Source organism: Triturus cristatus, chromosome 3_1, assembly GCF_964204655.1.
Source record: "Triturus cristatus chromosome 3_1, aTriCri1.1, whole genome shotgun sequence".
Classification (NCBI taxonomy): domain Eukaryota; kingdom Metazoa; phylum Chordata; class Amphibia; order Caudata; family Salamandridae; genus Triturus; species Triturus cristatus.
The window spans coordinates 1,065,004,802-1,065,148,980 of NC_140583.1; the positions used below are offsets into that span (position 1 = coordinate 1,065,004,802).

Here is a 144,179-nt window from a genome sequence, read left to right on the forward strand (position 1 = left end):
CAAATCAGTCTTGAACCTGCTTTTCATGGGAACAGTCCAGCCTGAACTGCCAGGTCAGGTTCTCCCTGGACCAGAAACCAGCATCCTGGGCAGTGCCTAATTTGTAAACAGATAGGTGCCAGGGCTCTTGTGCGGAGGCCACTGAAGCTTGCACCACTCATTGCCGTTGGCTGTGCTGCCAATGACAGTACAAACACAGCTAATAACCATCACATTCCTACAAGTATGACACTTCAGAGTATTCCAGGCCCCTAAAGCTATAAACGATGGGTTAGGCGGCAGGTAATAGTATTTTTTTATGTACATTGAATTAATAATTGACTGTTGTTGTGGTCATCTCAAACAGTCCCACCTTGTGGCAGAATGTCACAAGCGCCAGTGTTAACAATTAAGTGCCAGTGCCGAGCACCAGAAACCACTGGCTCAAATTAAGCAGTGATCCTGGGACCAGTTTCGGGGTAACACCCCTCATCAGCCAGGCTAGCTTGACTCCAGTGGCAAAGTGAGCAAGGGCCCCACGTCCGGGTATACCTTGCCAACTTAGGGCGAACAAAGCAGAAACAATAAAAATGATGATGGATTTAACCCAGATCTAATAGTGACTGGGGTGGTGTCTGAAAAGTTTCAAAGCTCCGTCTATCATCTTATTGTGCTTTATTCACCCTAAGTTTGCAGGGTATGCCCAGAAAGTTTCAGCGCTCCGTCCATCATTTTATTGTGTTTGTTTCATTTTGTAGAGGGGCCAGGGTGTCTAAATCTCTTTTGACTTGTGTTCGTTTGGATGAAGTCATGAGAGCAGCAGACTGGTCTCCAGAATCCAGCTTCAAAAGATTCTGTTTCAAACCAGTGCCATCTATGGCATTATAGGTAGTATCAAAGCTTTCAACTGGCATAATCCTTGTGGTCAGTTATGTCATAGAATGCATAATTTCCTAGCTTTCATATCTGAAAGTTGTTATTCTGTTAAGGACAGTGAGGATTATTCTGCCCATTACAATTACATAAAATTTAGATTGTATTATTTACTTGAGATTTTTTGTTACGTAGTTGAGTTTGTTTTTATAATGATAAGTATTACTTTAATGTGATGCTAAGTCATCGGATCCCATGCTTTGATTTGTAGGATGTTTGTGTATTATGTTATGATTAGTATTATGGGTAATATTTTTTTCAACAGGGTCTGAGGTTAAAAATTCAAGAATGAGATTGTGTTTGGTTCGCTACACTGCGTACCAAAAGGAAGAGGCGGATATGGCGGATTGAGGCAACGTTATGGACTAAATGCACATTGAATTTTTTTGGACGTCATGTGTTTTGTAATTTTTACTCACGATTTTTCTTGGGAGTTGTTATTTTCTTTTGTACTTTGTACTGGATGCTGAATAATAGCAATGGAAAGAGTAGCCAAAATACTCACCTTCGTGTCCTTGATAAATGTAAAAATTTCAGGCGCGAAAGATAGGAAATGTTACATTTTTTATACTATTAAATTCCTCAAAAGAGGCGATTTTCTGAAACTATTTTAACTGAATGGATATAACTGCCTTGGTCGAATCATGATGAAATGTCATAAATAAAAGATTGAAATGTCACACATGCACACTGAAAACATGGAAATGTCAGGCATAGACAGTCAGAAAACTTAACAGCCATGTGAAGGCAAAGCCAATTGGGGATGTTATATGGTGTGTAGGATAAAATAGCAAATAGAGGGAACAAGGGTGGAGGTATGGGATTCGAAGAGCATAGCTGCCATATTCTGCAGGTCTATCCGTGATGTGCTACTACAGTCCAGGATTTTTTTTTCATTTGAATCTTGGGATTTGAGGTCCCGTTTAGGAAATTAAACAAAGACTACAGGTCCCAGAATTCAAAGAAAACCCTGATCTGGCACGGCACAACACACAAGGACCTGGGTACCTGGCAGTTAAAGAAGAGGCGGTAGAAAATGAATGGGTTGTGGGGTTAATAACGTAAGTACGAAGATAGCTTTGTAAAATGTAAAATTTTCAAATCTGAATTACAAAGCGCACTCCTCGCCCACGTGTTCTTATTACAACTGTAATTTTCCTTCGTATTACCTAGGATATTTCACATTCCTTCTGTGTTTAAAAGAATGAAGAGGATACTAAGGCTCGTTGAGTCCTCCAACAAGGCGTCAAAGCTGCCACATTACGACGATCGAGTCAGCGCTCTAGCTTTCAGTAAACACTCTGAGCACTCGTTCGCCATACTTCCGGGGTAGCTGAGACTACACTTCCGCGAGCTGTCAACTTGCTGCTGTTTTTTTTTTTAACTAGGGGCTGGCTTTTCTCTAGACTAACCAATTACATATGTTGTGGGCCGGAACAGCCACCCAACCCCTGCTAGACACTCTTCGTTCCCTATCTGTCTTTATAAATGTCTATTCCGATTGGTTCATGCAGATTAAGGTTTTGGAAGGTTTTTTTTTTAGGTTGTGGCTGCCGCTGGAAGCGGGAGCTAGCGTTTTCCCGTGTTGTTTTACTTTGGCACCCAGTGGGTAATCGCACAAGACAGTGCCAACTCTCCGCACAAGGCGTCTGCAGGCAGCAAAGCACACGAACTCAGGTGAAGTAGGAAGTCAACAGGTTGCTGGGCCTTTGTGGTGCAGTTTGTGTTTTGATTCCTGAGTTCTTTGTGCATCCACCTTTTTGATTGGTACATGTTGCGAGTAGCCCACCTCTTCGCAAGTTAGTGAATACAGACAAGTCACTTCTGGGGTGCAGGTTACGCAGCTGAAAGCCTTTACCCACAGGGTAAGAGAATTAACTTACAAGTAATACCTCGGGTGCATGCCTAACCTCCGATGCATGTGTGAGGAAGGAGCTTGTACCTAACATGTCCCTGCGGCCTCAAGAATGTGTTCATACAGTTGTTTATTTCTGTATAACTTCCTGTTGGTGTGCTTGCTCAGCCTTTGGGGCACCCATATTTTTCAAAAGCCTATGCCTGCACTAACCCAGGTTATGGGTCAGTCTCCTGTATCTGTGAGGCGAGTTCTCCCTAGCAAGCCTTTCTTCATCCATCTTTTGAGCGCCTACTCACTTTTTGGGCCACATTTGTAGACCCCACGCCCCTCCACAAGTGTCCGTACAGTCAAGTTTCAATTGAAAACTTAGTTTCGGGTGTACCCCATGTTGTGTGCTCTCTGACTCATCACTGCATCCCAGAGGGAGGTGGGACTCTATAGGAGTTTGTGGCTGGGGTAGCTAAGTTTTAAAGTCCACATTCACCTTGTCGAGTGTGACCTTGGCTTTCGTTCACTGAAGTGTGTTCTACCTTTGTATTCTTTCATGGCAGTGACCATGACGTTTGGGAAGGAGAAGGCGGTCCAGATGCAGTGTGAGTGGGGCCAGTGTAAGTACATTACCAGTAACATGGATGACTTCTGTAGACACGCGTGGGAGCATCTACAGCAGCACTTTGCGAACGAGGAAGACATGGAGGCCCACGGTAAGTTATTTAGGAGCTAGACTTCACCATAAGATTGAAGGGACGGGGATGGCCAGGCTCCTCTAACGTGGCCCTTAAGTGAAATCTCCAGTTAAATATGTGACTCATTTTAGGATCCTACTAAAAAATATTTTTAGAGTTGTAGAATTTGAGCTATGTTTTGTACTGATTGCTGCTGTCTCTGTGGTTATTTAGATCCGCTCCCTGGTAAGCTGTTAATTAGACTTCTCTCGAGTTATTCAGTCAATGGAATACTACCAAAAGACACTTGTATATAGCACGGTCCGTTTCTTTCTGGCATTGTGTTAGCAAGCTTTGAGAGGAACTAAGTCTTAATGTATACAGTTTGTGAGGTTGGCTTGGCTAAGCTGAAAGTAGATAAGTAGTCCTTACTCAATAGCCACATTTTACAGACTTTTCTGAGGTCGGAGCCACCCAACCAGAAATGAGTTTCAGCACACTGATGTCTAACAAACGTTCTGTTCCTTCTCCACAGATTTAGACAATAGCAAGTGCCTAACGCAGAAACATTTGATTTTGGACTTAGCAAATACAGATTGGCAAGAGACAGTTTGTCATCTACATGCACACACAATTGCATGACACATTTGTGGCCAGCATCCCTGCAATCACCTCAACCCTTTTTGCTCTGTTGCACAAGCGGTATCGAATACAGAAGAGGAAATGCATGTTCACATGTTGCTGTGATTTTGGGCTTTCATTATCTCTTTGAGTGGGTCTTTAACTTTTAAAAACTGCTTTGGTTGAGAAACTTGAAAGACGGGAGGTTAACTCTAGGAAGATTGGGCTACGTTTCAAGGGCAAGCAAAAACAGAAGCTGGATTCGTACACTGTTGTCCTCTCAGCAGGGTACTCAATTGCACTGGTGTTTCTCCATGTTTTGTGTGTTGTTAAAGTTATTTGTAGAGCGCGCATGCACCAGTTGGTTTCTTGGCGCTATATATAAAGGAATAGCCTGAGTCCTGGTGAGTTATTCATATCCCTGGGTGAACAGCCATGTGTTTTTTTTAAAAAAAAATTTTTTTATTATATTTTTTAAAGAGTTTATTTATAAATTTTTCACAGCAACCTGAGCAGTCGTATACAGAATCCTTCGAGACAACATACATCAGCTTATTTTCATTATACGCATTAGAGTCCCAGGCCCTTAGTACAGTAAGATACATTTTACACTTTTCGTAACTTCAACATCATGTAAAAAACAGGTGTTGACACAGGCACCAACAGTTACATACTATTGTCTTCATCAATCAGACTCACTGGTCTGTTCACTGCCCAATCCCTCTGGACTCAACAATTCTCTGCATGCCTCTCTCCAACTTGCTATGTCCTCTTCCAACTTCCCATCCTTAACAGCAGGCCTTAACATGCAGTTCCTCCGCCAATGACCACTCTCCCACATCTTTCATCCAATTCACAAAAGAGGGGGCCCGTTCACCCATACAGCAGATGGCAACCCTCCGTTTAGCCAGTACCAGCGCTAGCTGCATTAACTTGTTGGCCATTTTCCTCTTCTTTCGTTGCGGTACCAAACCTAGAATGCACTGCGCAGGCGTAGCTTCGAGCGCGGTTTTCACCCTCTTACGGAGGCGCACTACAACTTTAAGCCAATATTGATGAACTTCCGGACATTCCCACGCCAGATGCATGAATCCCGCAGGAACTCCATGAAATCTAGGACCGTCATGCAAACGGGATTGATCGATACGGTGAAGCCTTTCTGGGGTGATATACACCCGTTGCAAGAAATTATAGTGCAGCAAATTCAACTGGCATTGCAAGACACCTTGCGCGTAAGCATACATACTCTCACCCAATCCTTCTCCAGCAACGGCGTCTGCAAATTTACGTTCCATGCATCCCACGCCCTAAGAGCCGAAGACCCTGAGTCTGCCCTCATGACCTTGTACAACAGAGACACCAATCTGCGCCCACCTCCGCATGTTAGCAGTACGTCCAAGGTCTCCATGGTCTTGGGCATAGCTGGATACACGGGTCATGCCTCCTTAGCCACTTCCATCAGGCCAGCATATTGAAGATACTGCCCCTTTCCCAGGCCAAAACCCTCACACGCCTGCTCAAACGTAAGGTAGGTGTCTTTATTATATATATCTGCCAACACCATGCAGCCACCCTCTCTCCATGCCTGGAAGGACATGTTTTCCACCATCCTGCGCACATGACTAACTGCCAAGAACAGCCATGTCTTAAGGAGTTTCCTGAATCTTGGGTGGTCTGTGCAGGATCTGATGTAAAGGGGCGTTCCAGAAACGGGGAGCCAGCACCGCAAATCTGCTGCCGACTAGCCACCTCGATTTATAGGACGGTATGACCAGGTTTATTTGGGTTGAGCGCAGATTGCGGGTGGGTATGTGTGTCTGAATAACTTAGGAGACAAATTTCGGGCAAGTGCCATGCAAGGATTTGAAAATGAGGCACCCGATTTTGAAGGCCCAGGGTTGTGATTTGGGGAGTCAATGTAGTTTCCTCATAAGAGGGGAAGCATGTTGCCATTTAGGCTGATGAAAAATCAGTTGTGCGGCCTGGGTCTGCACAAGTTGCAGTCTTTTGACTAGGTATAGCGGCAGACCAAATTGCAGTGACTTAGCCTAGTCTATGTGGCAAATGACCAGAGCTAGAGCTCCCTGCACCAGTGCTTTCCTAGTAAGAAGACTGCTGATTTTTCTTATCTTCTGCAACTGAAAGAAACTGCTAGAGATTACCGTCCCCGATCTGGGACTTCATGGATAGGTCGCAGTTGATTGTGACCCCGAGGCTTTTAGCTGTGGAGGATGGGATAGGGGGGGGAGCCCAGCTCAACTGGGCATAAGTGTGAGCTCCACGGATTTCGAGCACCTCCTATCAAGATCGTCTCGGTTTTGTCCGGGTTTAACTTAGTGATTGCTGTTCATCCAGTTGTGGAGGTGCAGCATGGTGGCTTGGAATTCAGACCTAGAATTGGCTGTGTTGTCGATGGAGAATATTAGTTGTGGGTCATCTGCATAATTGTATGTGCTCACATTTCTTTCTCTTAAGGGCAAGATTAGAGGGAGTAGATACAAGTTGAACAGGTGCGGTTATAGTGAGGATCCCTGAGGTACTCCATGACCCCATTCCATTTATTAGGCTGTGCTTATTAAAGTTTTGATGTGCTGAACTGCAACATCAGCAGGACTTTGTTAGCCGTAATCTGTGATGCATGTTCAGTACAGAAACATTGTTCTTACTGGACATTACAATTACACTAAAGGTTTTCATCTCCCGACTCCACAATCTGCATCCTCTTCGCTAATAAAGAGAAGTGGCAATTGCCTACCAACGCGGCCTGCTAGCCCCCTGTCCAACCATGTAAACAGAGCCTCTTTCAATACTTAATGTGTTGATACTGTTGTCACAAAAAACTTTGTATTACAATCATCCTTCCATTAATATGGTGATAAACCATCTCTGGGACTTAGCAACACAAACAAACCTGTGAAGCAGAATCTGCCAATATAATTGTAGATGTAAATATTTGCTTGAATTGGAGAGAAGTTGGAAAGAGAAGCCCTGATATTGTGGCATGTACATTATTATGTTATTTGGTTCTTCATGTTCACACTATCTTGCGTGGTAGAATGTTCTTTGTGCTCTGGTGTACTGTCTTCATCCATTTTCTGTGGGGGTTAGTTACACTAGAGCTGCTCGCATGTGTGGCGCTCCTGACTGTGGACTTCAGCTTGTAAAATTAGCTTCAAACTAGATGTTCTCTTGGATCTCCTTTCATGTCCCATATCGGCGATAAAGAAAAGTGTGGTCTTCAGTATCCTTTTTCCTGGCTGGGAGCCCACAAGATTGAAGGAGACGTCTCCACGGAGTTCTATGCTTGAGTTCACAACGCTCAACATCGTCGGATTTAGCTATTTCTTCAGTATTGAAACTGTCATTTTGAGCGCTGATTCTGAGGGGTGCAGCGGATTTAAAGTGGATGCGAACAACAAATTTGGAGTAGGTGCATGCAACATACCGTTTAGTCTTGTGCGCAGCAGCACATGAGCTTTCGCTTGTGGCCCTAACCACGATTTAGCATATGAGGTCAGCGCAATGTGAGCACTGTTTTGCTTTGCCCAATAACTATCAGGGAGCAAAGTGACAGAACGTTTCAAGCTGCCATATTTTTCTTTGTGTTTGTGTGAGCCTCCATTTGTAACTGAGCTATACACTAACAGTGATTTTTACATTAGATATCCTTTTGTATACAAGTTATATTAAACATATACATTAGAAAGTAGCAGCTTACTCAACATGAGTTCCACACAAGTCATGCTGCCGCCACCATTTTTACTTATTTGTGGAAAACCTTCAATTGAGTGGAAATCGTGGCGTCACATTTTTTAAAATTACTTGATAGTGATTGATACCATGAAATATGATCTTTAAAGAAAAGCTGCCCTTTTGTTCAACAATCTTGGCAGTGCTGGTCAAGAAGTTATTGACCGTTTGTTGTATGGGATGAGAATATTGAGGCAAAAATAGAATGGCAAAACAGTTTTCAGTTGAACCCAGTATTTTAGTAGAACCTCTCGGGTCCTTTAAGGGGAAGCAAGGAAGTGATGAAACTGTGGAAGAGTTCATTGTGGCTGACAAAATGTGAATTTACTTCTAGATGCGACATCTACATAAGAGATCAGTTTGTGTTTAACTGCTAGTCAAAATTAAGGAAAGCTTGTTATACTGTAGAAATCCATCTCTTCAAGATGTGGTGGATTTAGCAAAGAGCATAGAAAGATCTTTAGTTTCGTCGCAAGCCCTTGCATCAAAAGATGCATCACCTGTCTGTATAGTTCCTGAAAGTACTATGGTATCATCTGTTAATACAAAAAACGAATTTCTGACTTTTAATGCTTAAAAACCTGCTTCAGATCGGATTCAAAAACTCATCTTCGCAACAACCCTAACTGTCCAGCACTGTAAACTTTGTAGTAATTGTAAGAAATGCGGTAGTTTTGAAAACTTCTGTAGATTGACGTCATCCTCAATTAAAATTTAATAGTATAGCTACTGATACGGAGTGCTTGGAACAATGAATTATGTTATCCACACAATTAAAATTGATTCTGTTTCTGATTTAAAAAAATTGTCAAATGGACCATTTTGTGACATGTTAAGAATGCGGTGTTGTCATGGCAGATTGAGTATTTCCAGTAACTATTGTTTCAGAAAACATTTTACAAGAATTGGAATCCCATTGACACTAAGTGCAAGTCTACAGACCTTAATCACAAAGTGTTTGGTGAATTAGAAATTGACACGGTTGGTTATTTTGAAAGTGATTTGGAATGTTTATGCAGGACCATTTTATAATGTAGATAATAGGGTAAGAGATATTATAGGTTGGCATGTTCAAGCTAGGCTTGGTTTATTGTTGAGGCCTGGAAATGACTTTTCAATGTTTTTTTGGGGGGGTAATGTTCCAATTTCGGCTATACAAATTGACAAGGCGAGAAATGTTTTGGACACTATTATAAATAGTTTTCCTGACGTGCTTGTAAACAAAGTAGGTTCTGTTGTGGATCTTGAACATTCCATCAGGTTGAAACCAAATGCTATTTCTGTCGCACACAAAGTAAGACCGATATCGAATGTTAAGGATGATTTTCTAAAAAGGGTTTAACAGTCTATGTTGGAAGGTATTATTGTGCCTTCTGAATCCTCAGAACTGGTTTCCCTTATTGTATTGACCAAAAAGAAACCTGGAAATCTTCGGTTACATGTGGACTTTTGTTCTTTGAACTAGAACATCATAGTGGAGTGTCATCCTTTGCCTCATATTCATGACATTCTTAGTAGTCTCGGGGAAGCAAAACATTTTTCATCAGTAGATCTTCATTCTGCATGTTATCAAATTCTTTTGAGCAAAAAGTCTGAGGAACAAACTCATTTTGTCATGTCATTTGTTTCTTACAAATGTTTACATTTGCCTTTTGGGTTAGCTTTGGCTGGAAGCGTTTTTCAGCATATGATGGATTGTTTGTTTGGTGATGTTGTATTGTAATTGAATTTATATAGTGCTTACTACCCCTGACGAGGCGTCAATACGCTTTTTCGGCAAGTAGCATGCTACTCTGGAAACCAAGAAGGATTACTGTTGAATTAGTATATTGAAATATTAAAGTTATTTGAGTGTTGGATAGGTTAGTCAGTTATTTGGATTCAGTAGGATAGCGGAGGGATAGAAGAGGGGAAAAAGGTTTGCATTTATATAGCACTTGTTACCCCTGGTGGGGTGTTGAAGCGCTTTTTTGGCATGCGCGCTACTCTGGAACCCATAAAGGATTACTGTTGAATTAGTATAGTGAAATATGAAAGCAATTTGAGTGGTGGATATTAATCAGTTATTTGGATTGAGAAGGCTAGTGGAGGGATAGAAGAAGGGGGAAAAAAGGTTTGCGTTTAGATGGCGCTTGTTACCCCTAATGTACAAGCTTTTCCAGATGATATTTTGATTTTTACTGAGGATGCTGATGAACATCGGGCGTTACTGAAGGAAGTATTTAGGTTTATTTAATAAAAATAACAAAAGGCATGACTCTCAAACCAAATAAGTGCAAGTTTTTTATGGGACAGTTAGAGTATGTAAGATACACTGTGAGTGGTGATGGGATTAAACCCACATTTAGCTTGATGAAGGCAATTAAAAATGCACCTTTTTCGAAAGACAAAGAGGTTCTTAAGTATTTTCTAGGATTATGTGAGTACTAGATGCGTTTTTGTGCAAAGATATGCTGTTATTGTTCATCCTTTGCGTGCTTTACAAATGGGACCAACGTTTGACTGGACACATGAGTTGGATGAAGTGTCTGAAAAAGTTAAGAAAATGTGGATTACATCCTTTTGTTAGACATGAGAAGTGTTGTCAGTGTGGATACTAGTATTACTGGGTTGGGTGCAGTTTTGTGTCAGCATATTGATAACAAAGAATGTGCCTTGGTGTTTGCATCTGGGACATTGCAAGAAGCGCAGCAGAATTACAGCACCATCGAATGGGAAGCATTGGCTTGTGCATTGTCAGTTGAGAAATTCAAGAATTTTATGTAGGGTACTGCCTTTGATATTAACACAGATCACAAGCCATTGGTTCATTTGTTGGATGGAAGTGACATGGGGTAAGCCACTGCAAGGCTAGTTTGATTGTCCTCTAAGATACAAGAATATAATTTGAATATTCAATATATTCCAGGAGGGAGAAACATTAGAGCAGATTGCCTGCCTCAGATTTCTGTTCCTGCTGATATAACAGGAGATTCGTTAGATGACAGAGAATGTATGATGGCACTAGTAGATGCATTGGACACCACCAAAAATGTAATTTAAGAAAATGAGTAGGTCTTAGCAAGCAGTAATGATAACGTTACAAGAAGCAAATGGATTCTGTCAAAGGTTGGTCTAAAGACCAATGTCTTGATTGCAAGCTGCATTATTATGCTCAAGTAGCATCTGAACTCTCCATTGTAAACAATTTATTGAAGAGTCATGATTTATTTGTGCTTCCTGAGCTTGAGAAAACACAAAGGCCATCTGGAACATACCAGCCATTTGCAAGAAACTCAAATAGTTTTTTTGGTGGCCAGCTTTAGAGAGCCAAGTTGCACATGTGGTTAACAAGTGTAAAGAATGCTTACTTTCTGATAAGCATTGAAGGGTCGGTGCAAAATAGTTTAATCCAGTTCCTTTTTTACAGACTTATTTTGGGAGAAGTTAGATATGGTCTTCTCTGGTTGGTAGAGTTTACTTCACAGTAAAATAAGGTATTTGATTGTTCTTATAGGCTATCAATCGAAGTGGTTTAATTACTCATTCGTAGATTCTACTACTACTGATAACACTGTAAACCTTATTGGAAAACATATTTAAATTAGAAGGTCCGCCTAAGTACATTGTTACTGATAATGGCACTCATTTTCGACTCCTCAAGGATGTGTGAATTTTTATAACTCCATGATGTGAAACATTTGAAATTGCATTATATAGTCCATCTTCAAATCGATTGGTTGAAAGAGGGAGCCGTGTTTTTTTAAAGAAGGTGTCCAGGCTACTTTATAATCAGGTTTGGATGTTGGAGACTATATTAATAGAAACTTTGGGCGTTCCCTTATAGTTTTACATAGCACAACTGATATTTCTCCATTTAAACATTTTGAGATGAAGAGAACCGAAAATATAAATGTGTACCTTTTGTTGTTGTTATCTTAATGTCATAACATGCACTGAGTAATGGAGAAACGGAAGCTTTACGAGACGGTTTGTAAAAAACAACGCAAACCTAAGGAAAAATGTGATTCACAGAAAGGTTAAGAATTTCTTTTATTCATACTGGCAATTGGGTTTTAATTAAAAATCTGCTCAAAGTGACTAAGAGTGAATAGAAATTTTCGCCACCGGTTATGGTTCTAAAAGTTAGCAAAGCTTCAGCTTTATTGAAAGCCAAGGGTTCATGGAGTTTTAGAAACGTAGTCAAAATTTCTTTTGACCAAGCAAAGATTTTGGGTTCTGGAAAAGATTTTGAATCTGTTTCTCTGAATACTCATATGTTTGATGCTGATCAGGTGCCATCCTTCTGTAACAATCTGGTACGGGATGGTATCTCGGTGAATTGGAGCAAGATCATGTTACAGATGACTTTACCATGCATTCAACTAATTCTTCAGGGATTTCTGATTCTGACATCTTCTTATAATTAATTTCTGTTGGATTCTCAAGAGATGGATTTTTTTTTAAAGTGTTTAAAGAAATAGAGAAATCTAGAGTGGTGGATCCTCCAAACAAACCATTATTCCCCCCTACTAGATTTAACGATTTTGTTACATTTGAATTGTTTTGTGATGGGAAAGGGATATGGTGCCTGAATGTTTTGTTATTTGGTTCTTTATGCTGACACGACTTTGCATGGTAGAAGGCTCTGTGTTCTGTGGGAGTCAGTTACTCCAGAGCAGTTAGTATGTGAGGCGCTCCGGATTGTGGGCTCCTACCAATAAACGTACTGTCAAACCAGATGGTCTCTTTCATCTCCTTTCATGTCACAGATCTCCACAGCATAGATACAATTTCTCACACCTTTATGTGGAAGTTACCTCATTTAATATTTTGTAAAGGACAAAAGTGTTAACACTTACCTAACAGATCATTTCACTCGCCCTTTCAATATTTGCTGAATGGCTACCACACACAATTAACGTAAATTGTGTTATGGTCACAAAAACAGAGAGCTGTTTTTAGGCAGCCTGTTTGCTGCACTCCTTGCACTGAATTATGTTCTTGGTAACAACTTTTGAGCAACTCTTGTTCCAGAATCTGGTTTCTCCTGTTCTGTAGTCCTCCACACCATCACCACTATTGCACTCCTTGCATTCAAACTAAATTGACACCATGCCAGTCACATGACATGAAAATCAAAACCATACAGAGCAGGCTTTTTGAGCCCAAGGGGTGAAATTGTTATGTTTTTTTTTTGTGAAGGCATCTTCATGAATTATTTTGTACTATATTGGAAAGACATGTGTAGCTGAATGCTCGAAGAGCCAAATAAGTGCTTCATCCAATGGCTAGCTTTTCTACAAGATGTTCTGCACAAATTAAGGGTAAAGGCAAATAAGTAGGGTCATTTTGGCAGCAGTTAATCTAAAGGATTTCCTACACTTATTCCTAACACTCATGAGGCCAACATAATCTTCTCTTGTGCGAGGTCACCTTCAGATGTCCACTAATTAAAACACATGCCCACTATGTGTGTTTCTACTATGTGAAACTCAAGTAGATGTCGATTGATGATTCATCCAGGCTATCCTTTTTCTATACCTGTAATTAATAACGTCTCTTGCATACTGCTTTAGAGCTCCAGTTGGGAATAGGGGAGTAGAGCAAGATAACATGGCATTGGAGCCGAGAGGAAGTACAATTGCGCTTTCATAGCTTTGGAAGTTTAATTTGAGTCTTATTCTTCGAGCCTTTCTTTACATGCAAGCAGGGTGGTGTGGTAATGTCAAGTTACTTGTTTCAGTCTGTTTAGCCTTGAATGCCAGCCTGGTTCGATACAAGCAGTCCATGTTCTGTTTTAATCATAGACTGCAGTGTAGGTTTGTCTCCATATTCTATTAATGTTGGCTTGTGTCTGCCGATCTGCCTGCATCCTTGTGTGTGAGCTCTACTATGAAGGCTTCATGCTTTCTAGATGCTGCCCTTCTGACATTTTGGTGACCATTTACTTTCTTCAGAGACCACTTTCAAGATGCTGTTTTGAAACGCCACTGGTTTCCTGCCTATTAAGAGACTTAAGATCCGTACCAAACTCGACCTTCTCTTGCTATTGGTCTACTGGGATTTTTTGCCTCTCAGTTCAATAGAGATTTAATATCTAACTCCTGACGGACACCTCAGTTTGCTGAACACAGTGGTGATTAAGGAGCAGGTTTCCTTCATGTCTTCCAGCAGTGATCACATCTGAACTACATGCAAACTGCGACTGGCTTAGCAGTCTTCTCCCTGATCGCGGGAAGGGGTTGAGCGTTTTTGAATGTGTACTACCATAAGTTGAAGGGCAGAGTTAAAGAAGGTGCTTCTAATGTAGGAGTGATTGAGCTAGTAGATTCCCATTGTTCGACTGAAAAACAAATCGGCATGTTTAAGGTCTGTGACAACCTTAAATCAATAATCAGAATGTAGTAGGTTGCCATCTCGTCAGACACCCAGGATCTTCTCACCAGGTCAAACTGGCCATTTACCTTAGATCTTAAGCCTGCTTGCCATCAGCTATTGGAGGAATCCTGCCACTTTTTCATTCTAAAGGTTTTTTTTTTACACCAGTATGCCATTTGATTTGGCCTCTGTGTTAAGTCCTTCATCACACAGGAAGCTGATGTGATATATAGAATTTTTTTATTGCAGCTTATCAAGAGACACCATGAACAGTTCCTTGACAGGCCCGGCTTATTGTTCAACTGCCAGAGCTTGGAATTCCAATACCGGAGTTCCTCCAAGCGTTTTTTCTCAACATTGTTAGTATTCCAGCATGAAGATTAATGAAGGACCAAAGCACATACAGCATATTATGACTAACTGCTCTGCAACCTCTGTGTTTCATAAATGTGTATCTATATTGTTTTGTGATATTGAGGGTATGGAGGCGTTTCAGAGTGACATCCTGGTGTATGCTGATCAGGTGGAGAAACCTAACCAGATCTTGGATAAAGTACAAAATATACCCTGAGAAAGGTATAACTTTACAGTTAGACAACTGTACATTTTATGGCAAGGGAAGTAGAAAACTTTGGCCATTGGTTTTCTGAAGACAACATTTCCTGAAGAAAGACTTGATGATAGCTATTAAGGAAGTATGCAAAGTGACCAGTAAGGAACAACTGAAGTCTTTTTTTGGGTCTAAGTTTTATTCATGGTGTTTTGAAAACTTTGTCAGACTAGTTGCTCTGTTGAAGTTACTTTCTAAACAAAAATGTTTTTTAAAATCCTGTTTTGTTAGTGTCAGAAACATGACGAATCTTTTCAGAAAAGGAAAGACGCCATTGTGAGGTCAGCTACATTGAGTCCTTTTTCAGATGCAGCATAGGGCATTATCACTGTTGATTCCAGTGCCTTAGGTTTGGGTGCTTTGTTTACTCGGGTTAAAGGAAATAACTATGGCATTTACCTCAAGGGCTTTGACTTACTGGGATATTCAACAATTGAGCAGGAGGCGCTTGCTCCTTTGGGGGAGTTGGGAGGGTTGAACATTTTAAAACTGATCACACATCTTTAGTCTTCCTTTATAAATGGTACCAGTAGGGTAGTATCACCTCACAAAAGGATCTTGGGAACTTTAAGTTTAATTTTGAAGTCCTATACATTTCTGGTTACTAGGTGTATGTGCAGATTGCCTCTCTAGGTTGTTGTTGCAAGGGAATAATGACATTTTAAAGTGAGATGGAAGAGTGTTGTACCATCGGTAGAGGATCGAGTGAAAAAAATGTAGGTGAAGTCCTCAATTGTAGAGACTTGGATGGAGGTTTCTTAGATTTATGCTTGATTAAAGATGATTATGGAAGTAATCTACTTTTATTTGTGCACACATTATTTTCCTGGCACATCAGTAGTAGGATTGGTGAGTCTGATATAAAAAAAAGTGCCAAATATTACTGGCAGCCTTCTATTGATGACCAAAGTAGTTTTGTGAAAAGATAAACGCAATGTGCAAACTCACACAAGTCTGTTAAGAAGTCTGTTTCAGAATCAGTGTGTTATGATTTGCCTTCTGCCCCTTTGAGGGATTTGTTGGGGCCACGTGAATGTGGATCTGTGGCAAGATATCTGCCTTCATTAATATTGATTACTTTTCGAAATGGATGAGTAAACCTAATTCTGAAGTGGTCATGGATTATTTAACAAAAAGAAAATTTGATTAACGTTTTGTAGAGAAGGGGTTTCAGTTTCTGTGATGTCTAACAATGGTGTACAATTTACCTCGCACATGTTGTATCAGCGTTTCAGAGTGATAGGTATTGAACGAAGCACATTGTGTTGTGTTCTCCCAACATAAATGGGTTGGTTGAGAAATTAAATGGAATTGTTGTGGAAGGAGTTCAGCATGCTATTAAATATGGCTTGAATGTAAGAAATCTTGTTGCCAATCTTATCTGGATTTATCCATGTACTCCACATTGCACCACGGGAGTGCCTCCTCTTAGTTACTCAAACTTAGGAAAGCTTGCAAAAATGTAAATCCTGAATGGCTCGCTGGTCCTTTAAAGTTAATGGCTTTGGAATATTTGTGCAAGCTCAGGGTGTTGTTAAGGCAGATGCCATACATTAAGCGTGGGAGATTGAGTAAAGGTGAGTAAACAGTAGTTTGTGAAGAATGGAGAATTTAAGTACTCTAAGACATATAGAATTGTACGACTGGGAATAAACTCTGCTTTGTTGAATTATGCTACTTGGTGGAGTATGTCTCGTTTGGCTAAAGTGGCAGATGATTGTGAAAGTGTTGATGAACTGGATTTTACAAGTAGTGGTGCATAGTGCATGGTTGAAATGCAAGAATAATGAAAGTAAGCATGTAAAAACAGCAATTGGTGACACTTCAATCTCAATTTATTTTTTGCCCCGATGTCTGATTTACAGAGTAGCGTACTGTTATGTCATTCAGACCCTTCTAGCCGAAGATATATCTATGTGATCAAGGCCCTCCGGGGCTGAAATGTGTCATGGCTGCTATGTGAAAGGAATAAAGAAACTTACCAGCACCAATTCTGTGGTCCGTACTCCATTTCTGTGAAGAAGTCGTCAAGTGGTGGGTGGAGTTTTCCTGAGATGGAGAGAGAGAGAGAGAGAGATAGATATATTCCTAAAATCACGTAATACCCAGAGCCAACTACTGACGTGTAGCTTATAATATTTCATTGTGTACGGACCATGCAGCAATTCAGTTGCTAAAATGGGTATGAAGGAAGCCTATGTATTTTTGAAATGTGTACAAAATTGCGAGTTTCTGAATAGTGGTTATTTGTACACTGCTGGAAGTAGGGTTACCCATACTATTGTGATTCAGAGGGCATTTTTTAAAACCTGTTCTTTCTTGTGCACACTATTACATTTGAAAGCCCTAAATGGAGTGATAGCAAACTGGTAGTTACTAATGTTATGCTGTTCTGTGTTCCCACGTCTCCCAATCAAAAATGGTACTCCACTTGTATGGTTGGGTCTATCGCCCACATCAGGAAATTCCAAAAAGACAATATGGGGATTTCAGTTTTTTTGGCATGATAATTTACTTTTTTTTAGGTCTTGCCTAAGACGACGCATGTGCTGTTGCTTGGAAATCATCTTTTGGTTTTTTTCTAAACAAAAAAGTGTAGAGCTCCCACATTATTTACCATTGTTTGGTTTTTGTTACTTTCATTTTCTTGCTTTGTACTGTGATAGTCTTACGATTTCCGTTTATTTGTGTTTCCATGATCCTTGGAGCATGGCCTAAGCACTGATAGATTTTCTCGGATGGTGGTACCTTTTTTTTTTTTTTTTTTTTTTTAGTTGATTTAGACCACTCCTCCACCCCCCCCCCCCCCCCCCGTCCATGTTGGCTTGCCCTTCCTCCTGATGTCCAAGTTAGCTTTGCTCACTACTTCTGTCTGTTGCTCTCTCCTCCTCCCCCCCCCCCCCTCCCAACCACCATCTGGACTGCCTTGCTCCTACCAGGCTGTTTAAAAAAAAAAAAAAAAAAAAAAAATCTCCATTTTGAACGTACAGTTTGTTGTCCGGTACAGGCCTTCTCATGCTTGTAAATGTGTGTCTGAAACCTGGACCCACAAGCCATGGGCTAAGTGGACTGAGGCTATCTCTTTTATGCTGGACCTTTGAACATTTGACAAACTCTTTTACAAAGGGATGACATTTATTCACAAAAAAGATTACATCTGTGTCGAAAGTAAGGAACTTGTTTTGATAACTGCTAGGAGTTAAAAGGAAAATGCATAGGACTATGACAAATTGGGAAGACTTTCATTTTATGTTAACATATTTTTTGCCTGTAATCCACAGCATGCCAGGTTGTGGCTATGTTGTGTTGTCACTTTATCTGTTTGTATCACGTTCCCACAATGTACACGGTCTTGCGGGCAGTGTACAGCACGTTATTAAGGATAAGCATTGGCAAAGTCAATAGGCCTTTCCTGCGTGATCTGTTGGCTTTGTCAGTGTCTTTAGCCATACTGCACAGCATCTCAGCTTCTGTGCAGCATGGCTGAAAGTTTAAAATAGCACCTTCTCTTATGCTGGTGGCAGATATCTACACCCTTTGTGTTGTACTGCTTCCCACCGGCAATTTAAAAAAAAAAAAAAGACTGATTCAACCAGCGCTGACCAAGTCATGGGGATTTTAATTTTTTTATTTCATCTATGCTGTATAGCAGCTACACTACTGTGCCACGTGGCTAAAAACATCGGCAAGGCCTATAGCTCGCTTAGGCGGACCTGTTGATTTTGTTAATGCATATGGATAATCAAGGCTCGAAAAATCCTGAAACTTTTACTAGACCTGCTGGTCTAGTAACTTTAATAATCTGCTCGACCTAACTGTAATGTTCTTGACCCATGAACTGGTCTCAAATTGTGTGATCCTAGGCAAATATTTTGTCTTATGGAGCCACCTTTTTCTTTATTATCACATATGAGAGCACCTTCTAATATGAAAGTTCACTATTTCTGCTGTACAAAAAAAACTTTATTTATTAGACTAAATGTTTGCTCCTTGTATAGCAAGAATCTAGCCCATATATAGGGTACATATGATTCCTGGCTTGCCTCTTAGTTCACTAATAGCATTGTCATCTGGGCAGGAGAAGTCATAATTGCCAGTTCATGTTTAAAAACTCACTTTTCGTAAATATATCACCAAAGCATGATGTGGTAGTGCATGGTCATTTACAAATAGCATATTTTCCATTGAAATGGCCGCAAAACTTTCCCACTAACATGTAGTTTTACTGATAACAGCGCATAAACAATTTTTGGAAATATGGTTTCAGCAAAAATATTTAAAATTTGCACATCACCAACACAAGTGTTCTTGTTAGATTTGATCCTATAAAGATATTTTTTTCCCCTCAATTACAAAAATGCGTCTTCATAACTAGTGAAATATATTTGAAGTGTTTGAACAGTTCTTAGCTATTTCAGTGTTATGTTAGAAAAAAGCCTTGCATCTTACAGCCTTTCATTTAATATACTTTGCACAGTTCAATTGTCACACAGTTCACTTTACAAAATCCTCTATCTAAAGTCACAGAAAGAAAAAAATGTAATCCGGTAAACTGACTTTTGACCTCTGTCTCTGAAAGCCAGCAAAGGTGACAAGATAAGCTTTAATGGCAGTTTTTTTTGCATTTTCACTTTGTGAGCAATAAAGACGTCTTTAAATCTTGTCGCATTTGCTCTACATTCCTAGAGAGAATTCTTTTTGTCTTCCCTAAAGTTAGAGGATTTCCAACTCGCCATAAAGGGCGAGTAGTCTCTAAAAATAGCTCGCCCTGAATAAATCTTGCTTGACAATGCAAGCGGGTTTTTCGAGCCCAGATAATATGGGTGGCTGCAGAACTTAGTCCTGGGTTCAGCTGCTACCAAGGGAAATTAACCCAAGCTTTTCTGCAAATTAGACATCCAGCCAAGTCCAGGGTGGTGTGACTTGCGTGAATATCACAATGTTTTCTTCTGTAGGAAAATTCGGGAATCTGGTAGGATCCACAAACTTCCTTTTATCTACTATTCTTGTGGCACACTGTGCGCCCGTAGGAAAACCTGTAAGCAACTTCTTGGGTATCTATCCTGCAGCTGACGTTGCTGCATTTGTAACACAACTGCATCAGTTGCAGGACGCCACATCCCCCTCGGCCAGAATAGAAGACTCCTCTGCTCTGGCTGAGTGGGGTGTGAAACGGGTGGAGCACCAGGGCAGCAGTGAAAAGCTGCTGCTTTGTGCTTGGTGCCCTGTTTGACCTTCCCTTCACCAGCTCCGGTTGAGAGGGGTGTTGATCGGGAGGACACGTCTGTAGCACTCGTCTGGTTAACAGATGGTAGGGGGGGTGAAGCTTTGACTAGAACTGTGCACTTATGCAGTACTTGAGGACTATCCATGTAAATAAAGGTACTCTCCTCTACCTGACTTGCTCCTCTCTCATCCTTCAAGAACCTCTCTCAAGACTTAATACGCTTTTTAAAATTATTGAATGTATTTAATTTCTGCAAACATTTGTGATGCTCAGGCCATATAGCCAATACAGTGATTATTTCAATGTCTTGCAGTGCACTACACAAGTACAGTGGCTCACTTGTTGCTGTTTTTGGACGATTAGAAAATCTAATGCCTGCTCCTTGAATCTATTTCTTGCAGATGAATTCTCCTGTTTGTGGCAGGACTGTGGCTTCTGTTGCATGGAGAACCCGGCTGATCTGATCCGCCATGTTTACTTTCACTGTTACCACACCAAGCTCAAACAATGGGGTCAGGAGGCCTTGGAGAGTCAGCCCAACCTGGGCCACTGCATATTGGACTTCCAAAGCAGGAATATCGTTCCAGATATCCCGGAAAACTTTGTCTGCCTGTGGCAGAACTGCCAGGTGAGAAGAAGCCGCTTAAACTTTAAGCATAGCAGGCCAGGTTAGAGAATAGCAGCAGCGAGCACCCAGTAATCTAGACCAGGTGCTCCTTATGGAAAACAAGTGTCGTCCAAGGTATGTCGTTTTCAGTATGTATGAAATCTGCGTTCAAAATGTCCGGAAAAAGCATTCAGAAAGAAAGACTGTTTTATATGTAAGTTGTCTGCAAACGCGGGGACATTTTTATTCATTTACGTATCTTATAGGAGCCAGTCCTAAACTCTACATTGAAAAGATCACTTGTCATTGACAGACAGAAAGGCAGCAAATCACCACAATTCTGGGTCTCCTTGAAATTCCAGCGGTACAAAAGGGGGTGGTGATGGACGGAGCATCAGAACCAATCAAACACTCACACCCAGTCAACAGATCTGGGTTTGATCCATCACCGTTCTTTAGCCCACTCTGCCACCCCAGTTCAGACATGGCCATATGCAAATCAGTCCGACCCTGTGCCTCATGGGAACAGTCCAGCCCGAACTGCCAAGCCATGCCTTCCCTGGACCGGAAACAAGCTTCCTCGGACCGGTTTCTGGCATTTCAGCCGTCTTCAGCCAGGCTTGCTTGAATCCAGTGGCAAAGTGAGCAAGGGACTCACGTCTGAGCATACCCTGCCAACTTATGGCGAACAAAGCGGTACAAAAGGGGGTGGTGATGGACGGAGCATCAGAACCAATCAAACACTCACACCCAGTCAACAGATCTGGGTTTGATCCATCACCGTTCTTTAGCCCACTCTGCCACCCCAGTTCAGACATGGCCATATGCAAATCAGTCTGACCCTGTGCCTCATGGGAACAGTCCAGCCCGAACTGCCCAGCCATGCCTTCCCTGGACCAGAAACAAGCTTCCTAGGACCGGTTTCTGGCATTTCAGCCGTCTTCAGCCAGGCTTGCTTGAATCCAGTGGCAAAGTGAGCAAGGGACTCACGTCTGAGCATACCCTGCCAACTCCTCTCCTTGAAATTCCAGGACTTAGCAGTAAGGACTCATAGAGTACCGAATAATCAAAATGTATATCGGCTTTTTTTATCGCTGACCATGGCCGTAATAATGCATGTTACGTTTTTTATGTTCCACTAAGCAGGATGGGTCAGCTGGCCTGAGGAGGCCCTCCACTGTAAGTTGTGACCTCGGGACAGTTTGTTTTGCATAAAATATATGATTAAATGTTTTTTCTGGACTAATTAAGTCCCAGATTGACATACTCTTTAAGAGCTTATCGGTAAACCAAGAAAGACTCAAAATCGCAACACTGTGTGAAGGTCTTTTCCATTCTTCTTCACATTACCAACTCTAATGATTGAAAACCGGATATGGTATGAATGAGGTAAGCCCTATGGGCTTTCATCCTGGAGACTCTGTCCGGCAATAGGTTCACTCTAACAAGTAAAAATGTCTATTCTTAGACTAGGATGTTCAAATAATCCCTTTCCTGTTACTACATGCTCTGGAGTATTTGCCATCAAACATGCTGTACTTATCCTTCAGTCTCTCCTGTTTAACTTTGTCTCTTGGGTCTCAGAGACCAAAGCCGTAGTATAGGTAATCGGTGAACACAAAGCACGTTGACTCCTTTCTCAGGGCTGTGATTTCAACTTCACTGTATGACCTTTACTCTACTTTATTTCTGACCTCATGTCCTTTTCAGTTGTTCTTCCCTGATTTTACTTGCGTGGCCAGCCCCAGTTTTGCTTTGATAGCTGCTTCGCTTGGTGTTGCTGCTTCTGAATTTCCCTTTTTGGTCACTTTTGGATTTGCGTTGTCATTCTGCAGCACTCCGTATTTGTATAGCCCTTGACTTTCTAATTCGACTTTTGACTTCTAGTTTCCTTGTCCGTTTATGAGAGCCATGATTGGAGAGGTTTCCATTTTTATTATCACTATAAACCAAGATAGTGGTTCAGCCAACATTTTTAATGGAAATCTAAATTGATAATCTGCGTGGCTCCTATACCAAAGTGTTCCCTTTCACCATCAACACATGTATGCTGAGACCTAGGCCTCTATCTGCGAAGACTAGCTTCTTTTTTTTTTGTATTCGAAGGCTGGTCCTGCACTTAAAACGAATATCCATATAAAGCATTCTGTTAGTATTTAGAGGAATGACCGCTTCAAGATATGCAATTTCAGGTATTTTCCGTATTACGTACAGACCACTAGATCCATGCTTAGTTTTCAGGATAGCAAGGGACTCCATAAAAATGACTCCCTTTAAGCTATATTGTATGGAACTTTTATCTTGTGCAGATCTGCTCAATACTTGGCCTCGCAGCCACCATTGGACATCCTCCGCATATGACCCTCTTGCAAGTGTTCCATTTCTCTGTAGATCAAGGCAAGGGACAGGAACGAAGTTCAGGAGTCCTTTTGCTTTTGAGTCATTCGGTCTTGTAGACTGCCCATAATGAATGAATGAATGAATAATCAACCTGTAGAGCGCGAACATTGCCCAAAGGTGTCAGGCGTCCAATGTTGAATTTCATTGTTTAGCTCCGAGTAAGTCCCAACTCCGGTGATATGCTAAATGGTAATCTGTGGCTTGTGCATGTTTCACATGCCTAAATCGAGCCACAGAAAGTGTTGTGGCTTAGTAAACCTTCCAAGACATTTCAGTTTCTTCTAGTAAGTGACTTCTAGCAAATGTGGAAATCTGATCGTGATTTTGGAAGCCTGAGAGCAACAACTTCAAAGATAATAGCCACACACATTAGTGGGCAGTGCTTGTTTTTATTTCCTTAAGGCTACTCTTGAGATTTCAAAGAGTGAAGAGCCTGAGCGCGAAAGGAGTCTTAGTGCTTTCAAATGCATGTAACGCTTTAAGTTGCATTTGCATATACAGCTGGACACGAATATGGATGAACGCAGGAATTTGGAAAACCCTGAATAATTTGTACTGGAAGCACTGTCTTCACACACCCATTAAACCTTTTAAATCGGTGCTGCTGACTTGAGGAGATCGAGGTTTGGCTTCATTAAAAGGTAAAAAGCTTTTCCATTTTTTCTGAAGGATTCTAATCTAAAGTTGTCTGGCCCATGAAGGCTTGCCGTTTGGAGAAAGTCGAGTTAAATAATTCATTTGAATCATTCTTAGGATGTTTCATCTTCCCAGGAAACGACATTTAAGATGATGGAAACAAATTATTCCAACCATATAAATGACAGGGCTTCTATATGCTGGCCTGCCATGTCCAGGGGGCTTCTATGACGATTCAGATGTGTCATGTACCTCATGGCGACATCATCGAAAGGCAGCTGGCGCACTTATACTCATTTGCCATCATCCTTGTCGTGCCTCTTTAAACGCCTTTGACAACACATATTTTGGCAATTACTGGACTTATGTGACTGCTCCTGAGGGAAGCTACAAGGAAATCTGAAAGAAAGCATCACCGTGACATTTCTATTTTATTGTTTAGAATGACTGGAGCAGAAGAGGCGCGTAGATCCACCCAAGATGGTGAGGAAGAAGAGCTCTGCTGTGTGTGTATATATGTGTGTGTGTGTATATATATGTGTGTATATATATATATATATATATATATATATATATATATATATATATATATAATTTACCTACTGGCGGTCGCCAGTAGGTAGTTATAGTTAGGACCCTGTTTCCATAGGAAATCCGCAACATTCTATTTTGAATAACTTTGGCGCCGGTTGACGAATCCTCGCGAAATTTTCAAAACTAATGGGGCGCTACGCTCCGCTCCTACCCTGAAAGTCTCGGGGTGATTCGTCAAGCGGGGGCTGAGAAAAAAGGGGGGTCCCAAAACGCGTTTTCCCCATGCATTTTTCCATAGGACCTTTAGACACAGCTACAGCCCGAACGGCTGAACAGAATTACTTGTAATTTGGCAAAGAGGTATCCATAAGGTCAAGGAAGTGCCTTTTGTAGGTCTGGTGTAAATCTGTTCAGTAGTTCCTGAGAAAATAGCATTTAAATCAATATATATATCTGTGGCAGCTTACCGTGCGCTTACGATAAGCTTACCGTACGCGTACGGTGCCGTGCGCGTTTCTGATTGGTTGTTAGATCAAAGTAAACATTCGAATCGGTTGAAACCAGGAAGTATCGGCCGCCATTTTCTGTCTCTCGCACTGAAAAAAAAAAGGTTGATAACATGAAAAGGGGGCAATGAGAGTTGCAGACCCCCTAGCGTTCGTCAGGGGGTTCACAAAGGACCAAAAAGTATGAAATGAATTTAATAATTTTTTTTAAAAATCGCGGGGTGCGCGTACGGTAAAAAAAAAATAAAGAAAAGAAATAACAATCACATTTAATATATAAATCTAAGGATCCACAAGAGAGAAAAAAACAATTGATATTTTGTAAAAAATGGCGAGGCGTGCACGGTACAAAATGCGCCACGTGGGCGCTCGGTGAGCGAAGCGCACTGAGTGCCCACAGCGCGCGCACGGTGCGCGAAGCGCACCGTGCGCGCAAAAATTAAAAATAAATACATAACTTAGCATTTAAAAAACCATACAAATTCACTGAAAAAACCATAGGTTTCACACACGTTATAGTTGGGAATTAGCATTTAAAAAACCTTACAAATTCACTGAAAAAACCATAGGTTTCACACATGTTATAGTTAGATGTACATTTCACTCGTAAAAAACCAATGAAATTCCACGTTATACTTAGATCAGGTAACTATAACTTGTGCGACCGCAATCCACAATGTGTCATTTCAGATGTCATCATTGATGTGAAGAGTGATGTCACTGACCATGTCATGAGTGATGTAATATGTGACGTCATCAGCAGTTTATTGTGGGCGCGCAAGTTATAGTTACCTGATCTAACTATAACGTGGAATTTCATTGGTTTTTTACGAGTGAAATGTACATCTAACTATAACATGTGTGAAACCTATGGTTTTTCAGTGAATTTTTTATTTATATATATATATATATATATATATATATATATATATATATATATATATATATATATATATATATATACACACACACACACACACACACACACACACACACACACACACACACACACACACACACACACACACACACACACACACACACAATTTGGACATTTTTGTGGATTCTTTTTCATCATTGTTTTTCTCTTTGTCAATGGGTTTCTATCTTTCTCTTTGTCCTCCTTTCTTGATTTTCTTCCTTTTTCGCTATTGCTATCGATCAAAGTCTATGATGAAAGACAAATTGCCGTCCACAGAGTAGTCGGTGCTCACGACGTTCAACCACCAGCAGCACAAATTAACCACTACTAAGTCTATTTACTTACGCATGCGTTTGTTCATGTCTCTCATAAAAAAACAAGTTGGTGTACAGATTAGCGAGGGTCTAGACTCTAGCCAAATGATCCAGTCTCCAAGTGTGGTGTGTGGGATCAAAATGTAAACTTGTTTTTATTTTCATCAAACTGAAACTGTGTTTCCTGGCTTTATTCTTCGACTTTCCAAGTCTGTCTTAAAACCAAAACTCATGGAAAAAAAAATTCTCTAAGATTTAAAATTTTAGTTGTAACATTTTGGTCCTATAGGTAACTGCACACTTTCATTATCTACCAGCTGTACTTGTGTGGCACCAGGAAGAAAGAGAGCCTTTTAGAATAGAAGCAAATTCTGGGAGTAATGCTGTAATTGAAGGGGTAGCATAGTGGTCAACTCAACACTCAAGTTTCTCAGACGCGTAAGACATACCTGTTTTACTCTGTTTGGGGCTCCGGGATTTGATCTAAACTATGGCATTGAGAGCAGGGAAGCACGAGGTGTCATTATGAAGGACTTAAATTTTGCAAGAACAAATTACAAGAACATTGAGGTGCTCATTATTGACAAGGGTGGGGTTTCTACCTTGCAGCGGTTAACTTCATTCCGTGTTTTGCATAGGTGCCCAGATGTGGGCCATTGACACTCAACATGTGGGTTCTCATTGTAAACTAACACACAAACTACTCCAAAAGGAATTAGTCAGGGCTCCACTATAGCAGTCAGAATAGGCGAGTGAAACACCTGCAAACTATAACAGTCCCAAATAAATAATTTAACATACGGCCTGAAATTGGTACCTAAATATACATATATATAGCTACACTTTGTTACACAAACATCAAATCAGTCAATTTACAATAAATTTGGTAACACACATAGCCGTCCACAAACTGACCGTGATATCTGTTGTGTACAGTGGACAAAACAATAGTGATTACAAAATAAGTGTTAATTCTCGTAGTAGCACATAAACAATGGCGTCTGAGGAGATAGTAAATGATATTTCTTAATGCAGATTGTGAAACCTGTAACCTTCTGAGCTGTGTCGTGAAATAACCCTATGCGCCACTCACACTTCTGTAGTTCTCTCCTAGTTGGTCTATGCCAATTTAACCCACTTTGGCCTCTCTCAAATAAACCTGGCATAGGTCAAAATTATTTAAAAGAGGGTTTTCCCACAAATCTAGAATTTGAGATCTTAAATCCACACCAGTCTGGAACTGAATAACGTACACTGGCTTCAAGAAAAAAAAAAACTCAGTTAAAGGTTCTTTACTCACCTGAGGCCCTTCATGGGGGGAAGTATGGATTCGATTCAGGGTCTGATTTTGTTCCTATGACACTGAACTAATTGCTGTGCCCGAATATCACAAGCTGTCAGCAAAGCCACAGACTTCCTCTTTTGGCACAGAAGTGCAGCACCTTACTAATGTCACCCTTCAAATACTTTTTTATTTTTTGTTAAACTGTAAATCCGCTCAATTATCCTTTCTATCCAGACATCATTATACCCACTAACTTTGCCAGCTCGTTCTCTCCCAGTGCTTAATTTGTAAAATATTAAGTGCCAGGGCTTCTCTGACCAGGAGGCCACTGCAGCTTGCACCACCCATCGCCCCTGTCATCGCTGCCAAAACAACTACTAACCATCTCTCTCACATGTAAATGCGACAGTTCAGATTATTCCAGTTCCCCAAAGCTAAAGGAATGGCTGGGGAGGCAGGCTTTAACAATTTTAATGTATATTGTATTCCTAAACTACAGTTGTTCTGCTCATCTTTAAATTAAATGAGCAGCACTGGTTGACTGAGCTAAGTATGGTGTTGACAATTAGGTGCCAGTGCCGCGCAGACCGGAAACTAATTAAGTGCCGGTGCTTAGCACCGGAAAGCTCGGCTCAAATTAAGCACTGTTCTCGCCATAGTTTTTAGATCGAGCTTTCGATACCTCTTATATATAGGTCTTGTGGGCTTATAGCCCACCCACAGCTTTTCATATGTTTTTTTCAGTGTCCTTTAAAATCCTTGCTTGCTAGTGGTCAATCCTTCTCTTTGTCCCTCCTTTTTGTCTTCGTTTCCTCCCACGGGAGAAGGGGCCAAGTACTACATCTTTATGCTTCGGTTGTTTATCTGTTTGGGGAGAATTTTATTATTTCTTTACTGCTCTTGTTATACTGTGAGTGCGTGTTCAGCTTCAGGTCCATAGCTGCTTGCATTTTATTACCACATTCGTCCCTCACACCTCCTACCAAGCCGGAAAAGACCAACTATTGTGCTCCGATAGGAGCTGCTCTGCTGCTTTGTGAGTTGAATGCACTCTCATTAAAGAAAGGTGGCATGCTGTGGAATATTGATGTTAATTTACAAGAGATTGCAGAGGAGAATGTAAACGTCCAGTTTTGAGGTTAACCTCTTTCTTTGTACATGCTTAAGTGATTTGCCAAGAATCACAAGATGTTGAGCTGAAGCCAAGACTTGAACCTAGTTACCCAGCTTCATAGTCAGCAGCTCTGGCAGTTATGCCACCTCTTCCCCCTTTCTGTTACTTATTGCTATATCTGGGTGTTAAACTGGTACTAACGAGGAGAAGCCTTTGCCCAGACAATAAGCTGTGTAATAATAACAAGCATTTGCATTGCAATAGGTCTCGCATTTCCGCAAGTTTGAGCTATTGGCATTGTAAATGACGATGCCTTTTATTTATGTTTTGGTTTTTAAAACCTAAATAAAAGACATTGTCATTTACAATTCCAATAGCTTCAACTCGCGTAAAAGAGACCTATTGCATTGCAAATACTTGTTTCATATCAGATACTTTGCGCTGCCCTGCATGGGAATTCCTACCTGGAGAATGACAATGCTGTCCAGAACTGCCCATTCCTTCCTGACTTCAGTGACCTTGCATGGCCTCCACGTTTACCCGTACTTTATTAGTACCATAGAATCAGTACTTCAAGGTTATTTTTTGCCCAAATATTCTTCTGGGGGACAGTTCCATGGATTTACAACACCGTCAGTAAATCAAGGCCATTACACTACAAGTCTTTGCTCATAGGCAGGACCACTAGAATAACGCCATATTGTGGCTGCCGCGTTCTCAGACCATTTACATATTTTCCACACTTGCTGCATGATTCAGATCTTCTGCATCAGTTTCAAACATTGATTCTAGCTCAGATGAATCAAAAGAGGCTTTAGAAAGCATCAGCCGTGATCCCCCGGGGGGACAGACGCTTTGCGAAGATTAACTGTCACCATTTCGTTGCTGACTGCTGTATTCGGGTGTTAGAGTGCTGCTAATGAGGAGAAGCATTTGTCCAGACAGTACTACTGTGTTGTAAAATGACAAAATAGTAAAATATTGCGACAATGTGCCATATTACTCTGCATCATTGCACCTCTTCTGTGTCTGATTACGTTTGTACCTCTCCAGTTCCTGCAGCACCTGTTCTGACCTTGGTCTCAGGCTCTACAACAGCTCTGCTGACCTGGTTCTCTGGCTCTACAGCAGCTCTGCTGACCTGGTTCTCTGGCTCTACAGCAGCTCTGCTGACCTGGTTCTCTGGCTCTACAGCAGCTCTGCTGACCTGGTTCTTTGGCTCTACAGCAGCTCTTCTGACCTGGTTCTCTGGCTGTACAGCAGCTCTCCTGACCTGGTTCTCTGGCTCTAGAGCCGCTCTGCTGACCTGGTTCTCTGGCTCTAGAGCCGCTCTGCTGACCTGGTTCTCTGGCTCTAGAGCTGCTCTGCTGACCTGGTTCTCTGGCTCTAGAACGGCTCTGCTGACCTGGTTCTCTGGCTCTACACCCGCGCGCTAAAACCCTGAATACAAATACCAGACAAGCTGTCGCCATTGTGAAAAAAATATAGTGCTTACCGACTAATGAAGGAGACTGTGTAATGCCTCAAGTAAAAGATCCAGTCCTGATGGGCAGTCCCAAAAGGAGACAGGGCGGTAACAAGGCGGGACTAAGAAGCCTCATTATCATTCGGAAGCAAGCATTTACCATGGACGATGACGCCAGCCAATGAAAAATATGGGCGGAGCTTCCACATCGTTCCCTACTACAGTATGCCTCGCAGAGCGAGCAGCGCATGCTCTGCAACACTAGGCTCAACCTAAAAATTGAGGTTTCCTTTCCCCCCAGGGTCAGATGGGCCAGGTCGTTGTGGGCGTCTGGCTTCTGCTGGCTTTGCTCTGCGCAGGCTTTGTGCAGGCTTTGCGCAGGCTTTGTGCGGTCTGCCAACTTGAAGGCAGCCAGTGGTTAAAGTGGCCTGGTCGGTTGTTTCATGCAGTTGTAATAAAAAAAATCTTTTTTTTTTTTTTTTGCTGTTGAGGTCGAAAAAATGTGAATGGCGATTTGGTAGACCTGTGGGCGAAGCTCGCTGACAATGCTTTTGGAAAAAACAGTAGTATGGTGTGACAGGCCAGATCTAAACGTTTTAAATTGTGCCGGGCCTGTGTGATCCACTTGTGTACCTCAAACTGAGAAGTTGGACTAGTCTAATGAGTAAGAAAAATAAAATGAACAAACTTTAAAAGTTTCTAACAGGACCACTGTAAAAAAAGGAAAGATTGGACAGAACACAAAAATCTATCCTTATGTTTGTTTCGATCCTTAACGTTTCAAAGAATAAGTTTGTACAGAAGTTTTGCACATTAACAAACTATAGTGTAAGTGAGCAGTGACATTAAAATAGAGCACAGCATGTGAAATAGTTTATAGCAAAGACAAAGCGTATTGGAATAGCAGTCTAAATTAATTGCTGTGGCAGAGGAAAATTCACTGCATAGTGTCCCCCACTTATGGCTAGAAATTCTCTTCAACGTCCAAGAACATTATAAACCGTTGAAGTTTCAACCCCTTTGCAGTAATTTTGCATGGGTAGTCCTCAGGAACAGATATTGCAGTACCTAAAAGTTATTCAGCGACAAAGTGCATCCAGCTTTGCTTCGCAATGCTGTAGATTGCTAAGGAAAACAATGTATCTTCTGTATGTTTGCATTCATGAGGTCGTGCTCTGCTCCGTCTGACTAGCGCTGAAGAGCAGCCTTAATCGTATCTTGGACCAACCCATAGAAACGTAATCTTGTTATTGGCTGTTAACTCATAATGCACGCTGTGTATTGACATTGCTTGTTTATTTTTTGTCTGGTCTTTGTCCACTTTTTGTCTCGCCTGAGTACTTTTTTTTCTTTTTTCTTTTTTTACCCCCCCCCCCCCCCCCCCCCCCCCCACAAATCACACATATTATATACATAAATAGAGGGGTTGTTGGTCAGCGAGCTCCATCCATTGCTCTGTCAAATTATCACTCACATTTTGCTTCCACCCACCACAGCATGCAGCATGGAGCAGTGGGGTCCGCACTTTTGGCCTATTTGGTACCTTCTCTTTGATTGGCTGCACACAGCCTGTGCACGTTCATTTCTGCTGAAAGTTTTTCTCTTCAGTTGCTCAGCTAGTTTAAAAGTGCTTTTTTATTTTTTATGATAACTCTAAATACCAGCTATCTATTTTTATCTGCGCTCCTTTCCTTTTTAAAGCTTGTTATAAAGTGTTATAAAATGTTTAATTGACATGGTAACTGCCTGTTATTTGATTGATAACGTGCTCATTTATTCTTGACTCCTCAATTAAATGGGCGACGCGTGTGAAAGGCTTGCTGTTTAAAAACCTTTAGTAACCGCTGCATCAGGTGAAGTTTTATAAATATAAATTGTCCACATAATTACACCATGCCACATAATTGTACTAAAGTCCATGCCACACAATTCCACAACTAACCATTCCAATCCAACCCACATAATTCCACTCCACTCTGCATGCATCCACTCCACAACACATGGGTAAATGACATTGTCTATCTACAGCACCAATAAGCTCCAACTCTTGTGAAAGCAAGACCTCCTGGCATTGCCAATACTTGTTTTTTTTTCTAATCCTCCCTTCCCTTTTCTGTCAGAAACGCAGAGTCCAGTCTCCAGTGGCAGATGCATTATCCTTATTTTAAATTCTGAATTGCAGTTAAAACCATGTGGCTCAACTGCGATTTGGCACAATTCTGGTTTGTCTTTCATTCAACAATGTCCCTTTTTTAAAGTTCCGCAAGTTCCTTTTCGACCAGATTGACATATACAGATCTTGCCGGTCCTTAAAAAGACTAAGGAAATCAGTGTGGGTTAACCTGTATGATATGTTACAAAAAGAAATGGTAAGAGCTTTATATAAATTAGAATTGAAGTAAGACTATACCAAGATTGGTTTTGATAAACTTGGTACAAGCACTTCCCCTGAAGTGCACAGATTCTCGTAGCTTGCGTTGTTGTAGATTTAAACAAGCATTGGCATAGCCAATAGGTCTCGCCTTTGGGACCTTTATAAGTGTTTAGCCATGCAACAGTTGCATAACTAAATACTTATATGGTCCCAAAAGCGAGACCTATTGGCTATGCAAAGCGGCCGTGCAGCCGCGAAAGTAAAAGTGATCGCGATCATGATCAAACATCAAAGCGGCCGCTAAAGTGAAAGCAATCGCGGTAAAGCACGGCGCGCGCGCCCGCGCACATGCACTGCAGCTCTAGGCTGGCCTGGTAGCACTTTTTGGAGCTCTCTCAATAAGTCTCGCCAGACCAGCGCATGCGCTGGGTCAGGCGAGACCTAAAAAAATGAGTCCTTTTGAAGAGAAAACGCAGCTAGTGCATATGCACACTTTACTCTAGAGTAACGTTTGAAAAACGCTGCTGGATGTCTACGTATGTTGGGAAAATAGTGTTAGTGCATGTAGGTCAGCAGTTCGATTATCACCTGTCGGGACTAAATAATCACAAATGGATGCTAGGAACACAGCGCAGAGCTTCCACACACATCACTAATTCCCTGAACAAAAAACCTTATTGCTCACTAAAGCTCAACAAAACAAAATGCCTTGCTGCTCTACAAACCGAAGAAAACATCACATAATTTGTAGCTGTTGTGTCGGTGTTATTATTCTGTTATCAGTTTAGGTTATCGTCAACTAATGACTTGTAAAATAATTTCCCAAAGGAATTTCAGTCCGTTATTTCAAGGGGTATGTATAAATCAAACAAAGACAATATTTTTTTACAGATTCCTCAGAAACTGGTCTTGTTGCTATATATATATATATCTCAAGTAAGACATTAAAAGTGTGTGTATATATGTGTGTGTATATATATATAATACATATATATATATATATAATACATATATATATAATATTGCATGCACGCCTTTTTTTTTTTCTTACCCCAGTTATGAGAGCGCCAGCCAACATGTTTTTCATCCACTTGGACACAATGTTCCTGTTGATTTTCTAAAGCTTGGTTTTAGCATTCTGAATCAGAAAGTAACTAGTTACTTACAATACTTAGGATTCTGCAATCTCTGTATATAAACCCACCTCTAATTTCTTTATAATAGGTGACTTGTGACACACCCAGTCGGTATAACATACCCCGCTGTACATTATCAACAAACAATAAACATCTGTTATTCAGCGCCAAGATACCCTTGGGTGAACATGCGCTTTACAAATACACTTATGTTAATTATCAGGCTATTGCAAGACACTGAAGAGTTCCATGAACTTCTACATCATGGGTACTCGCAAGCATTTTCCCGGGCGCCGAAAAGTGTAGTCTGTGGTGTGAGCGAGTGCTGCACTGATGCCAGGAGGGTGGCATTCGAGGTGAGGGAGTGAGATGGGTGTAGGGTAAACAACGCATGTACATCTAGTGGATGAATTGCACACTGTGAAAGTAGAAAACCTGGGATGAATCCCGGCTTCGCTGCTTGGCCAAACTGTGTGATCCTAGGCAATTCATTTAGTTGTTTCCCTCCTTTATTTATTTTTTTATTTTTCCCCCCCCCTTCTTTATCACATATAGGTGAACTTGGAAATGCATGACCTCAGGCTGTGCACAGTACAAAATCTTCTATTGTGTGTCAGTCAATAAACTATAATGTTGTTCATATATAATAGCAGGCCAGCCCACTTAAAAAAAATACTCCAAAATGCACTGATATGATGTACTAAGGTGAAACTATTCTTCATGTTAATGAAATACACTTTATGAATTTTCAAGACATTTTTTTACACGTTTTCTGCAAGATGTCTCAAAAAATGAAGGTGTTCCTAAAGTTAAACAGTGCAGAAAACCCGAGTTACTTGCTTTCTTTATCTTCAATTACCCATTAAATAAATGTTTGCCTGTTTTCTTTAAGATCTTTTTAGGTCGCGCCTGAGCAAGCGCTGGCAATGATCTTTTGTAGTTGAGTACAGGAGAGAAGCCCCGCCCACTCCCTCGCCCATATTTTTAATTGGCTTGTGTGTGCCCTTCGTAAGGGGTGTCTTCTGATTGGCAAAGAGGCTTGTTAGTCCCTCCTTAGTACCCCCATGTTGTCATTCGTAACCTCTCATGACTACTGGCCCCTTTACTTCGGTTCTTACACGGTAGGTGTTGTAAGCACTATTTTCTTTGCCCTTCTTCGGACAGGACAGCGTGCATTGTTTAGATTCAGCCTGTGCACGCTTTCTTTTTCGAATCTGCCGGGACAATCTCTCTACCGCTTTTTTAAAAAGGGTGTCAAGAACCCAGTAAGGATATTAATGCTGTGAACACACACTCCTTGCATTAACATTTTTAAAATGCGCCTCGGTCTGCTCTTTTTCCTCGTCCTCTGGCCCCAGGTAGCTCCGCGTCCAACGTGTCGCCATTACTTCATGTTGAAATAACCAGTGGGATCGATCCAGCCGGGAGAGACTATATTGGCAAAGCTGGGGTGAGAGGCTAGCGGCGAAAAAACAGAAACCTCATCAGGAAACGCAGCGGGCCGAGCGGGTCCTTTATTTTCAATCCGCACACAAAATTAATAATTATGATCCAGAGTTGCCGGTGCTCTGCGGGGGTCTGTAGCATTCGTGGGGTTGAGGCAATGTGTTTCCAGCTGCAAAGAGGGAATGATAGAGGGGAGGACATGTCAGATGTGCCATGTTTATGTGAGACACACACTCAGACCAGACAAGGGGGTTATGGAGCAAACAGGCGGGTGACACGCCAAGTGCTCGTCCACCCCCCCAGAGACCAGCATGACAGCAGAGCACCCGCCCGGCCACCGGCCTAAACTGCGCAGTTCCAGCACAACTGAGGCCTCCGCCTCCACGCTCCCTCCCCCCCCACACCCACCTGAGAAAAGTTACCCTGGAAAACAGCCATGCTAGCAGCCATTCCACCAACACCTTCCCCGCATGCCAACTTCCTCTAATTCAACGCGAGAAGGACACTTTATACACGTAAAAAAATGCATTCCAAGTATAGCATTATAAGAGGATACATATTTTAGCCCACGTTTGTACCCACCCATCCCCCCCACCGAAAAAAAAATTCACGACTACTACAAAATACGATGGTTCCCTTTCTGCAACAATATAGTCCTCATCGGTGCTCTCAAAATTGAAAGTATAGAAGATATTTGCGGATTTTCCATCCTTCTAACCATACCATCATGGTGCTAAAGATGGGAATACACAGGGCGGGTGCTCACTTGCCCATTGTACATACTTGCTACTGACAAGTGCAGCTACTATCCCATTAATAGTAGTTCACATCTGCTGAGACGTGCTGGTATTTGCATTTTCTAATTCAAGAAGTGTTTGTGTTCATTATCTGACAGCACCTACTAATTTACAGCAATGCTACAGAGATTTATATGTCTCACCTTTTTCCCTGTACGTCAACATGAGCATACGATACAGTTTAACTCTCACCATTAGGGAACGTTTACACTACCACGTACACAAACTAGGATAAACCCATCGTTTTTAGGTCTCGCCTGACCCAGCGCATGCGCTGGTCTGGCGAGACTTATTGAGAGGGCTCCAAAAAGTGCTGTCAGGCCAGCCTAGAGCTACAGTGCATGTGCGCGGGCGCGCGTGCCACTTTTACCGCAATGACTTTCACTTTAGCCGCTTTGATGATTGATGGCGATCACTTTCGCGGCCGCTTGGCATAGCCAATAGGTCTCGCTTTTGGGACCTTATAAGTGTTTAGTTATGCAACTGTTGCATGGCTAAACGCTTATAAGGTCTCAAAGGCGAGACCTATTAGCTATGCCAATGCTTGTTTATACTTGAAAGGCATGCAAATGATATCATATTTTAACCTCTTTAACATCCAGTGTAAGAAGAGGGAACAGTGCAACCAAAGGCTTTGGACATACCCCACTTTTCTACTGACAAATGTGTACCGCCGTTTTTGGCGTAGAAAATGTTAAAGAAGAAAACATATATTAATCAACTAAACTATCTCCCTACATCACGAAACAGGTACATTTCGACAGATTTGCCAAGGCATGTCCAGCTTTGCCAAGCCAGATTTCTTCCCTTTCCATTCATTAAACTAAATCTTAATTATCACGAACTGTAGATCAGACGAAGCTGAAGTCTACTTCCAGAGCCACCAACAGTACTAGAGAGATTAAGAGGGACCATAAAAGATTCATCTTTCAACCTAGGAAATTAGTGCAGACAGAGGTTTAACAATATCATCATTTTAGGGGCCTCAAGCGGCTGGAGTTGGTGCTAGCCCATTCCCCGGGTCATTGTCGACCAGTTGTTAGGGCGACAGGCACTCTGCGAGTTGGGGATGTGGGTAGTTTCAGGCCTACATGGCAGAGTAGCAGGGAGGGGGGGTGGGAACGGGGGAGGTGTGAGGGTTTACGGTATGTTATATAGTTTGGGTTATGTTGGGAGGGGAGAGGGCAAGAGGTTCGCACACTGGGTATGTAAACTACAATCTAATGCTGTCCACTGGCGCTGCGTCTACCGCAGGGCATGCAGAACTGCTCGCTGTCACACTGAGTACGCACTGGGCTAAAAACCTAAAGCTATTGAGCTGGAACCTCAATGGGTTGGGGGACAAAATCAAAAGGAGTGTTGTCCTCCAGCATATAAAACGCTACCTCCCGGACGCAGTCCTGCTCCAGGAGACACACCTTATTGGCAATAACTGTAAAGCACTAAACAGGTGGGGCTACAAAATGATGGCACATGCCGGTTTCACATCGGGGTCTTTGGGGGGGTGGGGGGGGGGGGGGGGACAGGAGGGGTAGGGATCTTGAGCAGGCGCACCCTCCCGCTAACCGTCCAACACACCTGGGCCGACCCACTGGGACGCTTCGCGGCGATTTCGGGTCAATGGGAGGGACACACACTCCCGCTGTTAACAGTTTGCATCCCACCTGGACTCCAAACGCAATCTTACAAAGACCTGGGTTCACTCCTGCTATCCCTGCCGGAGGGGCAACTCCTAATTCGGGGGGGGGGGGGTTTCAACTCTGTGGTATCGGGCCAGACGGACCGATCTCCGCCGCGCGACATGAGCGCCGGACAAACATGGCTCCCCGATTTTTTGGAGGCATTTGGCCTCACAGACCTTTGGAGACTACGCCACCCGACCCTTCAGGAGTATACATTCCTGTCGGGAGCACACCATACTTTCTCAAGGATAGACTATATCCTTATGCCTCTTCATCACAGCGTGACCACGCAAGAAATCAAACACCTGGCGCGGGGTATCTCAGACCACTCCCCAGTGTGGGTCCATTTCACGGTAGGAGATCAGAAGGTGGGCTGTGTGGCGCCAATCAATCCTTGGCATCTTCGTAATCGGGGGACCACGGCATCTATCATACGTGCGATCGACCACTACTTCTTAGAAAACGAGGACACAGTGGACTCCCCACTACTCTGTGGGAAGCGTTTAAAACAGTGATCAGGGGACAGGCCCTCTCGACCATAGCGGGGATGCGTAAAGAAAAACAAATGGTCGCTATCGAACATGATCTCCTCCGCCTTGAGGAGATCGCGAAAGACGGCAAAGACCAGGCTGACATGCATCGCATACAAATTAAAGTGGCAGAATACAGAGCAATGGCAACCGACGCTGCAAAAACTCTTGCAAGAGATAGGGACGGACGACTGTACGATCAAGGGGACAAAGCGGGCAAAGTGATAGCCTGGCTGGATAAAAAAGAGAGGGCGCAGAGACTAGTGCCGGAGCTCCATAGTAGGGCTGGCACTGTTCTAACAGAACCTTAAGACATAGTCCGCGAGTTCGCTGCGCACTTCGAACGGGTATATGAAAGGGGCACAGAACTTTCAGAAGATGACTCCTCCAAACTACTGGCAGACATCCAACTCCCTACCCTCTCAGATCCTGTCCGAGAGGCGTTGGAGAGCGCACTCACAAATGATGAAGTGGCTAAGGCAATAAGAGACCTCCGACCTGGCAAGGCATTCGGCCCTAACGGTCTACCAATTGAGTTGTACAAGCTAAAACCGGACAGAGTAGCACCATACTTAAATCGTATGTTTGAAGACAGTGGAAAGGTGGGAATACTGCCAAGAGACCAACGTATCGCCACGTTGGTGGCCATCCCAAAAGAAGGAAAGCCAAGGGTCAGCTGTGCGTCATACAGACCGATCTCCCTTTTGAACGCGGAACCCAAAATACTTGCAAAGCTCTTGGCAAACAGACTCCGGCCGGTTATAAATAAACTGGTACACCCGGACCAAGCAGGTTTCATGCCACACCGCAATACTGCTCTCAACTTGCGACGCCTACATGGAGTGTTGGGGCGTTGCTCCACTATTCAAGAAGACGCAGTGGTAGTGTCACTGGACGCAACAATGCTTTCGATACACTTGAATGGGCATACCTAATGGCGGTACTAAAAAAGATGGGCTTTGGCCCCAAATTTATTGGTTGGATGCAGCTCCTCTATACGGAACCATTAGCCCAGGTGGTCGTAAATAAAAAACTATCGGAAGTATTCACACTCGGTAGGGGGACGAGACACGGCTGTCCACTCTCTCCACTGCTCTTTGCACTATCCCTTCAGCCGCTTGTGGCCTGAGTGCGGCAGGGCTCCTCTGTCCGGGGACTTAAATGGGCAGAAGGATGGGAGGATCGGGTCTCCCTATACGCAGATGATATCCTACTCTATCTTGCCTCCCCTCAAAAGTCATTAAGAGTGGTGCTGGACATATTCACCAGTTTCGGAAAGAACTCTGAATACAAAATAAATTGGAGTAAATCGCTATTGTACGTCCTACATGGGTGTCCTCCTTCCATACCGAAAGACTGCCCTATCCAATTAGCCGCAGAAGGGTTTAAATACCTAGGTATATATATTACAAAGAATGCCAAGTCCTGCTATGAGCGAAATTTGCTCCCGCCGCTGCAGAGGTTCAGGCGTGACACCAACACATGGAAGGCGCTCTCCTTATCCCTACTGGGACGGGCAGCGCTCTTTAAAATGATGGCACTGCTGCGCTTTCTCTATGCCCGTATTTTAAAGAAATCGAAGCTACACAAAGGGACCTACTATGGAACGGGACACCGCGCATTGCGCTCCATAAGCTAACCCTCAGTTGGTACGATGGGGGCATTGCCCTCCCCGACAACAGAGTACTACTGGGCAGCACACCTGTCCGCTATAAACCAGTGTATGTACAGCAATGGGGACGAGCCTGCATATAATATGGATAGGTGGACCCTCCCGGGCGGAGACTTTACGAGGGCACTGTACTCCAAACCAACCAAATTCCCTCTCACAGGGCCTACAAGACACTCCGTACAACTTTGGCATGCAGTCAACCGGAATCTGGGGTGGGCCAACAGACTCACACTGGCTACCCCACTCTGGGACGCTGAGGCCCTAGGAGTGCTGGGGCGCTCTAAAGGGTTTGACAAGTGGGACCTAATGGGTATCTTCCTTATAGGAGACCTCTGGGGACCGCAGGGAATGGTGTCTTTCACTTCTCTACAACAGACCCACGAACTGGCGCAATCCGAGTACTTTAGGTACGCTCAGGTCAGACACTCCCTTCAGACCAACATTCCAGCCGGGTCGATGCTTCCGGTGTCCTCCCCTCTTGAGGACAGACTACTTGATGGACACCTACCTGAGAAGAGCATCTCCCTCACATACAAAAAGTTAATACACCACACTCCAAATCCTTTACTGGCGCTGAGGGAAAAATGGGGAGGGAGGGACGGTCTAGAAATAGACGATGAGGAATGGCAAGAGGCACTCTCCTCCCCTGAAGAGGTCGCCATCTCAGCAAAACTAAAACTGGTCCAATTAAAGATTCTACATAGGGTGTACTTCACTGGGAGACGACTAGTCCTCATGGGTAGAAGCGCCGATGAGAGGTGTAGGAGGAGGTGTGGCTTAGAAGGGACCTTTCTGCACATACTATGGGAATGCCCACTCATCCAACACTACTGGAAAAAAAGTGCACGAATGTATGAGTGCAGTGTGGGGGGTGGGCCTTCGATTGGAGGTCAAGAGATGTCTCCTGAACATCTGGGAGCCTACAGACTTAAACACGAAGGGTAAGGTATGGGTGACTCTTGGACAAATGGTAGCTAAGAGAAACATAGCAAGACTTTGCGGAGCAGAGGCCCCGCCAACACTCGAGGCCTGGAAAAAAGACCTGGATTGGTGTATGGCAAGGGAGAAAACGGTGTATGTGGCCCGTGGCTGTCCCCAAAAATGGATAGGGTTATGGACTAAGTGGAATGAATATCGTGGAAATGTGTGTGAACCCCCATGTGTCCCCACCCTTGACGAACCATTGACGCCCTGAACTTAACAAAATGCGACTGTCACAGAGATGTACGAAAAATCACTGTATAATACTACTGCATGTTGGGGACGCTGTGCTACACGGCTTGGAGATACTTTTTTTTTTTTTTTTTTTGTTTTTTTTTTAAACCGTTTATTGCAGTTCGTAAAAGTTACAGGTATGGGCCTACAACCATCCGGCCGGCCGCTAGAATGACAAAAACATATTGCACACGTACAGTAAAAGTCTCTAGGCAGTGCAGAGCAGTGAAACAGGAGTAATCAATGGTGCAGGCCACACAGCTCCAAGCCCACAGTACGGTTCCCTTTTCTTGAAACAAAACAACACCAAAAAACCACACCCGCAGGGCAACCCGCGATCCAAAATAACAGCACGTGCTCCATAAGTGGGGGATCCAAACCAGCAGCAGAACTCTGGAGAGGGGAATGGGAATAGATCAGGGACTGGGGGACCGCGCGCCCGCGGCTGAGGGAGGGGGGCCATCTAGGGAGACGGAGCAGGCGAGGCAGCCGGTAGCAGTGGTGGCTCACAAATACCCCCGCGGTAGGCGTTCCAGGGGCCCCAGAGTTTCACCCACGCCCCAGGCTTACCTCTCGCCACATACACCACCTTTTCACGAAACATACACCAATCCATATGCTCTTTCCAGGCCGACACCGCAGGGGGCCTCTGGGATCCCCACAATTGAGCAATGTCGCGCTTGGCTATCATGTATCCCAGAGTCACCCACCGCGTCTGCGGGACCGAATAGTCATTCTGTTCCCATACATTCAGCAAGCATCTCCTCGCTTCAGGCAGCAGCGCAACACGCGTCACCACACGCAGGACCTCATGCACACCACGCCAGAATCGCTCCACCTTCGGGCACTCCCACAGTATATGCATGAAAGTCGCCAACGCACCACAGCCACGCTTACACATTCCGTCACCAGCAAAACCCATACGCAGAAGCCTTGGCCCCGTCACGTAAACCCGGTGAAGGATCTTGAGCTGGACGAAACGAAGGCGAGCCGGGATGGCCACCTCTTTCGGAGAGGCCACCGCGGAAATCCAATCCTCATCGTCCAGCTCCAGCCCGTCGGCAACCCAAGCCTCGCGGAGACTAGTAAGCAGGCACGATCTATCGTTGATCAGTTTTTTGTATATGAGGGAGATCGTGCTGTCCGGGACATGGCCATCTAGGACTCTGTCCTCCAGGGGGGAAGACTCCGGAATGGATGCGACATCCGGGAAGACGGAGCCCAGCGCATGGCGGACCTGTAGGTACCGAAAGTACTCACTGCCCTGCAGCTGGAACTCCGCCTGCAGCGTCTCAAAAGTTTTGAATCCCCCCCTCGTCCAGAGATCTCCCACCGTGCTGATTCCGATCGTGTCCCACTTCTCGAAGCCCTTCGACGTCCACAGGGAGCCCAACCTCTCAGACGCATACAGCGGTGACGCCCGGGTCAAACGGTCCTTCCACCCCATAGCTGCATTAGCCGCGTGCCAGACACGCACCATGACACGCGTCGGTCCCGTCAAACGGGAGTCGGGCGCGCCAGCGTAGAGCGCTCGATTGTAATCGCCACCGGGCAGGAGCATCTTATCCATCTCAAATGCCGGGTTCAAGGCGGGCCCGTAAAGGCCATGATTAATTGCAGCTAGTTGGGAGGCCCAGTAATACCGTTTAATGTCAGGGAGGGCGACCCCCCCATCGTACCACGGGAGCGTCAATTTAGCCAGAGCAATGCGCGGCCTCCCGTCCCAGAACAGGCGCCGCTGGAGGCCCTCCACCTCACGGAAATAGCGTGCCGGGACCAAGTCCATAGTATTCTGGAGGGCGTAGAGGAAGCGTGGCAGGGACATCATTTTAAACAAGGCCGCTCGGCCGAGCGGCGAGAGCGGCAGACGCCGCCAGCGCACCACGTCCTCCCTCAAACGCCGGAGGGGGGGTAACAAATTCCGCTCATAGCGGGCCTCCGGGTCAAGAGTGATATAGATACCCAGGTACCGAAAACCTTGGGAGGCAATCTGGATCGGACAGTCCCGTGGTAGGGCCGGAGCCTCCCCGGAAAGCACATATACACAGGATTTCGCCCAGTTGATGACCAGGCCTGAGTTGCAACCGAATGAACGCAAAACATCAACCAGGACGATCAGTGATTTACGCGGGGAGGCGAGATACAGAAGGATATCGTCAGCATAGAGGGACACACGGTCCTCATGCTCGGGGGTCCAGCGGAGACCACGGATAGAAGGGTGCCACCGCAGCCACTCCGCCAGGGGCTCCAGGGCCAGGGCAAACAGGAGAGGCGACAGGGGGCAGCCCTGTCGCGTACCCCTCCCCAGCGCGAATGGGGCCGAGACTCGCCCATTCACTACCACCTGCGCCAACGGGCCCGAATATAGCAATTTGACCCAGCTAATGAAACCCGGGCCAAACCCGAATTTTGCCAGCATCGCCCAGATGTATGGCCATTCAAGCGTATCAAACGCCATGGTGGCGTCCAAGGACGCCAAGATGGCCGGCTCCCGCACAAATGGGACACGCGCGAGCACCCCGTGCAAGCGCCGCAGATTGAGCGCCGTGTTGCGGTGCGGTATAAAGCCAGATTGGTCTTGGTGGACCAAATCGCCCACCACGCCAACCAACCTGTTGGCCAACACCTTGGCGAGGATTTTGGGCTCCGCGTTCAAAAGCGAAATCGGCCTATAGGATGTGACCCGTTCACGGGGCCTCCCCTCCTTGTGGATCACCACAATTGTGGCTAGACGCTGGTCCGGCGGGAGGGAACCCCGCGAGTGGGCCGCCAGGAACATCGCGCGCAGGTGGGGCGCCAACACATCCGGGCGTAGCTTGTAGAGCTCGATGGGAATACCATTGGGGCCCATGGCCTTGCCGGATGCAACCGAGCGAATAGCCAAGGCAATTTCGTCCGAGGTGGGAGGGGCGTCCAGCGAATCCCTGTCCTCCACCGTTAGGGAGGGCAGTGCGATGTCCCGAAGCAGGGCATGGGAGTCTGCCTCCGAGCAGGGGGAAACCGGGGAGTAGACTTCGCGGAAATAATCCGCGAAGCAGGAGACAATGGCTTCCGGCTCAGTGACACACGCACCATCAACACTCTCAATCAAAGGCACCACACGGCTCGCTCTCTCCCTCTTATCCAACCACGCAATCAATTTGCCAGCCTTATCACCCACATCATACAATCGCCCCTGCTGCTCTCTACTGAGGCCCCTGGCCGCCTCCGTGACGAGGGCCCGATAGGCCGCCTGCTTTAGGTGTAGAACATGCAACTTGTCGTCTGTTACCCCGCTTCCCAGGTCACCCTCCAGTTCTGCAATCTCGGCCTCTACCCGGGTCACCTCCTCCCGCTCGCGCCGCCGGGCATGGGAGATAAAGGAGAGGGCCTCCCCTCTAAGGACTACCTTGAAAGCCTCCCACAGGGAGATGGCCGAAGAGACCGACCCCACATTCTCATCGAAATATCGCTGTAGGGATTTGATCAAATCAGCACGAATGGTGGGGTCGCGCAAATACCATGCATTGATTGGGGCCACCCTGCCATCCCCCCTCGGGAAGACATCGAGATGCAACAACAATGGGGAGTGGTCTGAGATACCCCGCGCCAGATGGCGCACCTCCCCCACCCTCCCTGCGTGGGCCGCCGGGACAAGGATGTAATCAAGCCGCGAGAGGCTACCATGGGCACCCGAGTGGAAGGTGTACTGTCGCAATGCAGGATGCTTTAATCGCCAGCAATCCACCAGGCCCAGCGTGTCCAGAAGGCCGGGCAGCCACGCCTGTGCCCGGGGGAGGTCCCTAGGGGGATGGCGATCCATAGACCCAGAGGCTACCGCATTAAAATCCCCTCCAACCACCAGCAGGCCACTCGGAAGGTCCAGAAGGAGGCGCCCCAGGTGGCTTGGAGATACTTGACCGAATGTGTAACATGACCTTTTCTGTTTTCTCTTGAATGTTTAATAAAAAGAATTATTTTAAAAAAAAACTATCATCATTTTACTTTAAATAGCAAGCAATTACAATACAACAGTGGTGGAACACACAGTATCCTTCCAATTTACGCCTGGGACTATAAAACAGGTTTTATAAATTACAACAGTAACTAAGCTGTTGGTGGAGCACTAGATTCAAATATAAAACAGAAATTGTAGGGGCCTCTGAATACAGATTTGGCTTCTTGTTCCTTTTCAACATTCCCAATGGAAACTCGCCCATTGAGGAATTACATTTTCATACTGTTTATGATAATAGGGCTATATGACACTCATGCTTGACTTATGTGCATCATTGTTAAAGTTGAAGTGGTGTATTCTTTTTATTGCGGGGACAATCGTGGAAGTGTTCATGCAATTACATGTTAGGAGTGAGGACCCGTTAGTGGATGTGGCTGCAGTAGCCCATAAGTAGTGCAGTTTTCCACAGCCTATTAGTAGTGCAGTGTTCCAACCCTGCCTTCTACACAGCCTCCTTTGTAATTCCACTGTACTTGAATATCGGCAACCATGACACTAGTTAGGCATAGGAACACGCAAGAAGGCAAAATCCCCAGAGTTTAAAGAGCTCAGTATGAACCCATGTGTACAACCTATGCAGAGTAAAACAGAAAGGAAACTAGATCCATCTGGAAACATGAGTTGAAAAGATTGAAGCAGTGTTCAATGGTAGCAGCAATTCCCAGCGTGTGCTAAATAAGCTATGCAGCTGGTTCAACTTGACTTATCCAATGTAGCTGTGGTAAGATGCTGTGTAGGATTACAGCAACAATGCCCAGCCTTAGAATGAGCTGCACAACAAGGTGGCAGCACTGGCCTATTCATTAAAAAAATCCCTCAATGTCTTGCCAGCCAAACAGACCACTCCCACGCCAGCTACTTTGGAACATGTGCAATCACAAGTCTCATAAAATTCTCTATTTTGGTTCTCTACTGCCCTACCTCGGAGTATGAGAAAATCTTTTATTAAAGACTTTACTACACGCTCACAACTACTTTCCTCATGGTCCTTACCAACGACTCACCAACACTAAGTTTAGCCCCACCTTCCAACGTAGAAATCTTCAACACGGTATTCTAACTTCAAATTCACTATCCCATTCTTGCCTAACCACTGATATTTCAAAGGTTTACATGCGGTCTCAAAAACACTCCACAATACTCATAAAAATCACTGCATCAAAACTGGCTGAATTAAAAGTTCCAACTCTCTTTTTTAGGTCAAGCCTGGGCAGCGCATGCGTCGCTCTGTGGGGCATGCTGTATTTAGGTAGGGACTTGAAGCTCTGCCCACATTTTCCACTGGCTTGTGTCATTGTCCACTGTAAACTGTGGCTGTTCATTGGTCAAAAGGCTTAGTAGTCTTTCCTTAATACCGCCTTGTCTCCCTTTGTAACCTCCCATGGCGACACCCCCCGTTACGTGTGTTACTCAGTAGGCTTTAATTACAGCCTCCGACACTATTTTCTCAAATAGCTTTGTCCTGCCTGCACGGGCACTGAACGCATTTGCGATGCAATGATCTATTGTTTGCATTGGCATTGTAAATGACCATGCCTCTCATTTATCTGTTTTAAAAACAACACATAAGTGAAAGGCATTGTCATTTACAAATGCCAATAGCTCAAAATCTCGTAAATGCAAGGCCTGTTGCATTGCAAATGCTTGTTTATGTTCGTGCTTATTCGGGTAAACAGCAGCCAGGTGCTACTGTTGACCAGGGCGCTGCATGTAAAGGTCAGGAGGACCACATGCTTCCCCCGGGCTGTACCTTGAATATAACTGACCTAGAGAAACAAGGCCAAAGACCGAGTTCCTTTAGAAGGTTTTGGAGCTCCAAGATGACTTGCAGTACGCTTATGTACAGCAGGGGTTCTTTATCACTTACAATACACATTTTCGCCTTTACCACAAACCAGTTAAGATCTTGGCACATGGCTCTTTCGTAAAGAAAATACGTCAGAACTCAAAATCACTTATAACAGTGAAATTCTGACCTAAGAATACCTGCTGGTAGAGCCAGCAGCAGAGGGGATAGGCAGGTCAGGTCATGGAGCATAATTAGAGTAGCCGTTTGAAGAATGAAAACTAAGTTTTTTTCTTTCTTCTGCTTTGTATTTCTAATTGTACAGTGAGAAGTAGAAATGATATATAGATGGATATATATGGAAACATGTATTTTTTGCACTTCTTACGTAATTATAGAAAAGTTAGAATATATCCATGTTTTTACACATACTGAGCTACTGCACTTTTGTTTTATAAGGGTATTTGAATTAAACTGATTCTAATATCTTATTGCAACGAATATCTTAACAGCTTTTTTGCTGTTTAGTTTTTTACTAGTCTCTATTCTTCATGTTTGCAAACATTCTCCCTCTCTCTCTTATGAAAGAGCTAGCACAAAGGATTTAAGTGGCTTGTAGGAAAGGTAGTGGTGTGACCAAGTATTATAAAAAGTAAAGTACCCTGTGCTGTACATAAGGACATTGCAAGCCACCAAGGTGTTCCATGACTTTATAATGGAACTAATTCGGCCTTGTTCCTCTTTATGATCATGGAACTCCTCTGTGACTTGCAATATCCTTGTAGTGTACGGCAGGGATACTTTTTCACATATGTAGTATCGTAGTTAATGATGAAGCCTGTCTGGTTTTGGCGATGTCATGTGGTGGGAGTGTGCTTCTGGTTGCTCTTCTGGTGTGTCTGTGAGGCGGAGATTGCTGGTGGTCTGTGATGAGCTCTTGATTCACACTGGACCTGGGAAATCTAAGTAGAAGTTAAATGGTAAATATTGAGGACTGCTCAACATACCACAGCCCTATAACCAACTCAGGTGCCTAAATTAAATTCTAGTGCACTTCGCACAGAACGTTTTGGGCCAGGCTGTGTTCAGAATCTGGCCCCCTACTCATCAGGACACTCCATATGATCAATTTGCAAATTGTTTGCCAACAAACGTTCAGACCGCTAAAACATGGGGGCAGGCTTTTGAGCATACAAGGCAGAGCAGGGACTGGACCATACAATGTTCAATAAAATTGGGCACCTTAACCCGGCCCGAGAGACTCTCAAAGCTACTTCATCTTCCAAAAAATCCTAAAGATTCACATAGTTTAAATGGCTTTTGATAGAATGTATGGATATGTGAGTGATCAGGTTTATTTGATTTGATGAAGCCAGACTCTAATCATAGGCAATATTGAAAACTGGAGTTTCCCCTCATCGTTATACCAGGAACCTCCCTGCCCTCTCCACTAACTAAATCCGCTCTCCCGAAATCCTATCTGGGTAGGACAAAAGACTCCTCCATTCCCTTGCTGTCTTCTCACTTACACAACAATCTTCGTTTTTTTTTTTTGATACGTAGTCTCTGATGTTTTGGTATGCAAGTGCCCTTAAGTGGGCACTGGGTGATATAATTGGTGTTAATAAAAACTACCATTTGAGTGCAACTTGCCCCCAAAAAGTACAGCAGGGTTATTCAATATCCTAACGCTAGGCATAGCATATTTAATGTAAAGCCTAAATACTGAAAATCTGGTTGCTAATGTTTTAATTTAGCACCTAGTTCAGTCTCCGTTGATGATGATCTGAGGCCCTAGTTAAAGGGAAAAAAAACGTATAAAATCGATCTTCACCTTGGCGCTCGTAGCCCTCATGTTTCTAAATATGATATTAACCAGTTCCATTAAATTCAAAGCAATCTGTTCCAAATATTCCACTATGATGGAACAACTTTACAAACATCATGTTACCCTCATACCACCTGTGGCGCAGCCCAAAGATTTATTGGGTCCCCTTTGGGTGTATTTGTGGATACAAATGGAGGCTCAGGATACTGGGGATACGTGATAGCTCGTCAGGAACACTGTACCGTGATGTATTGCCTGTCTGCTAATAGAGTGGAAACAATCTGAATTGTCAATAGGAGATAAGTGAGCATAAGCAACTGACCATTCGGTATTGCTTTCTACAAACGTTGTGCCACCATTCCCAATTCTATGGTTTCTTTTTTGTTGTGTAACCCCTGCCCCTAGGTATTGAAAAAGAAATGTAACCATGCACATTGAAATGAATGTAACGAATTTCTAAATTTGCTGCTGTCTTTCAATAAGAAGACAAAATGACAAAATAATCTTACACATCCACCCAGAGTAAACTTTTGAGGAAATTTAGTAAGATGTCAGGAACTTAAGTATTTAATCTATGGCCAGCGAACAACAAGGTGCACCTCATTTAAGGTAATGTAAATCAGCCCATTGGGGCCGTTTCGGCTAAGATTCCTCTAACTTTGTTCATTGCCTACCACCAGGTGCCCCCATTAGCGTTTGTGCTCCAGTAAAACTGTATGTCTGTGCAATTGTAATGGTAATTTCAGTTGAAAATGTGTTGTCTGTAATGGCACTGCACTTCAACACCAAACATACTCCACAACACGCCATGCCACTCCACAACACGCCGCTCAACGCCCCTTCACTCTACACCCATCAAATCCACACCACTTACTCCAATCTACCTCACTCTAATCTACCCCACTCCACTTCACTACAATCTACGCCACTCTACCTACCTTACCTTAACCCACTCCAATCTACTCCACCCCAGTCCAACCCACTCCACCACTCTAGTACACCCCTCTCCACTCCACCCCACCCAAACTAATCCACTCCAATCTCCCACACTGTGCCCCACCCCTCCAGTCTATCCTACTCCAATCTACCCCACTGCAAAATACCCTACTCCCATCAATCCCACTTTACTCTGCCCAACCCTACCACAATCTACCCCACTCCATTCTAGCCCTATCGACCTCACTTCATTCTACCCCATTGCACCTTAATCTGCCCGCTCCAATCTACCTGCCTCCACGCCAATCTACCCCACTCCAGTCTACTCCACTCCAATCTACCAGAATCCACTCTAGTCTACTAAACCCTACTCCTGTCCTGTCTACCTCACTCCACTCTATCCCTAATCCAATCTACCCCACCTCAATCTACCCCACCCCACCTATCTCCACTTCAATTTGCGACACTCCACACAACTCAAATCTATCCCACTCCAATCTACGAAATTCCATGCAACTCCATTCAAACCTCCTCTCCATCCCAGCCTCCACTCCACTTTCCACTCCATCCCACTCTGCCTAACGCATCCCACTCAAATCTACCCCACTCCACCACAATCGCCTGCCCCACCCCATACCAATCTATCCCAATCCAACCTACTTCAGTTTACCCCCTCCAATCCCTGGATTTATAGAATTCAAACCAACATGGACCTCAATTCACAGTTGTGAGAGCTAGGGAGAAACCGGGCCCTAGGAAGAAAAGGGTTATAAATCAGTTTATGAATGAGACTAGAGACTGGCATTTCACAAACAGCCATCTTTGTTGGAGGGCGTTGGTAACAGATTTTTTAATATAAAATATTTACAGGGGTTATATGAAGAAGGACAATCTTTAAACCATTTAATGCCTATGCCCTGCCACCAGGCATCAGGCGTGATTTGAATAGGGATCACTTTTTTTTTTTTGATTTTCAACAAACTTTATTGGTTTCCTCAAGATCACGACATACATCACCATCAGTACACTGCATACCAAAACCTTATTGACAAGTGCCTCGAAGGGACTCTAACCCAAGAAGCCGTAGGGCAGTTATCCACTAATTACCAAGGGACCAAGCCCACACAAGGCACCCAGCAGTGGTCTGGCCATTGCGTCGTCCAGAAGCCTCCTAGTAAGTCCGCAGCAATCTTGCCCCCCGTAGGGGTGCAACACCTTGTAGAGGCCTTTCTCTTCTATAATGTACAGTCGATGTCACTGCGAAATCGCTTTATCCAAACCAATCTTAAAACAATACCCCCCTCCCACCCGCTTCCCCCAACCTTGAATAGGGATCACTTGATACAGAATCATCAGTGACCATCTCTGCATATCGTGTAGGGTTGCCAACTGTATTTTTATCACTAAGAAATGCCTCCACAAAATGTAATGAAATAAGTCATAGCAGAAAGTGCCTTCTGGTGTTGAATGTATTGGCGGTAAAGGTCCTTAAATCTGGATGAATTATGATTCATATAACTGCTGTGAACAGATTTTGAAAAAGTCCTCTGTCTGCATAATGGTTTTAAACACTCATTTTGCTATCAAGTGCAAGCTTTTCATTTTGGGTGACTTAATTATCCCAAACCGAAGCTTGTTGTTTTTATGAAGAAAATACAGTTCTTATCTCTGATTACTTCATATTGAGTAAATGCAGGGGAACAACCTTTACAACGCAACGTTTACAACGCACTGCCATTACAACGAAACTGTTACAACGCAAGTGGATTTACAAAGCATGCCATTACAACGCAAGTCTTTACATCGACTTGCGCTAGATGGCGCGCTAACATTACAAATAGTGTAGTTTACTATCCCAACACCTTCCCTACTGTTAAGTGGACTGGAGTTGGAATAGTAAATTACACTTTTCTAATGTTAGCACGCCATCTAGCGCAAGTCGATGTAAAGACTTGCGTTGTAAATCCACTTGCGTTGTAACAGTTTCGTTGTAACAGCACGCGTTGTAACAGCACGCGTTGTAACGTCATACATCCCTAAATGCATATTCGGATTCCCCAGACATTTGCCTGTGTTTTTTTTATTTATTTATTTATAATATTTCTTTTATCTAGTGCTAATTTGAGGAACTGCCTAAAATGTTGACATTCTAGATCACCTGTGTGCCCTTTACGTGTGCAGCCCAAGGATAGCCAACATAATTCCAAGGATTGCCACGATGTTCCGGGGCTAGGTGCCATAATGTCAAGGATGCCCACAGTGTGTGAAGAAAGGCCGTCATTATGCCAGGACTGGACAACGTTTTGCCGGAGATGACCCCCATCATACCAAGTGTAGCCACAATTAGTCTGGGGATGCCAAAGTTGACATGGATGGGTACTGCTATGCTGAAGTGGCAGAGTCCGGGCACGATTAATCCAAGTATATGTTTGGTGTCACTAGGACCGCCATTATTTAATCACCAAATTTATGCCAAAACAGGTTCACCAATATGCCAGAGAGGACTCCTTTATTCCAGTGGTAACCAGATGCTACTGCTAGACTCTGGGGCGTTTCCCTTGAGAAGGGACACTGTATATGTGGGTGTATACAGGCGCGCAACACCCATTGGGCTCATCGGGCTTCAGCCCCCCCTGTCGTGTGTCAGCCTGGGCTGAGACAGCTTCGCAGGCTGGCAACTGTCTAATTGCAGCCGCTCCCGAGTACTTCCCAGGTCTTTAAAAGACCATTTACTTGTTAATGAGGCTATTGTTGTGTTTTCACCCCTTCTTAGAGCCACTCTGCCTATGGCTGGAAGAATTAGCCCCCCCCCCCCCCTTCCGAAATTTGGCTCTAGTTGCCTGCCTGGGTGTATACCCACACTGAACAAACCCATTTACCCTCCCATTCGGGCTCATGAAAACACACCACCACCACTGTCGTCCTCTACCACCACCCCCTCAGTCCCCCATCACCACCGTCGTCCCACCCTCACCGTCGTCCCCCACACTCTGGCTCATAAAAATACACCCACCCCTTCCGTCCCCTACCATCCGCCCTCTCCGTCCCCCACCACCTCCCCCTCCGCCAACCACCACCGCCCCTCCATCCCCCATTACCCCCTCCGTCCCACTGCCACCGCCAACACAGTCGTCCCCACTACCACTACCACCACAACCACTGTCTCCCCCATCTCATCCACTCCTGGGTTCCTTCTGTGCCCAGATTTCCCACATCTACTCTCGCTCTCATCGCCCAAGTATCTACCACTGACATTTAGTTTTTTTTGTCTGGCCCTGTATTTCCCCGTTTACACCCTATCTTTCTTTGACATCGGTGTGTTCACTCTGAGACTTCAATAAGTAACATTTATAAAGGGCTCACTAGAAAGGTATTTTGTGACCCAGACAGGATTTTTGTGCTTTTTTGTATCGATGTGTATACCTATTTTGTAAGACAGTACCTAAAATGGTCCTTGACCTGCCCTTTGCCACTTGCATGGGACTGATACCAAACACGTGTTAGATTATGGGTACTTAACCTGTGCTCTGGGGACTACTAAGGCTCCGCTACACCTACTCATGGGGTCCGCAACTGCTTAGAAAATTAAACTGTATTAACAGATTAGGGGCGATATATTATGGACGATTAATAAAGTATAAATAATGAAGCAAAATGTAAAGTTAAACAAATCAAACGTTCTTTAAATATGAAGGGATTTTAAATTTTAGGCTAGAAATGTAGTTGGTCTCCTGAGATTGTTTTGTGGCATCAGTGCAGGTGCATCAAACAGAACATATTATGGACGAAGAGTGGCCTCATTTGAGGTTGGAAAGGGTTCAACCTTCCCATTTATATTAAAATGTTGTTGTTGTTGTTAATTTAATCAAATATTTAGTAATTTGGGTATTTGCTTGATGAACGTTATCTCTGTACTTTCGTGAATTGTTTTTGCAGTTCAAATTATCTAAATTTCTAAAGCAGTGGGTCACCGGCTTCCAGTAATGACTTGGTGGGATCCTCAGATTGCAATAAAGATTCAGTTGGGGTCTTTGGGTACAAGTTATGATAAAGTCAAAAGGTTAAAACCCGCTGTTAGATGTTTGCTTTCCCCTATTATTTTGATGGAAGAGTTGGGATCTATTTTGAATACGTGTTGTTTCCCTCATTGCAGATGCTGTTTGATAACATTGAGGAATACTACCGACACGTGGAAGTGCACTGCTCATTGGCCACACTGGGGGCATCCGGCAAGGAAAACCAGCACTTCTTCTGCCTCTGGAAGGGTAAGGGATACTCTCAAGAGGTGGGGTCTCTGTGGCTAAGCACCCTGGGAACAGACTCCAGGTCCATACAAGCTAAACTGCCCTGTATCTGAAGAGAGTGGGACCTTGGTGTTGGGTTGTCTTGTATGCAACTTTAAGAGTTGGGTGATAACCCAGTCTTCCGCATTTGACCATAATCTGTGGCGCAAGGCCTCGGGTATATAACTAGATATGAACATTGATGTCTGGTCCACAGTGATCTCATAGTGCATGGATATTGTAACCGTTTCAGGCTTAAATAAGTGTTACAATTAAAAAGTGAAATGTTAATGGTGCAGGAGTAAGTTGCTAATCACTAATGATTGTATCTTTACCCCTTCCTTTTGTCTTCTAGAATGTGTAAGCTCATTCAGAGTCCGCAACAAGCTGCGGGAGCATCTGCGCAGCCACACACAGGAGAAAGTGATGTCGTGTCCCACCTGCGGAGGGATGTTTGCGAATAGGACTAAGTTCTTTGACCATATTCGCCGGCAGACTGTGGACGAAGGTATGTGTGAGACATTTTACTGCTTAGTTTTTGCGCACATCACTCCAGTGTTTCTGTGTATGTACTACTGACCTTTTTGTTTCTCTATCCTGCACCTAGAGGAGTTTTTTCACAATGCACGTGCACATAATCTTACATAATCTTACTCCACTACGTTGCTCAATCTATCCCTAGCCCATGTCAGGGTGTGTGTATGATTTTTACAGGTTTCTCGGTTTGTAGTCCTCCTTGGGCTTCCTTGTGAAAATCGATGCAAAAACTATTTGTCAAAGGAGTCCAAATATAGACCACATAAGAAAATCAAAACTATAGAAAGATTGTACTTCATGAGCATGCTAACCGAATATGAAATTATGTTCAAAATATGTTGGCTGTATCCCAAAATTATATTCTGTGCGTCCCAGACCAAGGTTGCTTAAGATTTCTTTATTTTTTTTGTAATTTATTTAGTCTACAGCTAATGTCGATTACTCTTGTTGAAATGCTGCACTCTCCCATCAAATTGGACCTTCTTCACCCTTTTATGTACATAGGTTGCTGCTTTTTGCTATGCTTAAGGGAAAAGGGAATTCTGATTCTGCTCCTGGGTCTAGTGGTATCTAATGGGCACGTGGTACTCGAAATAGTCTGCCATGTGCTGTCTTGCAAGGACAGCATTGATTGGTGTGACTTTATCAAATATAGCCTCCTAAGTCTATAGGCACTTGCGGACTCAGACCATATAGCGGAATTTTCTAGTGATTCTTTAAATGCCAGCTCTTCTTTTGACACACCGTGCTTTCAGAGATCAACCAATGGAAAATGCCATGGTTGTGTTCTTGTTGTTCAGCAATTTGGCCTACGTAGATATTGGAACATTTACAAGTGTGTGACTCCTCTGAAAGTACCTTAGGGCTGGTATTGAATCAGTTCCATGCCAGGCTACCTTTTGGTAAGCCAGCAACTCTGCTCACATGCAACCAGCCTGTCTGTGGTACTGGGCTATTTCCATCGGTTTAGGGGATTATAGAAGGGCCTTCATTTTTCTTGCTTTATGCATCCTTTCAAGGCATCTTGTTTCCCAGCATGCCAATGATTGAATGCACTTGCACCTTGCTCTTCAGGGTGGGAAACGATTGGATATCTGCATATGATGGAGTTTGCTTGAAAAGAGGAAACAGTAGTACCTTTTGCTTGAAATCCGTTTTTGCCAAGACACCAAGTGTTCATACAGGTATGCCATGCAGATGTTTAGTCTGTTTGTTGAAGCGCCCCAGTGTGGCATGTGAGACAACCAAAACAACCATCTTAATGCATTTTAAAAGGAATCACACAATTTTGGTAACACATGGACACAGAAATTGGAAACTATACTGTTCACTCTGCAGTTTACCCTCTAGGGTCCCAAGTCTTCAGCACGGATTTCTGAAACATTGCTTTTTCTCGCTTGCCCTCTGTTTTTTGTTCCAGTGAACTCCACCCCAATACTTGACTGATGTTTGACCAGTGTGCACCTTCTTTTAGAGCGTGATCACTCTTTTCTACCCAGGCAACATATTGACTTATGGCTGTGGCAGCAGTCTAGTGGAACCTGTCTAGTCTGGTAGTATGGACGTACAGACTCCACTGGCTGGCAGGGGCAACCTATGGGCAGTTTATGGACCAACACCCTATATAGCCCATTGGAAAGAAGAGGAGTGTTGCACACGTTTGACTAGCAGGAAGCTTGCCATCTCTCCAGCAGACCGCTCTTTCCACTGCTAAGTTCTCAGCCCTGCTGAAGACTAAAGACTTGAAGAAAGATTTCTGCAGGAAGGATTGCTCCTACATGTCTGGAAACAAACCCCCTGCAAGCCACACCCCTGCCACTTGCTGTCATTTGCGCACACTGTGAAATTCAGACACATGCAGGCTAGCCGCTGTGGAATCACGTTATAGGCTGATCACGTGGGTGAAAATGTTAATAGGAATTACACATTTTCTGGCATTAGTTTGGAAATCTGTACCGCACAAGAAAACCATACAAAATTACATTCTGACACCAACTAATAAAGTACACAAAAGAAATAAAAAACAAGCGTGCATTGAGGCCAAGGCTACCCAACATCTCCCAGGAGCCTGCGTCAGTCGTTAGGTTTTTGCTTCTCCAGTGCAGATTATCTAGACGCTGTATGATCAGTTGGCAACCTCTTATTCACCTAAAGAGATTGGAATTTACAAGGAAAATAAATGAGCTGCTTTGTTGAACTCTTCAGTTTAATATTCTGCTGCAGGCTCCACAAATGTGGGCACTGTCTGAGCACTTCACCTGTCTTCAAGGTTGAGGTCATGCAAGTACAGTTGTATCTGAAATGGGAATCAAGGATGACCCTTGCCTGATATCTGTTCTCCGGTTACTGACATCTGTTATCAGTGGGCTTGTTTGTGATTGCAGAAATTCCTTATTCTCCTCAAGGACTGTTCCGCTCTTGTGTAAGGAGGGTGTGGTTGTCTCACCTTACTAAGATAAGATACAAAGTCCGGTAGAAACATCCCTGAGCATTTTGTCTCTGTCGGCGACATGCCCCCCAGCAACTGTTTGTTGCTCTACCGCATCCCAGAGAGCAGCATGTGGCCATTTATTTAGCAAATATAGTTTTTCATTCTAACCCCTCAGATAAGCAATTAACAGATGCTGCTTCCAATTTAAGCAAGGTCACAGGTTTGTATACGATGGTTGTAAAAGCCCAGATTCATGGAAATTTAGAGTGTTGCACACCATTATCTCCCAAATTAGTACTGGTCCATTGCGGGATCAGAATCCATAATGAAGGATGTTAGGCCAGCCCTGATCAAGCCCTAATTTAAGTAGTGATAGTTCGGTTATATTCCAGGGAAAAAATGTCCAATACCTTACCAGTCTGACAATTATAGCTTTTGGAGAAGACATTAAGGTTAGGCATTCATCCACCACTGGATCAGGGCAGGATATTCTAGATACTGACTAATCAAACAAAAATCTGAAATGGATCCATTTAGCCAAGTTTCCATAACGCGCTTGATCCATTTCGAGCCAAGAGGCAAACCAGTTGAACAATTCTTTTAAATCTGCTGATCTGTCCTTTCTTTCAAAATATGATGCAGTAGACTCTGTGGCAGGTTTATTACTTAAAATGCCACAATCAAATGACACTGGGTTTTGGGGGAATATGCTGAGTCCAATGGCTGCAATTACAGCTGTTTTAAACGTTCATTCTGATAAATTAAATATTCAGGTAGAGTTGCGTAACACCCTTGTGCTTTACGTAGCAGGAATTGATTCTAAATTGCATAATCTAACCAACTTGGTTGTTAGAGCTCAGTCTGATGTGAATAATAAATAACATGCACCTGTGCTCGTATATTGGATAATGTTTCAGGTATTTTAAAAATAGTAGGAGCTCTTGTGAATGAAGTTTAAAAATAATGGCCCCTAAACCTGGGACTGAGCCCGTCGTATTGTCTTTGACAATCTCTGGTTCAAACCCAAGTGGGGTCGTCAGTCATGATTGTGCAAGTGTTCAAAGCACCCTCCCAGTTGTTCACTTAGTCTATTGTACTGATGTCCTATCCAGGCATCCAGCTGGGCACCCAGAGGGGTACAGTAAAACTCTAATGGAGAGATCGGATAATTCAACGAATTTAGATTTAGTTAAGGTGGAGGAAAGGGTTGAAAATGCTCCTTTATTGGACGGAGGAACTGACAGTGAAGTATTGCATGTCCTAGATGCCCCTACCTCTCCCGATTGCACCAATGCCCAAAACAGTCTTACAAAAAGGGACAGGAAGAAGTTAAGAAAAGCTCAGAATAAAATTAAGAAAGCCTCTATAGCCCCCGTCGGGTTAGAATTGAAACACACCAACTGTTTTCCTATATATAAATCTAAGGGCCATCTCAATCAGCTTCAGCAGTCTGAAAAATACAGATAGCAGAGACCCCTGCCCCCTCAATATTAATTTGGGAAATTCACCTAACTCTGAGCCTGAGCAGCAATTAGCGGAATAGCTAAATAGTGATAGGAGGGAGAATGTGTATACGCCAATAAACCATAAAGAGGTCTGGCAACAAAAAATCTCTATCGTACAAACCGAGTCTTGCAACAGTAGAGAAAATGGGTACACTAATAGTTCAAAGAAAGATTATGGCCTGTTAAAACCATCAAATGTATTGGATCAGTCCGTGAAGGCACCTAATGCTAGCCCAGTTGTCCCCAATTTAAGCAACTCCACGCAACACAGACGCAGGTTAGAAAGGGGAAGAGAAACTGTTGAAGTGTCAGCTACCCCCTCCTTGTAAAAGTAACTGTAGAAGTTCAGTGGCAGATGGGCCGCACCCAAGCACGGATTATTGTATTGGGTCTATTGAAGGGTTAAGACAAACTAATCAATCCATCCAAAAAAGATTGTTTTCCATCCTTTATATGAATCCAGAGGCTGGTATGACATTCTTAATTGAGGTTCTCCACTAAAATTAACAGCCTCAATTCCAGCTCTATCTTACCTCTCGTCTGACCTTATATCTGTACAATTTAAGCAGGATCCATTCTCACTATCTGGTCTAATAGTGATATTGTTAATAAAGTATATGAAAGTAGATCATTCATTGTGGAGTGGGGTATTGAAGTTAAGAGACCTGCCATACCAAACTTTACTGATCCTTGTAGATCCACCAAAAAACAAAGATTTGTTTGCCATCACAAAGACCAGTCCAAAACAGTTGAGTTCCCCGTTACGAGGAGCAATTGGTCCACTTAACAACTCAGCCATAATTTTAGGTCTTACAATAAAGAATGCGTTCTCAGGAGTACGTACTTGTGAACAAATCCAGAGAAAAAAGGATTCCTATGAGGGCTGGGCTTGGCTTCCTGGCGACTTATTCTAAAACAAAATCTGGTTGCTCGAATTGTTTGAACACTCTTGGTAAACCGGATAAGCCTACGAAATGATGTTCCTGGAAAGTACAAGGGCTGGCAAATTTGATGGATGATTCAGACACTTTATCCTTTCTACAGGCCTTTGATATTTTGATGTTTCAGGAAACCTGGAAAGAAGGAAATCTATCAATTATTGGCTTCCAAGAATTCATCATACCAGCCACCTGATCCTCACAGCAAGGTCGAGATAAAGGAGTTCTTTCGCTTTACATTTCTGTTAGTTTGGCTGTCAAGATTCAGGCAATTGATCTTCAGGTGACTTTGCTTCAATGCGTTAAACTATACTTTCATTTCCCATGTGACACTGCTTAATATTTACCTGAGTACGAGGGCAAATATTAGAAAGACTCAATTGTTCTCATTGTGGGAATAATTAAGCTGATATTAAGATGTTGATGCTCAAGAGTTTTAATCATCTCTGGGATTTTAACCCTCATTTAATTACAACTAATTCATCTGATAAGCCAAGTACAAGTATTGCCCAATTTTTCAGAGAAAATGTGTCATCTAGGCTTGGTAATGTTGAGTGAAACCTTCACAGAGAATGCATTTCAAGTACCGACGTTTAAAAATCTGAAACATAGTTCCATAATAGATTATACTTTTCTTATACAGGATATGGCCAGCAATATTTTACTCTCTATATACAATCCTACCAAGAATAGAAAGTGATCACAACCCTAAGGAACTAACCTTAGACTGATCTATTATTCGACATATGCAAAATCCATGGTTCTACAACAAGTATCATCTGCTTATAATCTTAAAAAGAATGCTCTGGTATTCAGATACACCAGATGAAATGTTCTGAATCTTTAATTGGATCATGTAGTAGTGATAAGGCAACTGAAGAACTAATGGTGGACAAATGGGAGGTCATCTACAAATCTCTAGTTTATAAATGTGTGCCAAAGAATGTCTTCAAATCTAAACCACTCATATAATTACTAAAAGTGGCATAAGCCTACACTCTTGAACAAAAGAAGGCTTTCAACAGAGCAACAAGGGCATTAAACAGTCGCAAACCTCTTTCAAAAGCCTACTCTCTGAAAAGAAAACTGAGGAGGCTAAGGGCGGCTTATAGGCAAGAACTTTGGAAAGGCTAAGACGTCTTACCAGCAGGAACTATGGAATAGATTAAGTGCTAGTAAGGATAACCACTCCAAGACCTTTTGGGGGATAACTAATTAACTGGAAAATGTTGAGAATAGGGCCTGCAGTGCTAATATAACGGAAAATGATTGGGCTGATTATATCGCTACTTTGTATGATCCGGATACTCCCTCCACAGATCAGGGAAATGGAGCAGACTAAAGTGAACCAATTGAAATGAAGCTAAATAGGCAAATTGATTCAGCAGCATAATTCAGACCGGCTCTTCTAAAGAAAGAAGTAGTATTCACCATAATATGACAGATTAGATCAAATGGGGCCCCAGGCCCAAATGGTCTTCCAAATGGCATTTATAAAGCCAAGCCAGATCTGTCGCCCGAGGTCCTGACTTCTCTATACAATGAGGTTCTACTAATGAATGCAGTCCCTGATACATGGTAAGGAAGTATCCTGCAGCCTATTTACAAAAGTGGTGCATCTGCAAATCTGACCAATTATCGACTAATAGCCCTAACAGGTGTTGAGGCAAAAGTCTTAGCCACCCGTTTATTGGAGGATCTGAAAGAATGGTCCGCATCTAATTCCAATCATTTAATTGGGTTTTCATAAAGGCCAATCCACAGTTACTAATTTACTAATCCTAACCGTGATGGCAGAGAGCTGTTTTGAACAAACAAAATCTGTCTGTTTTGTAGATCAAAAAGCTTCATTTTACTCTGTCCCACGAGCCATGCTATGGAAAAAATTATTAGCATGGGTCATTCCTTGTAAACTATTGGACACAATTATTCTATTAGATACAAACACCTGGGTTCAGGTCAGGTTAGGGGATGTCCTCAGTCTGTCTTGGCGACTGAAAGCTTTTAACGGTCTAAAACAAGGATGTGTATGTGCTCCATGTTTATTTCATCTTTTTATGGCAGATTTGTACCGGCATTTAGATAAGATCAATCCCTAGCCACCTAAATTTGCAAACTGTCATATAAAATATTTAAAATATACGGGCGATATGATCCTTAGTCAGACCCTTATAGGTGTACAGCGACTTATAGATTCTTTTGAAGAATATACAGCTATGAATGGTCTTGAAATAAATATTAAGAAAACCAACATAGGGGCATTTAACGCCAAGTCTAGAGCATGGCATGCTAAAGGAATGTCAGTGGATGTGGTTAGGAGCTAGAAGTACTTGGGAATGCTAATTGATAATAAGGTCTCTCTTAAAGAACATTTAAATGTTTTAGGAGCGAAGACATGATCCTCTATTTTTGCTTTTAAATTATTACAAGACCAATTTGTGTGCCGATCGTATGACCATCTGGTGAAAATTATGATAGCCGAGCTGATTCCAGTCTTAGCTTATGGTTCATTTATATTTAAAGGGAAGGATGCCATATTACTGGACTTACTTCAGATCAAAGCATGTAAATCGATTTTGTTATTTAAAAAAAAAAAAAAAAAAATTATGATTCCAAATGAAATTGGTCAAGCTGGAGTTCGCCTAAAGTGCGGTCTCCAAAGCAATGTCTTAGTAAGGCAGACAGCGTTTCTCAAGTGTATGTATTCTCTGTGTGTCTTATCCAGGCGCTTTGGCAAACATGTGTTGGTAGGAAATAAATCGCGTGACCCATGCTGGTGCTTGGTCATCGTATTTATCCAACTGTCTCCAAACCTTTGAACTGTAGTCTGAGCTTCGGGCAATGACTAGAGCCTCTCTTAATCACTTCCTGAACCGGAAAACCAAAGTACTCTGGTTAACAGCTGATAGGGATGTTCTGGCAGCAAAGAAGCATGCTTGGGCAGTGATAAATCCATTTGATAGACTGGAAATCCATGCTTATATGTCTGCATATTTTCCATCACGCAAGATGGATATTTTTTTTAAATTCCGTTTTGGCAATTATTCAACCAAGGTTGGAATTCCAGATTGGATACATCAATGGGCAACCAATTGATGCTGACTTTGTGGTTATACATATGAAACTTTGACACATTGTTTGCGTCGCTCCTTATTTTCTTAAGGCACGTCATATTCTTTTAAAGCCAATGTTTTTAAAAGCAGGAGTGCGAGCATGTCAAGCAATTAAGCATTGCCTGTTGGGCAAATCAATTCCAATTATTTGTCAGGTCTTTACGTTTCTGGCTTTGTTGGGAAGAATGTTTAAATCTTTATCCCAGAGCGTTAGCATTGATATAATTCTTCTTTTGCACTAAGTTATATAATTTTAAACACTGTGTTTACATGAAGTTTTTTTTCTTGATCCCATATTAAAATGTAATGGATTGATAAACTATAGGCACTTACGCACTTAAATATTAATATGCACAAACTGTTTTAATATCTCGTTTTTGCTATTGTACTCTGTTATTCCATATTTGCTCATAGTGAAAGTCTCACTTTTTTATCTTGTGCTATTTTGTGATGATTATTAATTAGACAATAAATTATTACATTTCTAAAAAGCCAGAATTTGACACGGACAACTTGAAGTCGAACTGTCCCATTTGCACTCCATTCTGAAATTTTCAAACACTGGCCGGAATGGGTCTCACTGTCTTGGGCTTCTAGACTGCTCTCATTCCAGCTTTCAGTTTGTGCTCAGTATGTGGTCAGTTGTGGTAGCTGCCCTCAATGATATGCAAGCCACTTGAGATGAGGGTTACCTTGCAGGTGGCAGCTTTTAGATCTTTCTGCGACTTTTACATTAAAGCACTTATTCTTAATTTGAGTTTTGAGTGGTGTGATTAGTATAGTCTGCTATGGTTCTCTTTTTTTCATTTGTTCATTGATGTCTCTGCTTCCTTTTAGGTCTCCTGAATATTGTGATCTTTTGGGGTATCTCTGGGTTCACCACTGTCTATCCACTTCCTTTCCCTTCCCTGAAACCCCGATCCCATTTTATCATATCTCTCTTTGTGAGAGCTGTTGCGCTCTTCTAGCAACCTTAAATGCCAGTGACACTCTGCTTTCGCAGCAATCCTCAGACTATTTCTGCAAACTAAACCACTGTATCTTAAATCCAGAGATGAATACTGGGCAATTTTCGAATGTTGAATGCTTACAAAAAAAAGATTTCAAAGTATTTGGCCATTGTATTTTCTGTTGGTCCGGTAGGTCAAAATTTTGCAGATAAATTCCATGCCATGCTATTTCTCAGTGAAGGAGTGTTGACTTTTAATATTGCGTTATGAGAAGGTGCATCAAAATCTGACCTTTTTGTCATTTATGATTAAAAAGAATTGAATGTTCCAGGCATATGAGCTGCAGATTACACACTTTTGCATAGATCGCCATCTGGTGTTGGGCCCGGATGTTTGCAGTTTGTTTTTCCTCTTGGAAAGTCTTTGGAAGTCACGAGGTCGGTGACTCCTCCTTTGGTTCGTATTGCGCATGGGCTTCGGCTCCATCCTCAGATTGTTTTTTTCCGCCATCGGGCTCGGATGTAATACTTCGCGCTCCGGTTCCGAACTTTTCCAGTTCAACGATCGACGCAAAATCCTCGTTCATCGGGATTCTTCAGACACAAATCTTCTTAATCACCTTCTCTTCGATACTTCTTCGATTCCAGTAGTCGACGGCGGCCTTCGGGCCTATCCCGGCCTTGGCTGATGGAAAGAACTCCCTTCAAGAAGTGCCCTCGATGTGGGTCCAAATTCCCCCACACCGATCTTCATGATGTGTGCAACCTCTGCCTCTCCCCTGAACACGAGGCTCGAGACTGTCCCGCCTGCAAGTCTTTTAGATCGAAAAAGACCATTCGAGATCGAAGGGCCAGACGCAACATGGCGCACTCCTCGACCTCCGCTCCAGTCGACATCTTCGGGGACGACGTCGAAGCTCCGGGACAGCAGCACACCGAAGAAGAAGATGACCTCGTCAGTGCTTCCGAAGCCGACGACTCAGATGTGGAGGACATCACCCCGGCGCAGAGGGTCGTGAGTACTATACCCCCTCCCACACCCGCGCCGACACCCAAAAAGGCTTCGGTCACAGACACAGCCTCCAGGGCCATAAACACCAGTGTCCTCCTCCGTCGCCACGCCTGGCTAAGAGTTTCAGGCTTCAAACCAGAGGTACAAGCCTCCATATTAAACCACCCATTTGATCAACAATATTTATTTGGTCCAAAGGTTGATGAGGCCCTCGAGAAGATGAAGAAAGACACTGATATGGCGAAATCTATGGGAGCCCTACAATCACACCCTCCTAGGCGCTCCTTTCGGCGCTCTTCCTTTCGGGGCACGGGCAGAGGCTACTCCTCAGATAGCGCATCCACGTCCTACAAATCCCCTCCTCAGTCCACCTTCACAAGGGGTTATCAAAGAGGCGGCTATAGAGGCAATAATAATAAAGGCAGAGGCAAAACAAATACCGCCCGCTCTGCCACACCGCCTACCCAATGACTTTCCCCCGCTCCCTCCAGACCATCCCACTCCGGTCGGGGGCAGACCACAAAATTTCCTTCACGTCTGGGAGACCATCCCCTCAGACAGATGGGTGACCCAAATTATTCATTCAGGGTACTGCCTAGAATTAACATCTACCCCCCCCCCCCCCCCAAAAAATTCCACCCAGGCAACGCCCAATGTCACAAGAACATGCCACGTTACTGAAACAGGAGGTAATCACCCTCCTGCGAAAACAAGCCATAGAGCAAGTCCCATCAATCAGCAAAATTTAGGGGTCTACTCCCTCTACTTTCTGATACCAAAAAGGGACGAGACTCTACGACCTATTCTAGATCTCAGGCCTCTAAACACTAACATACATTCAGACCATTTTCACATGCTAACCCTTCAACAGGTTCTTTCACTCCTCTCCCAGAACGACTTTCTCACCACACTGGACTTGAAAGACGCATATTTTCACATTCCAGTACACCATGCTCACAGAAAGTACCTCAGATTTGTAGTGGACGGGCAACACTACCAGTTCAAAGTGCTCCCGTTCGGGGTCACAACAGCACCAAGGGTATTCACCAAGTGCCTAGCAGTAGTGGCGGCACACCTCAGAAGACAGCACATTCACGTCTTCCCATATTTGGACGACTGGCTAATAAAAGCCACGTCCTACAACCAATTTGTACACCACACCGCCACTACAATCCAACTACTTCACCAGCTAGGTTTCACAGTGAACCTCCAAAAGGCCCACCTGATACCATCACACACAAAGCAATACCTCGGTGCCACCATAGACACCTCAAAAGCCATAGCCTATCCCTATCCTGCCAGGATTTCAAGCATCCAGGCTCTGCGTCAAAAATTCATACTTCAACACTCTCTCCCAGCAAGAGTGTTTATGCAACTGATAGGGATGATGGCCTCTTGCATTTTCATAGTGCCTCACGCAAGACTCCAGATGCGTCCACTCCAGGAGTGGTTAGCACGCCAGTGGAACCAGGCCCAGGGGCAACTGACAGATCTGGTGTTGGTGGACGGTCGCACCCATCGCTCTCTGCAGTGGTGGAACACCACAAATCTTTCCAAAGGACGACAGTTCCTGGACCCGGTTCCACAAATAACCCTAACTACAGACTCCTCGCTCTCCGGCTTGGGAGCTCATCTGTTACATCTCACAGTGCAGGGCACATGGACGCCGCAACAAAAGTTACTCCACATCAACCATCTGGAGTTACTGGCAATCTTTCTAGCCCTAAAATCCTTTCAGACGCAGATTTCAGGCAAGGCAGTCCTCATTCTCACAGACAACATGACTGCCATGTACTACATTCAAAAACAGGGGGGCACACACTCTCCACAGCTCTCTCAACTAGCACAGAGCATATGGAGATGGGCAATTCTGCAAAAAATCTTTCTCCTGGCCCAACACGTCCCAGGAGTCCAAAACACCATGGCAGATCTGCTCAGCAGACAAACGCAACAGATCCACGAATGGGAACTTCACCCACAGGTTCTTCACCCGTTCTTTCAGAAGTGGGGGCATCCTCAGATAGACCTCTTCGCCACCCACGAAAACAAAAAATGCCCAAGCTTCGCTGCCAGATACCCACACCCATTGTCCAAAGGCAATGCGATATGGATAAACTGGTCTGGCAAATTTGCGTACGCTTTTCCACCTCTCCCACTAATTCCATTAGTGGTGCGAAAGCTACAACAGCATTCCCTCACGCTCATCCTGGTAGCTCCAACATGGGCCAGACAATCGTGGTACACCACACTGCTGGAACTCTCTGTAGTGCCACACCAAAGGTTACACCTCTCACCATGCCTCCTCACCCAGAACCATGGAGAGATCAGGCACCCATCCCAGCTCAGCTCAACCTTGCGATCTGGCTCCTGAGATCCTAGAATTCGGATACCTTAACCTTCCCCCTGATTGTATGAACATTATCAGAGAAGCTATACGCCCTACTACTAGGGCATGCTACGCTGCAAAGTGGAAAAGATTTGTTGTTTACTGCCATAACACAATCAACCCTCTAGATGTATCCATACAGCACATCATATGTTACTTGCTCCATCTACAAAGGTGTAACCTAGCATATACATCCATTCCGTTACACCTCGCAGCAATTGCTGCTTACCTACAGAACAGACAGCACCTATCACTTTTCAGGGTGCCTGCCATAAAAGCCTTCATGGAAGGCCTCAAAAGAGTAATTCCACCCAGAGTACCACCCTCACCTGTCTGGAACTTAAATATAGTTCTCACAAGGCTAATGGGACCGCCTTTTGAACCTTTGCATAAATGTGAGCTGCAATTTCTCACATAGAAAACAGCTTTTCTGGTGGCCATCACTTCCCTTAGAAGGGTCAGTGAAATACAAGCACTCGCTATACAGGAACCTTTTCTCCAAGTGCATCAGAACAAGGTTGTACTCCGCACCAACCCGAAATTCCTACCCAAAGTCATTTCTCCCTTCCATCTGAACCAATCGGTAGAATTACCGGTTTTTTTCTCACAACCTCAAACTGTTGCGGAAAGGGCTCTACACACCCTGGATGTTAAAAGGGCCTTACTTTACTATATCCAAAGAACACAACCTTTCAGAAAGACCAAACCGCTATTTGTCTCTTTCTCTCCACCACATAAAGGCAACCCTATTTCTAAATCGGGGATAGCTAGGTGGATTGTAAAATGCATACAGATTTGCTACCACAAAGCAAAACGAACGCTATCTGTTCCCCCCTAAAGCCCACTCTACAAGGAAGATAGGGGCTTCTGTGGCTTTTCTAGGGAACATACCATTAGATGACATCTGCAAAGCAGCGACATGGTCAACACCGCACACTTTCACAAAGCATTACTGTGTAGATGTGCAAACCAAGCAACAAGCTAGTGTGGGCCAGGCTGTACTAAAAACACTGTTCCAAACCACTGCAACAGATACCAGTGGTCGCCGCTAGGGCTGGGTACTGCTATATAGTCTATGCAAAAGTGTGTAATCTGCAGCTCATATGCCTCGAACGGAATATGCTACTTACAGTATGCATCTGTTCTTGGCATGTAGAGCTGCAGAACTACACACGCCCACCCGCCTCCCCGGCTACCTGTATCCGTTCCAGTCTATCTTATTTAGATACAACACACATGGATTTCTTTACTATTATTACTACGCTCCATCTTTCCCTGCTGGCGAAAAACAATCTGAGGATGGAGCCGAAGCCCATGCGCAATACGAACCAAAGGAGGAGTCACCGACCTTATGACTTCAAAGTCTTTCCAAGAGGAAAAACAAACTGCAAACATCCGGGCCCAACACCAGATGGCGATCTATGCAAAAGTGTGTAGATCTGCAGCTCTACATGCCAAGAACAGATGCATACTGGTAAGTAGCATATTCCGTATGTTACAGTAAAAGCCCAGCCGAATCCTCGTCGCTTTGGCTAACCTGTCCTTGCTCTCTTCCTTCTCTTAGAGTTGCACTTTCAGTGCTCGCACTGCTCCAAGAGGTTTGCAACAGAGAGGTTGCTTCGCGACCATATGCGGAATCATGGTGGGTCGAGAGTACAGTTTGGACTTGCCTAACCCCGATATATGCCTGTTCTCTTACAGACCCCATCTAATAAGTCTTGCTCGATCATCTCTCTCATTTTCAGTGAATTACTACAAGTGCCCCCTCTGTGACATGACTTGCCCCCTCCCTTCCTCGCTGCAAACTCACATACGTTTCCGGCACAGCGATGAACGTCCGCACAAGTGCCAGTTTTGCGAGTACAGGTGAGGCTGTGAAGAGATGGAAAATGGTATATAAATGGGAAGTTCTAAAGGATCCAGAAAGGGAAGCTAAAAGCGGAGAAGCATTTAACTTGTTTAGAGTGCAGTATTGAAAGAGGGTGGGTTTGGTGTAGGACAAAAGGGACATGTAGCCTTGTCCATCTGGACAGGGGTGGTGTCAAAAGGGAGTAGGGGATTTGGGGGTAGAGCAGCTGAGCTCCAGGAAGGAAGGGTCTAATTAATTGGATTGTTGGTTGGGGCGAGAGTGCCATGGAAAGAGATGGAGTTAAGTGAATAATTCAATGGGTGGGAGATGGGCATCAAGAGCTGATCAAATGATTGGGAAGAAGTTGGTGAGTCGGAGTTGGTTATTAAAGTTGTGTTTTTGTATTTAAAAACATTTTTTTTAAAATTGTATCCTTGTTGAATGGCATAGCAGAGTTGAATTTTTACATGTACCATGGCTGCAGAAGGGTGGATTCCGTCTGGTGGGTAGTTAAAGTCTATACTTAATGAAACTTATGTACTTTTTTATTTATTTATTTTAAAAAATACGTACATTTTATTTCCTATTCCTTTTTTATTTTTCAATAGCTGCAAGAATTTTATTGATCTCCGTAGACACCTGGACACTCACAGCAAAGGCCCCGCTTACTACTGCGAGTTTGAGAACTGTGACTTCACTGCACGCTCAATAGCCTCCATCAAAGTACACAATCGAAAAGTTCATGAGGTATGTAATGTAGGGGCGATTGTTGGAGTTTGGAGGGTTTGTTTTGAGTTGGGAGGGTCCTCAGGACAGAGATGATGAAATACAGGGGGGGTTCAGACCTTATAGTGGGAAGACTGTGGCACAGTGGGTTAGGCCAAATATTGTATCTCTGGGGTTAAAGCCTTGCTGCGAGGAGAAGTAGCAGTACATGTCGGCATTAAAAATGAGGAGTAGATTTTCAAAGGTTGAGTTTATCTCAAGACCGAGCTCAATGGGTGGTCTGTTTTGCCCTGAATTCTTGTGCATGTCTATTACAAAGCAAATCCTTTCTGAACCAAGAGCCACTATTCCTCTACCTACTGGCTCGGTCCATGAATGTTTCTGAAACTTTAAAGTTTGTGTAAAGGATGTGCATCAGAGGGCAGAGGCAGCATGACTCACTATATCATACACCATAAACCCACAGTGCCCCAATACGTGACATCCATTTTCGATTTTTGTCAGCTGGTGGGATCGGACCTATCATGGAAGAGCTTCGAAGAAGAACAGGAAAATATTGATGCAGTCAAAGGATTTCCAAGACACAGAGATTATAAGCCAGTCTATGGTTGGACATTGAGGAGCAGGGACGACTGGCATTAAGAGGCGTAGTGGGCATTGCCCCACTTACACATACATTAAAAAAAAACATGGGGTTGCTACTGAAAGGCTTCGCAGTGCTTTGTTTCAGCCAGAAAGTAACCTGAAACTCATTTAAAAATGAAAGTGAAAACCGCTGCGCATGTGCCGGCTGGGTGCGAGATTACTCACCCTGGAGGCACAAGTCAGGGTTGTATCCTCAGGGTCAATTCCGGCGCTAGCCATGGGCAGTTGCCCAGGGCCTCACACTCTGCCTACCAGCATGGGGCCCGCACCGATTGTGTGTGCTGTTATTTCCCTGCCGATCCAACAGAAAGAAAGGTGTCTCCTTGCAATTAGGGTTTACCCAGGCCTCTCGGGATGTTGTTGGGAGGCCTATGGGACGGAGACACTTCCTCTTGTCCCAATTGCAAGGAGACCATTCAGAGACACTGCGGGTCCCCATTGTCCAGTACTTTAGCGCCCTCGCAGTGTTAATTCTCAAGCAATTCTCACACCTTCAGCCCGACAGGAGCTGTAAAAGAGGTGCTTGTAGGAGGCTGAGAGGAGGAGCTGAGGCCCAGGAGGGGTCTGCACAAAGCAGCTTCCTGAGCTGTGTCACTTAAGTAAATTAGAGGGGCCTCGCACATTCCCTTTTGGCCCGGGGCTCTGCAAATCCTAGAACCGGCCCTGATCAGGTTGGTGGGTGCCGCATTTTTCAATGCCATTGTGTTTGCTTGGATCTGGGCTTTAAAGGCCTGTGACCTTGGGCGGGGTCCACGTAATGTCAGAGACAAGAGGAAGGGCTGATTAGCTGCCAAAAAACATGCAAGCCCCTTCCCAACCCCATATGCTAGTATGCTTTTGTTTCAGAGGACTTGCTGGAGTAGGGTCCCGCAGTGTATTTGGCAGTTGACAAACTTGAGGGACAAAGTAACGTGTGAAAACCATATTCTGCGCAGATAGCAGCTTTTTTGGTCCTGCAACAATCGTTGCCACGCGCAGCAGGATTCCACAGGTATCAGTGCTGCCCAATGCTCACCCTTTTGAAGCTGCATGCACCTTTGTGGATTGAAGCCAGGCTGCACTCCCAGCCTGCAGGTCTCCATTAATTTGCTGGTTGCCTCGTGGGAGAGCTGGACGTCTGCATTAGGTAAGTAAAAATACCGGCTAGCAGCTGAAATGTGTACTTTCAGAGAGCAGTACAAATCTGGCAGCAATTACACAAGCCTATGCTGTTTAAACAGACACATGCAGAGTAAATTAAATACCATTCCATTAATATACATTGATTAGTTTGAGAGATAAATGGACCATGTTGATGCCCAGTGGCACACTTGTCTCTTGAACTGCAACTAAATGAATGCATGAGTGCTTGATTGTTACAGACCCTTGTCTTTATCTCCTACCAGCTGAAGTGAGTCTAACTGTCCTGGCCTCCCTGTACCTATGCCAAGACATTGAAAGAGAAGTTTGCATGTGTATGAGTGCAGTGTGAGTAGGAATACTTTGTGCGTGCAGGGTGAGTAATGTGCCTTTGAGTGTAGAGTGAGTGAGGATGCTGTATGAGTGCAGGGTGTGTGGTGTGCCTTTGACAGCTGGATGAGCAATGAGAGTCCACTGGTCGTGTGTGAACACTGTATGAGTGCAAGGAGAAGAGTTTTCCTGTGCAGGGTGAGCAGTATGCTCTGAGTGAAGGGTGAGCAAAGCAATGTGCGTCTAACTGTAAGGTGAGAGGGGTGACATGTCTGTGAATGTAGGGTGAGTAATGTCTGTGTGAGAGCTGGGAGAGCAGCAAAACTGAGTCCATTTGCTTCTTTAAAAAAATGGTAATAAGCTTTATCGAAAGATATACTGAAAATTCTTCTTTTACACCCCCTTATTTCTCAAACTCTCTTGTGAGGGGAGAACCTCCTGCATCCCCCAACTATGTTTGATTCAACTTGCAGCTTTCTGGCTCACCACTTTTACAATGCACCAGCCGCCACCGTTAAAGAGAACAGTTTTTTTTTGTTTTTTTTAAGTCAACTAAATATGAGAATTTATTTCGGTCGTTGCTGTGTCTTATCAACACAGATTTTCAGTATTTAGTTTTGTCAGAACTGCAACCAAGTTTGTTACTAACTAACACCTGGTGTGCATGTTTTGCTTACCAAGAGACCGTTAGTTGGAAGACTGCTATGCACTTTGTTGCTTAAACCAAAAATAGATTATAGAGAAAAAAATGGTGGCATATTGGGAAAAGATGCAATCTTTTTATGGAGGAGTCTATTCTCTTGAAGCAAAAAAAAGGGCCCAATCCTTATTTTGTAGTAAAAGTGTGTTGTGTAGAGGAGGCTCAGGGGGAAATAGGTTGTATACGGACTTTGGTGTATTATACGCCTATTCACAGCACATCATTCTATTCCTGAGTACATTCTACAGACTAGCACAAAACTAAAGATAGTGTATCCACAGTGCCTCTAATAAAATAACTTCGAGCCATGGAAAAGGCATCCAACCCTAGAAAAAACATTGAAAAATATGGTGTTGGAGTTAAAAGAAAGAACATGTATAGAAAAGCTAGAGGTGCTGAAAGAGGCATCCTATCCTATTATGTCCAAAGACCGGCTCTGGTAGAGAACCAAAAAAGGTGTAGATTCCACTTCTTAGACACTTTAGTTGAAGAAGGGAAATTTATCAGAGTAATACTATTTAAAATGTGGCAACAATGAAAGATATCAATCGATGATTAGGGACGGTGGGCTTTTGGAAAGGTCCAACGTACGGGCCCTGATATACGACAAGAAATGAGTACGAAGTTCCTCAGTGGGTCACAGAACACAGTAAGAGTTCATGTGATATCACGTTGATAGGTTGTCGTCTAAGGAGGAGGGAATTCCTCCTTTCGGAACTAGGGCCCTCACACATCCAGCAAGCTAGGTGTTATGCTTCATCATATCGGCCTGTTCCTCGTCTGGTCGGTACTGCAATACCTGACGGGCACCCATAAAGGGGCTCTTTACCGGAGATCTTTTGTTCCTTGCCGTTTAGGTGCCATGGGTGTGAGGGGCCTAGTATGTGTAGATTTAATGGTGGATTAGCAAGATAAAACAGGGGAGGAAATCCTCTAAATAAACGTTATTCCCATTTACGGCCAGTGAGTGGCAGAAATTCGCTATCACCTCCCCCACTGGCAATCCATCATGACACACAGGTGGGTTTTGCAGATAGTCCGGAGGGGCTACTCCCTCCTCTTCAAGACTACCCCTCTCTCCATGCCACTGTCTTTCGATCGCATGTCGGAGGATCATTTGGCACTTTTCCGCCAGGAAGTCTCAGCTCTCTTGGCCAAGGGAGCTATTGAGAGGGTTCCTGCGCCAGAAGTAGGTCATGGTTACTATTCCCGCTACTTTCTGATCTCCAAAAAGCACAAAGGCCTGCGTGCAATCTTAGACCTCAGGGCCCTCAAATGCTGCCTCCGGAAGGAGAAGTTCAAAATGCTAACCATGGCTCAGGTCCTCTCTGCCCTCGACCCTGGAGACTGGATGGTAGCGTTGGACTTACATGACGCTTATTTTCACATCCCCGTTCTGCCTGCCCACAAATGTTACCTGCGGTTCACTGTAGGCTGCAAGCATTTTCAGTTCACCGTGCTCCCCTTCGGCCTGACCAGTACCCCTCGGGAGTTTACAAAAGTGGTGGTGGTCGCAGCTCGTCTGCGCAGATCCGGGGTTCCAGTCTTCCCCTATCTCGACGACTGGCTGTTGAAGGCGAGCTCGCCCCAGGCTGTCGTCTCCCACCTCCAGACTACGGCGGACCTCCTGCAGTCGCTGGGGTTCACTATCAGCGTGCCGAAGTCACACCTGACTATCTCTTGGCCGCTCCCTTTCATCGGAGCTGTTCTGGACACTGCAGGTTCTGGCTTATCCTCCCGAGCAGTGAGTCCGGGCTATGATACTGATGTTTCAGCCTCTATCCCGGATTTTGGTGGCCTCCTGCTAGTAGATCATGCCAGATGGCATATGCGGGCTCTGCAGTGGGACCTGAAGTTCCAGTGGGCTCAGCATCAGGGTATTCTTTCCGACTACGTCAAGATCTCGGAGGGAACTGTGCAACAACTACAGTGGTGGTTAACGAACCAAGATTGGGCCTGGGGCAGATCCCTCTCCCTTCCCCAACCAGAACTCACGGTGGTGACCGATGCATCACTCCTGGGATGGGGCGACCACTTGGGAGAGGCAGAGATCGGAGGAGTCTGGTCTCAGGTGGAGTCTGGGTTTCACATCAACTTGTTGGAGCTCCGGGGGATTCGCTTAACACTAAAGGCATTCCTTCCCTCCCTCAAGGGGAAGGCAGTGCAGATGTTCACAGACAGCACCACCGCCATGTGGTACTGCAACAAACAAGGGGGGGTGGGGTCGTGGACCCTTTGTCAAGTGGCCCTTCGCCTTTGGACATGGCTGAGACATCAGGGTATGACCCTAGTGGTTCAACACCTGCCAGGTTCTCTGAACGCCAGAGTGGACAAACTCAGCCACCGGTGCCTGGTGGTTCACGAAAGGCGTCTTCACTCAGAGGTGAAGCAAGGTCTCTTTCAGCAGTGGGGAGAGCCTTGGTTAGTTCTGTTCACCACCGCAGAGAACGCGCAATGTCAACAGTTTTGCACGTTGGAGTTTCCAAGGCGTCACTCGCTCAGCAACGCTTTTCATCGCGAGTGGAGTTGCGACCTCCTGTACACCTTTCCGCCTGTACCACTTCTGCCCCAAGTGGTGAAGAAGATTAAGCGCTTCCGGGCCCAAGTCATTCTTGTGGCACCGGATTGGGCATGAAGAGTCTGGTACCCCCTGCCTCTTAGTATACTTTGTGGATCATATTTATTATGCACTAGTGGATTATGAAAATGAGACTTAATATGCAATAGGTTTTATCTTTTCTGCCTCTTAGTATACTTTGTGGATCATATTTATTATGCACTAGTGGATTATGAAATTTGTTAAACGTGTTGTCTATTTATTATATGCGATTGGAGAGTTTGCAAATATGTCTGTACTATGTGTGTTCCCTACGCTCATTAAAATAAAAAAGTATGGTACCCCGAACTCCTGAACATGTCTATCGATTCTCCGATCAGACTGCCCCTTCGGGAGGATCTTCTGTCGCAGCAGCATGGGACGGTCCTCCACTCGAACCTTTCCAGCCTCCACCTCTTGCGTGGAGATTGAGTGGTGACAGTTGACAGCTTTTGAACTTCCTCACGAAGCCTGTAATGTCATCTTGGCAGCCAGGCGTCCCTCCACTAAGACGGTATACGCTTATCGATAGAATAAGTTTGTGGCATAGTGCACAGCAAAGGCTGTGGATCCCATTTCTGCCCCTCTTTCTGAGGTTCTTTTGTTCCTTCTCTCTTTGGCCCAGCAGGGTTCTGCTCTGGGCATTCTTAAAGGCTACCTGTCAACCATTTCTGCTTTTCTTCGGCTACCAGATCAACCATCTTTGTTCAAGTCCCCTGTTATGAGTAGGTTCTTTAAGGGCATTATTCATCTCTTTCCTCCATCTCCTTTCGTGGTGCCTCAGTGGGACTTGAATCTTGTCTGACTTACCTTATGTGCCCACCCTTCGAGCCTCTTCACAACTGTCCTCTTATGCTTCTCACTCTTAAGACTGCCTTTCTTGTTGCCATCACTTCTGCTTGCAGAGTGAGTGAGCTTCAGGCTCTTTCTTCTAAGTCCCCTTTCTTCTCGGTCCATCCGGACAAAGTGGTGCTTCAAACGAGGTCCTCATTCCTGCCTAAAGTTATCACTTCTTTTCACATTTGACAGACTATTACTCTGCTCACCTTTTTCCTGCCTCTGCACCCTTCCAAGGAGGAAGAGCGACTCCACCGTCTGGACAGCAAACGTGCGCTATCTTTCTATCTTGACAGCACGAAAGCTTTCCTGGTGGGCGATCAACTCTTCCTTGGCTATGTGGGTGCCAAGATAGGTTGAGCTGTGCAAAAGCGTACCATCTCTTAATGGGTCATCCTTTGTATCAAGATTTGTTACACTATGGCTATAAAGGAGCCTCGAGTGGGGCTGCAAGCTAATTCCACTAGAGCTACGGCAGCAGCTACTGCTTTGTCTCATGTTGTTCCACTCATCGACATCTGCCAGGCGGCCATGTGGGCTTCTATGCACACGTTCACCAGACATTACTGTCTGGATAGTCAAGCCTGGAGGGATGGCTACTTTGCCCGTTCTGTCCTCCAGGACTTTCTGGTGTGAACTTGGTTTGCAGACCCTCCTCCCGGGTTGGTATTGCTGGGGTATCTATTCTAAGGTAAGGAATTTATAACTAATAGTATCTTTCACTTGAACAAGTTACTTACCTTCGGTAACAATGCATCTGTAAGAGACATATATTAGTTACAGATTCCTGACCTCCCAACCCATCCTCCCCGCTGTGCGAACTGACTTCCAAGGATAGGGACTCCCTAGCAGGGCCCTAGTGTGGCGCACCAGTGGTCGGTGTCTTTCATGGCTTTGTGCTTCTGGCATGGAAAGTCGTGTGAGAACTGAAGTCCGCGCACAGGGGCGGCGTATAAGTAGGCACCGCAACGTCATCCCGGCGACCACGACGACGGACGCGGAGTCGACCGATGCCAACTACAGTAGTGCAGGTGTATTGCTGAAGAATTTTTTTTTCCGGATCCAGTCTGACGCCTGGGGGTAATTCTAAAGTAAGGAGTCCATAACTGATATGTCTTACAGATACATCATTACCGAAAGTAAGTAACTTCTTTTGCAGCGTGAATCTTTCTGGATTCACTATGCTGTGCATTATTCCGCGATCTGGTGGTTGGGTCCGGATTCGTAGTCTTTCTTTTGTTTTTTTTGTTTTTTTGTAGCCCAGGTGGGCGTCGACGTCCCACCATTTGGTGTACCTCTCGTGACGTCGGCGTGCTTCCTGCGGAAGTCCCACCTTTGGGGCGCCATCTTCAGATTCTTTTTTCCGCTGTTGGGTCTGGATCGTCAATGAGAAGCTCCAGAGTTTGAACGAAGAAAGAAGAAGAGCACGAGTTTAATCGAAGGGAAGTTAAGCGAAGACTACAGAGAGGAAGAACATAGAGCCGGGATGACGAAGAAGGAAGAGAACATCGAAATCTTCGACGTCCAACGGAGAATGCGCACTCAGGGACTCTGAGCGCAGGAATGGACAAAACACTGTTTATATTCTGCCGTAACTGCCACCACAAATACGCGCAGAAGGACCAACATCCGGTCTGCAACCTTTGCCTGCCTATCGACCATGAAAGCAAGGACTGCAACGCCTGCTCCGCCTTCACGCCGAAGACCCTCCGGGTGAGAGAGAGGCAGAGAAGAGCCAACTTCAACATGGAAGGCAAGGGTAAGGCCCCGTCTCTGTACGACCTGGGCCTCTCCACCGATGATGAAGACAACATCGCCGAGGGACCTGATGACTTCACGGTCGCAGAGACCGATAAGAAAACGTCAGACAAGGTAGGAGAGACGTCGAGCACAAAAACCCCGAAAGGGCCCCGAAAACCAGACACTGACTCGAAAAAACCAGAGTCAAAGTCCTCGAAAGGAACACCGGCGCCGAAAATTTCGACGACCGCGAGTGGATCCAAGGACGAAAGGCCCAGCGGATCCTTCGAGAAGGACTCCCAGGTGCCGAAGGCCGCCAAAAAACAAGGTTCGTCGAAACAGGCCCACGAGGTGGGGCGTTCAACTTCAAAAGTCAAGGCCGCGTCGACGCAAGCTCCGTCAAAAAGACCAGCGCTCGACGCCGATCATGCCTCCGAAATGGAGAATAAAAAGAGAAGGCTCGAGGCGAAGATGGAGAGCATCCTTCAGAGGAAGGAGTTCGATGAAGAGATTCACAATCCCGGCGAAACCGGCGACGGTTCTCGTCGAAGTCGAGGAGCAGGAAGAGTTTGATGCCGAAGAGCAGTCGAAAGCTCCCGAAGAAGGGGAAGAAGATCTCTATTATGAGGGAGAAGAGGAGGAGGAGCAGTCTATCTACGGCTCAGCACCGTCGACGACTCTGGAATGGCAGGACCTCGACACCAAAAACCCAGAAGAGCCCGTAGAGATCTATCGTTCGAGGCCTTTGCCGCTAGATGACATTGGGGCGTACAACATGGTCGTCAAAGCGCAGCTGCAACTTTTGGCGTGAAACTAGAGGAAGAGAAACCAAAGGCAGATTTTCTACTCGAAACACTGCTACCCATCCAAACTAGGAGCCAGTTCCTCCCCATGCTCCAAAGTGTGATGAACCAAGGGAAAGAGGCGTTCAAGGACCCAGCAACATGCCGATCCATCACGCCCAGAACAGAACAGAAAAGAAATACAAACACTCCTCACAGGACCCGCCATATATCAAGGGAACTGTCACTGCTGACTCCATTGTTGCATCCACGGCCAGAAAAAGGGCCAATGTCCCGGCGACCTCGGGGCCACCTCCTGACGAGGAGAGCAGAAGGATGGACCTCACTGGAAGGAAAATGGAGAGGAACGCCGCAATGCACTGGTGCATGGCGAACTCAAATGCGCTACTGAACAGGCACCAGTACCAACATTGGGGCGAGATGGGGACCTAATCAAACATCTACCCGAACAATACCAACAGAGGGCTTCCCATCTAGTGGAAGAGGGGAAGAATATAGCCTTAAGACGGCATTAGACGGGGCAGAGACTTCAAGCAGACTGATGGCGATAGGAATCACTGAAAGGAGGCAGGCCTGGCTCAGAATTTCAGGATTCAAACAAGAGGTCCAGAATAATATTCTGAATACTCCTTTCAACGGAGAGACACTGTTCGGGGCACCGGTGGATGAGAAGCTCACCCAACTCAAGAAAGAGAATGAGATGGCAAGGTCCATGGGGGCCCTGCAATTCGGGGATGCGAAGAGGTACCCCGACTCGGAGACCTTTCGGAAGGAGAGGCAACCAGCCAGGAACATCTCACCAAAGTTTCCAGCAAGGCGAGAGCCACGGCCAACAGGGGCAGCAGAAACAAAACTGGCAGTACCAGCCTAGAGGCCAGTCCTTTCGCGGTAGGGGGAACGGACGAGGACAAAGAAGAAGAGGGGAAGACCAACCCACCTCAAAGTGACTTTGCACGAAGAAGATGGCTCACCCACAATATACCTCCGAGGGTGGAGCACGAAAGGAACAAAATGGAGGGGGTACACAAACCAAACGCCCACGAGCATGCAACACCAGTAGGCGGAAGACTCAGGCTTTTCCTCCGGGAATGGCAAAAAATTACTACAGCCAAATGAATACTCAACATCATTCAGTACGGATACTGCATAGAGTTGGAAAGGAGCCCTCCAAACAGAAAACCAAAAAGAAGGGAACACTCGAGACAGGAGCTAGCACAACTCGCAGAGGAGGCACTACAGCTGCTCTAAAAGGAGGCCGTAGAACCAGTACCTTTCAAGGAGAGGAACAAGGGAGTGTACTCAAACTACTTCCTGGTACCAAAGGTGGACGAAACACTCAGACCCATCCTGGATCTACGGTTCCTAAACACGTACGTAAGGACGCAAAAATTCAATGAGTGTTTGCCTTTCAGAAAGGGAAATATTGTAAGGAATGGAAGGGATGACAATTCCATCATAGTCAAGCCAGCTGACAAAGGGAGAGGGATTGTCTTTCAGGACCATACTGATAATGACGCAATCAAATGGAAGAGATTTGTCTGCTAGGGTCACTCAAAAGATATTGGGCTATTGAAAGCCACAGTACAAGACATCTGTTTCTTCACTTGCAGGTTTCTGGGCTAGCCTGTACCTCCATACGATAAATCTAGCCGCTGTGGCTGCTTACCTTCAGAATAGACCACACATCCCTCTCTTCAGGATACTGGTCATTAAAGCTTTCGTGGAGGGTCCCAAAATGGTCATTCCTCCCCGGGTCCCACCAGCACCTTTGTGGAATCTCGACATGGTACTCACAGGACTCATGGGTCCTTCATTTGAGCCCCTCCATGGCAGCCCCCTTTTTTTCCTCTCTTGGAAGGGGGTATTTCTACTTCCAATCACCACTCAGGCGTGTCAATGACTATCCCTTTTATTTGTGGTTTGAAAACCTGCAAGTGGTGCATAAACAAGCACTTTTTGCTTATAGTCCTTGTTTACAAGGCTGGCAGTAACTGCACCTCTTACTGCCAGCTTTGCTTCTCACAAGCATGGACTGCAAATACAAAGTGCGTGTTTATGCACAGCTTGCAGGTTTTCAAAACACATAAAAGGCATTATTTGCAATGGCAATAGCTCAAACTCTCATAATGCAAGACCTATTGCATTGCAAATGCTTGTTTATTTAGCAGATCTACTGCACATGCCTCGTGCACCACAGTATGTCTGCTAAAATGGGGCTTTCATGGAGCACATCAGTGCATCCCTAAGGCCAATGAGGAGCCAGACAGAGCAGCAGGGCAGGATCCCCAGCACTGTCTAAACACCTTTTAGGGCTTTGCTTCCAGTTCTACCACGAAGCTAGGAGAGAGCTTGAGGGGGGTTCTCCTCTTCCACCTGGCCCTGCTGCTCTGTCTCGTCTGGTTCCAATGTCCAGCACTGGTTTCCTACTCTGCTGCTGCAATGGAACCTCTGTGTTGCCAGCAAACAAAGAAAGGCAAGTGGGGAAAAAATCAGTATTGTTTCTCTGTGCATGTATGATTGAAAGTGTGTTTGTGAGTGATGAAGAAAGAATGATACTGAGTGACAGTGTGTTACTTTAGTGTGTTTGAGAGGGTTACTGAGAGTGAAAATCAATAAGCGAGTAAGTGTTGTAATAAGTGAAACCGAGGAAGTGAGTAAAGCAGTTTGAGTGAAGCAGCCCAAAAATAGATCAGTTTGCCACAAGATAAAATCTAGAATGGCAAATCTTTGCATCTACTCATTAACAGATATAGCCAGAGATTAATGCAATTTTGAAATGTTGGTGCAGGCTATTTATATGTGCATTCTTTTACTACCTTTTTTTTGTAATATACAAGTTGAAGACATTGCAATGGATTTTATTTTGATAACTGCCAGGTTGCCTGTTATAAATTTATTTCCCCAGCTAGTAGAATTGAGACATCCTAATAGCCTCAAATTCCAGATCAAAATTACATTAATAGTGTAGGGAGAATAAATCGTCCAGATTCGGAGTCTGTAACTTGTAGCCTGGCTTCTTAGATCCCAGAACTTCAAAATGTAAACCGTCCTGAAACCTGTATAAAAGTTATATAAAAAAGCCAGAAAGCCATCAACTAGAAAATGGTATGCTTGCAAATGGAATACATATTTAAAGTGCTATTCAAGAAATAATTATCAAGGTGTGAAAACTGATCGAAAGTGCTGGTTAAATATCTTCTATATTTATTGGGATGAGGTCTTATCGACGCATCACTAAGACTACATTTATCAGTTACTGCAGCATACTTAAGTAGTAAATATCAAATACAAGTGTTAAAAATGTTCAAAGGGAGCTAAACAATTACATACACCTCTAGCAAGATCATTCAAGCCTCCATGTGAGTATATGCACAAGATGACACTGTTTGCTGCAAAACCACTTTCATAATAGCGAATGCATTGTTAAAGATTAAGGGCCTCATGTAGGTAGCCAAATACCGGTCGGTAACGGCCGATATTCGGTAAATATGCCGTTACCGACCGGTATTCAGACAAGTGAGATGTAGGAGTCCAAAAACGACTTTTCGGTAAATATGAGGCGGTAAATACCGAATCATATTTACCGAATTCTAAAATACCGAATCAGATTTACCGAATACATACTTAACGAATCGGTAAATATGAAGTGGTAAATATGAAGTGGTAAAAATTAAAATGACATGTAGGAGCACTCGGTAATTAAGAAATCCAAGAAAATCGGTAAATAAGAGTCGGTAATTAACACGGATTGAAAGCAGGTGGTAACCATCAACAGTGCATATAAGCAATCCCAAAATGCAACAGCGTGGACAACATGGCCGCTATGTATGTCATTGCAAGGCGCCTACGTCTACAGGCAGCAGGACTGAGGGTTTGGCGACGGGAGGAACGCATCTACAGACAGCGCATCACACTATTCCACCTGACTGATGCAGAGATACATGAGAGGTACAGGCTACACCCCGAAACCATCATGGACTTAATCAGGGACCTTCACCCACTCCTGGACCAGCCAATAAGAAGGGCGCACGCCATACCCCCACATGTGCAGGTGCTCTGCAGCCTACATCTGCTGGCATCCGGCAGTTATCAGGTGGTGATAGCTGCGGTGGGTGGTGTATCCCAGAGTTGCCTGTCACGTTTCTTCAGGAAGTTCCTGGATGCCATGATGCAGAGAATGCACCACTACATCAGCTTCCCCAACACACAGGCAGCACTGCAGAAAACAAAAACAGACTTTTATCACATGGCACAGTTCCCCCATGTCATCGGCTGTATTGATGGTACACACATCCCAATCTGTCCACCAGCTGACACAGAGCACATCTACAGGAACAGGAAGTCCACCCACTCCATCAATGTGCAGGTGATCTGTGATGCCGGGAACATCATCACAGATATTGTTGCAAAGTTTCCTGGGAGCACCCACGACTCGTACATCTTCCAGAATAGTGGGATCTACACACGACTGAGTGCCGGAGAATTTGGAGAGGGATACCTGCTAGGTGAGTAACAGTGACGCCCCTTGCAACCTGCAAATCATAGTGTAAAGAAGCATGTGACTGATGTATCCCTTTAACTCATCTAGGCGACAGTGCATATGCATGCCGGTCATTCATCCTCACTCCCTACCTACACCCAGCAACCCAGAGTGAGAGACGATACAACGTGGCACACAAAACAACACGCAATGTGGTGGAGCGCACGTTTGGACTACTGAAGAGCAGGTTCCGCTGCCTCCACAAGAGCGGAGGCGCACGCCAGTACACACCCATCACCTGCTGCAAGATTATTGCCACTTGTGCAATGCTGCACAACCTTGCCACGAAAAAAGGTACAGATGTGGAACTAACATATTTTGAGGACAACGAGGATGAGTCAGGCCAGCCACAGGGCAACGCAGCTAGAGTGCCAACTGCAATCGATGGGAGAGAGAGACGTACAGAGATCACATGCAACTATTTCTGAGTAAGTAAGGGGACACAGCCAGTTGTGATTAGTCATGACGTAGTTTTAATGTGGCACCACGCCATGAACACATGAACAAGCCAATCTGGCAATATACCATCTATACAAGGAGTATGTCCAGGGTTACGTCACCCATTGGGAAGTGGCTGAGCAGGGCCACATCAATGTTTGCGCATACGCGCTGCAGTGGTGGATGGCACGGCCTGTGCATCCTCACTAGAGCCAACCCCAAGCCGCCTGCTGCTCCTGCGTCCTTCTGGGACGGGGGGTGTGATGCTGCTCCTGCTGCTGGTGTCGATGCTCTCCGCAGCATCCCCTGCAGCAGTTGTCGACGCCTGACTAGTAAATAGCACCCCTAGTGCACTTGTCACCTGCACCATCCCCCGAGACAGGTCGCTGCAGCAGTGTGTTAGGCCCTCCTGCATCGTCACAGAGCGCCGGCACAGTAGAGAAGTCGCAGTTGCCAGACGGTTGAGTGCCCTGTTGGTAGTGTCCCTTCTCTGCCGTTCCCGGCGCCGTGCCTCGATGTCAGCATCTAATTTGCTGCACAACTGCTGGATTGACTGGGACATGTCCCGAATGCCCGCAGCCATGCCGCTGATGTTATTGTCCATGTTGACTAATGTAGTTTTCATCACCCGCATGTGCCTCTGGACTGTCATGACTGCCTTTGTTTGCAGGCGCTGTTGTTTCAACATTTGGCCCTCGAGACCCAAGAAGACACCATGGCCGTCAATGGGTGCTGGTGGACTCTGGACACGCGACCTGCGGCGCCCTCTTGCTCCCGTCTGTGCTGCCTGTGAGGTGTGGGGCACAGTGGCATGGCTCCCTTCCTGGGGCCTGGTGAGTTCTTCAGGGCCCATGCTGTCGTCTGACGAGGTGTCTAAGGCTCGTAGCCTGGCTGCTGGACGCCTCCTCATTCCCACACCTGCAAGCGGAGATGTGGCCGGTGATTCAAACATGAGTGGCGATGCTGGCTCTGGGTGAGGTGATGCTGGCTCTGGGTGAGGTGATGCTGGCTCTGGGTGAGGTGATGCTGGCTCTGGCTGCGGCGAGGCTGCCTGTGTTGGTGGTGCGGCTGCCAGTGGGCCTGCTCACTGGTCTGAACTTGTGCTGGCTGGAGGTGATATTTGTGGCCGGTGTGCCGTCTCTCCTGCAGCATGCCCTGTCCTGCATGATGTCACATCTGTGGACAGAAATACAACATTGGCTCAGTGTCCCCGAAGGGCTGCATTGAAAGCGTCACAATAAATAATTTCACATTCCAAAATGTCCTCTGTCCCCTTGTGCCTCGAGTGCGTGACATGCCTTGTTGCCCTGTAACATTTACGTCATGGTTGGTGTTTCCCTGACTACATCTCCCGGAATGCATTGCCTGTCTGCACTGACACGTGTGGACTGCAGTGTGATTCTCGTTTCACAATGGGGGATGTGGGATAGGGATAGGGGGTGCTACATTGCTGTGCTTTCGTCTTACCTTGTTGTGTGGCGGCTCTGGCAGAGCTGTCGGCGTCCCCAAGACCCACGACGCTCTCTTGCTCGATTGTGGCCCCCACCAGCTCCTCCAGTTCGGTGAGGGCAGGTGCCCTGTTGGTTCCACCTCCAGTCTGGCTGGCCTCCTTCTGGATGTCGCCCATCTTCCTCTTGGTTACAATCCTCAGGTCATACCAGCGCTTCTTTAGGACCTCTATGTCCCTGTGGGTCACTCCCACAGCATTCACATGGGCCTGGATGGCCAGCCATATGTTGCGCTTTTCAGCCTCAGGCACTTGCAGGGATTGCCTTCCAAACAGCTTCTGGTGCTGCTTCACCACCTCCTCCACCAGCACCTGGAGTTCCTTGGGGCTAAATTTCAGCTTCCTCCTCCTTTCCCCTCCGTCTCTCTGTGTTCTCTGGCTGGACATGATGTTCGTTTTCCCGCTCGCACAGGCACCGGCTCCCTGCCTCTCCTCTGCACTCCAAGCCTCTCCAGGGTCGGCTAATTATGTACACCTGCCTGGGTGTGGCCACTTCCTGGTTGGGTGGGCTGTGGTTGCACAGGATTAGCTGTTTCGTCAAGTCATGTGATTTTATTTACCGATTCCGTACATACCGATTCGGTATTTTCCGATTCGGTAAATACCACCTCGGTATTTTCCGATTCGGTAAATACCACCTCGGTATTTACCGATTCGGTGAATTCCGATTCGTGATTACCGAATGTTACCGAATCGGTAACTGTTACCGAATTTTTACCTACATATAACTTACCGATTCTAATTTACCGATTCGGTACGGCTCGGTATTTAAGAAACGGTAAAATTTATTTACCTACATGAGGCCCTTAGTGAATTGCAGATTGTATTGCTTCTTGCATTACCTAAGAGTTTAGAAGGATAGTTGCTGATGAGGACACATCCTAAATTTGTACTAACGGTAGTTGCTACTTTCACATGAATAACTAGTGGGCTATCATAATTTTTCGTAAACCAAGGCATATTGCATAAATGTCTTTTGGTTTTGTTTTTGTCTCTTGGGAGTAATAAAGGACTGACTGACAACATTCAATCTTTTATTTGTAGTGATGTTTCGGTAGGTGTTAGAAGTGTCAATTCTAAAAGGACGGTTGGGTAGCTGTACTTTTCCAAAAAGTCAGAAGTGCTATAACATTTGGAAAAGAAAACTCAGTCAGCAAGCCAGGTACTCATTCCACCAGGAACAAGCATTGAAAATGCAATAGGTCTAGCCTTTTATTAAGTTAAAGCCATTTGCTTTGCTGTACAATACCATTAGCAAAGCAAATGGCTTTAACTTAAGGCGAGACCTATTGCATTTTCAATGCTTGTTTTGTTTGTTTAATGAGGCCTCACATCATATCACTGTTCTTGCAGCCTCTACGTGTTGACAAAGTTGTTACTGTCCCCAATATAATGAAACTCGCTTAACTGAGAAGGATGGAAGTCGGAGTTGTCCTGGCCGGAATTAGAGCACGAGACCCACAGGTCACAGCAGGTGTCCGCGTTGGGAAGTAACTTGTGACCCTTTTGCAGACAGCAAACAGCAGCCAGGCCACACGTCCTTAAAATGAGTATAACAAATATATCCAAATGGACTGCTAGTGGTGTACAGCGCTGTGGAGCATGAGTCTTTTACGAGTGTGAATCCAAATTGATATATTTCTATAGTTTGTGATATAAGCTACAAATAAACTACAACCAGAAGATAAATAAACGCTGCTTCATTTATACTGCAGCTTTGGAACACAACTTCCATTCAATGGAGTCTCCCTTCTTCCTTGTCAAATGAAACATTGGGTTAATTTTAGGCTTTGTCCCTCGCTGCACTGAGCGAAATTAACCGCGAAATGAAGTCCAGTTCAGGTGGTATCAGCCGTAGTGTTGTGGCGTGGCATAGAGGGATTTGCATGGAGTGGAGTGTTGTAGAGGGGAGTGGCTTCTTTCTGGCAACTGGTCAAACTGCTTTCCCCTTTACATGTGCTGTGTTCTTTTATACTCCTTTTGCCTTCATGAGTAAATGGTGCAAGTGGGACTCCCAGTGCAAGTACCTTGTATTTGCACCCCAGGACGGAAAACCATGCTTATATTAATTTATGGAAGCCACAGTCCTGTTATCCCTTCAATTTTACCAGCACAGATCTTGTGCAAGGTCTAGTCTTCAGGAAAATCTTCTGTAACGTATACAGAAGCAGAAAAAATACCACAATTTAGCACCTTCAGACTCTATCGACTTTCGTAAAAACGAAGTTTGCAAACCCTCGTTAATGGATGCCTTGAATCCAGGCCTAGCACACTTTATTAAATTAACCAAGCACACCTATTGGTACTGTGCGCAGACAGTGTGGGTTAACATGCATATGACAAGCATTGTCAAAGCATCAAGATATCAAAACACATGCTCATGTGCAACTTTTTCACTGTCCGTGGGACCACTAACCGAGAGCACTTAGCTTTCCACGTTGCAAAATGTATATTTGCATCCATCGTGCCTGCCAGTACCTCCATGGAGACATTTTGCCAAAAGCTTTAGTCTTCATTCACTGTTAAGAAATCCTGTGGGAAGTGCACCTGCAGTGCTGGGAAATGGAACCGTATGTGTTTGTGGTACCCACCGACTTCTGTGGGAAGGACATTCAAGTGTACAGCATTAAGCACTCAGGATTAGGATGCTATTTGTGCTACTGATACAACCCCCGCCCCAAGTACACTTCACTAGCAAGAATTGTTGCTATGGGTCAGATGAGGCTGGAAAGCTTCCAGGATGCCTGTCTTGACCCATGCACTCCTTAATTGCGTATCATGTACATCAAGGTTTTCCTGTTTTTAATTGATGATCTTTCTTCACCAGGGAGATTCGGAGCCGAAGTACATGTGCCACATCTGTAACAAATGCTTCTCACGTGGCTATAATCTCACTTTGCATCTTCGTAAGAAGCACCAGTTTAAGTGGCCACCAGGCCACCTGCGCTTCAGGTAGGTTTCCATTTATAATGCCACTGTTTGTTGAGGATCTGAGCTCTATGGAAGGATGCAGAATCATGCACAATCAAGCTGTTTTAGTTTAGAGTTTGGTATGTATGGCTTGGCGTTAGACATATCAAAGTGCTTTCATTTCAAGGACGTTTTATTCTTCCACTTCTTGCTGTTGCATCCGATTTGTGTTACAATATGTTTGTTTTGTTTGGGGAAAGATTGTGAGAGACTAAGGCAGGAAAAAATAGTCCTGCTGCTATTAGCTTTTTTGAATAAAATGTGTACATGCATGCAATAGTTATACATCTGTGGCAAAGCAGGTTTTCATTTTGAGCCCGAGGTATTTTTTTTCTTTTAATTTGCTTCCTTTAAAAAAAAAAAAAAAAACTCTTTGCAGTAGGGCAGAGTGGCTTGTGGAAGCTGTACAGCCCTGCCCTTTTAATTTTTCTGCAAGACCCGTTGTATTTTTCCCCAGTGAACTTGAAAGATGTGCAAGCCCATTTTACTGATTGAGACATCACTGCAGGGCTCGTTGTCACAGAGGTACCTATGATGAACCCCTCTTTATAAAAGTGACTGATGTCCGCTCTGTCTCAGCCGGAAAGTTGTGTAGTCCATAGGATTCCCTGTCTGAGCCAGAATGAACTGATATCAGGTGGGGCAGCAATATGCTGCATGACCTGGACTGGGAGATTCTGCCATGAACGCGCCACCTTGGCGTGCCTGAAAACCTCCACGCACCACACCTGCACACTAGTGATCAGACTGTGTCAGCCTTAAACACTATCGGGAAGGAACCACCATCAGTTTTTTTTTTAAAGATACGGACTTACCTCTTGGTTGGCAGGTATATGCGCTATTTTTGATGCAATCGGATTGTGACGCATGCACTGGGTGCCTTCCTCAGTGCATTCCGTTGAGGAACCTAGCTACAAACCCACTGCCTACCGATTACCCAGAACTGTAAACTGAAGCATTTGATCTTTTTCAAAAGGCTTTTAAAGAATCCCAGACCTGAATGCCTGAGTAGACCCTCGTGAAACCGCAGTAGATATAACGGACTATAGAGCGCAATATTAAGGGCTCCATATTAACCGAAGCCCTAGTGCCCAGTGCTAAGGAGCTATAAACTTGTTGGGGCTCGGTTCTTGTGTAGATAAGGAGCCAGACACTTATGCTGTTCGGTATCTATGAGCATTGGAGGTGTAGAATTTGTATTTGCTGATAAATAATACTCTGTTCTAAAGTGTCAACCCCGTACCCCCCTCCATGAGTATGTCATGACCCCTCAACTCTGCTACCATGAGACAGTCAAATCATACAACCGAGTGCCTTGTCATTCAGTTGGAGTGCAACTGTATTCTGTCCCGAGGACGCCAGTGGCAAAGGACAGGGTTAGTCATTACCCAGTAACCTCAAACTGCTGTGGTACTTTCGTATTGTAACCATAGTTGAAGCCATATGATGACTGACTGAGCTTCTGGCAGTATGATAAGTAAGACAAAATAAAAGTTTGGCCCACCAGGTCAAGTTGAATAGAATGGCTCGGAAGATATGGGTGTCCATTTTATGGAAAAAAACAACCACAAGGAAACATATCTTTTGAATGTTAACCTGATCCTACCATTACTTCCAATAGTCAGTACAAACTACTTGTGTGACCCCTCCCTTTGTAGGTCTTCAATAAAATACCAAATCTCATTCTTTCAGCCTCCGTCTCTCTAATAGCTTATACACTTGTATGGCCTTTTCTTCACCATTTCTATCCCTGGGGGTTGTTTCGGATCCATCCAAGACGTCATTATTTAGCAGTGATGATTAAAGGGAACAGCAGCTAATTGTCTTTGTATTCAGTTTTATTGTGAACCTCATAAAACCGATACAATTGTGCTTTACTGAAATTGAAGTCTCTTTATTTTGAAGTGATTGGTCTCTCTTGTCAGCCCTGATTGATGCACACTTGCTAACTGCCCCCAGGACCCGGAACGGTTAGACTGCAATCAGTGGCGGGTCCTCCGCGAAGGCGGAAGAGTGTCACCCTACTACTATTTCAGCGGTGCAAAAAAGACAAATATAATAACACGCCGTTATTATCATTTTATTTTTCTGCGCTGGATTGGAGCCACGTCAGGTCGGGTGGGACAGGGCTGAGCATAGTGAGGAGTGGTTTTGCACTCCCAAAGTGTGCATGATTGTTTGGCCACCCCTCTTGGGCCGCCCAAACAATCATGCGCACTTATGCTCTCCACGGGGCTGTGTTGCACTCCCCGTGGAGAACATGCCCAGGCATCCAGGTACTGCCGGAGCGGCCAAACAGGCTGCTCTGACCAATCGCGATGCTGCTCATGCAGCTTCGTGATTGGCTGGGAGAGTCCAGGAGCCTGGGTGCTTCCGGTGCTGGCGAGGATGAAGGAGAGGCGTGCAAAGTTGACAGGAAAAAAATAAAATAAAAATAATAATAAATTGTATCCAATTTCCCCCCGCCCCACAACCACTCCCCACGACCACCACCCCTGATTCGAAGCAGCCTGCAGCTGGCTGCAATACTAGTTCATTAGCAGTAACAAGAGTCAGAACAGCCTGCTCCCACAGAAACTGCTTGTGCTTTCCATTTCCCCAGAGACTGCTTGTTTTGTATATTGTGAAGAACAAGGTTGTTTATCCCTCATCTGTGGGTTAATGTTTAATTTAGTATTTTTCGGATCCCACAGAGATTCCATTTTTATGTCTTGCTATGGTCACTATCCTTAAAAAAATAAAATTTAAAAAAAAGAGGAAATATTCCTCTCTCGTTCTAATAAAACAGTGAATATCGAGTTAAACCTCTGGCTCCCTGTTTGCAAGAGCTATTGTCTCTTAATCACCACCCCTTTTGTTACAGGAGCCATCATTTTCAGCATTTCCCCTAGTATTTCTGTCAATCGTCGATTAAATGATTTCGATTTGCTACTCCTAGTTCCAGTTTTCTTCCACTGATTGATTCAACCTGTGACCCCTGTTGTCCTTGCATTTGGACCAAGGGAAACATTTCAGGCAACCTTTAGTCATGAAGTACTTCATACAGCTACATTTGTGAAACTGATCTTGCTCCTCCTGAGGTGTGTTGTGATGTTGCCTGTATGGCCCGTCTCTATAGTACCCACTTAACTTTACATATTTTTAGTTTTTCTCTTTTTCCCAGGTAGGTAATGTCTTTATCTTGTGTTAAGAGTTCTGTCTGCAAATAAAGCATTTGAAGCACAACCACCTACATTAGACTCCAGTTCTGGTATTTGAGTCTTCACATTTGACAAATGTCCTTAATCTTTGTGACACGCATATTGTTGATAGGATCATTTATATGCTCAAGTTATTTTTCTTGTGTCTATGCACACCTTCATTTTAGGGATTAACAACCTCTCTTCAGAACAGCCACTTTAATGAAACCTATCGAAGATACGTTTCAGTGCCTCTGTGCCTCTCGCATCATTAGACAAATATGTTTTAATATTTAAGTTGTTTAAGTTACCTGTAGCACTGGCTTTCAACAGTACTTTGCAGGGGGAGTGGTGCACTTGCAGCCGTTTGTTTGTATAGATATTAACTTCAAACTTGCTTTCAGACTGTTTGCTTGTATCAAGAAATTTAATTGAAATGCCCTTAGTTATCCGATTCCATGACCAGTTTTCTTGTAAACCCAACAATTACTGTTTTAAATGACTCTTAAGTACATCCCCGATAGAATGTCACCAAATTAAGTTTTGGTCTTTCAAATGCAATCAGTCATTGCAGTGCTCTTGCTGTGTGGTATGTTGGTAAAGTCCTATAATAAAGAAATGGGGGTGGAGGGGAGTTCGAGAATTCAGTGTTTCGTGGTCTCTATTTCTCTACCCAAAAACATATCCCTTCATCATCACCACTTCACTTCAGTTTCCCTCCTCTCAATCTTGGTCTCTTTATCTCTTTTCACTCTGTCTTCATGCTGTCTTACCCATTTGTCCACAACTGCCACAATTCTCTTCTACCAAATACTTTTTCTTTTTAAATCTCATCTTACCCTGCCTTTCTTTGTTTAGTCTGTAAATCCACTTGTCTCTTGGTCTCTGGCACACTACTCTGTTCCTGCCTCTTGGTTTCTCTTCAGCCTCATCCCTTCCTTCCCTCTCTTCTCACTCTTGGTGTCTCGTTCACCCTCCTCTGTTCTTCCTTTAATTCTTCCTCAGTCTTTGCATCCCATCAGTCTCCTATTTTCCTTTCTTTCTCCCTCGGTCTCTTGTTTTTTCTCTTTCCTGCACTTCGCCCGCTCTGCGTTACTTAACTCTTTCACAGCTTCTCCTTTTGTCTCCGTCTCCATCAGTTTGATTCTCTCTCCTTTCTCTGTAGGTATAAAGAGCATGAGGATGGATTCTTGCGCTTACAGCTGGTGCGCTACGAGAGCATGGAGCTCACAGAGCAACTCCTGGAGGGACAGGAACAGCGGAGCTCAGTGCCTGATAGTCCCTCTGACTCTCTGATGATTGCCAGTGGGTATTCGAACCTGGAAGAGATCCATTGCGAACCTGCAGAAGCCACCCAGACCAAGATGGTACAACTAAATGGGGATTTGCTGTTGCCAACCCTCTTCCCTCAAACCTCACAGAGTAACTGGCGGAGTAGAGATGATGAACCTTTAATCCAGACGGTCCAAAGGAAGCACATGTCCCTATCACCTTCTACCTCTGGAGAGTTTGGCATGGGGGGTACAGCCAAAGAGGTGGCAATGACCATTAATTACAAGTTTCAGAAGACTGTTAATGGACTTCAAGACCACCTGTCGTACATGGATGGGGGTCACCCGGCATCTCCCCATAGATGCCCATCCCCTGGGGTCCTGGATCCCTTCCACCCCGATATCTCAGTGACTAAACGTAAAAGGAAATACAGTAAGAGCCGCCCAGGCTTCCAGCATCTCCCAAGTTAAGCAGCAACACCATGGCTATAAAAGGGGAAAAGTATATTGACTTGTTTTTGAGACAGGATTTAAACTTACTGCCCGATCAATGTGATTCCTCTAATAGAACTGTCCAGTCCAGAGCCCTCCATAGGGACAGAGCATGGACTTTAATCACCCTTTCATCAAAGTGGTACAACTGAAACTGAGGAGGATCTGGCCTGCATCTTCTGCTCCTACAAAATGGGAGGGCACAAGGGGGCATGGAAATTGAGGATTCTGTCTGTGACCACTTTCAGTGAACTGCACATCAGCTGACCCTAAATATCCTGTGATTGGAGCAGGATTTCCATTCCAGTGGAGTCTTCACCAGCCTGTATTTGTCTGAGAGTTGTCCCCAAGTGGGTGTGCAACTGACCTTACCACTCTAAAAACTCCTTTCATCCTAAAACTGTAGATGAGTTTTCTGGCTTAGAAAACGATCATGCTGTGCTGAAAGCCACCAGTGTGCCTAAAACTCTCAATTAGCTGTGAAGACTAATTTTATGTGCTGCCCTGCCTGCCTTGAGAGATATATAATTTTAGCCCAGCAAAATGATCATGTATGGTAGTTCATACATTGTTTAGGATATGTCTTTCAGGGTGCTAACTGGAAGAGTTTAGAAGTGAGAACTTGCTACAGGGCCCTTGATGATTCTGGTGGCTCTACGGAATATCCAAAAGAAGATCTGTCAGCTCTGTATACTGAGTTGGGAAGGCAGCAAAGGTTTTTTTTTGGTTTCTGCTGATGACCTGCAGCAGCCCGTGACCAGTCAGTTCAATAGTTAAGCTTTATTAGATTTGTAAGAAAGAGCAAAAAATGCAGCACATTGTTACATACGTTACAAAGAACCAAAAAAACCATTCCATTTCATTTTTATAAAACATAATTGTGCAACACTAAAAAGAGAATTTAAATACCATTAGGGTTATGCCTTTTAAAACCGTGCTCAACCATGATCATGAGTTTTTTATAAGTATACAAGATTTAGGGACTATGTCAACTAAACTGATCCATTATAATTCCCCTGTCATTCATAGAGTTTTGAAGATAAGTAGCAGATGACAGCAACATGGTGACCTTATAACAAGTATTCCCATCGTCCTACAGATAATTAAAAGCCTGGTGATAATAAATCATTCTTTCAGCTAAAAATAGAGGTCTAAGGTAAAACTTCCTGGAAGCTGAATAAACACTGCAGAAAAGTATGGCTGGGTGGACTGGACCGACCGACCGATTGTCACAAGGACATTTGTGCATGATCGCACTACTCCTGCTTTCCTTGGAAATGCAATTTTATGATGGAAGATAAGGAGGTGAAAACGTGTTAAATATATATGATAACTCTTAATAACAGTAGGATACAATGTACAACAAACCCTCATTTAAAGCTCCATATTGTTCACTGAAACCTTATTCTGATCCAGTTGGGATCTCTTTGGGCACATTTGAAATACTAGATGCCGAAACTCTCTATTAGAAAACAAGACCATAGCCTCCAGAGATCCCTTCCTTTCTGCCCCATGACCCGTAGGGATTGTTTTATGAAGTGCAACCGTGGTATTTCATCAACCATCCCTAATGTGATCTCCACAAAAGTGGGTCTCCGATTTACACCATATGGTGCCATTACAGCAGCATCATTGGCATACTACAGGAATGGAATTTGGCGTCTCCCAATCTTGGGAGTATCTGTGCCTGTGGCCTGGAGCGAATGTTCCACACTGTTAATATAAAGGGAGAAGAGGGAGGGGGGCCAACACACACCCTCTTCCAACGTGAAAGGGTGTAGTTAGCTCTCCTTTAGATCCAAACCACACCTTGGCTGTTAAATTACAATAAAGATAAGCCTACAGTGAAATGATCTCTTTAGGCGCCCCTTGCTTATCCAGACACTCCCACTGACACCTGATTAACCAGATCAAAAGCACACCTCAGGTCGAGAAAGCATGTATATAATGCTCCCTCCTTAGCCAAACAATATTTTCCTATCCGGAGGTTCAGGTTGAGCAATTGCTGAACTGTTCCCAAACTTTTCGTAAACCGATACTGGGCGTTGAAAAGGATTTTCTTTCCTCAGCCCATACCTGTAGTCTCTCCAACAGGACTCTTCCCCAATGTTTTGGCTGAAGAGTCGAGTAAAGAGATCGTCCACAATAGTTTGGCCGAATAGTTAAGTGAAGAGATCGGGAAATAGCTTTTGGGATCATCCCTTGATCCCTTTTTGAAGATGGGAATAATGAGTGAAGTGAACCATAAAGGGGGGACATACCCAGCTCCTGTTGTATTGAAAACCTTAGTTAATAGAAGGGCCCATAGGTCGGGATATGACTTGTAAGTGTCATCGATACCCTGTCCGGACCGGGGGCCTAACCATTAGGACTATTAGAGAAGGCCTTCAACACCTTTGTGAGTGAAGACCATATCTGATAGAACTGCCTCAGCAAATAAATTAGAAATTCTCCCTTCTGAGCTAGGGTGGGAAAGAATTGCACCAAAATGGTCTGCCCGTTGAGCTGGCGTTATTGAGGACTCTTAAGTCCGGGTCTACACCCCAAGAAAATATTGTAACATTTACCGTTCTCCAGAACAAGGTGCCATCCTCGGTCTCTGCTGCTTGTAGGAGACTGGCTCAGGCTTCCTCCTGGAGTTCCTTTTTCCTAATCTTAATAGATTTTTCATTGGCGGATCTTGCTTCCTGTATCTTCAAAACATCCCTAGGGAGTTGATTCAAGAGTTCAATCAAGTGACTATGTGCCTTTGTGCACTGATAAATAAACCACCCCTTTTGGATTTTGTTTTTACATTTTGGCCTTGCCGACAGATTAAAATTAATTGAGTTCAAAATATGGGTATGCCCTTTCTGGGACTCTTATTGATTAGGGAATGGAGCTAAAGCTATCATGAATTGCTCAAGGCTTCCTGATAGTAACTTTTTTTTAAATCTTGCGGGATCAGCCCTTGCCTATTTTAATTCCCTTCATACCAATGGGAACAATATTCTGTTGTGGGTTTTGTCTAGCTGGTGATGGGATGAAGAGCCTACTTGATGCTGTTGTTGTCACAAACTCTGCTGGTTGATGCCAGTGGATCAGTGATCCTTATTTAGATGAGGCAGATATCCGAACCACAAGCTGCCGAATGTTGGCAGTAGTGCCCTGAGTAGTCTGGCATATGCTGACTGTAAATGGGATCCTCTGCCACCTCCAGGCGGCTTTAACCTATGTCAATGCATTCAATCTCTGCAGGGATCACAAAGATTTCTACTGCCAGTGTAAAGTTTTATATTCACATGCCTTTTCTAATAGAGTAAATGCCTAAGTTTACGCACACTTAATATATCTGTATTAATTTTGTAGACCACAGGCTTAATTTAAAGACTGCAGTTGTAATTGGTAGCTACATCATTATATCTGGTGGCCCATTTAGTTGTCTTTCTGCTACTCCGATTTGGCTGCTTCTGCCATACGTGAAAGAAAGTTTGCTTTGGATGATGTGAGGAAGATCCTTCATAATTCAATTGCCAATAAATATATTTTCAAGCTGTTTTCTGGGTCCTTAGCTGCAAGGAAGCCAAGCCAGTCTTTGATTTCCTTACATATGATGATAGTGCTTGTGCTTTAGATGCTGTAAACATTACTTTGGACTCTAGATCTTCTTTAAGAAACGCATTAAAAAGCTAGATGGGACAGTCCACTTTGAGTAAAAAGTGTTTCTTCAGAGGAGGTTGTGAGTCAATACTAGGTCCCTTGGTCTTCAACTCTAGCGGAGTCTCTAAACTCTCTTAAGTTCCCAAAAGGTTCTTCAGAGACCTAAATGTCAGTTAAGGATGTCTTAAAGTCAAGATGTTTTGTGGTAGTTTTGGCAAAGCATTATTCTTCATTCCTTGGTACCATCAGATGTTCTATTACCTATACACACTGTCGTTGGATGGTGCAGCCTCAAAAAAACCTTTGTATGTAGTCAAGATAACAGCTAACAAGACTGGAAAAGAAGTCCTTTGAATTAAAATATGAAGCGTAAAATCATGGCAGCAAGACTTGACCTTAACCGAAGGCAGCACTGAGATCATACACGTACTCTCGAAGTCCGAGTATGGAGACCCTGCTTTAACCGAACGAGCCAACCTTTCCCCCCCCCCCCCAATGTCATAAGAGCTTCGTATTGCAGATCAGGTGCGTTTCATCTGACAGTCACAAAGAGCAGTAGAGCTTAGAGGGATAATTATTCGATCCTGCAATACTTTTGAGCTGTGTGGCATATTTTTTACTTTGCCTTTTAAGTCTATACAAGTGCTTCAAAGCCAGATGAGTTATTTGTTTTAGCAAGCAGTGCAACGAAAGGAGCTCTCAATCGTACTGTAATATCTAATTTCACTGTACAAGAGTAGTATTAGGGAGAGTACATCAGCTAACCGGTGAGCCAATAAGATGGCGAACACGGCCAGACTGGGTGGGTGAGCTGGGACATGAGGACATCACCTAGAAGAATATCCTAATCCATGTCTCTTGCCCTCTTAGCTTGCTGTAGATGCTAATTGGGTGGCAGCTCTTAAACCAGTATACAGTTGTCTTCATTAAGCTGGTTTGGCGGCTTAATGAAGTAAAACGTGGTACCACTAAGTTACAAACTGTGTTAAGTGTGCTTTTTGATGGAATAACGTGTTTTTAGCTAAACTTACATGAAGCAGTCTCTGCCATGAAGAATGAATCCAGCTCTGCAAGGGCCAATGGTACCCATCCCCAGGACACAATGCTGTCCTTCACACAGTCTAACATTTCCTGGTCAGTGTTGCCTTCATCAGGTGTATAACCATTACATTGGCAGGCTGACGAACTACTCGCAGCCTTAATTTTGGAAACTATTGGCTTGGCCGGGCTGCATGTCTTTACAGCGGGTACCCCAGCTAATGCGGAACACTTTTTAAGAGCAGCATGACTCTACTTTCTTCATGTCTTCCAGCACTACAGACTGGGAAAGAATCTTTAAATACCATTGTAAACTGGATGCCATTTTTACCATAAAGTGGGTGCCAAAAGCCAGGCCATGCATCATAAGTCTTTCAGAAAGAATGCTGCTATCCACTTCTTAAAGCCTGTTACACCAACTGGATTGTCCTAGTTAAGTCAGAAATTGTCACTTCACTGTACAAAATTGCTACCAAAATTGTATGATTTGAACAACAAAGGCCCTGTCTCTCTCATCAAGGCATTACAGCTGCTGAAGGCTTAGAATTTGGACACCAAATTAATGGTGTTTCTTTGGTAGGTAGTTTACTGAGCCAGAGATACTCGTGCAAAGACATTTTTATTTTGCAGATTACATTTTCCCTATCATCTGTAAAATGGAAAATGAGGCATGTGACACTTTTTTAAGTTGTAGTTATGTTGAGAACGCCAATAGAACAGCAGTCTTAAAGGCCAATAGTCTTTGCTAAAGGCATGCTCCGCAGTGTTCACCCTGCTCTTCCTCCTTTTTTTTTTTTGAAGAAAAGTCTGCTAGAAATGGATGGAATGTTCTGAAGGGAACGCATCTCTTCTGAAGAGAATACTACTGCTTGGTATAGTCCCTTGTTATTGGCCTTCCTGTCTGGTGCCAGCATATTGGGCAGGAGTGGGCATATAACTGCAGGTTTTTTCTTTGGCACATGGCTGTAAGGCCACATTATAAAGTTCTGGAAAGGTTGCTAGCCACTTGTTTTTCGCTATCCAGTTGTTTTTAAAAAACAAATGTTTTTTTGACGATGGAATGAACGTTTTCGCAAATCAGGTTGCTTATACCATCATGGGATGATTGTTTTCTCATCTGATTTTATGGCAGCTTTACTGGAGTCGTGCATGCAGATGAAATAAAGGCTTCTGGTGTAATAAACCTTTTTGTTGTTGCTTTATAGTGTTTGCTGTCATTTCTCAATTTTTTTAATCTGGTCATTTCCTAAACCAAAACTCCTGTAAAACTTTCAGGTTTTCAATTTTGTCTGTATCAACAGCAACACAAATTCCAGACATCTGTGTCTTTCAATCTAGCAAACGAAATATATGCTCATGACACCTGGTATATGTTAGTGAACGCCTGGTTATCAAAAAGCGCGCTTACAGAATTGGAACACCCCCCTCCATGAGAGTAAACTTGATGGCTGCAGTTTTAAAGAGGAGTGCCTTGAAGGGATATGCAAAGCTACTCTTGTTGTCTGTTCACATCTTCTGCATCAGTTATTGCTCATGAGCAGGCATTGAAATTTGCCAGGTAGCACCCAAAATATTGATTGGTTAATGAGAAGTGCATGCAGCTGCCTCAAGGGTAGCTATAGTTTGCCATTTAGAGAATATGTGATTCTGAAGAAGAAATAATTATTGAGCTGAAATATTAGTATTTTCAGCTTTGGCTTCCTATTTCCCTGGTATGCATGTATATTTTTGTCTGTTTGGTAGTCTGTGCTAGTAGAATGTGTTGTGGAGTTTGGGCTATTGTGTTGCCTGCAGCACAATGTATTTCGTAAAGTGACCCCTAAGGGATACAAAAGTGGATACTATTGTGGAGTATATTATGATATATTTGCCTTAACATCTGATGTTAAAATATAATCTGAGATTTTAGGAATACATAAATAATTACTCGTACATATCCAATTACCTGCCATATACAACAGGGTTGGTGCAATTCTGGTAGTAACTTGTTTCTCTGGCACAAATAGGGGGGTCTCTGCCTGATTCTGTATGTCTAGAGGAGTACAATAGATTGTACCCTCCTTACAGAGAGGTCTCAGTTAGCATAGTGGCGGGTTTGAAGTTTCCGGAGTGTGGGACAGTTTTCACACACTGCTGGGTGAACAGTTGTCTGTTCAGCAAGATGATTCTCTTCTCTCCTACTGAGATCTGTGAATTGACAGGAAATATGGGTAAAATGGTTTTATCAACCAATAGTTCTCAATCTATAATATTTTCTCTTTCCAATATACACACCTTGATCATAGTTCCACCTGTCTTCTCCACATTTTCCTAAAGCTGCCCTTGACACCCTTTTCCAGCTTCACTGCTAACTGTTCCACCCAGCCCCCAGTCCAATCCGGCTTTTCACGGTATTGACTCATTGTCGCTAGACCTTATGCGATCGACCTAAAAATGTGCTTTCTGAAATATTACAGAGGGTTTAGGACGCACACATGTACAGAACCACGTGTTCTGATTGGTCAGAAGTTTTGTGCTTGCACAGATATAGTGCTTCCCCTCCACGTAGCTGTGAGTTTATTCATCTGCCTGCACCAGCAAAAGTATGGCTGCCCAGAGAAGGCTCACTAAGACCATAAATTATTAAGCTAAAATGGGATGAATCTTTTTCTCCTTTCAGGGGCACACACATTGCAATATAATGCTGTCTTGGGTAAGTGGATAATTTGTGTTTTATTTTCTGCCAACGGCGCAGACTGGTGGAGGGAAGCCTGGAATGTTTTCGGTTTTCCAGTTCGAGCGCCATGATGGTTGCCAGTTTATGTGCCCTTAAATAGGCCTTTATTGGCTATGGTATCAAGTGAATGGTAAATACTATATGCCTTTTCAGTTCATTATTAAAAGTTGTGCTAGATTCCATAGGTTTGATCTATTCTTTATGAAACGTTATAACAAAATTAGTAGGGCCCGACCTACTTTTTGTGAAAAGCAAATGTTAAAAACAGTGGGCTTTTAAGGATGGATTATTACACTGTGGTAAAGCCTAGTGGCAAATATTTTGTTACTCAATCTCGCAGATTGGCAAAGGTTTTGGTGTTGATGGCCCACCCGAAAAAAAACATGTTGGTACAAGCTGTGCTCTTCGATGATCCCTATTAGCTCTCTTGGGAGGGATTTTATATTGTCTTGACCATTGTAATTTTGTACATTTCTGTAATTTTATTATGGTTAGAGCTCCTGGTTTTATGGTATTTTTTTTAATTTTTTTTAACGATTCCGCCTGGATTTATCCATATTTATTTATTAGCCATCTTATTGGTGCCGGTCAGATTTTAGCATATTACACAGCCAAAATATAATAAAATAATAAACCCACATGAAAATAATAGCTTAATAGCACGCATGTTGAGATATGCAGAAATGTATGCAAATATCCTTCAGCTTTCCAACTCCCATGCTGTCAATATTTACAACTATTGGCCTGAAATTTATTAATACCAGCATGGAGAGGGACTCAAAAGAAGCCACAGTTTCAGTTTTTTCCACTTTAAAAATACAGACAGGAAACCCTGTTTTCTGTCTGTGTTTATCTGTAAAAATCATTAAAAACGAAAAATAGGGATCCCTAATTATGGTACACCGATTGGTTGCTTTGCAGAAAAAAGAATGCCCACCACAGTAGGCCTGAGTTGGTTATGGTGCCAGCCAATGATAAAAGTTATAGGTTTGATTGTTTACTGTGAAACATTAATACAAAAGCAGAAGGCCTGTTAGTCAGTAGGCATTTATGGATGGATTCTTACTACTCTATTGAAGCCTACAGATATTCATTTTGTTACATGGGATCTCAAAGGTTACCGTAGTAACAAAGTTTTGGTTACCCCCTTCTGACAAACCGTGGGTATAGATTTGCACTTTAAGAACCCTTGATAGACCCTCTCAGGAGCCGGTGCAGTTGGGGGTTGTTACACCAGCCCCTCTTTGTTTAGCCAACCCTCCTCAGTCCCACATGGTTCAGGCACTGTTCAACGTTGGAGAAACCCACAGAGCCAGTAATATCCCAGGGCTCTAAGCCATCAACCAAGATGAAGATTTTGGCAACTAAGCCCAAGCGGGTGCCGAAGATGCTGAACAGCCCTAAAACGGTGTCCGTTCCCAGAGCTTACTCTAAGCCTGTTAGACACCGCAACACCTTTTAGTGAGGAAGCACCAGGAGCAGATAGATGGTTCAGTGTCAAAGTATTAGACTATGAAAGCATCCAGAGACATCCCAACCGCCTCGGCACACAAGTGGTCGGTGCCGAGAACTGCAGGATCCAAACATTAGTAAGATACAGGACAACAGATTCTGGAACACTTGCAAGAGGAATTGGATGCCAAACATGACTGTACATCAACCAACCAACTGGATAAACTACATCAAAGCCACCACCGGTTGAGATTTTGCCATGCAAGAGAAACCTAACTTTTTAGAAGTCTCTCTGTTTGGTGCTGGAATCGGCCCTGAAAAAGAAGCAGCGCACGGAATCGGCTGTGAAAAAGAAGTAGAAAGACAAAGGGACCAGCCCCATTCACTATGCTCCTTCTACCCCACCTCTACCACCCTCCTCCTCTTTCACCTCCACTTCATTTCACATCACCCAGACTTTACATGCCTGTGGGTTCACCTCAGCCATCAGCTGATTCACACTGTCCCTATCAACCAGACGACCGATATGACCCTTTAGGGGGTTCGAGGCGAAGCAGTTGATGAGAAGGATCTGTGGGAAGACTATCCTATAGATTCCCCCTGCCCCCGTGTGCTTGGATCCAGATCTCTTGCCATCCTAATCTTCCCGCCACCATTCCTATGACAACCCATCTTCCTACCATGAGGTAATTCACAGGGCTGCCCAGTACCACAATGCCGACCTTCATGTTGTGCATAAAGTAGATGACGTTTTGGTGGAACCCTTTTCCAACGTACTGTTGACTTCTGTCCCATTCAAAAGAGCATGTTAAAGAGTTACAGAGCTGTTTAAAGAACCTGTGAAAGCCCGGGTAGAACGCAAGTACAAAATCTCACCTAATGACCCTCCATACATTGGGGAATACGTGGAACCAGACTCGCTAGTGGTCCACTCTGCATGTAAACGTGCAAAGTCTCAAGGGACGTGTGACGCTTCCCCCGCCAGATTGGAAGAGTGAAAATTTGGACGCAGAGGAAAAACAGGTTGTGGCAGGTGCCTTTAACCATTGGTGTGTTGGCAACCCAGCTGTCAACATGTGAAAGGCACCATTGGGACCAAATGAAGGGCTAACTACATCACCACCCACCTGCATATTGCCAAAGTGGGGAGGAACTAGTCACAGAGGGCAAGACAATTTCTAATGCAATTGTTTGTTGTCCTCTAGATGCAGTGGTTCCTGCGGCCCACAGGGTTAGTGCCATTAGCCTTATCCAGTGCCATGCATGGCTCTGCATTTCGAGGGTTCATACCTGCAGCGCAACATCAGCTCAACCTGCCCTTTGATAGAGGACACCTGTTTGCGCCAACAGCTAATCAGATGTTGGAAAAGATACAAAAGGATACTTATGATGCAAAGGCCGTGGCTGCCCTGCAAACCTGTGCCCACAGAGGTTCCTTTCGAAACCAACAATATTGTGGCGCCTCAAAGGGTACCAGGGGCAACAACAACAAACCTACTACCGGGTGGGAATAGAGGAAATTTCAGAGGTAAAAGCAAGGGATGTTCCAGTAGCAAGGGGACCCCCCCCCCCCCCCCACCCAAGCATTAACTCAACACCTCCCCTTCCGCCCCCACCCTGATTACACAATACCTGATGGGGAAAGACTCCAGGATTACCTGCCAGACTGGCAAAAAATCACCTCAGACAAATCGTTTCTAGTTGTGGTGCAATACGGTTACTGCCTACAATTTCTCACAAACCCTCACAACATATTACACCCTCCTTCACACCTCAGCAAATAACATGTACCTTTAAAGGAAGAGGTGCAGCCCTTCTCCAAAAGGATCATCAAACCTGTTCCATTGCAACACCAGGAAAAAGAGGTTTACTTTCTCATTCCCAAGAAAGATGGCTCCCTCAGGGCAGTCCTCGCCCTCAGGCCCCTCAACCCATTCCTGTTGGAACACATCGTATGGTAACCCTTCATGAGGTCATCTCTCTACTGCAGCAGGACAACTTCATGACCTCTCTGGATCTTAAAGATTCATATTTCCATGTACATTAAGAACATCAATCCCACCTGCAGTTTGTGGTAAGTGGCCGTCATTACCAGTTTAAAGTTCTGCCTTTCGGCGTTGCCTCCGCTCCAGCGATCTTCACCAAGTGCCTAGCAATGCTTGTCCCACTCTTACGATGGGAAGGCATCCTTGTCTTCTCCTCCCTGGACGATTGGCAGATCAAGGGACCTCTTTACCTGTGATGCAGACTCAAGCCCTACCACCAGAGCAGATCTCTCGGGTCTAATGCTTAGAGGCTCCTGCATATCCCGAGGATCCGTAGAGCTAGACACGGTAGGAGGTCCTTCACCTTCTTGACGGCTAAGCTTTGCAATATGCTTCCATCCTGTCTTCGCCTTGCGCCCTCTGAAAGTTCTTCAGAAAAGGCCTAAAGACCCACCTGTTTAATGCTTAGCTCTTTTCTGTTCTCTATGGAAGTCCGCATTTTAGCGCCGGTATGCGTTGTTTACAAACATGCTTGCCATGTACTACCAACTACTCACTCTGCCTCTCCCTACTATCTCAGACATTTTGGTTTGGCACTCTGCCACCACATTCACTGGATGGCATAGTATCTTCTGGGAGTGGACAACGGCCTACCAGACCTGCTCTGTAGGTCTCACAAGTCCACAAATAGTAACTCATTCCTGTAGCTCTCCACAGTTACTTCCATCACTGTGGCATCTTCTCAAACACCTTTCACCACTCCTGACAATCCAAAATGCCCGGACTTTGCATCCAGGCACCCACACACATTGGGCAGTGCACTGTAAATGGCCTAGTAAGGGATATTTGCCTACACATTATCGCCTCTCCTGCTCCTTCCGCTTGATGCAGCAAACATTTGAAACACTCATATTTGTGTCCCCACTTGGCCTGACCGCCCTAGTGCTCGGCTGTACTGAAACGTCAATAAGGCCACATGAGAAACTCCAACAAGACCAACCTTCTCACCAGAAACCAAGGACAGATCTGACATCCATACCCCAAACAGCTCAGCCTAGCGATTTGGCACCTGAGGTCCTAGAGTTTTGGGTACCTATGTCTTCCACAGAATTGCAAAGACATTCTTAAGTAAGTCCGCAGGTCAACTACACGGGCATATAAAGCAGCCAAATGGAAAAGATGTGTTTATTACTGTACCTTGAAAGACCTGGATACCCTCAAACCTACGGTCCAAGGTAGTGTTTGCTACTTCCTCCGTCTAAAACATTCTGGGTTAGAATACACCTCCACTCGTCATCACTTAGCATCTTATGTGTAGAAAGAGACCACTCTTCCCTTTTCAACATACCAGTCATTTATAGACGTTCTTAAGAGTCATACCCACAAGGGTGCCTCCAGCCCCTGAGTAGACTCTCAATGTAGTCCTTACTAGACTCATGGCCCTCTTTTGAGCCCCTACATTCCTGATCTCTCTAGTACCTTTCCTTGAAAGTAGCATTCCTAGTCGTAGTAACGCCCCTCACGCACATTAGTGAATAAGCAGCACACACTACAGGAATCTTGCATTCAGATTTGCAACAGGGTCATTCTAAAGGTTAAGTTCTTGCCTAAGGTGATTTCTCATTTTCACCTTGTTCAAACTATAGATCTCCCAATCTTTTTCCCCACATCCAGAAATAGTGGCAGAGTGAGCCCTCCACACTTAGATGTGAAGTACGCTCTCATGTACTGAATTGATAGATCTAATCCTTTCCACAACGCAGACCAGCTTTTTGTATCCTTTAGCAACCCCCAAAAATGTGAGCTGATTTTGAAAGCAGGAATTGCAAGGTAAATAGTGAATCACATCCAAACTTGTTACCAAAAAGGCAAGTGACGTCTCCCTGTAACCCTAAAAAGGTCCTCTCCTCGGCCGTGCAAACATTCCTCTAGCTGACCCATGCAAAGTGGTTACCCGGTCAACCTTGCACGCATTTACCAAACACTACTGTGAGGATATACTTGCTAGACAGCAAACTATAGCTGGCCAAACAGTCTTAAGGACTCTGTTTCAAACATCTGCACATTCCACACGTTAAACACAGCTTATTCGGAGAGAGTGCTTTACAGTCTATACAGAGTATGTGTACTTCTCTCAACAGATGTTACGAACAGAAAATGTTACTTACCCTGCAAGCATCTGTTTGTATTGTTCAGTACTGTAGATTCACATGCGCACACCCTCCTCCCTGAAACTTGTGGATTTAGATACATATCTCTTCTTCATTTACACAGACCTTTCATAATGCACATGTGCACCACACTCTTTTGACCACTCCATCCTACTCTTCCCCCCCAGCTGGGTGAAAAACCATTTACCATGGAGTCTGTGCCCATGAGCGATGCCAGCCTAAAGCGGAGTTCACCATATACTTTGTGACTCAAAAGTCTTCTTTGAAGAAAAACAACTTGCAAATGTCCGAGTCCAACAGACTCTAGATGACAGTTGTATGCACAGCATGTGAATTTACGGCACTAAATACTACAAATAAATGCCTACAGGGTAAGTAACGTTTTCTTTTTATGCACCCATTGAAAGAAATTGAAATACTATTCGATGTGGGTGACTACCCACCTCCAGAAATGGTCTCCACCCTTTTCAGAATGAATCCTCAAAGTCTCTAAATGAACCTGAACTCAACTCCCTGCTAACTATGGCACAGAGTAGTCCGGCTTAACTTAGGGCAATGTGTAAAGTATTTAAGCAGTACCAAAACCATTATAAAGTTAAAATGCTAAGCAACAAAAATCGAATTAGAAAAACAGAGGGAAATTTAATAAACAAAATGACAAAAAAACAATAAGAACCAGAGAGAGAATTCTTAAAGGTTTAAGTTTTAAATGAAAATAGTGGTTATGAAAGTGGTCATGGAATACTGGGACCTATGCACATTTTGAGACCAACTACAATGGAGCTATGGTTGGATACACACCAGGTTTGTCTTGGTCAATGATTTTATCGTCTGATTTAAGGGCTGATTTATATCTTAGCGGGAAGGATACTCCGTTGCAACGTAGTATCCTTACCGCCAAGATAATGTTCTACATGGCCATGACTCCCATGTCGGAGGAGGGCGGAATTATCTTTATTTTGAAAAAGAAAAAAACTGTCTTAGGAATTTATTTTTGAAAGAAAAAATACTCTTCGGTAAAGGCTCAGTCATGTTGATGGAGCCCTGCACCAAACAGCAAAATGCATTTACAGGAACCATTGTGGCGGCGGTTCCTGCCAATGCTTTATAAATGACCACCAGCTTTGTAGTCATCTATCTGCCAGTCAGGACCTTCGCCAGTGCGCCAGAGGAATTTGCTCCATCGTCATCAATAACTAAATCTGGACCTCAGTCTTTTAAGTCCAAACCAACCACAGGAGTGCACTTCTATGGCCCACATGGGAAGCACATAAACTCACAGGACCTCTGGCATAAGCCAACAGAAGTTACAGTCCAGGCCTGAGCCAACTCGTAAGCTGGGCACTTCTAGAAAAAGCCCTCTTGCAGCTTGTTGTTTTCCTGTAGCCGCACTGGAGGTCAACCAACTACTCTTGGAGTCCATGAAGTCCACTACTTTGTCTTGGTTAAAAGAGGGAGCAGGTCCAGTCCTTCATGGCTCCACCTAAAGTTTTTTTTATACATATACAGCCTTTTACATATGTAATTTCTTTGTTATTACATTTAGAGAGAACCCCTGCCTATCGCCGTTCAGACGATAAAGACATCTCTAAAAATGTACTGGTCCTGATGAAGGAGACGTGAAATTTGTATGTAGTCTCCGAAACGTGCGTAGACCGACCAATAACCATACTTCTGGGAGATCCATAGAAGAATCATATGTCCATGTTCTGACTAAAACACTCCATGAACTCTACTAATTTTTGGATCACAACCCAAGCAGGATCTCGCACCAGATGTGGTTCTTATTTTTAATTAAAACAAACCTTTTCTTGTGGAATGACTGATGGTTTGTAAGAGCAGAGCGACAGGTGAGAATGATAGTGTGATGGTTTTTCTTGGGGGTTCCTTTCTAATGTCTCTTCAAACTGTTTTGTCTTTCAACTTTATAAATTGTTGTAATCTAATCTAATGTTGAAACATTTTTGTGGAAATGTACAAATTATATATAAAGTACATGCTAAAAGAAAGTATATGAATGTTTTGTTATAAAAAAGAAAATAATAAGATGAAAAAGTAAGCTGTTTTTGGAATGATATTGTACTCTGGGGATTTCTTAAAGTATAAGTGACTACTACTGTAAAAATAAGATAGGTCAGATAAGAGGTTTTTCCTTTATTTGGTTTTTTCCCTTCCTCTTGGACCTAAAAGCAACTAGGGGAACCCTTTCTCACACACACATCCACCTAAAGTTACAGACAATAGGTCCAGTATTTTTCTGATCGTTCACAGGTCCAGAAAGTGTTCTGAAGTGGGTCCCTGGGGAGGCAACATTTGTGCCTGGCACTGGCTAGTGCATGGGGGGGGGGACTTCTGGCCCCTCCCTAACCAGTGGAGTATTAGTTTCCAGAGGCAACCCTGCCCACTTTTGCAGCAGTTACTGTCTGCACTACTGGCCAAAGGCCCAAAATGCCATGCATCAGGGTTTTTTCAAGATGGCGAAGGTCTTTCGCCACAGACACAGGGCTCTGGGAAAGTGTGTGGGTAGTGTATTATAGTAATCCTAGTGTTCTCCTGCATATAACACTAAAATCAGTTTCAGGCAGGCACTGCACCCATAACAAACCCAGAGACGGAAGTCTAGTAGGACAAAATCACAGTCCTTCGGCAAAGAAACTGGTTTCACCAGAATTGTCTTCTCACCCTTTCAAGTGAACCCAAGCATTATATGTGCATCAACAGACCTTTTAAGGATTTGACTCTGCTACTAAAAGAAGTCTCACAACACCCACCCTGGATGTTCTTTCAAGCTCAGAGGAGTACTCTGCCTACTCAGGCTAGCCTATTGTTTGCTCTTGGGAGGCATTTCGTAGTAGTGTTATGTGCCGGCAAGCGCTGGGATGCCTATTGGTAACCAGGCGCTATATAAAACTCAGAATAATAATAATAATAATAATTTCACACCCATTTCTCACCTATTCAAGGCTGATCGGTGGCAGAGGCATATGCTAATTAGCCTCCTCACATTTCAGGCAGGTAAATGGGTAGCTCTATTATAGTTACTTTTGACTCAATATTTATTAAAAATCTGACTTCACATTGAATTGTATTGTTTTTTTGTTTTTTTTACTGATTATTAAAAAGTGGTTTAATTACTTTTCTAGCTGGTTCCATTCCCATTAGTATTGAAACCTGCAATCTGGTTTTCTACATTGGACAGCTAGACCTGCCACAGTAAAATTTGTTTTTAGATTGTCAATGTGGTGACTGTAATATTAATTTTCCACATGTCCCACTTTTAAATACCATACAGCCTACCTTGTGGGCTACAAAGCTAGCTTACGTAGGCCTGATTACACGGTTGGACCTGAAGTTAGTTTCTTTGCCACTGTTGTGGATGGAACAATAGGTGCTACAGTCCACTAATGGCGCCTAACTTCCAGGCTCTGGGTACACTTTGTACACCATAAACAAAGGACTTGTAGGCAGTGTAAATATACTAATTAGGAATACACCAATTCAACCTTTTTAACCCCTTCGCTGCTAGGCCTTTTTTGGGCTATTTGGGGTAGTGCACGCTAAGGCCCCTGTAAATTTTTGACCACATAAGGTATCCACGCCAAATTTGCGTACTTTTCTCCCAACATCGTGCGGATTCTAAAGGTACCCAGGGTTTGTGGATTCCCCTGGAGGGGTCCCAGAAATTAGCCAAAATTCAGCAAAACAATTTTTTTTTTTTAAATGGGAAAAATGGGCTGCAAATGAAAGCGTCTGGGTTTTTCTCTGCAAATGGTATCAAAAAAGGGTTTGTGGGGCTGAAATCACCATTTTCACAGCTTTTAGGGAATGACAGACTTTTGTCAGAAAACCAAAGTTTTTTACACAGTTTTGGCATTTTTCTGGGACGTAGCCTATTTTTGCTATTTTTTGTGCTTTCAACCTCCTTCCAGTTAATGGTAGAAATGGGTCTGAAAGCAATAATGGATCCTGGAAAGCTATACATTTTTGAAAAGTAGACAAAATTCTGAATTCAGCAAGGGGTCTTTGTGTAGATCCATCAAGGTTTCTTTATAGGAACTAACAGTTAAATACAGGAAACAATAAAAATTAGTTGAAAAAAACAGCCTTTTGTGTCAACGTTTTTACCTGTAACTTCATCTAATTATGACAGCTCTTTGAAAGCAATATACCGTTACATCCGCTGAACCTTCCTGGTTGTGGGGATATATAGGACTTGTAGGTTCACCAAGAACCCGACGAACGCAGAGTCAAAAACTGAGCAGCAATTTGCAATGGTTTTTTATTATGTTCCGGGTATATAGCAATTATTGTGGGAAAATGTATACATGGAAAAATCGGTATGAAAGACACCTATGTATTTCTGAAATGGGAACGATTTATAGAGTTTAGAAACAGTACATATTTGCACATTTCCGAAATTGGGAATACTCATACTAGCATGAGAATTATTGGTCATTTTTCAAAATGACTTCTTTTTTACACAAAGTCTTTCATTTGGAAGGCAGAAATGCATCAAAAATCAATAGGTAATAACAGTTGCTTTACAAATCTGAATTACCCCAAGTCTCCCAATAAAAATGGTACCTCACTTGTGTGGGTAGGCATAGTGCCCACGACAGGAAATGGCTCAAAACCCAACGTGAACACACCATGAAAATGTACCCTTTTTTTGCGAAGTGCCTAGCTGTAGTTTTTGAACCCTAGCTCTGCAGGCACCTGGGAAACCTAGGAAACCAAATAAACACATTTTCCCCATATTTCTGTGGTGGAGAGTTCCGGAATCTGCGTGGAACCTCAAATTTCCACCCACCCCGCGTTCCCCAAAGTCTTACGAGAAAAACGGTACCTCACTTGTGCGGGTTGGCCTAGTGCCTGCGACAGGAAACTACGCAAAACGCAACGTGGTCACACCTCAATATCGCAGTGAAAAATGACCCTTTTTTGGCAAAGTGCCTAGCTCTAGTTTTTGAACCCTAGCTCTGCGGGCACCTTGGGAAACCTAGCAAACCTATACATTTTTGAAAACTAGACACCCAGGGGAATCCAGGATGGGGTGACTTGACTGCCACCCACCAGGGTCTGTTACCCAGAATCCCTTGCAAACCTAAAAAATTGTCAAAAAAAAGACATCCCCCACATTTCTGTGGTGGAATGTTCCAGAATCTGCGTGGATCCACAAATTTCCACCCACCCCGCGTTCCCCAAAGTCTTACGAGTAAAATGGTACCTCACTTGTGCGGGTCGGCCTAGTGCCCGCGACAGGAAACGGCGCAAAACGCAACATGGTCACACCTCAATTTCGCAGTGAAAAATGACCCTTTTTTGGCAAAGTGCCTAACTGTAGTTTTTGAACCCTAGCTCTGCGGGCACCTTGGGAAACCTAGCAAACCTATACATTTTTGAAAACTAGACACCCAGGGGAATCCAGGATGGGGTGACTTGACTGCCTCCCACCAGGGTCTGTTACCCAGAATCCCTTGCAAACCTAAAAAATTGTCAAAAAAAAGACATCCCCCACATTTCTGTGGTGAAATGTTCCAGAATCTGCGTGGATCCACAAATTTCCACCCACCCCGCGTTCCCCAAAGTCTTACGAGAAAAATGGTACCTCACTTGTGCGGGTCGGCCTAGTGCCCGCGACAGGAAACGGCGCAAAACGCAACATGGTCACACCTCAATTTCGCAGTGAAAAATGACCCTTTTTTGGCAAAGTGCCTAGCTGTAGTTTTTGAACCCTAGCTCTGTGGGCACCTTGGGAAACCTAGCAAACTTATACATTTCTGAAAACTAGACATCCGTGGGCTTCCTGGGAGGTATGGCTTGCGTGGATCCCCCAACGTTTCCTTACCCAGAATCCCCTGCAAACCTCAATTTTAGCTGAAAAAATAACATTTTTCACACATTTTTGTGTGGGAAAGTTGTGGCATCTTCGGGCTCACTCTAATTTCCAACCACCCAGCATTCTCCCGGTAAAAATGGTGCCTTACTTGTGTGGGAGGCCCAAGTACCCGCGACAGGCAAGGGCCCAAAACGTAGTGATGCGACATCAACATTGCCTATCAAAAAATGTTTTGCGCCCTTGCCTGTCGTGGGTACTTGGGCCTCCCACAGAAGTGAGGCACCATTTTTACCAGAAGACCCGGAAGAACGCTGGGTGGTGGGAAATTTGAGTGAGCCCGGTGATGCCACAACTTTCCCACACAAAAATGTGTGAAAAAAGTGATTTTTTTCAGCTAAAATTGAGGTTTGCAGGAGTTTCTGGGTATGGAAACGTTGGGGGATCCACGCAAACTTTACCTCCGTGGAAGCCCCTGGGTGTCTAGTTATCAGAAATGTGTGGGTTTGGTAGATTTCCCTAGATGGCTGCCAAGCACAGGGCCAAATACACAGTTGAGCCCCTGGCAAAACCAGATCGTTTTGACATAATTAGTTGTTTGTTTCTACAGCGTGAGAGTTTCTGCACAATATTGCAAGGAAAATGTGAGACATTTTGAGGTTTGCAGGACATTGTGGATAAAATAACTTTTTGGAATTCACAAGAGAGACATCACCATGAACTCCCATGGGTTTACGACAATATCTACAGTTGGTGGGTTATTCTACATGGAACGTACACCTTGGCAGAGAAACTAAAAAGACAAAGATTCCTGCACAGCCATCTATTTTATATATATATATATATATATATATACACACACACACACACACACACACACACACACACACACACTCTCTCTCTCTCTCACTCTCTCACTCTCTCACTCTCTCACTCTCTCACTCTCTCACTCTCTCACTCTCTCACTCTCTCACTCTCTCACTCTCTCACTCTCTCACTCTCACATTTTATTAACAAGAGATTTCACAAAAATGAAATGCACTGTCAATACTTAAATGGACAAAAAACTGAACCAATGACTCGCAGCTCATGAGCTGTAAAGCCACGGCAAGGCACCAACCGCTTTACAAGCCATGCACACAAGACCATTCACACCACCAGCCACAAAAACAACACATTACAACATTCACAAAAAGGGATAAGGTACATCCTGTTTCAAAAAAGACAAATATTACTGCACAGCCATCTAATCCTCAAGCACACACACACTGGTTGGATTTGGCACGAGGGTGAGTGATGGTTCAGTATATACAATTGTATAAGCAAGTGATTTCACAAAAATGAAATGCACTGTTAATAATTGAAAGGGCGAGAAACTGAACCATTGACTCACAGCTCGTGAGCTGTAAAGCCACGACGAGGCACCAACCTCTTTACAGGCCATTCATACACCTTTCATACGTGTGACACATACAAAACCATTCACTTCGCCAGCCGCGGGCCCATCACAATACAACACTCACACCAGCAGACAGCGCCATTCAAGGGCCCATCACTTTCACACGCCCACATTCCTGACACAGCAACCACACAAGCTGATGGATTGCGTGGAGTGGCACTCAGCTAGCAGTGTGTGTAGTGACCAGCAGCAAGTCACTACTCACACACCGCCAGCCCGAGCGCCAGTCCACGCACACCTCTAGCCCAGCACTAGTCACACACACCGCCAGCCAATCGCCAATCCACGCACACCGCCAGCAAATCGCCAATCCACGCACACCGCCAGCCAAGTGCCAGTCCACGCACACCACTAGCCAAGCGCCAGTCCACACACACCACCAGCCAAGCGCCAGTCCAGGCACACAGCCAGCCAAGCACCAGTCCACGCACACCGCCAGCCAAGCACCAGTCCACACGCACACCACCAGCCAAGCTCCAGTCCACGCACACCACCAGCCAAGTGCCAGCCTACACACACCACCATCACATTTAGGATTTTTTTTAGACAAAAATAAAAACACAAACAAATTGAAAATAGATACAAATACAAAATCTGAAATTAAATATATTGCACTAATGCCAACCTTGAAACAGAATCAAATATTTTTAAAAATACAGACCAGGCAGTTCACTTTACCACTCATGTATGCTCCCAAAAATTATTTTGCGTGCGGTACGCTCTAAAACAAGCAGGGACACACAGCCCAGGATTAGGACACTCGGGGCAGTACATACGAGTCTCCTTCCACATACCTCTTCGCCAACAGACTCTACATCTCCTAGTGGGAAAGTCTTTTGATGATGTGGGAGGAATGAAATCAGGAAAGTGGCAATCTTTCAATCGAGCCACATCCTCCACGACTCCAACTCTACGAACACTTGCCTGTTCCACAACAACAAGGCTGCCTATCACAGATTGCTGAAACTGAACAAAAGTCAACTTTGATGCAGGAGAACACTCCTTGAACACAACAAAAGCATTGAAAGTTGCTAAATTAAAGAGATGGATGGCCAACTTCTTATACCAAACATAAGCCTTACGAATAGCAGTGTAAGGTTCCAACCTCTGATCTACTCTATCAACACCACCCATGTGCTTATTGTAGTCTAAAATGCACACATGTTTGCGCACTTCAGAAATCTGACCCCAAACAGCCACAGGTGAAGTACTCTCATCATGGATGGTAGTCAGCATGTACACATCCCTCCAGTCCACAAATGTCACAGCTAGTAGTTCATCACTACGCAAGGAACTGCACTGTCCCCTCTGAAGTTTTCTGCAAACAAGCTCTTTTGGATAACCTTTACGGTTAGAGCAGATTGTGCCACAAGCAAAAGTGTCCACTTTGAACAATTCCTTAAACAATTGCACAGCAGTGTAGAAGTTATCAAGGTACAAATGGTGGCCTCTGTTAAACAGTCCTCTAGCAAGATCCCACACAATTTTCTCAGAAACTCCAAAAGTGGACGGACAACCAGGGGGGTCAATGGTGGAATCCCTACCAGTGTACACACGGAAATTAAAAACATATCCTGTCCTACTCTCAGACAACATATACAGCTTAATTCCATAGCGTGCCCTCTTGCTAGGGATGCACTGCCTAAAAACCAAACAGCCCTTGAACAAGACCAAAGACTCATCAATAGATATGTCTTTCCCTGGGGTATAGATCTCTGAAAATCGATCTACAAAGTGATCAAGAACAGGCTGAATCTTTAAAAGACGATCACAGTCAGGGTGATCTTGTGGCAACGCCAAAGAATTATCAACAAAATGCAGCATCCGTAGCAAAAGCAAATACCGATCACGAGTCATAACTGCAGGAAATATGGCCGTTGCCATCAAGGGACTGGTAGACCAATATGAAGCCATGGACGGCTTCTTTATCAAACCCATCAATAAAGCCAAACCCAAAAACCTCTTCATCTCTTCCAAATTTGTGGGAGTCCACCGGGTAGCTCTAGAGTGGGGCCTAAGTTTGTCACTGTTGTCCCTCAAAAACTGTTCAGCAAACAAATTAGTCTGCTCAACAAACTCACCCAAAAATACATCATCCATAAACAACTGAAAAACCTGTATAGGCAAAAAAAAAAATCACAATCCACTCTACACCCTGCATCCCCACTAAAGGAAGGCAACGCCGGCTGCACCATGTTTCAACCCAGACTCCAGCACTTCCAGTAGGAAGCCTTGCAGCCTCAGGCTGCAATCCAGATGCCTCTTGCACCATCGGCACAGCAGTATCCTCCTCTAAAACAGGCACTTCATCCGCACTGATAGTAGCTTCATCTGCACTGAGAGTACCTTCATCATCCGCTGATTCCATGTGGAGAGACAACTCACTGCCTGAGTCTTCCCCTCCCTCCTCTCCCTCAGACGCACTGTCAGTCTCATAATCCTGCTCAGAGGAAGATTCAAGAAGCATACCAACCACCTGCTGAGCAGTCATTCTACAGCTAGCCATACTGCTTACTAATAACAGTAACTTGTCAAACTAATCAACAACAACAAACACTTTGTAAAATAAGCAATAAACAAAATGCACCTTTATCAGAAATACCTATATACTCCAAAACGATACCACTCACTTGCCAGAAGCAGATAAATTCACCACCACCTACTCTGCACAGACACAGTATGGATCAACAATATCCCACTAAAAAAGAAAGAGAAAAGAAAATTACACATAAGACAATGCAAAACACATCGCAAAGAATTCCATGCACAAAACACTAACTAAATAAGCTGCCATTATGACACCACTTACAAAAAAGTTCATTCATACATGACACAAATACTAATTTGGAGTATATACAACAAAAATGTTTTTTTTACCAAAAAAAATGCAACTACGTAAAACTGCAGAACACCACAGTCAAAATCGCGAACAGGAATCAAAAGCTTTACACTAGAATAAAAAGGAGAAAAAAACATTACAATCACATATGCAAATAATGCACCAGTCCACACACAATCCGCCAGCCAAGCTAAGGGGTAGGTGAGCCTAAGAGTATAAATAAAATATTCACCCCCATAAAAGTTGAGCAACCCTTGCCCTTGAGGCCACTCCCAAACACTAAAATAAAAAAAATAAAAAACGCAGGTGGATAGTGGCTTCTGCCCCCCTTGAGGACAGATGGGCCTAAAAACATACTGCTATTCTGCCACCCAAAGAGGCCAGAAATGACCACAATCATCCTCCCATAAAAGGGAGCGACCCTTGTCCAAGGGGCCGCTCAACAACATTAAAAAAAAAAAACGGGTGGCCTAGTGGCCCTACAAATAAACAAATCAGCTAATCTGCCCCTCAGGGTGGCAGAAACTGCCAAATTAATACTCACAAAATGGGAGCAACCCTTACCCAAGGGGCCACGCCACACTAAAAAATCCCTGGTGGTCTAGTGGGCCCAATTTAAAAAAACATTGCCATCTGGCCCCCTGCGGGGCAGACACAGCCACAAAGATTGAGCCCAAAGGAGAGTGACACTTGCCCAAGGGGTCACTCTCCACAAATAACTCCCTGGTGACCTAGTGGGCCCTACATTATACAAGCATTTGCAATGCAATCGGTCTCGCCTTTGGGACCTTATATGTACTTAGCTATGCAGCACATTAGCCTGCGCCCTGAAACATTTGCTGTTCTTTGACATGGAGGGAAAGTAAGCAGCAAACTGCGTGACACGCCAAGTATTGGAACACACTGGGAGAAATTTTGCCTTTCAGCGGGAAATGGTATAGTCCAATGCTCTGTTTTTAATATAAAATCTGGGCCTTCAGTGGTCATATCACTGACAATACAAGATTGAAAAAAAACAATTATTGTCTATGGGTGCTCGTGGAAGACAATTTCTATGGACTGAAAACTAGAGAATGCTGAAGTTATTCTGGTATTTTAATGACCTCTGCTGGTCGTTTTGTATCAAAAAAGTTAGTCAGTTGATCAGAAAGAAAAGTCCCTAAGCGGAAGCGGACAAGTCCTAGGGCTGATCTCCAAAGCACACAAACCATAAAAACATATAAGTAAATACTAAAGAATATACAAGAGTTCTCAAATGCTCAACCTAAAAATGGCGAAATCTGCCCCCCCATGGGGGCAGCCAGCCAAAATCATAAGCCCCCAAAGGGGAGTGACCCTTGCCCAAGGGGCCACTCCACACTAAACAATCCCTGGTGGTCCAGTGGGCATTTTTTTATATAAAGAAAATCGGCCCCCCCAGGGGGGGCAGACATAGCCTAAAACATAGCCCCCATAAGGGGCCACTGCCGAGTACATTTATTACATTGGCCCAGTGGACCGATTTATTTTAATAAAATTAAAACTGCCCCCCCTGGGGGCAGACTAAGCCAGAATGTATGCCCCAAAAAGGGGAGTGACCCTTCCCCAAGGGGCCACTCCCCACTAGATTTATTCAATTGGCCTATTGGGCCGAATTCATTTTTTTAAATTTAAATCTGCCCCCCCAGGGGGGCAAACAAAGCAAAAATGTAGGCCCCCAAAAGGGGAGCCTAAGGGGTCGCTCCCCAAAACAAATCAGTGGGCCGATTTTTTGGAATGAACAAAAAATTCTGCCCCCCCAGGGTGGCAACCAAAACCACAACATATGCCCCCAACAGGGGGAGCGACCCTTGTCCAAGGGGCCGCTCCCCCAATGAACACAGTGTCCAAAATAAAAAAAAATTAAAAAATCCCTGGCGCTAGTGGGCATTCCTGCTGCACGATCGCACAATCGTGCAGCAGGAATGCACAAAAGAGACAATGAGGGAAAGGAAAACCCTTTCCTTTTCCCCGATGCCTCTTTCGTTTAAATCCCCCCCTCCCCAGCCCCAAAACTTACCAACTTTGTTCACTGACGCACAGGAAACAAATGGCTTCCTGCGCGTTGGTAAACAAAGGGAACCCTCAATGACTTCATTGATGACGCAGAGGGGGGGGATGGGGGAGTCAGGGGAAGGTCTTCCCCTGCCTTCCCCGTAACAAACCCGCTGATCGACCACCCATGGGGGAGCGCCAGCGCTTCCCCCGTGGGTGGGTGTCATGACAAGCCCAGCTCGTCATGAGCACACAAGGGGTTAAAGAGGGAGCACAAGCACTTTACTACTGGTTAGCATGGTTGAGGTACACAGAGTTCCAAATCCAGCAATAATATAGTTTCAAACAAAAAGAGAAAAATCGGGTGTGACATGGAAGTAAATGCAGATTTCCTACACTAGTGCTTCAGCCCCAAAGGTGGTATCTGTGATTCCCCGTAGGATCTCAAAATGTCTAATTAATTGTGCTCCTCTTGGGCCCTACCTTGGCCCTTCGGATGTTCACAAAAATGATAGTACTGGTCGCTGTCCACCTTTTGGATATTGGGAAATAATGAGTTCCTGTACCTTGACAGATTGTTGCTCATGATTGCCCTATAGCTGCAAAATGCAGGGCAGAATGAGGTCCTGGACAAAATGCCAGGAGACACAAAGACTCTTAAGGTGGCATCGCTTCACTAACAGAATCTATTTCTGGTAGCCAACCATACAGTAGTGTCTGCTGAGCAGAAGTCAATTGGTGGAACATGAGTGCCATCATCTTCCTCCAAGATGGCCAGGGACCTATTCAGGCATTGGGGGCATGCTCTAGTTCGAGCAGTCTCACCAACCAAGAACATAGCTGTGTCAAAACCACTGCATTCTGGAGGGTCCTCTGGGACAGAATAGGCACAAGTCATCTTGGTAGCCCCGGACAGGGCCAGGAGAGTATGGTTCCCAGATCTCCTAAGCATTTGCACTTTCCAGATACCACTACAGGCATACCTCCTGTGTCAGGAGCCGTGCAGGGCCCTGCACCCGAGTCTCTGTAACCTACACCTCAATGCTTGGAAATTAAGCTGCTGTTAAATGTGTTTGATATGCCTGCCAGAGTAATTCACCTTGCAGCCCAACACCCTTTAATGAAGCCCCTCTACTCTGTGTGCCATTAAGCGTTCGCACCTCCTATCGTGACACACTCAAAGCCATCCTCCTTTACCACCCTATAGGTCCTAGAGGTGCATTTTTAGAGTCGATCGGAACGCCCCTAGAGGAGGGTCTCTGTGCCAAGTCCTTTATGATATTGGGGGATTTTAACTTTTATCTTGAGGACCTCACCGACCCTGACAATATAAAGTTTTAAGTGAGGTGACCTCAAGCAGCTCGTACAAGACCCTACCCACGCAGCAGGCCATACTTTAGATGGCATTTTCTCAAATCACCCCAATCTCTCTTACTCTGGGGCACTGCCACTTATTTGGTCTGATCATGCCGCCATTTTCTTTGAACTAACACAGGCAAAGCATCATCAACACAAACCAAAGCCATGATGGAAATTAGGGCCTCGATTAATATTAATAGCTTAGAGCTAGGTAAACTCCTGAAAGCAACTGCCCACACCCTGTCTTCTACTGCAGATGAAGCCACGGACGTATATACAGAATGGTTAGACTCAGCGTGCAGGATATTAGCCCTGGTTAAATTGTGGACTTCCAAGCAGGCCCATCCATCAGCTCCTTGGTACTCAGAAAATGTTTAATTGCACAAACTTGAAGGCAAACGGCTAGAGCGAGTCTGGAGGAGAGGGTATATTAATACCGAGAAAGAGGCTTACAACGAAAGTCTTACACTTTACAAAACTTTACTTCTTGATACTAAAAATAAATATTTTGGGGAACAGATCAGCAAAGCCAAATTCTCCCCTGAAGAACTTTTTAAAACTAAATCCAAATTCACAACACCTACTAGCCCCAAATCACAGAGCAGCCCCTAAATCTGTGAAACACTTGCTTCTTTCTTCCTGTTAAAGGTGGACACCATCTTCTCTTCCTTCACCCATCAGCCAAAAGAGGATTACAAGGTCTCAGCCATGGGGTTGCCAAAGGACACCAATCCAACTCCCATACTAGACAGCTTTATGCCACTGGAGTCACAAGGTGTCATTAAACTTTTGTTGGCGATTCAATCTGGATCCCCCTTGGACCCGTGCCCAGTATCTGTGGCCAAGCTGGTCTCGAACACCATTGGGTCTACTCTTGCCCCTCAGTTCAACACGATCTTCAATTCGGGCCAGTTCCACAAATCTTGGAAAATAGCATCAATTCTTCCACTGCTAAAAAATTTGGACCACAAAGACCTGAACAACTATAGACTCATTTCACGTCTTCCTCTTCCGGCAAAGATGATTGAGAAGACCATGAACACCCAACTTAGTACATTCCTCCAGACCAATTGTCTGCTGGATCCAACACAATTTGGCTTCCATGCTGAACACAGCACTGAGTTGGCCCTGATTAAATCCACAGAAGAGATTACAGAGGTCTTGGACCAGGGAGGAGCCGCGATATTGATCATGCTAGATCTCTTGGCGGCCTTCGATACGGTCCATCATGAAGTTCTGATGGACCGTCTATCTGAAAGGGGGGTTCGAGGCAAGGCCTCGAATCTCCTAAAATCTTTTCTCACCGATAGATCTAAGCCCTTTCTCCCTTCCATGTGGGGTGCCGCAGGGGTCATCTCTCAGTCACACACTATTTAACGTGTATGTGTCCCCACTGGAACCCCTGATAAGATCCTATGTGTTCCAACTGACCTCTTATGCGGATGACACGCAAATTGTGTTGTCCCTTCAGAGGGGTAAAGAGGCCGAGACTGGATTAAGGTGCCATGACTGTATGCAAGCCATCGCGGGCTGGATGTCAACAAATTGCTTGAAGCTAAATGCAGGGAAAACGGAGGTTATCATTTTTGGCAATCCCACAAATCTCTGGACGCCTGATTGGTGGCCTGATGCAATGGGCACACCTCCGGCCCCCACCGAGAAGGTGAAGAATCTGGGGGTGATCATGGATTCAAGACTCTCTTTTGGGGACCAGAAAGGCCGGGTCGTCTCCACTTGCTTCCACCTCCTCAGGATCCTGAGGAAAATAAAATTCCTCCTTCCAGAAGACAGCCTGAGGACAGCAGTTACAGCGCTCATTTTGTCACGACTGGATTACTGTAACAGCCTCTATCTGAACATCCAAAAGAGACACCTTAAAAGACTCCAGAACGTACAAAATGCGGCAGCCAGGCTGCTAACTGGCACACCCAGGTGTGTCTCGGTGAAGAAGGGACTCCGAGATCTTCACTGGCTCCCTGTTAAACAACGTGCACAATTCAAGGCTCTTTGCACGGTCTTTAAGGCCCTTAAGGGCATTGGTCCTGTTTACATGAGACAACGCCTACAATGGTATATTCCCGGCAGAGCGTTGCGCTCATCGGAGGCAAAACAAGTGATTGTTCCTCGTGTTAAAAAGGCCAGTTGGGTAGGCAGGAGTTTTTTCAACTGTGGCGCAAAGGCCTGGAACAGCTTACCCCTGTATCTCACACGCTACTGAGCTGCTTCCCTTTAGGAGGGGGCTGAAAACCTGGCTTTTTCCCTGAAAATCTATTTCATTTCTAGCAACTATTTAGGCAGTGCTCAGCACCAGGGCACACTAGGGTAACCGTGCGCTCTAAAAGCTTTATTAATATAACACTGAGAGAAATGTGTTGCTTGGTGTGACAATCATCATACCAACCCTTTGCTGGCCAAACTTTCAGATGTGGTGTTTACTTTATCTGGGTTCCTGCAAAGGCTTGCAGTGCACATGGTTAAGTCATCTGTCGGTCTTTGTTTTTACCTGTATGTTTACCTGATCAACTTTCTCTAAATAAATCACTGGTTGTGATGCATTTTCATAACTCTCATATGTCCCCCAAAGCCATTCGTCATTCGTCATGCCACAATGGGTCTTGAACTTGGTGTTAACATTTCTTATGTGCATTATTTTTCAGTCTATGCACAGCTGCTCAGTGAGACTAATGATACTCCAAACATTCTTCCGGATTGCGATCACTTTTGTGAGTCATGTGAGTAAACCAAATCACTATTGGTACAACTGCCTTTCACCACCTTTATTTCCGGGCAAGTTAGTGCTGACAGCCCAAAATCATAACACCTTACATTGTTAGCTAATTTTTTTTTTTTTTTTTTTGAAAAACCTTTATTTAAAAATCAGGACACAGCTATTCAGCCGACAACCCGGAGGTTCGGCAGCATCGATAAGTAGAAACAGTGATGCGTCCCCAGTACAGTACAAAGAGAAGTGCAAAGGTTCAATTTTAAGCAAACACAAAAACTCACAACAAACCCCAGCAAGGCAAGAACACTAAGAACCCATGGTGAGAGCCCCCAGGGGAGGCCGGACCCCACTCATCTACCAGTTACAAGATAGTGTAAGGAGGAAGAAGGGGGACAGCAGAGGCCCAAATAGTTCATAAACCAGACTGTGCTGGAAAGAAGGTCAGAGGGAAAGCTGTTCCTCGGGAGGTTCCAGATCAGGGGCAAGACATATTCCCCCCCTGTATTGATTCCACCGCCCCCAGATGGCGTGCCACCTCCGGGGGCGGCCTCTAGAGCAGTAGACCGTCTTCTCCCTAAACATGCTCCAGTCCATGTTCTCTTTCCACGCAGTCAGAGTGGGGGGCCCCGAGGAGCCCCACAATCGCGCGATATCCCTCTTAGCGACCATGTTACCCAGAGTCACCCATTGGGTCCGCACCTCATCGAGGTCAGTGGGCCCCCAGACATTCAGGAGACAACACCGCGCCTCCGGCTGCACAGCAATGCCCGTCACCTCCCCCATAACTGCATGGACTCTCCTCCAGAATTCCACAATGACACCACACTCCCAAATGATGTGCAGGAAAGTACCCACCATACCACACCCCCTCCTGCACAGGCCGTCCTCCGAGAACCCAATGTGGACCAGCCTTGGCCCCGTCACATACACTCGGTGCAGTATTTTAAGCTGCACCAGCCTCAAACGCGACGGGATCGCAACCTCCTTAGGAGAAGAAACAGCTGACTGCCAGTCCTCATCATCCAACTCGAGGCCATCCCTAGTCCACTGGTCCCTCGGCCCCAGAAGCATGTCCGCCCGGACGTTTATCAGTTTCTTATATATGAGCGAGATCGTGCTCTCGGGCATATGGCCATCAAGGACCCGGTCCTCCAAAGGAGAGGACTCAGGCACCTTCTCACCCTCCACGAGGACTGATCGGAGGGCGTGGCGCATCTGAATATACCTGAAATACTCGGAGGGCCCCAGCTCATACTCAGTCTGCAACTCCTCAAAGGACTTCACCTTCCCCTTATGCAGCACATCACCCACCCTGGAGATGCCAATCAGGTCCCACTTATCAAATCCTTTTGAATGCCAAAGCCTTCCCAATCTCTCCGATTCAAACAACGGGGTAGCGAGGGTGAGCCTATCCTTCCAGCCCAGCGAGTCAGTTGCCATCTTCCACACCCACACTGCCACACCGGTGGGCCCCGTGAGGGACGAGTCTAGGGACCGCGAGTACAACGCCCTTTAGGAGTTACCACCACGCAGCAACCACCTGTCCATGGCATACCCAGGGCTGAGGGCAGGGCCATAAAGCCCATGATTGATCGCGCTCAGCTGTGTGGCCCAATAGTACCGTCGGATGTCTGGGAGCGCAATGCCCCCGTCGTACCATGGAAGCGTCAACTTTGCAATAGCAATTCGCGGCCGCCCATCCCACAGCAACGTCCGTTGGAGGCCTTCGACCTCCCGAAAGTATTTGGCCGGCACCCAATCCAAGGTATTCTGTAAGGCGTAGAGGAAGCGGGGAAGAGACATCATTTTGAACAGGGCCGCACGCCCACCGAGGGAGAGCGGCAGCCTCCGCCAACCTTCAACATCGCGCCTCGGGCGTGCCAGGGGGGGGGGAGCAGATTCTTCTCATAGCGCACAGCAGAGTCCATGGAGATAAAGATCCCCAAATACACGAAACCCTGCTGGGCGACCTGTATCGAACATGTTCTAGGGATCGGTGGAACCTCGCCACTAAGAACATACAAGTACGACTTGCTCCAATTGATGACGAGACCCGAGTTCCTACCAAAAGATGTGAGTACGTCACAGACCACTATAAGTGACTTCTTAGGTGAGGCAAGATACAACAGGATATCATCGGCATAGAGCGAAATACGGTCCTCGTGTTCAGGCGACCACCGAAGGCCCCGTATATCCGGGTGCCAACGTATCCACGCAGCCAGCGGCTCAAGGGCGAGGGCGAACAACAGAGGCGACAGGGGGCAACCCTGCCGAGTACCCCTCCCAAGCTGAAACGGAGTCGACGCCCGACCATTCACCACAACACTAGCTAGCGGCCCCTCGTACAGCAACCTCACCCAGCTCACAAAACCGCGGCCAAAGCCGAACTTGGTCAGCACGGCCCACAAGTATGCCCACTCCACCGTGTCAAAGGCCATCGTGGCATCAAGAGACGCCACAATAGCCGGTTCACGCAGCGTGCCCGCCCTGGCGATTACGCCATGAAGACGCCTAAGATTCAACGCTGTGTTTCGGTGCGGGATGAAGCCGGATTGATCCGGGTGGACCAAGTCGCCAAGTACCCTAATCAAACGAGTCACCAGGAGTTTAGCCAGAATTTTCGGCTCCGCGTTAAGAAGTGAAATAGGCCGATATGAGGCGCACTTATCGCGGGGTTTACCCTCTTTGTGTATGACCACAATCGACGCCAGTCGCTGATCCAACGGGAGGGTCCCACCCCCCCGCGCCTCCAAAAACATGGCGCGCAGGTGAGGGGCGACCCTATCCGGGAACAGCTTGTACAGGTCGATCGACAAGCCGTTCGGTCCCGAGGCCTTACCCGAGTTTAACGCGCGGATAGCCCCCGCCACCTCGTCGACCGTTATGTCACCATCTAAATCGTCCCTATCTATAGCAGAGAGGCAGGGCAACTCGATATCACGGAGGAGGTTACACGAGTCCTCGGGCGGCCTATCCGACGCAGAGGCATAAACCCTACAAAAATAATCCGAGAAACACTTTACAATCCCCTCAGGTTCCACAATCGCCTCTCCCCTCTCTCCCGTCAACTCTGGCACCACTCTATTGACCCGTTCTTTTTTGTCCAGCCACGCCAGGAGTTTCCCTGCCTTATCACCAACATCATACAGTCGGCCCTGCTGGTCCCTACTGAGGGTCTTAGCGGCGTTCGTCACCAGGTCTTTATACTCAGTTTGCTTCAAACAAAGCTCATGCAGTGAGGACTCCGTAACCTCCCCCTCCATCGCTCCCTCCAGAGCCGCGATCTCCTCCTCCACCTGCAGAATCTCGCCATCTCTACGCCTCTTGGCAGCCACTACTAGGGAGAGGGCTTCCCCCCGAAGCACGGTCTTAAAGGCTTCCCACAGCGACACTGCCGAGTCCACGGTTCCCTGATTGTCCTTGAAAAAATTATCTACCTTCTTGACCAGGGCGCTGCGCATCTTGGGGTCTCGGAAATACCACGGGTTGATAGGGGCCACCCTTCCTCCTCCCTCCCGACCTAGATCCAGCCGGATCCACACTGGCGAGTGGTCAGATATACCGCGCGCCATGTGCCTCGCCTCGGATACCAACGAAGCATGCGCGGCCAGAGTGAGCAGGTAATCAATCCTGGAAAGGCTACCATGTGCCCCTGAGTGGAACGTGTATTGGCTCTGTGTGGGGTGCCGGAGCCTCCAGCAGTCTATCAGGCCAAGCGTGTCTAGGAAGTCTGGAAGCCATTTCTGAGCCCCCCCTGTGTCTCTGGGCGGGTATCTATCCAGCAGGCCGGAGCCAACAGCGTTGAAATCCCCTCCCACCACAAGCATTCCCCCCGGGAGATCCAGCAGGGCCCTACCCAGATCTGCAAACGTGGAGGCCTGCAGGGCCGGCGGGACATAAACCGAAACTAAAACCAAAGTCCGTCCTTCCCACCGCCCCGCCACCGCCACAAACCTCCCCCTATCATCAACAATGGTGGAGTCCACCTCAAATGGCAACGAAGCTCTAACTAGGATGCCCACACCCCTGGACCCAGATGAGAATCCTGAATGTACAATGAATTTATACCCCTTCCTATTCAGGGCATGGCACGTATTACCTATAAGATGCGTCTCCTGCAGCAGGGCAACATCCGGCATTGATCGTTTCAAGAGTTGCAAAACAATCCCCCGCTTAATGCGATCCCCCAAACCATTAACATTCCAGCTTATAACACTTAAGCCCCTACCCCCCATCCTCAAACGGAAAGAGGCCCACCCCACACCCGAGGAGCCACCATGGAACAGCCCTGGAAATAAGCATCATGCCTTGCAGAAATAAACCCCCCAACAACAAACCCAAAATCCCTGAAACTCCCCCCACCCTGCACCCCTGCTGCAGCTTACAGAGCCCCCCCAACTTGCAGTGTGCCTGTCGCCCTACAAAACCAAAAGTCTACAAAAAGTACCCTAAGGGAGGAAAAGAGCACCCCTCGTCCTCCCGCAACCCTCCACAGTTACTGCACTCTATGCAAGTCTTCAAGTATAGTCAAATCAAGTCAGACCGGCTCGGAGATGTCAGCCCTGTCCATCCCGGCCACTGTCTCCGTCCTCGGCAGTGTCGTCCCCCGTCCGTCGCCGGGGCAAAGCGTCCAGCCATTCGTCGGCCATAACAGGAGAGTCAAAAAAGAATGTCCGATCGTCGTGCACCACCCGCAGTCTGGCAGGGAAGAGCATGGCATACTTCAGGTCTCTTTCCCGGAGCCGCCGCTTCACCCCCAGGAAGCCCTGTCTCTGCCTCTGCACCTGCTGGGTGAAGTCCGGATAGAAATTCACCGACGCGTTCTGGAAGGGGACTGGGCCCGTCACCCTCGATGCTTGCAGAATAGCGTCCCGATCTCGAAAATGAAAGAGCCGGGCGACGATCGGCCTCGGCGGGGCACCCGCCTTGGGCCTCCCGCCCGGCACTCTATGGGCCCTTTCCACCGCAAAGAACTTCCCAAGGCCCTTAGGCTTCAGATGATTAAGGACCAAGTCCTCAACAAGCAGGTCAACCGAAGCCTCATCCGAGGACTCCGGGACCCCGATGACGCGCACATTGTTGCGCCTGGCCCGGCTCTCAAAGTCCTCCAGCCGGCGGGCGACGAGATCACTCTCGGTCCTCAGCTTACGAACCTCGGTCTGCAGTTCCGTAACATCATCAGTGAGGCCCGTGGTCTTGAGGTCCAAGTTCTTAACCCGTTCATTCGTTTTGCCCAAGTCCGCACGGATCAGGTTGACATCCACCAAAATGGCATCCACCTTATGCGCCAGGGCCTCAAACTGTCTCCCAATCGAAGTCTGCATCCCTTCGAGCGCGCCCATGACATCCTGTAGGGAGAGCTCCGGGGCCACAGGCGAGTCCTCCTTCTGGGCATCCGGCGCCTGGCTCGATCCACTCGGTGATCCCTTCTGCAGAGCATATCGGTCCATGCTGTTGACTTGGGTATAAGTTCCCCGCCTGGTAGACTTAGCCTTCAGCCGATCCCCTTCTGCTTTGCCCGACATGGTTGACTCCAAGCAGGTCGGTTCAGTTAAGACAGGTCCCTCTCAAGGAGAGGAATAAGGAGTGATCCGTTCTGCCGTGGGCCGCCAGAGTAGCCTGCAGAGCGTCCTTGGGGTAATAAAGCCACCCGGAGCTCTCCAGTGGCAGGGCTGACAAAGGGAGCGAAATCGAAAGTGAAAGAGCGGGGACCTCCGTCCGACAGTTCACACCTCGCCTGGCCGTTGTTGTTCAACTAGGAGTCGGGCATCCAGCCAACTCTAGCCCCTGGCTTCCCCGGGAGATAGGCCGCAATCTTCCGCCAGGCGTAAGTCCGGTTCCCGGTGGGCGATCCGACCGCGGGTAGCATCAATCGCCTCCCTGACCAATCATCTACACGATGCCATGCATACCGACAGGATTAGAGACAGGATAGTCAACGGAGGGCGCGAGGGTCTCGGGAGCTCTGAGCTCACGCGGCCATCTTGGTCAAGCGCTAGGCTCCTCCTCCCATTGTTAGCTAATTGATCACTCCACCAACCTTTTTCCATCTGCCTCAGACTTTGAACAAGAGGGAAAAGAGAGGTCCTGTTGTTTTGACTGTTCCCTCCCCTAAAGTGTGCACTGATTGCACAAAAGAGCATTGTGTGGAAATGGACTTCTGGTGAAATTCTCCAGAGCAAACAAAGAGAAACTACTGTTGACAAGTACTTAGTAAAGATGGCTAGTACACTGCAGCTGTAGCTGATCTGTGCTGCACAAGAAGCAGCCCCTGAGAGTATGTGGGCTCATGCAACCAGGGCCCAGGTTTCAATGACTACATTGCTGGTCCGATGCTGGTTCTGGTCATCTGCCAAGCTGCAATTTGGATGTCTGTGCACACCTTCCTGAAACGCTACTTCCTTGACGGGTCTGACTGGAGTGCCGCTTTGCCTGCTTAGTCCTACTGGACTTTTTGGTCTGAATCCACTTTCCAGGCCCACCACCTTTGGGAATTACAACTATGCTATCTATTCTTAAGGTGAGGAATCTGCAGTTAGAAGTATCTAACAGATCATAAGTTAAATATAACCCAGACGACTGGCTGCTCAAGGCTGGTTCAGCACTTGCTGGGGGTGGACCACTTGAATGCCACAGCATCTCTGCTGTTCAGCTTGGGTGTCTCCATCAACCTTCCCAGGTCATACATGGATCCCTCGCAGCACCTCTTGATCATAGGGGCGGGCGTGGACAAGTCTTTCAAGCCTTTCGCCCTTCTCAGACGACCTAAGATATTCTGAGTATGATTCAGATGTTTTTGAGGGAGCACCGGTTCCATCCCTGAAGGGACTCCACCTGCTGGCTTCCTGCATTATGTTGGTCACTCACACATGCTGGCATTTGAGGGCTCTCCACTGGTGCATCAGTCTGCAATGGTTTCAAAACTGGGGAGATTTGATGAACATCAACAGGACACTGCAATGGATCTCCAGTGGTGAACAGTAGATGTATTCAATTATTTTTCCCAGCAGTAGCGACAGACTTCCCCATTCTAAGGTCGGTTGCCTATCTGGAGGGGCTGAAGATCCCAGGCCTCCTGTCCCCAAAGGAGCAAGTATTCAATATCTATGTGCTTGTACTGGAATCAGTCAATTGACCCTGACTGACTTCCTTCCCTCCCTTTGTGGACCAGCTGCCCAAGAACTGGCAGACAACACAACCACAATGTAATATGTGAAGTAGCAGTGTGTCGTAGGATCTCATCTTCTCTGTCGAGAAGCACTGACACTGAGGGCCTGGGCTTGGCCGCAGGTTGACTGACAGGCTCCGTAAATACGAAAAGTAATAGACTGAGTTGGTGCCATCTTGCTGACCACGAACGGCCTCTCCAACCAGGTGTAATACAGTCTGCTCTCTGGTGGCATCCGTCTTCTTGTGCATCTCTGCCATGAGTGAAAATCCACATTGCCGGTTATTCTTTGCCCTCCAGTTTCTTTTGCAAGGACCCTTGGTAGATGTGTTTCTGTTGATGTGGAATTTTCCACTACACTACATTCACCCTGCCCCCCCTCAAGCCCTGGGGAGGTTGCACCAAGAAAGGACACAAGACAGAAGTCTGTGGTATGCAAAGTAAACCTTCAAACACTCTCTCTACCTCCCTCCCCCTCAGAGCAGACGTGCTTCGCAGTCTGAGGGGCCGATCCAATATCACAGCCTCCAGTTTCTCTACATTGATGCCTGGAGATGAAGCAGGGCATCGGAGTTAGTTTCATATGCTACTGGAGGAGGTAGATGTCCTCTTTTCATCAAGCTGCCCCTCTGTGAAATCTGTTTTCCTGGATGGTAGAACTGTTTGTTGCTTGGTGAGCGACGGAGTGCACTGACTATCTGAAAGTGCATCTTTCTTATGGGTTTTTTGCGCTGTCGTTGGTCCAGTGGGCACATTTAAGGGCTATGGTACAGACTTATCAGAGTTAATCTGTTTGCTAGACCCCAATAGTTATAAATGTTTTTGAAGAAGTTATCCTGTTTTCAAAGTCGTGTTTTAGTGGTTAGCATGTTGGCTCTGAGCATTAGTGAATTGAAAGCAGTGGGTCCGTCCTATATTTCTACCCAGACAAGTATGTAGTGGCGGTTCCTCCGCTAAGGCAGAGCAGGGTCGCCTCACTGCTAAGAAGCCGTGAAAGAAAGGAAAAATAAAATAATGTATTGTTGTTATCATTTTATTTTGTCCTGCTGCTGCAGCTTTGCAGGGCCGGGCTGCTCTGATCACAGAGGAGGAGTGGTAGCACCCTTCCAAGTGCCCAATGGCTGTTTGGCCTGCCCTCTAGGGCTGGCCAAACAGTGATTGTGCATTTTGCTGTCCGCCATGCAGGCTGCATTACAGTCTGCGAGGAGAACATGCCCAGACCCCCAGTCCCTGGCTTAGCACTGAACCATGGCGCTCGGACCAATCACAACGCTGCATTGCAGCGTTGTGATTGGTCAGGGTAGTCTGGCTGCCTGCTTCCTGTTCTGAGGAGAGACGATGGAGAGGCCCAGCAGTAAGGTAAAAAAATAATCCCCTTACCACCACCACCACTTCCCCTCCCCCTCCCCCATCAACCCCAATCCGTGCCTGCCGATACTGCAAGCTTGTTCTGGGAACTAAAGCAGCTTTCCATTCAAAGGTAGTTACCACATTCCATATGGAGCAATTCATCACTCTTCCTATGTTTTTACCTTCCTCCCCCCATTTCCCCCCAATTCCCCCCAAGTAGAGGAGAGGCTGCATAGGCTGGACCCACGTAGATTAGTCAGCTTCTATCATGACAAATCCAAGGATTTATGATCCGATGATAAACTTTTTGTCTGATATGTAGGCAACAAAAAGGGCAAAGCAGTCAAGAAAAGGACCCCATTCTGGTGGACTGTACTCTGTATTAGGATCTATTGTATCCAGGCCAAGTAGGAACCTCCAGAAGGAATCCGAGCTCACTCTACCAGCGCAAAGGTGACTTCATCATTGACCTGGGGGTGTCTTGCAGAAATTTCCTATGAGACGCTGTGGGCTTAGAGTCTCATGCTCACCAGTCATTATTGCTCGGATACAGAAGTGCACAGAGAAGGCCGTTTTGCTCATTCCGTGCTGCAAAACTTTCAGGTGTCACCATCCATTTAGCCCCACCGCGAGGAAAGGCATTGTTATGGTACCTGTTCAAAACCTGTAGGTGGAAGTATACATCAGGAGGACAAGTTGCTTACCTTAGGTAACTATTTTTCTGGGAGTGCTCTCTATATGCAGATAGCTCGCTGATCACACCCACCTCCGCATCTGAGGAATGGTCCTAGTGATAACCATGATATGGTACCGAATTAGACTATTGCACTGCATATCCTCTATCGACTTACTGATCGTTTTGTCTCTGCGTCTAAGGGCTCAGTAAAAAATACAACAAAACTGATGTTGGGACAACAGTGATGTCCTTTCTGGGGCGTTACCTGATGGCAATATAGTAGAACGGTGAAGAAGATCTATTGCTTATCATCTGGATCCAGTCCGTGGCCTGAGAATGTTCAAAAGGTACGAAATCTGCAGGTAGATTATCAATCTGAAAGATTGTTACTGAAGGTAAGTAACTTCTCCTCCTTTGGAAAAAATTCTGGGACGATATGAACAAGTCCGTGCCGCACGGAGCCAGTTCTGTTACTTTGTTTTTTAATCTTTTATAGCGCTGCTGAATTTTAGGCACAGGGTCAAGACTGATTTGCATATGGCCATGTCTAAACTGGGGTGGTGTTGTGGGCAAAAGAACGATGGATTTAACCCAGATCTCTTGACTGGGGGAGAATGTCTGCATTGTCAGCATTCCGTCCATCATTTGTTTGTTGTAACGCTGAATTTTATTGAGCAGGACTGGTGCTTAGTGAAGTATCCAAATGGAAAAGAATTGCATAGGCCTCAAGTTCACACCTGTTAAGCAACAGAATGAAAAGTTGCAAATTTATTTCTGCTCAGCAGCCAGGTGTAAATGTTGTTCCTACTTTGACTTGTTTTTCAGTGATCTCATTAAAAGTTTTCAATTTGATCACAGGAAAGTTTGAGTGTCATTGCTGCACCAACGTAAACAGTTGTTTACTGGAAAAAAACTGCCCCAATATTCCGGCTGCTCTTAAAAAAAAAAAAATCCGATCGTAATAGGCAGATGGTTTGACAGTAGGAGAAAAGCAAAATGGGATCTTGCTGTTCGTCTAACTTTTCTTTCACTGAGTCCCTGTAGCAAAACTTGGTCGATAATCAAAGTCCTCCAAGAGGCTCCAATCAACTGCATAACACATTGATTATTTTATCAAGCAGAAGACCAAAGTCTCCACAGTCCCTTAGCCAAATTTTCAAATCGACAATTGGTCGGTTATAAAGTTAGTACACAACTCTTCCCATTTTCACAACAAATTCTGAAATCCTGTATCTTTTGTACTTTGAATTGAGCGGATATCTGACGAAACAAGGCATTTCGGGTATGCTGCTCTTCAAACCCCTGTGTTAGTTGCCTGTTGTAGTAGGGCTTTGTATAAGGGAGGTGAAAACTAGTGCAGTAAAATGCAAAAGATGCATCATCCTAATCTCTCAAATTCGGTAAAACTAACCCTCAAAGGTGAGCATACATAGGTGGCTTAAGCTAATCTGTGTTTTTTTCTTGGCTCAGTTAAGGTTGAAGATTGTGCTGTATTTTACCAAATGATTTAGCCTGTTGATATAAGGGCTTAGATAAGAAAATGAAACGCGGAACAATAATCATTGTAATGATGGCTACTCGCCCCATGAGGCAACATATTTTAATTTTGCGTCCATTTCATTGGCATGCCAAATCCTGTGGGGAGTTTCTTGTGCATCGCAATTTCATACTTTACCATTAAATTGTAAATGAGAACATAGGTGACATATCTGGATGATATTATTTAGAATGGTGTTTGGACAAAGGATAAGGGATTAAATGTATGAAATTAAGGATTAGGGTAATAAATTAAGCATACCGGTAAGGGGGCAAGGAGTTAACAGTAAAGATAACTGGATAAGCGGTAAAGAATAGGGAAGCAAAAGGGTAAGTAAGGGTTGTGTTGAACTCCCCCTTTAAACGGAGGCCACAACTAGCTGTATTTCCTTGGCCCCAAGGGGTAGCCCCAGATTGCCCCCCTCCCCCACCTTCGGAGGAAAGGAAACCAGCAGGTCTCTCTCTCTGCTCTGTACCTAGGTGGGTTTCTCTAGATTGAGAGAGTGTTGCGAGTCACACAATTGTCAGCTATTTATGTACATGGTTTATTTGTAGTTGTGCGGACCCTTATGCTGGTCTCTGAAAGTAGTACACACACAGCAGCTGGTGTTTATCATTAGCTATTATATACAATCGACACACAGTTTGTGTATAGTAATAATTATTTCAACAGCCATCATATAAAACAAAATTAATATTATGAAAACACAAAGCAATTGATATCGCATATTCCTACTGTCTATAGTAATTACTCTGAACCCCACCTATCTTTATAATTCTATTAATGTTAGCCTCCAAAGTATGGTTTTGGTTGAATTGTTCTCACCATCTTCTATGTTATGCCAAGCCATGTATTATCCGTGCATGCCTCTGAGAAGCTTTGCAGTCTGATATCGGCTCTCTGGGATTTTCCCCAAGCAGCCTGTCTTTGTGTATACCCCTGCCTGATTCCTAGCTCTCTTTATGCCTTCTTTCTCAGTGGTTCTCTGTGGAGCGGAGGGTGCGGGGAACATGTGTGCAGTTCCTTGCATCTCTATTGCTGCATGAGCAATGCCTTTATATATCTGAAAGAAAGGCAGTTCTTCCTTCCACATTAGGTCTGTGTTCCGCCGGGCCATCCTGCAATGTTGCCTAATTCAAGAAGGTTCTTTAACATCAGAATGGAAGATTTTCTCTTTTCTGCAGTTTTGGTATATTTGTTAGACTGACTAATGTTCTCCCGTTTAAGAAATAATATGACCATCTCGCACAATCAGTTGGCTATTATCAAAGTTATAAATATTAGTTTCCTAGTCTCTAAACCTTACACATATACACACACACACAAAGATTAGTGCAATCATGCTTAACATACAAGTAGGCCTCCTTTGCATGTAACATGTTCAAGTTGGCAGGAAAAAGCTTACTTATGTCACGGTTGGTAATGTGCTACAGTGCTACACCGGTTAAAATGTCCATCCCCTGGGCCCACGTGTATGCAGTGCCCTTGAGCAGGACCTATCCTGAGTCCACCAAACAAAAGCATTGCGGTTGTGGCCCGGACATGACCTGCATGTGTTGCTCATTTGACAACAGTATTGAAAATGGAGTACTGCGGACCCGCAGGAGTACTGCAGAATTGCAGCTGCACGCAGTGTGCCCTTTTAAGAGGGCGGCCACCTTAGTGCCGCATTCCGGCACATCCCCGCACTCCACTCACTGGGACCCCCTTCGGGAGTCCTCCACGTCCGTCGCCTTAGCCATGTCATTTCTGGCACACAAGGGGTGGGGGTCAGGTATTTATACCTGACACCCCACCTACTGGCCATCCTCTTGGTTTCCTCGCTGGACACGTTTACCTCCCTACTGCATACCCAGCATGCCGGCGGGGCAATGTACTGTACATGTTAATATGTTACTTTGTGTTGCAGTCGGAGTTACTGGGTGATCAGGAGGCTGATTGGTACAATGGGGTACCCTTTTCAGGAGAACAAAAGGTGTGCCCTTTTCCAAACCCCCAGAGACTTTACGGCAGGACCTTGGATGAAACTTTGCTAGTGCTTGGGGCGGTTGTAAGCCTGAGCAACCAGCAGCTTGCCTTGCAACGCTCCGCCCCTAAAAGGCGTGAGTAAAGACATGGAATGGTGGTCACGGCATTTAACGGGGATAATCCCCACCTAAATGGTAGCACCAATTGGGTTGGCCAGGGTGCAGTTTGGCTCATCAGGCAGGGCAGCTTAGGGGAGTCACTGCTGCCTGCCCTTGGATCGCCTGTAAGTTAACCCACCATGTTGGCATACTTCATGAATGAAAAAAACCTGCAGCAAACTGTTTTCCAACAAAATTTGTGCGGCGTGATAATTTATTGCAGTGTGTACGAAGTACCTTAGTATGCTCTGGGGAGGGTTGCCAATATCGGCACTATTCAAAATCTTGTGAGTTTGGCAGCCATCTTGTGTGTGGGTTACTATGCAAACCACGTCCAGTCTGGGTAAGATTGGTTCTTTTCGGAGACTTAAATGTAGCTGCATCCTGTTCTTCTGCATCATGGCTGCAACAGGAGCCATGACTGGAATTTCTTGAGCTTTGGAGGAAGTATCGACGCACAGGAGAAGACAAGAAAGAACACAAAAGACTACACAATTATTCAAAACACTGTACATGCTATACAGCATTACAAAAACAAGCTCACCAGATATTAAGTGGCCATCTGGAGTCTGAGCCACAAAACTCTTTGAAGGTATCTGAGAAAAGACAAAGACTTGTATGAATGCAGTTTAGCACTAGAGTTTTCAAGAACAGATTATTGTGCCTTGGAGGCAGTTACATAGTCTGGGCCAGACTGGGGAACCGAAAGCAGCAATAGAAAAATGCTGAAACCTACCCCACTCTCTTCCTCTCCTCACTCCATCCATTTTCATCCATCCATGATCTCTCTCGCTCTCTGATCATTTTCTATTTACATCCCTCACTCTCTCTCGCTCTCTACCTGAAGTCCCCAGTACCTGATGTTTGTAACCTCGGAGAGCTGGATAAAGTGAGGCTCCAGCAGCGTCCCTGGGCTTTTAAAACTGGTCTCTAAATGTGCCAACCCACAGGGGAAATGTCTGATAGAAGTTGATGAAGCATGATTTTTGCGAAATAATTTTACTTGATTAAATCTGCTCATAACTGTTATTAACAAAACAAAGTCTAATGGTATGAAAATTATTAACATAGGTAAATAAAATTGCGTGTATATTGTGCACAAAAGGCAGGACGCGTTTAGTAAAATAGAAGCTGCAATGTTTAACATGCTGAAAGAATGGAAAAATATATGAAGTGTTTTTACATGTTACGGGAGAGAGACTTGAAAAATATGCATTTAAAACTTACATGTAGGAATATGAAATTGTAATAATACAGACGCTCACGGAAAATGTTTCGTGAAATGTTTATCCTATTTTCATATCAAGAGAAAAACAAATATTAATAGATTGATTATTGAAAAAGTTAGATTATACTTATGGATTTATTTAGAATAATGAATTTTTCCTGTTACTTTGTGTTTCTTTTCTTAAAATAGTAATGCGTGTGTTTTAGTCCTCAAGAAAACAACGATTTATGCTTTTTCTATGAAGGCCTCAAACCCTGCTAGAGTAACTCCCTTTCTCTAACGTAGGCCACAGAAGAATGTATTTTGTACTTCATTATTTTCTAAAAAGCGGATTTATTTTTTAGTTGTGCTTAGCATATAACTAGGATTTTCTTCCTATGTGTCAACTAATGTTGCAAGCTGATGTGGAAGCGAGCGCGAGGACATGGAGTTATCATAATTTCTTTTCCTGCTTCCCAAGAGTGATGATGACATTAATTTTTAACAAAGAAATCTGGATGAACAAACGGAGATGATGATCACCTCATAAGTGTGACCAATGAAATTGTGTGGAATAGTGAAATTTGCAACTTTAAGAGGTTGAACTTTAAACATTTGGGGTATAATTATTACCTTGAAAAAATAACTTTTCAGTAGCTTTTTCTATGAGAAGAGAGCCTTGCTGCTGTACTCTCTATGCTACTCTGGCTGGCTATAATCCTTGCAAAATCTTGAGCGAGACAATCCTGATTATCTTGCACTTCATCGGCTGGTGATGTTGCTCAAACTATACCTTTTTGGCCAAAGGGTTAGCTATTTCTGACTATTGCACGCTGTGCATTAGTATTCTTTGATCTGGGTTTGTATGAAATTCGGATTTGCATACTGATATTTGCAATGATTTATTCTTTTGTCTCTTATCTCTCTCCTCTCACACTTATTATTGAAATTTGATGTATTTGTCATGAACTGTTTTTCTTATTGTGAAATTACCTGTATTGACAGAATAATGAAGAATTGAAAATTCTTATGTACTTGTGTATTGACCATTCATATTTTGGAAAATTTAGATAAAAGTAAGTTGATAACTATTCAGAGTTTGTCATTATTTATGAATGTCTGGACATATGTATATTGTGATTACCGTTGCTATACCGGTTCTCATTCATTATAGGTCCTCATGAGGGAAATAGCATCCGTTTTTTTTTTTATCGAGTCCCTATTAGCTCTACCAAAGATCTATCAGAGGGCATAATATATGTAAGTGCTATTGAGTTATATGGGCCCAAATCTCTTGGTTATAGAAAAATTCCTGATTATAATAAATTAGGGATAAAGTAAATGATTATAAAATTTACGCCATTTCTGCGTAAAGGCCAGTGTGGCTCTGCGCATACTTAGAGCTTTGCTATAAGAGTGCAGTGATTTAAAAGGACAATTGTACATACCTTCTCATTTTGAAAGTATCATCGAATATGCTTGTATAATTACCAGTTAATTCCTTCAAAGAATTTCGATCTGTGAGAGATTGAATGGGTAAACTAATACCTGATGAATGTAAGTTTCAGAAACGGTGTAAATGCTAACTGCGCTACAGGTCTGTAAACTCGCATTCAGAAATTTGAATCCCTTAGGCAATCAGTGGAAAGAGGGAACACAGAGGTAAGAGAAGGGCAAAAAATTGAGGGTGTTAAGTTGTAGGGAGGTGTCAGGGTCAATTGCGCCAACTTATTTCATATCCCCTCTTGTACATAAAAGAACAGTTCTCAAATAGGTGCTCCAAGGAAGTGGGCTGCCACTATTGCCCACAAATATGGACGGGGTACACCCAGTACTGAAACAGTCAACAAAGTTTCCCGAGCACTCAAGAATACAAATATGTCCAATTCTTCTTATATCAAAAAGATTTATTCCTTCAAGATTCTTCAGTCTCCAAATGTTCTCATCTTCCAATATAGCCAACACGTGATTCGTCAGACAATCGATGTTCTTACATCTCTGACTTCATCAGGGCTCATAAATAAATGTTAACAATAGTGTTAAAAGTAGTCCTGTCCTGCTTTAGAGTTCTGTTCACCTTACCCCTGCTAGCCAGTAGTAAAGTGCCTCAGCTTCCCCTTTAAACATGACAGTGTACATATTCCTAACTAGCATATCTAACTTGTCTGGAAGTTCCTAGTATATGGTACAGGGCCTGGAAGCTAAATGCCAATGTGGACTGCATCACCTATTGGGTCATCTACTACAGTGGCAGTGCAAACATGGCTTTAGACCTACCCTGTGTAGCCTGACAACAGCCATGTAAAAGCTGCAAATTGACATTGTCCTAATAAAACCTATTAACAGTTCAAACCCGTCCTTTAAAATATAAATAAGCCACCCCTACGTAGGTCTTGAAGCCCTTAAGGCACGTTGCATAATATTTAAAATACAAAATGAAGGAAATTAATGTTAACGTGTCCTTACAGTGACTTCATCATGGCAGGCCTAGCTGCCCTAGTTGGAAAAACCAGAGTAAAGATTAAAATCCTAATTCAGTATCGCAAGTAATAGGACTAGCTAGAAAAATAATTGAACAATTATTTGTAATAATTATTAAAAACCCAATTGATTGATGAATTAGGATTTTTTATGAATATTGAGGAAAAGTAACTTTCCAAAAGTTTACCTTTTCCCCACCAGGTGGATAGGCTCTTAACCCCTTGAGTGCCCATGACGAGATGGTCTCGTCATGGGCCGCGGTTGCGCTGTGCCCATGACGAGACTATCTCGTCATGAGCCCCGCCCGCTAATGAAACGCCCGGCACAGGGCGTGGAAAGGGCGGGGCACACAAGGGGTTAAAGGACTAAGTCCGAGGGTAAAATCTTTGACCAGGACAAAACTGGTTGGCTGGCGTCTGGCCTACTCTCGATTGCGGTCGGCCTCAAGTTAAGCTTAGGTCACAGGGTACCGTGATCTTAGACTATCATTGTCGCTTTGTGCTTTTTAGCACTACTTCTCTTTAAAATTTAAAAAATTCATATCTGCAGTTCCCCTTAATTGTTTTTTGTCATTTTGATTATGGAATGTTACCCTATTTTTCAAATGCGGTTTGGGGTTTTTATTGTTTTGCTTTTTTACTTTAATACTCTTTTGGTACTGTATAAATACCTTACACATTGCCCTAAGTTAAGCCTGTCTGCTCTGTAATATAGCTACTTGGAAGTTGAGCTCATGTTTATTAAGTGTTTGAGGATTCACCCGGCCAAGGGTTGTGATTATTCCTAGAGGTTGTCAGTCACCAACTAAAAATAATCCAATGTCTTTAACCTCTCCAGGTCATTGCGCCACTCCCTCTGCTGCAAGCTCCACAAGACCGGGACACCGCTCCCAGTGCCGACAGCTGCCAGTTCTAATACGCTGTTCGGAGGCCCACTAGGTTGGGGCCTCATTTTAGAGCTTAATCTTTCTTTGGTTTGCTGTATTTAGTTAAAATCATTTGTTTTGCCTTATTTAGTTAATTTCGCATTGTCTTACCTAATTTTAGTTAATTTCATTTTGTCTTGCTTAATTTAGTTAATTTTGGTTTGTTCTGCATAATTTAGTAAATGTTGTTCTGTTTATGTTTTGCTACTGCCTGCTTATTTGTTTTGGGCACTTAGTCTGGGCCTTTGGGCATTAGCCCAGTTGCTTCTGTTTCCTGCTGTTTCTTTGTCCTGTCGCAGTTCCCGCTCCCTGCCCTTCTGCCTCCCTAACAGCCCCTCCCCTCCAAGGACTACTTATGGAGACCGCTGCGTGGTTGCGCAGCGGACACGTGCAGCAGAGGTGCTAAAGGTAAGCCCATCTGCGTCTGGACTGCGCCCAGTGCCAGGATCCCTGGTCCTCCAACAATCCTCTGCTACATCTCCATGGATCTCCTAGCCGTAGACCCCCGTACACAGCAACAACAGCTGCTTCATGTCCTCTCTGCGATCTACCAAATGAGCCGTAACCTGCCACCACTGCTGCTTCTTATGTTACACCGAACCACTTGCCCGCACCGGACTCCAAGCCACTTTAACTCAGATGACCACAAACAAACCAGAATCACTCCACCCTGCTGAACGCCCACTCCCTCTACAAACATGCCGCAGAAATCTCAAACACCATCACCACCCTCTCCCCTGACTTGGCCATTCCTCAAACGTGGCTGAATCCCTCCTCGAACCCAGATATCACCATTGCCACCCCTGTTGGCTACTAGATGATACAGTGAGAATGCACCAAGAAACACAGTTGGGGCATTGCCATAATTTTCAAGAAAACCATCCGATGCACTGTCACTGACAACCCAACATGTCTCATGGTACACTTCAACTTCCTAATACAAATCGTTGCCAAGACCATGGTAAGAGGCACCCTCGCCTATAGACCCCTGGGACCCTGACCAGCCGTTTGCAATGTCATCTCCAACCTCATTTCTTCTCTTGCCATAGACATTTAACACTACATCCTGCTCGGCTATCTCAATTTCCACGTCGTTGACCCCAACAATGCCAACTCTTTCTCCTGGAGAACCTCAATAACATTGGCCTCACCCAACCAGTCACCGAACACATGCTCAAAGCCGAAAACACTCTTGACGCCATCTTTACTTCCAGCGACCGAATCAAATTCACCCACACCACAGAACTCACCTGGACCAACCACGCCATTGTTCACTTTACCATTTCCGACACCCAGCCTACCTCGGCCAAGCACCACAGCACCACCCACCACAACTAGGGCAAGGTAACCGAGACGCAACGGACTCCGGCCCTCAGGGCCACACAGCCTAAAACTTCAGCAGATCTCGACCAGGCCGTCCAGAACTTCTCTGCCTGGATCAACAAATGCGCTGACAGATTCGCCCTGCTGAAACTAGCAAAATACAACAAAACCTCAAAACTAGCTGGCTAGTACACCCCAGAGCTCAGAACCACCAAGCATAACTGCTACCAACTCGAGAAGACATGGCACGTCACCAAGGATCCCTCTGGCAGAACTGCTTACAAAGCAGCCATCAGGGACTACCACCTATGCATCAAAGAAGCCAAGAGAGCACCCATCACGGACCGCTTCGACACCACAGTCAACTACATGAAGGAACTCATCAAAATTGTCAAAGAATTCTCCAACCCGACAGCCACAGAGCACACTATCCACCCCTCCCAAGAACTCTGACACACCCTCTCTGAATACTTCCACAGCAAGATTGCCACCATGTACAACAACTTTGACCAGAACCCACCACTCTCTACCTCGACAACCGCATTCAACCAGCGAACACCAGCCAAACAATAACCACCTAGTCTCCATTCACCATTCAGACAACCACGACGGTCATGTCGTCCATCTACTCCGGGGCATACACTGACCCCTGACCCACCATTTCTTCAACCTCATAGCCATCCCTATCAGCAGGGAACTCACTAGCATCCTCAACACCTCCATCTTCACAGCAACCTTCACTGACGTATGGAAACAAGCAGAGGTCAGACCACTCCTGTAGAAGCCTTCCGCCAACCCCCTGTGACCTCCAAAATTACCGACTGATCTCCTTGCTCTCCTACCCGGCCAAAGTATTTGAGAAGGCCATCAACCAACAGCTCACCGAATACCTGGAACTCAGCCACCTACTGAACACCGTTCAATCAGAATTCCATGCCAAGCACAGCACCGAGACCGAGCTGATTGCCCCCACATATGACATCAGAACTCTCCTTTACCACAGAGAAACTATAGCCCAGATCCTACTCGACCTCTCTGCTGCTTTCAACACCATATCCCACCACACCCTTTGACAGATGCCATAATGCCAACATACAGCAAAACACCCTCAAGTGGATCACCCTGTTCCTGTCAGGATACACGGGGAGCATCCTTTTCCTTCCTTCACCCAAGGACATCATATGCGGCATACCCCAAGGATCATACCTCAGCGTCACCCTGTTCAAAATCTACATGATCCCCCCCCGCCCCCTCGCAGACTTAGTCAGATCCCTCGGACTCAACATACTGTCCTACGTCAATGACACTCAACGTATTCTCTCGCTCACCTTGGACCCCTCCAGCGCCAAAACCAACTTCTGCAACACCATGACTAATGTAGCCAACTGGAAGAGGGGCAGCTGCCTCAAATTAATCTCCGACAAAACAGAATTTGCAGTTTTATATAGCACGAAACCAACTTGAAGATATCGGAGTTCTTTACATGGGCACCGGTTGCATTTATAGATGGACACATTCATTTTTCAGGCAGGGGGAGATTAAGTGATTTGCCCAGAATAACAGGATGCTTCAGCCTCCTACCAAGACACATACCTGGTTTCCCTGTTTCAAGGTCTGCTGCTCTGGCCATTACAACCCGGTCAGGATATTCTTGTAGTACCATGGAGTTCTGGTATTCTCGTAGCTCAAGGAGGGGAATATTGGGCTTCCAGACGAGATTACTTTGTTGCTTCATTCCTTCTTATGTTTTCCAGGCTGGTTCTTCCTTCTAGACCATGTCCTATGAGCCAAGTCACTTGTAGGTTCCTAAAGACTGTGAAGACAGTACGATGTACAAAATGTTAACAGTACCCACACATTACTGAGCATGCAGGAAGTGCAAGATAAACTGTGCATAGATAGAGCAATCTGCGTAGCACCATCTACCCCTAAATGAATCTTACTTTGAGCAAGCCTTTAAGAGCCACGAGTTCCAAGCTTTTGTGCCCCTTCCTGCTTTTTTTCCAGGTACAATCATTGTCGTTTGAGGCACCTCCTTCTCATGATCAAGTATCGTCTACATGCCTGAGTTCCAACAAGAGAATGGTTGGATGGGGACTGTGTAATAAGAAATGTATCTGATAGAGACTTCTAGCCATATATTTCTTACCTTAGAATAATCCACAGGCTTCAGACAGGACCTGGAAACTTTTTAAGCAGTACCTCTGCGGGCCGGTAGATGGCATTGTTCGGCTCCAAGTAATTTGCACCAGAAGTGACATATATAGGCACAACCCCAGCACCCTGTCATCAGTTCTTCACTTTCTGCCTCAGTCAGCGCAGATGCGGAAAGAGCTACCACCAGTCATTTTTTGACTTACTGTTTTTGACATTTTGTCTAGCCCTTTTTCGAGACTTTGTCTTCAGTAGGTCAGGGATGTCCCCCAAGAATATCGTGGGATTCAAGCCCTTTGGTTCCTGTCACGGACAGCTGTCTGTGACAGACTCCAATCTATTTTCCCTTTGGTGCATGGAGCTGGACCACGACACCAAGACTTGTGATGACTGCTGAGCCATGAATCCTAAGGCGCATAGGGATCGCTCTTTGAAGCTCCTAGTCACCTGATGCCGGTGGCCTCCACTACACTCCAGGTCCCAGTGGAGGTGCTCATCATCTTGCTTGAGGTCATCACATAAGTCCCATCAAGAAGTTGATGCACTCTTTGACTTCACCACGCCGAGCCAACTCTTCAGACAAGGCGCTGGAATGACATCACTCTAGAGCCTACCTCTAGGTCTGCTCCGCGCCTTCCTGAGTTTCCCAGAATTACCCCCACCCAACTCTGAGTTCTCTGCGGCCATGCACCTTATTTTTGGGAGGGCCGACTGCTCTGTAATGCCTTTGAGTCACATGGGTTCAGCTGGTGAGCCCACTGGATTTCGGCCGACATGTCAGCCCTCGGCTCCAGTCTAGCCCCTTGGGTCTGATGATGGATCCAGAACGGCTCTGATCGCGAGACCTCAACCGACCCTGGGAACCCATTCCAGTGATATAGTTCTCAGTGCTGGCAGCTTTGGTGGCCTCATCATGATGCCTGACTCTAATATGGAGCCGGACCTGTATCGCCTGACGCCGAATTCGGTGCCAGCTGGACCTCAACCTTTTTGAGTCAGAGCCAGGGCCTCCTTTTTCAACAGGCCCAAACAGGACTATGATTGGGGAGGATCCTTATGGCTGCAAACCCCATGAGGAGGCCGATGATAACTGGCACGAGGAACTGGCAGATAGATGCCAGTGATCTAGACAACTCTACAACACTGGCCTAGTCTCTCCTCCTAGTGTGGCTATGGAGGAAGAGGCCTCCTTCGCTATAGTGGTGAGGAGGGTGGCCGAGGCCCTGGATTTTCAGTTGCCCTTGGTGGCAGTCAAGGCAAATGTCTTGACCGGTGCTTTTGCCAGGTGTCACCCTCTCGGAACCCCTTCTCCCTTTTAATGAAGCCCTCACTTATGGCCTCCTTTGGGCTTGGGACAGTTGCCCGCCACCCTTGCCCCACTCCTGGAGACCCAGCTTTCCTCACCCAGCATTATCCCAGAGAGCCTGGTCGTCCAGATTACCACCTCCAAGGTCAACCCTGGCACCTTCCTTACCATGCCACCGGGTACGGAATCAAGGAGGCTGGATACCGTGCACTGAGGTCGATGAACACTGTGTGCCATTTGGGCTAATATAACCCTACGGTTTAGGATTCGGTTACACAAGTGCTGCCAGTGGTATCGGAGAAGGACAGAGCCCTACTGTTGCAGGCTATTGCAGATGGCAGTGACGCAGCAAAGTTCACTATTTGCTGTGGACTGGAAATGACAGACTTGCTAGGCAGAGCGAATGCATCATTAGTGGCACTCTGACACCATGCCTGACCTAGGTTTACTATCTTTTCGGGTGGACGGTGGGGTTAGGGGTCCAGGCATCCCTTATGGAAATGTCCTTGATGGTACCTGCCTCTTCGGCGACAAAGCAGACTCTGCTCTGGAGCATTTCAAGAACAGCCAGGCTACTGCCAGGTCATTGGGCCTCTACATGACTCCTCACCAA

General features: G+C 44.9%; 1 protein-coding gene across 2 annotated transcripts; it reads left to right on the forward strand.

Moving 5' to 3' along the window:
• Nucleotides 1–2,325: 2,325 nt before the first annotated feature.
• Nucleotides 2,326–97,941, forward strand: HINFP (histone H4 transcription factor). 2 transcript variants are annotated; one of them, XM_085645908.1, is made up of 10 exons: nt 2,326–2,589; nt 3,322–3,474; nt 20,405–20,631; nt 53,339–53,450; nt 53,824–53,976; nt 67,904–67,981; nt 68,085–68,205; nt 68,797–68,935; nt 86,997–87,121; nt 91,484–97,941. In XM_085645908.1, the coding sequence occupies exons 2-10, from the start codon at nt 3,327–3,329 to the stop codon at nt 92,058–92,060; spliced, it is 1,680 nt and encodes a 559-aa protein (XP_085502034.1). In that variant the 5' UTR covers nt 2,326–2,589; nt 3,322–3,326; the 3' UTR covers nt 92,061–97,941. The 2 variants fall into 2 exon arrangements, with proteins under 2 accessions (XP_085502034.1, XP_085502035.1); XM_085645909.1 differs by lacking the exon at nt 2,326–2,589 and adding an exon at nt 2,639–2,777.
• The last annotated feature ends 46,238 nt before the right edge of the window (nt 97,942–144,179 follow it).

Excerpts from the sequence above, each read along its gene's own strand:
- HINFP (XM_085645908.1), top strand. The coding sequence starts at position 3,327 with ATGACGTTTGGGAAGGAGAAGGCGGTCCAGATGCAGTGTGAGTGGGGC. Across the intron at positions 68,206-68,796 it reads TGCCAGTTTTGCGAGTACAG|CTGCAAGAATTTTATTGATC; the intron begins GTGAGGCTGTGA and ends ATTTTTCAATAG. Across the intron at positions 68,936-86,996 it reads ACAATCGAAAAGTTCATGAG|GGAGATTCGGAGCCGAAGTA; the intron begins GTATGTAATGTA and ends TTTCTTCACCAG.